Here is a 124,008-nt window from a genome sequence, read left to right as displayed (position 1 = left end):
TCCTACAAGAATAGGTGACGTCTCATCGAATATCTGTGATTTCAAGCTAAGTAATAAAATGAAATATGATTTTTCTCCTCGGTGAAACGATACCTCTTCTTAACGGACTACCTGGAACCTAAGATTTGTCCCCTCCTTTGTGTTTCTTCACATGCGAGTAGAAATTAATCTGGTCATAGAGCTATATATATATATATATATAGATGTGTGTGTATTTATAAGTGTCACCATTATTAATAGATGTAGATCTTTTGGTGCCAAAGGTCTTGAAAGAGCATGTTTCCTTCGTCGTGGGACACGGAGTGAAATTTACGTTCTCATCTTAAGAAAATATAGCAATTAAGAAATTTTGAGAGACTTTGATGTTAGCATAGAGTTGCGTTTTGCGACAGTAATTTCATCCTTCTGAACTTCTGGTGTGAGAGTAGCTGAGAATATGAATCCTTGTCTACGCCGCCTACGGACTCCCGAACGTAATTTGAACCTGAACCTGAGGATTATCGTTGCATATCATTTCTTGCCTGAATGAAGTCGACTGACCAATAAACAATATTTTCCAGAGCCATGATTTCCTTGAAACTCAAGGTTTCTACTTGAACAAAGTGTTATAATGATATCAGGAGATAAATCTAGGCCAATTCTCCTCCTAGACCACCTGGTGTTGTTGGAAGTTCTTGAATTTGAGAGAAGAAAAGAAGGGACCTCTTCACTCTTTCATCTCTTCTTGTAAGACGTTTAACCTTTCCGATTAAGAAGAAAATACTTGGGGCAAATGTGATTGTACCTTTTGATTGATCTATCCCATGAGAAAACTACAGTCATATGGTTCACGTAACATAACTCTTTGGCATATGTTTGAATATTTTCATGCTCTGAATACAGTCCCTTATGTGCTCTGCATCCATTTAAAATTTGGGTGACTTTTTAGATCTCCCGAGAATATCGGCAATAGAGGATCAAGACCAAGTTCAAGGCCATATGATCAACGTACTCATCTCCCTCCAGACCTGAACCAGCCATTTCTCCTGGAGTCTTCCTTTTGGATTGAGATAAGCGTGATCCAGAAATTATTTTCTAATCAAGAGTAAAAAGACGTCAAGTTCTAAACTTTCTCTGGAATGAGTTCTTAAATGGGAGAGGCTATCTGTACCACTTATGGAGGATGGAATACGTTCTCTTCATCAGATGATATGGAATACGCGTTAATTTCTCACCAAAATGAAATAATATTTTATGACAATATTATTTGTTGAGGGCTGATGCTTTTACTCGAGACAAAAGGGCATGCTGTGCATACTACGATTAAAATATAATGAAACTAAAAAAGGAGAGACGAATTCAGATAAAATATTTAAATATAAACATCAATTTCCAATAATTCCAAATTAACATAAAAATTATATTATCTCAAAATATTGTAGCTTGATTATTAAGTATATTTGTAATTTTGATTAAATTATGTCTTACCATATCGAAAGACGTCATGGCACCGCTGTCGAAAATAATGGCATTGGAGGGATTTCCAACCGGAAGCATGAAAGCAAAGGAACATACGATCGTCACGGGTAATAAAAAATACAGAGGATGAATAGAGATGGCCACTGCCTGTAAATATGTTATTCTATTTTAAGAAAATTTCCTCCAGAGAAATATTATATGAATTTTCAATATATTAACAAATATATTATAATTTGATAATAATAAGTACAATTGTACTTCTTCGTCCAGATATATAGAGTAGCATCTTTTTTACCAGACATTTGCCAACAATATTGATTCGCGTGACTGGCATCCGTCTTGGCACTTACAAAACCTTCGTTTTACTTTGTGGTAAGCCTGTTAGATATTGGGAATATCACAGTATTGGTGTAATATGGCTGCCGTAATTAGCGAACCAACGATTAGTTATTTCGCGGAATAACAAGAAAGAGAGAAAGAAACATTTAGCTTCACGTAATAGGAAGAAAACATTAGATACTTTATGCTTATTCAGAAATTTGTAAGACAACGTTACGTGTAATTGAGTTTTCATTCAGTACTATGTGATTTCGTTAATTCTTACCATAAAAAGAATTTAGTGTAAAAATTAACGGCGCGTTATTGCTAATACGACTCTTAATAATCCGGCCTACCCACTTTTGTTTAATATAAAAATTAATGTCAATCATTCTCTTCTTCATTTAAAAATTCATAGATTTAATAAAAATACATTTTCTAAAACTTTATATCAATAGTATTTTATACACGAAATTGTAACAATTAATTATTGAATATTTTGAAATTTTTCTGCGTAACCATAATTTATTGCAGTAAGTTTTGTGTTAAATTTAAGTAATCCTACACGTTATTCGTAAAGTGACCGTAAGCAAAAAAAAAGTAAAGTCGATCACAAGATAGGAGAATGGTTTGAAGGAGTACGGCATTGCAACACTTGGGCAATCTGTCAAGAGGAAACCTCCCGAGAGAACTTTCTATTGTAAACTGGCCTCTATTTAGGTGTTGCAAACGTGAAGAAAACCCGAAAACTTCGGTGTTCAGTGGTTTTATCCACTATATTCTCGAACATTATCTCTATTAATTTCCGGAATTAGCTAATAAGAGTGGAGAAAATTAATTAATTAAAGGATCAAATCAAACATCATAATTAAGTACAGAATTAAATGCTATGGACATTTTATTTAAAGACAATTTAAGTATAATATGAAAGTACTGTATTAAGTACAAGGTAATATCATATGAAAATCACATTTCTAAGCAGTGATTTTCTCACTGCTTAGAAATGAAAGAGCCCATTAAATGCCTTGGCCGAAACACCTGGAAAGAATAGAAATCTACATAGCCTTCGGGAGAGGGAAGGCAATTCGAAGAGACAAGACAATCTCTATTTCATCAGCCTGGAGAGCTCTATTTGAGTTGGCCTAATTCAATGCATGGTATCTGACATACGCAACTTTGCGCCTTCGATATATATTTTGAAAAAAAAAAAAAAAACATTCTATTCTAAGATTTTAATTTTAACTTTTTGTTCTTCCCTTCATGTTCTATCATCAGTCAAACCTGTGTATGTTAATTGAAAAGTGGCATTACATTTGTCTGTTTTTCTTTGGTAAAGATAAGCTTGGTGCTTGGAGGAGAAATACAGGCAAAAGTCTTTAGAAAACAATAATACAGGCAAAAGTCTTGTGTGTACCGCTTGGAATGTCTTGTGTGTACCATGCTTAGCTTTACCATGGAAACACTAAGAAAAATTTTATATCGTTTTCTTTTTCTATTACGTAATTTTGTTAAGAGAAAGAAAAATTTCTCTTACCATTTCATTAATAACAGGAAGAACTATTGTAGTAATGGACATGTTGCTTACTACCTCTGTTAAAGCTGACGTTACGAAAACTAATATGAGTAACACAACTTGAGGAGACAGAGAACGAAGATGAATAAGCTGACTTCCTAACCAAGTGGAAAGTCCCGATTTCTTAAAAGAAAAATAATTAGACTCTATAATATTATAATAAAATTAATGTTTTAATAATTTTAAAAATGGAAATTACCTTAGAAGCTTCGGCCACAGTAAATCCACTTCCTAGCAGTAATAGAATGCCCCAAGGTATCTTCTTTTGAGCAGTTTTCCAGTCTAATAGTGAAGGACTGGTCTTCATACTACTCGGTTTCGCTGGTATTACGAACAGAAAAAGGCATACGGCAATGGCTGGAGTAGCATCTCTTATTCCTCTATAAAAAATATCACATATAATAAATCATCTAACGAATAATGTATCTTATGAAATAGAAATTAGTAAATTATCTTGCTTACGATCCATAAGGAAATAAAGAAGACCATCCCGTGATAAACTGTGGTTCTCTCAAGAACCACAAAAATACTAATATTGTAAAGAGACCAAGAACTGCAATTTCGTGAAAACTGAAAGATAAATTTGTTACAGATTTAAAATACTATAATCTAATTAAAACAACTCACAAAAGAGATTTCGTATATTTACCTAATACTTCCTAATTCTTCGTATGATTTTTGAATAACATTTTTAATTACATTCTGTGCATCTTTATCGGTAGTGGTACTATCGAATAAAGTAATTATCATATGAAAATTTAAATTTAATGTATAGACCAGAGGTGAGCAACCCTTGGTACGCGTGCCATTGAAAAACTCCAAGAAAAAACTTTCCATCGCAGATATAACGATTTTGACACGCACACTTAAAGAGCTCTGTTGCCCACTCCTGTTATAGACTTTAATTTGACTTACCAACATCCAACGAACATAATTTGTAGAATAATCCAAGATAAAATGACGCATACGATCATGGCGGGTGCATTGTAGAACAACCAAGATGCAAACGTTAATTCAATTGATTTTGGATAGGTACTGCGGCATTGACAAAACAATACATTAAATTATGTTAACGGTCGATAATTTATAATGGAACTTACTCTTCCATGAATCCTTTGAGAACTAAATTTGGTCCGGAACCGATAAGAGATCCCGTTCCTCCACAATTTGCTGCGTAAGCTACGCTCAAGAGCAATGCCTTGTTTAATGTTTTGTAATTAATTTCTTTTCCGTTTGTGAGAGAATCTTCTGAACTAAAAATTCTATTTTTTAGTTATGACTAATTAAAATAATTTTTATGTTTTATTTTCCAAAAAATTTACCTTTGAACTAATGTATTAGGAATGGTATCTATTGTATTTACAGATTCTTTCCTGTTCTGTGTTGGAATGTAGAGCACTAGATATAGTAATATCTATAATTAATATAATTCTTATATGCAAATTTGTAAACAGATTCAACGATTCAAATTGAAATTCATGTATGACATATATTATATATTGAACAACATGTAACATACATTATTTCGAATTTTAATTAACATTAAAAATCCCTCTGAGATCAATCATTCCTGTTGAAAGTACCTAAACTGACAATGGTGCTTTTTCATTCTTTATCGATAAAGCAAACATTCTTAATCGTGTGGGATTTTTAAGCACACTTTTAGCAAGTATGCATTTAAAAAATGAATAATCAAAATATTAAAACGTATAATTTAATAGCGATTTTAATCAAACCAAGCAATCTTCACTCCATGTATGAAAAGAAAAAGATCAATAACTTGTAACACATTTGGCAAATTCTACATTTATCATTTTATAATAATTTAATTACGTGATATTAAAGGACCTACCGACATTCTCGTCTTTACTGCGAAAGCACTTTTCGTTTTCTGCGTGTTTTCTCAGTTCGTCCATAACTGCTTCGACAATGGGTACCATCATGGCAGTCGTTGCGGTGTTAGATATCCACATAGATAGAAACATGGTCGTTATCATGAATCCCAACATTAGCCTGGAAGACTTTATTCGATTATTTCGTTCTATGTGACGCCTCTTAGTCGAATATACCTACCATCTGACACCGGTTCCTATCGTTAAAAGAACTTTTAGAGCAATTCTTTTATGCAAATTGCAATGCTCTACTGCTGATGCTATAGTTAAGCCTCCGACATACATCATGATTGTGTCCTTGAAAATTTTAATAAAAATTTATTAAGATTATACAGTATGTAATTTAGAATCGTATGCAAATAGTTATTTTTAAGTAAAAAACATCAAATAATTGTGAAATAAATATTTAAAGGTGTTTATGTACTGTACAAGTAGCATCCTACTGGTCATTTGGATCTGTCACAGAAACTAGGCGACACTGACCATGCAGTCGCATGACGTAGAAATTGCAGTGTGACATCAGTGGGGGAGAGAAAGGAGGGCAAATGGTGATTCGGATAATTGAACTTCGGTTAATTGGCATTCGGATTATTGGACATACAAAGAAATATAAAGCGTGATCGTACTTCACAGACACGGTAAAAGAAAAGATTTCTTCTGTGAATTAGAGTGTTTTTGAAACAAGACGGTAAAAGTTTATCAAAGAAAATATAAATGTACGTGTAATTTATATAGAAGATGGTCACGAATTCAAAAAAGTTTACCTACTAATTATACAATGATAAATGCTATAAAATGTGAATGAATGTTCAAAAATCTCATGCTTATAGTAAAAAAATTTATGTTAAAATATTTATACTTTCATGTAAGGTGTGCACGTTTCTGCAGTAGTAAGCACTCCCAGAAGAGGAAAGAGAACCACTGGAATAAGAGCAGTTACAGCCAACGGAAGAGGCTCCGTCATAAAATAAATTGCCATAATNAGTGGCCCCCCAACATTTTTACATCTTTGGACTTAGAAAACCTTTAAACGTCTAGAAGTGGGGATTTTTCTATTTGAATGTTTGTGTGAGGGGTATGATTTTGTTAACCCAATTTGGAGCTTCATAACTCATGTGCTTTTTGTCAAAAATTTCTAAAATTTTGCAAGGAGGTTAATGCTATTTAATTCTGGTGTTAAAGGTCGAGGTCTTGTGGAAGTAGAGGGGAGATCTTGTGTCATATCTCGAGTGGATTCGGACTTAATGAAGATTTTATTCGTTATTTATAATGATTAATAATATAAAATAAATATAACAGATGGAGCCACACGTAATTTTAAGTGTTTTTGCCGGGAAATTTACACAACTCGTTGCTGAAGATTTTTGTAAGAGAGCATGAAAATGACGTCAAATTGACGTAAAAATATACACCATCCTGACATAATGGACATGCCTGTAGCCAACTAAATAGATACAGTAAATAGCAAACGACATTTAAATTTAAAATAAATCGATAGATAAATGACAATGGATATCTCTCAGTTTTATAACTAGTTCACAGAAGTAATAATTTTCATTCTAAAAAAAGTAATTTCCTTTCAGCTATTCAAATAATTCTATAACCTTGAATAACTTATATTAAAATTCTCTTAACATATTCATTTATATCTCTTTCATAATTATTATAATTGTGATATAGGTGTCGAAAATGCGGATTTTAACGACATACGAGAGTTTCTCAACGGGTGGATCGCGACTTTCCTGTGTTTTTTTCTATATTGTCGAGGCCTTCTGCTATACTAAAACGGGGTTGTCGATTAAAAAATATTGTGAAATATTGACCTAAACCATAAATTATTCTTGTCAATGTATAGACAATATGGCAAATTTTAATGATTACAAATTTGTACTGTTTTTTAAATTATTTATTTGATTTTAAGTCTATGTATAATAATAGTAGAAGAATTTAAATATATATTAAAATAAACAATAGACCTGTTCGTAAAAATACTAAAGGTAATAATAATAATATAGTAATTATCCTTAAGTTCCAAAGCTCTGTAATAAATTCGGCATTATGAAAGGGTTATTTACGGAAAATCTATATTGGACAATTGTGGTTCCTACTCTTAAAAATTTAGAGAAGTGTCTCAGATACAGTGGAGGTATTGCCGATTTTAAAGCTCGATTTAGATCAATTCCTATTATTAGAAGTACTCAAATTAAAGGGTTTTACTGTATATATTTGCCTTCTATATCTACTAATTTCTTAGAATTTTCAATACAGATATTGCTATATATATAATTAAAATGCTATATAATATAACAATTTAATTGTATTAAATATAAGGCAGTCTAATCACGCATTCGACTCACCTTAGTTTCTATGCAAAGAAGAAGAGGAAGAAGAGCCAAAGGAACAATTATCAGCACTAAAGTTCTCCAAGGAACAGCTTTACGGTCGAACATTCTAGCGAAAATAATATTCTTAACCATTACAATGCAGTACCTGTCTGGCAACTAACCACTCACGGACGTCGACTTATACTAAAGCAATTGTTACAACGAATCGTAAATATTATATAGTCTACTTTTTAATATTATTCAATGACGCGGTCTAATGTTAATTCGATAATTTTAGTATTTTTACGTAAATTTTAATGCGTTGCTTCATCCAAAACAAAAATAAACTTTGCCAAATTTTACGTGTTCTGAATTAAATTTAAAAAAATTAAATATAAATATTAAGCAGAAAAACAATAAGCATTGTATGTAATTCGAAATTTACTACATAATCGAATTTTAATTCTTTTAATTTAGAAAAAAACCTCGAAGTCCACGAGTCCAAAAATGTAGAAATTTTTGACTGATCGCCATACTTTTCCTCTGTTTTATATAATAGCAGGGAAGGTAATAACTTTGGAACACATAGTTTTATATTTAAAACCATTTAAAAGTGAATGGATAAGATACAGCAAAGCAACACGTGGTAATCTGTCAAGGGGAAGATGTTCTGATGGGAGAACTTTCAATGGCAGACTGGCCTATATCTAGGTCTTAAACACGTAAAAATAAAACCAGGAAAACTTCACGTTGTCAGCTCGTTTGTCAAGTTCGAACTCACCAACAATTATCAATAATTTTGTTCCAGTGTTTGGTGGTTATATCTGCCCCGGCCTATTTTAATAATAGATGGACACCCATAAATTTAAAAAAGAAAACGACAAATGATAAAGTTATCGTGATAGATAAGATTAAAATTTTAGAATTTTGAGAATTATTTATTACTCATGGACCTTTCTCCGTATCAACAACTGCGAGGTGAACATTTACTTGCTTAATGAATGACTAAAGATAAATTCAGTACAAAGCAAAGTGTTTAACTGATTTAAGGTATTTTAAAATTGAAATTCGGTTACTGCATTGTAATTAAAAATTGAGAAGGATCGAGAGGATCGTGTGAAGATCCTCCAACTCGAAATTAGATTAAATTCGAGTGTCTTCAAAGAGATGCGGTGGAGATGTATGAGGGGACATCGTGGATCTATACATTTTTACTTTCCTGGTTGTTATATATCGGAGGAAAATGATGGCAATAGATCAAAAAATGTCCTCCCCTCAAGATTTTTACGTTTTTTGAATCAGGGCACCATCGAAAAATGCTAAAACATTCGGATTTTTTTCTGTGTATGTGGATGTTACTGTGAATGAGAGGCACGATTACCTACTTTAAAACTCAATAACTCCTGTGCCTTTTATCGAAAATTTCTGAAATTTTTCAAGGAGGTTTGCGTGTTAGACAAAAATATTTCTAGCAATTTTCAGAAAAATTGGACTATTAGTTCGGGAGATATTAAAAGCGGGTGGAACTACATTTGAAGAAAGCTTTCAAGTTATGAAATTTGTTTTACTCGTACAAATTTTTAGTTTATCAAAAAAATAAACTAAAATAACCCCTAGAAAGTCTTCCCGGAAGACGTCTCCCTTCGGAATGGCTGCAGGATTTTCATAAACAATAAACCGAACCATTTAGATCTAAGTTTAGTATCTAAAAAGGATTACAGAGAAGGAATTCAACGTATATCTTCCACCCTTGCTTTCCATACACCCGTTTACATTTCATTAACGGGTCAACTACTTAATCATTTTACAAAACTATAAATTAAATGTTCACCTTATTTTGACCTAAATCGATTTTAATTCCAACCATTTTTAACTCCTTACATTATTCGTGTCGAGGTCGATGTATTACGAAATTTTTTTAAATATCATTTATCACCTTTACTTCTACCGTTCGATGAATTTTATTTTCGAAAAGAATAAATAAATATTTATTTTAATTTAAAATTTATAATATTTTCTATAAGTGTATATTTTAATCATTTTATTTATTACGGAGAAAAGCATATATCGTCAGCAGAATTTTGAAAATTTTGCCAAATAATTCAATTTCTTAGTGATGACGAAACTGTTTCGTAAGTTGAAATTTGAATTTCTATTACTTTATATATTATTATTTATTTTAATTATTTCTTTCAAGTACGTTGTTCGAGGCAAAATGAATACAAAGATGAAGGTGATTTGAAAGAAAAACATCAAGAAAAACATCATTTTTATAGCAGCATTGACTACTCAGGAAGGTCTTTTGAATACCCTCCTTTCAGAGAATCCAATGTTTTTTTTTAAGTATAAATATATTTAGTTAGGAATATAAAGATAGAATATATTGATTTATTTGTTTACATATGGGCGATCTGCCGAGGAGGGGTGCCACCAGGGAGGATTTTCTATGGAAAACTGGCTCCTATTTAAGTATTACAGATTAACTATCAGTGTTCGGTGATTTTATCCACTCGCCACTGGTGAGAAAGATATAAACAAGGACGCTCGTACAGTACATTGTGGCACTTTGGGCACTGTTTCCCTTTGTCATCGGATTGTTCTTTTCTTAATTAATCTCCAAGGAAGCTCTAAGGTTTCATTTTATTTTTAAAACAGTTACTCATTTTTATCACAGAAAACCATTTTGCTAATGACAAAATTGAAATAAAAATATTTGTTATTAACCGAAAATTTGTTATAAAGGATCGTGATAGTTCGATCGAGTACCGAGGTACAGTCCCACTGTATTTGATTATTGCTATATTGATATACGCGATAGCATCGAGGGATTAATTAAACTGTATTTATATACTGTATATTTTATAAAATGTACTGAACATATGATGCCCAATTTTATAGTCTGCTGGTGCCGCTGGCAAGATAAGATATAAATGTAACATTTTAGTATAAAGTAGGAATATAATCCATATTATGGAGAGGTAACATTATCAAATCATACAGGCTTGGCTACTCATTCACTAGTCTTTGTGTTAAGTGGTATATTTACAAGGTGAAATAGACTGTTGCATTTAATATAATTAAATATAGTGAAGATGTGGGATTAATTGTCAATGCTGTAACATCTGATATGAATTTATAAATCAGGCAATGTGGAAAGCCTTTGGTATTGTTAGTGAAAAATTTTGTAAATGTGTAGGCTATATTATATTCCACACCCTTATACATGTTTTGTGTCGTTTTGTAACGTTTATTTAATCTATTTTTAGAACCTAAATAAGCGACTTTAATTATTAACATTCAGGATATTAAAAAAGAAATAAGAATTGGCTCTTCACTCATCGCGTAAATAAGTGCTAGATTATTTCCATTTCCCCAATTAAGTATAGTATAAACGGTAAATAGGCAGTTTGAAAAAGACATGGAGGCAGCTATCTGTATAACCATTCTCTCACCATAAGCTCTCTACCGTGAGTGACTATAGAAGGATTGATAGAGTAAGGCAAAGGAATACAACGATGATTTGCCAAGGAGGATTCTTTTTATGGTAAACTAACCCTAAGTGTATTAGACACGTGAAGAAAATCTGGAAAACTCCATGCAGCCACTGATGGGTCTTTTACAATACGGGATTCTTCAAAAAATGTTTCATTTGTATTGAGAAGATGAGCAGTCATAGAGACAGAGTAGTACGGTCGTACTTTTTTTGATATATTCACAATTGAGTTGTAACTTCTTATATATGGCAGAAGACAGCCTATCAATACATATCTGGTATAAAAAGTTACTTCCGTATTATTGTTAACATTTTTTGAAGTATTTTGCAGGCTGTATGAGATGTTGTGGATCTCATTGATAAGTGCAATTCATCTAGGTATCACTTGCTGAAATATCTTGTCAATATATCATTTAGTAGCTATATATTGCTACAACTTGCTGCAATTCGATTCCTGCATTTAATTTGGGAGTGTTTTGAATATAAAAATAAATTTTGATGTATTAAAATGAAGGAAGTTTTCCGTGTGTAATCTTTCAGGTGTTTCGCGACACTTGTGCATTCATTTCATTCATTTTCAAAGTCCACTATTTTAAGAAGGTTGTGGGAGCGACAGTTCCAGTAGAGTTTTCGAATTTTCTCGATTTGCAAGGAGTGAATTCAATTCTCCTACTGGAATCCCAAGACCCATCCAATCAAATTTCAGTACGTGATTCCAGTACGTCTGGTTTTTGTCCATTCATTGGATTCGGATTCAAAGGGTTAATAACTACGTGAATGATGGCCGGATGGCCGAGCGATCAAGGTAGCAGCCTACCGCTTTGGAGGACCCAGGAATCCGAACAGGTCGAAAAATCTTCAGGGGTTGGTCCGTCCGGGACCCTGTCCCTCATACCCGGCCACCCCATTGTGGATCTGGCCGAATCCATAATGGGCTTCCGAAAAGAGACCCTCTTAATGCCCACAGGGCGAAAGAGATTTTAAAAAAAGCCACGTGAATGTCATACAAGGAAATATGACCTTTTCTTTTCCAACCATACCATAAAACTCTTTGATTATACCAGGACACGTAACTGTATGAAAGTCACCATAAAAAATATATTAAGAATGTAGTGTTCTGTTTTTGGCGTGCTCTTGGATTCTGTAACAAATTGAAGCACGCTTACTTTACCGAAGAAAAGTAAGAGTAAATGTTTAATTATTTTTTCGATAATAAATTGTTTTGGAATCAGAGATTGTTGCAATATAAACATATAATTACAATAACTTTAATTTCTTAATTTTCTTTGAAGAATATTTAAGCCAAGGCCTCTGATAAAGTCGTAAGGCAATTTGCATGTCATGCAAAAGCCATTATACTCAGTACACTGTGAAGATTTTATTTAAACGTAATTTATACAGCTATTATATTAAAGTACTAATAATTCTATAAATTTATTATGTTTTAAAAGCGATCAAACGAAATTGCTAAACCGACATATTGCTGTATTAACAAGAAATCGCGCAAGATGGCGCTATGATAAAAATAAGATATCGATAGTAAAATTGTCAGATAATATAAATTAATTTTAATTTTTAAATTTTAAATTAGATTATTTATAAATTATAATTATAATAATCAACTTTGCAATTTGTTATAAATTTAGACGATTTAATTTGAATAAATTATCACGTTATGTACGTCGAAAATCAGTAAAATATTTTTGATTGCCTTTAATCCGAGAAAATTTATAATAAATCAATAATAATTAAAATCTTTTAAAGTTTTATACTTTTATTTAAAAAAATTTAGTTAATAATGAGAAAAAAAAACAAAAAAATTAAATATTTGTATGTTTTTAACCCCTAGAGGGGAGTATAATAGCAAATGCAACTGTACCGCCATCTAGAGATAAAAAAATTAAATTATATTTCCAAAATTAAATTTTAATATAAAGTACTGTAGTAATAACAACAATAAAAATATATTAAAATATAAATTTTTATTTAAATTATATAATAACAAAAATTAGTTCAAATATTACTGATAAAATGATGAAAATTAAGTTTTACTCAGAACGAAGTAGACAAATAAATTAAAAAAAAAAAAAAACCAGAAAAGAATTTGAAATAATAGCACTAGTAAAAGTAAAAATGAATTAAGTGTTTCTATTCAAACAGTTAATTGTTGGCAACGTAATTATTTGTGCAAGTTTCTATTAAAAAAAAAAAAAGAGGAAGTAATAAAAAGAAAACCTTATAAAAATTCGAGTCTTTGAAACTTTCCAATAAAACTTGTGTAGCGAATCTTATAAATTACTTTACATTTTCACGGTCTGATAATGTCAAAGAAAAGATTTATTGTTATTATTTGTTTCTTTTCGACATTTGAAAATTATTATTTCTAAACAAATTACATTCTAAAAATATTTTTACACGTTTAATTACAAATTATAGATATTTTTAAACTATAAAAATTGTCACATTTCCTGCATAAATATATAATAAATAATTTTGAATAAATATAAAAATGTAAGCATTATTTTTAAATTAATTTATCCATAATAAAAGTAATTTTTTGTGTTTTTTTTTCAATTCCTTACATTAAATTCCTATTTAAAAATGATAATGCATTACATTAAAGTGATTTACTGAGAAACGTTCTAATTTTTTCTTATTTAATCAGAAATTTTAAGTATTTTTCTGCATAGATGCGCTTAACAACTGCTCTAGATTTATGCGATATAAATTGATTTTTCAGTGCAATTTATATTTCTTAATGTACAAAATGGAATTTTAATTTACGGTTTACACTTTTATTTATTTATAAAATTCTCTCGAATTATTTTAAATTTATAAAAAAAAAAAAAAAACAAGAAAAGCTATCGCCTGACATGGTTAAGATATAGGCCTATATGATGTGTTAATTCGAACTTAATATAACCTCTTATAGCTTAGAGAAGTTTATAAACTAATTTTTCGGCCAAATTACTAATCAAAAATGACGAAAATATTGTAATGATTCTTTATATCGCTCTAGAATTAATCGAGCAATGCTTAATAAAGAAGTGCGTAGACACATATTTGCGGAATGAAGAGGAGTTTTTGAACCAGTTTTTCCGACCAAAAAGTGAGAAAAAAATATATAAAAACATTCAAATTTTATCAAAATTCCTTCGTCTAAACGTTTTTAAAACTTCAAAACAACGTATTTACATTTTAAAAATAAGATAATTGCTCGGTATTTCCGGCATTGAGAAAGTCTCGTAGTGCTTTTAATTACTCGAAAAGTAGTTTAAAAAATAAAATTTATTCGGTAAAAAATAGAAAATAAAAGAAAATTTCTAAAAATTCACTCGTATTAAGTCTTATTATTATTTTTTTTTATTCTTCCGTTTAAAGAAAGTTGTAAAACTTCCGTTCGGACTCGTTTTTCTAGTTATTTTCTACTTTTCTCACAGCTCCGAAGGAATGTAGAAAAATAAAACAAGAAGAAAATCAAATGTAAATACAACAGATTAAGATTAAACCAGTTTAATTAAGCTTTATAATTAATTTTATTCGATTTAAACCATTAATTCGAATTAAAAGTCGCCATTAGTTGAAAAATGGCTGGAATGACGGAAAAAAAATCGATTTATTTCGGCGTAAGAGAGTCGATTAGGAAATTATAAACGTTAAACGAAGTTAATTCTATTATTTAATTGGCGAATAAAAAGCGTTATTTCGAGGGTGAAAATAACTCGTCCCCGTTTATTGTGTAAATGCTATCAAACCCGTTTAAAACCAAAACATTACTCCTACTGACGTCACGTTCGGAGCATGCGCAACGAGTTAAAAGGATAAGAAACCAAAATGGCGACGTGTTGATTACTGTTGAGAAATCTCTCTCTCGGACTACTTAGAACGTCTAAAAGAATGTATATTTGTTGCTGTTAAGTAATTATCAGCAATTATTTGTAGTTTAAACTACGTTATTTGTGTATAAGAAGTGGTCAATTGAACGTACATGGCTCTTGTTACAGTACAAAGGACTCAAGCGGTAAGTTGTACTTGTCAACATTGAACTCGATAGAGGGCAGTTTTTATGTCTCTTTCTATTATTTATTAATCGATTTTAAGCCAATAAAATAAACAAATAGAGATTACGTCACCAATTACAATGTTAAAACCTCGTTCTTAATTACAAATAATATTTATAACCCAGTTTATGCTGATTTGATTTAATGCCAAATTCTCTGGAATTTACCTTGAAATCTTCACCTTTATCTTAATTTTCTTACTTTTTTTTATGCAGAAATTACATTATTTAATGTCTTTTATGTACATATTTTAATCTTTTGAGTTTCAGTTAACTTTTTAAGTGATGATTATTGATTGGGGGATTGCTGATCTGTTGAATGTGGCTTGTGTGAATTTGATGTGTCGAATGTCTTGCGCTTTTGTTAATTTGTCTACGGTGTGTTCGGCGGCGTACGAATCGGAATGGGCGACGCGTGTAGAAAATATTGCCGCAAAAGGCCATTTATGCGACTAGTAATGAAATACGCAATGTTTGTATTACATCTAGGAGAATGCAAAGCTGTGTAACAAATGTTACTGAGATATACAAAAGCTGTGTTCGGCAGACTTGACAGTTCCGAAGCCGTTGAGTATTTTTCTGTTGAACGCTGTCTATGGTAGTGCTCTTTCGGAACGTGTTTGGTGTTTTGACGTCACATTTGGTAGTGTCTTTCGTTTACGCTACCTATCGCTACCCAAAACTGATCGATGAGGCTTTTTGTTCTGACGCAGCATCACTTGTTGTTTGGCAGATTCGAGTTGCTATGTAAAGGCTACTGATTTTCTCAGTTACAACTGTTGAGTCTGTTGAATGCAGCCAAAGTTATCTGGTCTGATGAAATTTTTTCTCAGAATGGTGTTTTTCAACCACTTGTCTGAGAAAAAATTTGATCAGACTGCAGAAAAACTGACCATACCAAGGCCGGTGCAGTTGATTATGGATGGCGTTTAAATAGTAATCTATAGTTACTGTATATAACAATGTATAGTAACTCTAGATAAGCATATTTAAGCATAATAAATAAGCATAATTCATACTCGCATATGATCCACATAAAATTATTCATAATTTAACCGGTCTGTGATGAGAAAAAGGTTGAAAAACACTGATTTAGTTTATAGAGTGGAGTTTTCTTACAGTTTGCGATACAATGTAGTGGTTATTTTGAATATGTGAAATTATATAGTCAAATATGGCTATGGTGTGTAGGTAAAATATTAATGGTAAATATGTACGACTCAGATATAACAGTTTTAAATCATATATATAACTTAAAATGTATAAAATGTTGGTTTTTTTGAAGCATTCAGCATCTTTAATATCACATTTTGCTAGATTTGTTAAACGAATATGATTAATAAAATGCTAAAAAATATGCTAAAACTTAACTAGAAGAATATAAATATGATTTGTAATATTTGATATATACTGAATATTTTTTACATTTGTAAAAAATATTCAGTATATTTACACTTTTCATTATATAGCTGAGTACTATAATTTGTCGATGAAATGTTAAAGGTATGATGGAAGTTGAATGTTGTTAAGTAGAATTGAAAAGTCTTTTTATAAATAGGTTATGCCATTTATAGAGTGCAGTTTAATTTATTTGTTTATTCCGTATGAAAAATTATCAAAATTTTATACGTTTTTTTTAATTTTAAAAGTGATTTATAATTACTGAGTGCTCGAGTCATAAAAGTTTGGAATAACTTGAATATTCTAATTGGAAAGTTATGCTTAGATTGATTCAGAGTCATTTCCATACTATATATCTTTTTCTATTTGAAATGTATTGATTTTGAATAGTGCTTTGCTTTTTTTCTATTTTAACATTGATTAATTCTGTGTCATGATGGATACTTTTAAATAATTAATTTTTTATGTATTTATGTGGGGAGATGATACAAGAAGTTACAAATTGCTTTTTATTATAAAATTTATACATTATATTCATGATTAACTTTAGCAAAGCTCATGTAAAGCTGTCTAGCTTTACATGAGATAACCGATTAATTATGTATAATTAGCTCCTCTTATTTTTGTTTATATTCTAACCAAGCTGTTCAAATTTAGATTTAGAAATCTGATACAAATACAATAAAAAAAAGTCAACAAAAATTAAAACTTAATGTTTAAAATTATCTGTTTTATATCTTGATTATTTATATTTGCATAAGTTCCAGGCCTGATTTAAATAGCTTTCAAAAGGGAGAAATTATTTTTAGAAGTCACTTTTTATTATTTAAAAGTTTTATTGGCAATACTCGTGCTCATTTTTTAAATTTCCAGTTTGTCATTTTTATTTAGACAATATATCAAAACATATTTACTATAAGTGAATAATTCTTGACCTTTTATCGTTTGCACAATATTGATTTGCAGTTACACATATATACTAGATTATATATACTTCAAGAACTTTGACATTATTTAAAATAGCATCATTGCTTTGCAGTATATAATTCATTCCTATTTTTATTGACTAATCAAATTAAAATAGGTTCCAAGATAGGCTACAAAAATGTGAGAGGAATTCCTACAACAAAAAATAGTTTGGAAAACAGATTAATAGTCTGGAAAAATGTTTAATAATTTGTTTTTCCCCCTGAAAAATGATTTTTTTTATGCCACTAAACGGCACGAATACCGCACTTTGATAAATGCCGACTTAACCGAATCTAGTTCCACCAGATCAAACTATTGTCGGTTATTATTACTACTATTTAATTTTGTTTAAGAAAAAACGCAAAGTAATTATAATTTTTATTGAATGGTATAAAAATAATTCTAATTTGGTATTTATTTGGAAAAATCCTTTTCTTTCTTCGTGTATTTTTTTTTGTTGCTGTAATATATAAAGTTGATAACATAAAGCTGACTGGTATTATATAAATTTTAATCTCTGTTAATATAAGTTTTTAAAGTCTTTAAGTGAAAATATTTAAATACTGTATAAATGTTTTGTTTGCTTTTGTTTCTCTGTTTCTCTTTAGAAAACTGTCAAATGAATTAAATTCTGTTACTACTTTAAAATTTTTTTATTATTTATTTTTTTAATTTGTTGGATTCGAGCAATTAGTATTTTTTAATTAATAAATTCCTTAATAATTTTGAGATTCTGAGTTAATGTATTTTGAAGTGAAACTTAGAGCTGATTATTGCATACAAATGAAAAAAGTTATATTTATTGGCTTTTCACATGAAAGGTAGTTTATTTATAAATGTAGTGATGCCATAAATGCATGTTTATTCATTTTTATTATAAACTGGGCAGATGTATGCTTGTTTATCTTACTTAAAATGCATTTATATGCTTAAAACTTTCAGCTCGTTTAATGTATAATAGAAAATGCAGGATTAGCTGTATAAAGTATAGTGTAAAATATATGTAAATCACTATTAACTTATTCACAAAAAAGTGAAATATCATTAAATACAAATTAATAAATTAAATTTTTAAACGATGATGATAATTAATACTTTATTTACTTTATAACAAGATAAAATTAGATCATAAAAGTAAAATTTCCTGTCTGTATTTACTTGTCTCATTTTTTCTAACCTGTTAGTTGTATTGATTTTTCTCTCTTTACAAATAATTTTCTTATTTATTTTAAAATGCAAATTAATCTAAAATTTATAGCATTTTAGAAATTAAACATACATTTTTTTACTTCCTCTTTGAATTTAAAAAAAATGTGGAGTTATTTTTTAAACGTGGTAAATTGAATTCTGTATATTCTTACGTGAAATAAAATATAAAAATTGTACACTGTATAAATTTTAGATTTAATGAGATGTTTACACTTCTGAACTTCCTATTGGATGTTCAAATATAAATTTTTTTGGGTATATTTACAAGTTTGAAGGAAAAGTTACAAAATTTTTGCAACTATTCTCTATTTTATTGATTGATTTTGGAAATTTACAAATAATTTATTAGAGTAATTTGATACTACAGATACTATGCACTATCTTTTTTGATAAGATTTATTTTATAATGTAGCCAAATTTAATTAAATTTCAAAAATTCTATAAAAGAATGGATGGAAGTAAGTTTTGAACCTGCAGTCCTTGTATACTTAGTTATTACATTACCGTTTACTCCATCCAAACACCCCGAATTGGACGTTTTCCAAAGTTTAAGAATTTAGACTAATATTATGGTACTATTGCAGTTAATTATTTTTGTTGTAGTTACAAATCTGACAAAATACAAACAATAAAACTTATAATTCACGTTGAAAAATTTGAAAGATTTTAAAAGAAATCTTTATAGTTTTAATAATTTTTTTGTGTGTGCTTTGGAGATGTTTACAGAATATTTTCTGTTATTTAATTTAATGTTGTTGATGAAGATTTCAGGTTTATATACTAAAACCCATTATAAAACCCATTATAAAACAAAAACATTAGTATAAATTTGTTAATACATATTAAATTAAATGTTTTTGTACAAAACTAAATTTAGATGTAAATTTGATATGCTGTTAATATGGTAACACAATATGTTGCATTTAATAAAATGATGAATCTGCATCTGCTTAAGCAAACTGGTTGGGTCGATGCGAATTCCTTCATGCCGGCATCCAGGTAGTAACGCATTTGGGATATATAAACTTTTTATACGTTGTTATTTTCTTAATTTTGTTATTTTATGAAACTATTTTTAAACTGTATTGTGTGTCACAGATTTATTTATTTACATTTAAAGCATTTTATACATTAGATGTGCCAGTTTGTCTCTGACTTATTGGTTTCTGGTTTGGTATCTTACCAAAATATACAAATATTTATGTTAAATATTTAAATGTAGGTAAAACAGGTAATATGTTTATTTGTTTAAGTAAAAGTATTACCTGTTTTGTCTTTAAAAACTTAAGTTTTTTGTTTTTTTAATATTATGTAGTTTTATGTAGTTACTAGTTCAAATTTAGTTCTGTATCATTTGTATTATATAATATTTTAAGTAAATATTTTTGATGAGTATACTTGCATAGATCCATAGACATAATAAACAATAATTGTTTAGTTTCAAGGATAAAAATTGTTTGATCAAATTACTTACTTTTGTTAAAAATTGTAGAAACAGGAAAAATTTAATAATTAATAGCTTGTATGCTGATAAATTTTTATTGTAATTTTCTTCACAATTTATTATAAGATTTAAGATGCAAAATAAAAAAAATTTAGCTGAAATTATATTTTAGCATTTTGTTTTTAGTAATTTTAGTTATCAAATTTTATTTTTAATGTTAAATTCTTTCACAGTAATATTTCTCAGATGACACTTTTTTGAATTTTAGTATAATACTAGTTTTGGAATTTGAGTTAAATAAAATTCTATACAAAATAATAATCTCTAAAATTTTAATTTTAAAAAGTTAAATAAGTAATAAATCTATTAAATAATAATTTCAAAAAACAAATTATTGTATTTTTTTTTATTATTCCAAAATTCTGTCAATAAGTTGTTTTAACAATAGGAACTATACTGTCTCTTTGATGTATCTTGTTGGATTTAAGGACAATTGCTAAAGTGAGTTTAAGTTTTGAGTGTAGTTGATAGTAGGTAGATAAAGCTTCAGATTAGAGGAAATGTTTTGTTCCCAAATGTCTCATGATATATGGTCTGATGCTGTATGTAAGATGAAGACAAAGTAAAAGCACAGTTATAAATAGAAGAATTCTAATCTGTTTTAATGAGTTTAACAATAATTTTAAATGATAGTTTCTGGGATTGTTGTTGAGATTGTTTTTTAGAAAAAAGAATTGCTGTTTTTTCAGAATTAGTAAAGATTTCTAATAGTGGCAACTAGTAATTGTATATAGATTAGGGGTCACCAAACTTTTTTCACAGCTGGCCAGATAGTTGAGAGTATGATGAGTGCGGGCAATATAACCATTTTGTTCAATACAAGCACACTGAATACACAAACACGATTGCTGCAGGAAGCTCGTAATCACTTTCCTTTGAAACTTTATTGAAGGTACTTATACAAAGTGCTCTGATATCCAAAGTCATCAAATTTTTTATTTCACTGATTTATCTAAAAATTTTATTAGTCAGATGCAAAAATCATATTGGACCAATTTTGGCATTTTTACTTACACTTATTTTAATTTTTTTTACATAGTAAGATTATCTACAGTCTATGATATTTCTATATAAATAATTATATTTTACCTCATTTGTGACATGTGCAGCAATGGCCGAGATGAACTGACCTCAAGGGCCGTAGTTTGGTGACCCCTGGTATAGATCAATAAGATATTTACTTCACCTAGAAAGATTATAATGCTTAATGAATTTCTTAACTCTTAATATCTTGATGAAACTATTGATAGAAACAATTGATAATTTTCTTTCTGTGAGTCTTCATATGTTTGCTTCCTTTTTAACATTGCATTGCATTGCATAGTTTGAGAATCAAGTTTATATAGTAAAACTCATTTTTTTTTTTTTTTTACATCAGTAGGATCAAGTCATTTATGTTGACATAATTGTTCTGTATTTTGTATTTTTTATGATTATTTTCTAATAAATTGTGCACAAAGTTAACAAAAATTTTTTATTTTTAAAAGAAAATAAAATCAGACATAATTAGAATATATTTTAAATACTGTATTTTACAGTAATTAAGAAGCATTTTTTGTTAAAATGGACTAAGAAATTTGCCGTATGTTTTATATTGAAGCTGAAATTTCCCAATTCTCCATAGGCTAATGAATTCCCCAAACTTCAGTAGACTAGAATTAACTGAATTTGTGATTTTGAAATACTGAAGTTAGTCTTGTTTTAGTTTCTTCTTTCTCACTAGAATCTGCTAGTCATTTTCATTTCTTACCTTAAGGATGAACTAACTAGCTGTGGTTACTCAATCCTATTAATCAATGCACCTTAAAAGTCGGTAGATTTTAAAAAACATTGACATTTTTTACCCCTTTCCTTCTCTCTAACAAGCTTTCATTATTTTTATTTCAGCCACTGCTGTCATAGTGTACCTCCCTTTCATGTTTATACTGCTGGAATCTATCCAATCTTCATTCCTTACCAATACTGAAACTTTCAACTTTCAAGGTGTGAAGATAGCCCATTAACCAAGTCAAAAACATTAGGTTAAAGGGTGAATAGTGCATTGATTAATTTGGCTGAAATTCCTTATTCAGGGGTTGTGCTGCATAGTGCTAAAATTGCCAGTTGGAGATAAAAATGTAATACTGGTGATAGCAACTGGCAATAAAAACCCTAGTTTGCTTATTTCGACATTCAGTGTGAAATTGAATCACAAAGCACTCTCGCCTTAATGCTAACAAGAAGAAAGCCAGACATTTGGGACTCTGATTTGAATGAAACCTGGTGAGCATGTAGCCTTAAACACAAACAGCTCCTTGTCCAAATAATAGGACCCACTTCTCAAGCATTTCCGAAAAATGAGTCTCTGAAAATTTAGTGTTTAGCTTATAAATCTGAAGTTTCATGTCTCTGAGTGGTGATAGCTGAGTGGCATGGTGATGTAACAAATGATTGTCTATAGTCCTTTAGTTTAGTCTGTCTAAGTTCAAGAAATGCACCTTTATAAACTTTTAAATATATTTATTAAAAATATATAAAACAAACTATACAAATAATAATGATCATTTCAGAGATGTGCAACAAGGATCTGGGTAATACCCACTTTAATATTGAGATTGTCCAAGAACCCACCATCATGGTCTATTCTCTCTTCACTCATATCACTAAGTATATCTCTCCTATTTGTTCTATGTCCATTTTTCCTTCTCTTCCTTATTCCGGTTGCTTACTCTTGCTCATATGTACCCTGTCATCATTATGATTTATCTCTTTCTTTTTGGCTTCAGAAGAAGTGGGCTTGCATCTCTATCTTCCAGGCTCTAGAGTGGAAGTAATATTGTAAGATGGTATTTCTAAGCAGGGCTGCTACTAATCACTACCAGGACCATAATAAACTACTGAAAATGGCAGCAAATTACTAACAATTAAGCCACAAACTCAGACAAATGATTTTCTCATATCTGAAAATTTATGCAATTTCTTGTTCATAGCTATGACTGTAAATTTTGTTCTATATGGAAACTTGAAAGCTTAGCTTGTAGTGCTTTTAGCATGTTTTTTCTAATATTTAAAATTAACAACTTGATAAAAACATCAGTGAAATTTCAAATAATTGTATTGGATCAATATATTTTGTATAATTAAATGTGAATATTTCATATACACTTAGATCAAATAGATTCAGATAATGCTGATAAACTAGAATATATATCTCTGAACTGACTTTTGTATGTTTCTTATCCATAATCTTTGTTAACTAATAGATAAAAATTGATCAAAAGCCACTATTTTATATAAAAAACTGTCAATAAATAAATTAACAAATTATTTAACACTGTTTATATAGAAATATCACACTGTGCCACTTGCACTATTCCTGTATCACCACATTATTATCAGCAAGGTTGTTTCAAATCTTAAATTTAATCATTATCTAGTGTTCAGATGGATCTACATCATTAACACTCCCCTAATGTTATTTTTATTTAATCTCTAGCAGAAAAACTGATATTTTATCATGATAAATGATTTGCATAATATTGATATAAGTAATAAAATGTAATTGGATACTTATTAATAAATTAATATTTCATTACTAATAATATAATTACATTCTTTATCAGTAGTAATTATATTTACTTATATCTTATTAAAATATCATATAAAACATTTTCTAAAAATGAATTTTATATTTTACAAAACAATTGTAACTATATTAAATATCTTATATTTTTAATTTTTCTGTTTAAATGCCATTTTAATTTACTTTGATCAATATAATAATGCAAAAAACTAGTTTTGATTAATTAATTCAGTTTGGGTTCATTGTGATTTATGATTATCAGTGTGAAGTAATTAAGAAAATCTGATTGCATAAGTATTAAGTAATTAATTTGTTTTATCTGTATTATTGTATCTACTTAATGAATGATGATCTTGTAATGAATATTCTTCATTCTGTAACAGTGATGAAACTATAAGAATTAAATTATAAAAAAACCGAACATTACTTAATGACTTTTGATTGCAAATACAGGAATGCACGTGATTCACCTTGGTTTTTTTGAATTTCGATATTTGAAATATGGTTCTAAATAATTTGTTTTTCGAATGTCGCAATTTAGAAGAATTTCGTTCTGCTGGTCTTCATTCTAACGAACTTTTACCAATGAATCGTTGCTTGAGAAAGGACCCAGGGAGGGATCTGAAAACGTTTGCATGTAGTATTACTTATATTTACCACCGGTTAAAGGTTTGTTGAGGGATTATTCTATGAGAATTAATTTCTTAAATTTCATTCAGGACATTAATGAATTATAAGATTGATTCATTCAATTTTATTGATTAAAGATTATTAATGTGCTTTCATATGGAGCTACATGTTTACTTGTAAATGTGTTTTCTCTACTCTGAAATTACTTAGGTATGTCACTGTTATTAGATAAGTAATAAGATATATATTGCAAAGTTCTGAAATGTATTCTACTAAAATAAGAAAACAAATTAAAATTCCAGAATACAGATATCCCTTGTACAATATGGCATTCATACAACACGGTTCGAGAATTGGGGAAATCCTCCAAACAACATTGTTTTGCTCTAACACAGTTTGTTTCATATAGCATGGATTTGCATAACATGGCACTTTTTTAGAACTTAACTACTGTGTTATATGGAGTACTGTGTTACTGTAATTACCATATTTTTGTGCATATACTCTGCAGAAAATTGCTAAAACAAAAATATAATCTTTGCATAACTCACCTTACCTATGTATAATATCTATGAAGGCAGCCATTGCTTTGTAGATACGACTGCAATTTAAAATTGGCATGTAACCTCCCTTGTTGCATAACACACACACTTTTCAATTGTGTTTTAAGTACAGATAATCCTTGGATTATATGTATCAAAATACAATACTTTGGTTCTGAAAAAGAAAAATTGCCACTAGTAATTCTTCCATCAAGTGTCTCTTCAAATTGTCAACTCTATTAATGTTATATTCAAACACTTACATATATTGTTTTGTTTATTTCCAGTTGTATTTTTATTTTCATTTTATTTTTACCTTTAGCCAATGATTTAAAGTTAAAATATCATTAATTTTCAAACCCTGTTATATATTCTAATAAATTTCTGAAACCTGTTCTATGTTCAGACATGTTTAGTTTTCAAATTTGCTATATTTGATCTGATGATGAGATGAAACAATCTCAATTAAATGTTTTATTTAATTGGAATTAAAACAGATTTACTCCTTAAATTACATATATCATATCTAAGTATATTCTTCTATCAGTTTGTCAATAATTCTGAAAGTTCAGATAATTGTTTAGGTTTATTTTATAACTTAATTTACAATAATAAACAAGAATATTCTTCCTTTAGAAATATTCATGTAAAGGTAGTATTCACAATTCTACAAAGCTGGTGATAATCTTCAAATGTAAGTTTGATAATCAGTTTCTGTGAGTAATTTAATTATATAGAATCAGTTTTCTTGTATCCATTAGTTTTCACTTTTGCTTGATCTGTTGCATAGACTCTTTAAATTTAAGAATTTTGTAACATATTTTTTACAGTTGTCATTTATATAGTGGAAAGGTAAAAATGGTTATTTGACATTTTATATATACTCTTGGTACAAGAAATGAGAAATTAGTATCAATATATAGTAAAACTTCTCTAACTCAAACATCTGTAACTTGAATATTTCTTTAACTAAAGAAAATGAAGCACTTTGTAGGTCTCAATGAAATAGCATAAGGATTTAACATCTTCAACTTGAATTTCTTAAATCAAATTTTCTCAAAGTCATAGTTTTTCACGGTTCTCTGACACTGATTTGTTACATTTCACTTTCCTGACTCAAATTTTAATATTCTATCTAAAGCAATCCTAATTATTGGATTCCATGAAATTTGCAAACAGTTAGTTCTATCTACTCCCCAACACCAATTTTCAGACAACATTCCAGTCCATAGTGAAGGTCCTTTCATTTTATCTCAACAAGATGTACCTGCAAACTCTTCAAATCCATTAGTTACGTTGAATATTTTGCTGAAAGGTATTACCCAGACTTTTTAAAACAAAAAAAAAATTTCAAAGACTATATAATGCAAGAGAGGTAAAAATACAAATCTATTCAGAATTGGCATTCTCTGACTGGAATCATATGTAACTCGAAGTTTTTCCTGCTTCTTGGAGCTTCAAGTTAGAGACATTTTACTGTAGTACATTGACTTTTTTACCAGTTGACGATTAGTAAACACAGTTACTTTTATATGCTGTTTCTAGCACTGATGTTTAATAAACATTAGATATATAGAAAAAAACAAATGCTTTTGGTTGCTTAGTGGCCCAGTATTAGAAGTAACAAATAAAAGCATCTGTGTGTGTATGTGTTAATCTTTGACAATTAGTAAGCTGATAGACTCTCCTGGGATGCAAAATAAGATAACTAAATGTAGTTTATGTGTGAATTAATTTTTTTTCTAATTTATATTGTGCATATTTTTGTAGTTCTTTTACAGAGGTGGAAATATTTTCTCAGACTTTTCCTAATGTAACTAAAACAATTAAATAAATTCAGGAACTATTCTATTCTCAGCACTGGGATGAAAAATGACATCACACTATCGGAACTTGTGACCGGTGCTCTATGCGTATACATTAAATATTGCTTGAGCGTATACGTTAAATATCGTTAAATAATGTTTGTCAAGCGATATTTAACGTATACGCATAGAGCACCGGTCACAGGTTCCGATAGTGTGACGTCAATTAAATAAATAATTGTATATTCTAAAAAGTGATTGACGTATAAAATAATAAAACAACATACCTAAAACAATGTAAATTATGCTTTTATAATATAATTTTTTTTCTGTTATTCAACAAACATTTCACTTTTTAAGTTTATTTATGGAAATTCATGCAGTTATTTTTGAGCTATCTTGCATACAACTATTTTCATTATCACTTTTAAATTCGTTCTTCTGCTTTAAAATTGTCATAATCCATTACAAATTCGTTTTGCTAAACAAAAATTTCTGTAAATTGCTTTTATGAATATTTCTGGTATTTTCACTGTCACTCTAAGAAATTTATTACTGACATTATTCTTCCTTGATGATTTTATCTAATGGAGTGCCTATATTTAAGTAGAATTGAATTCCTGTAGAGTTTAATAACAAAATGTGACATAACATCTTTGCGAGATTTTTAAGTGTATTTTATTTATTGAAATTTTTTTAAATGTCCAAAATTTCAATTAAAGCTCAGAATTACAAGTTAAATGCTAATAGAAATTTTTAATTAGCAATTTTTGGTAATTAAAGATTTCTATTAGCATTTGTTAAATTTATAAAGTACCATGTGCCTGAAGATGATCTAGACAGTGTAACCTTTCATACCAATTTTATGACAACTGCTTAAAGTAGCTGAAACATTTATTTATAAAAAAAAAAAACTGCTGATGATTAAATGAATTTTGTAGCATTTATTACTTTCTGATTAATATTAAAAATTACAGTAGAGCCTCGATTATCCGACCCCCGATTAACCGTCACCTCGGTTAACCGACCGTCCTAGTCGGCAAATTTCAAATGTCCGCTAGTGATGTGGCGCTACAAAATTTGGCTATGTCTTGGCTACTGTAATATTATTTTTACGTGTTTTAGCTGGCAACACTGGATCGACCATGAAAGGGAGCCAGAGGCTTAATTTTCTAATTTTTAACGATACAATAGCGACGATTATTATTTTAAAAAATTTTGTTAGGCTTAACATCGATGAAAATTCAACGCGGAGTAGGTTAATAGCGATATACTAATATACTAATTACATGGGATATAATAATATACTACACTAATAATGGATTTTTTCATACTTTTCAATTATCCGACCAACCCCAGTCCCCAATTGAGTCGGATAATTGAGGCTCTACTGTATAAGAAAATTATGCTTTATTGGAGAGAAATTGTTCTAACTATACTAAATAATTTGGTTCCAATTATTTCCAGAATATTTTAAAAATATTTTTTTAATATCTGCTAACTAAATGCTTTAATAGTTTAAACAACAATGGATATTTAACTAACAAGTAAGTTTTCAATGGTAACTGATATGCAAGTTTTTAAGTGTGAAATCATAATGAACTTTGGTAACTTGATGATTATTCATATTTACTTTTATTTTAATTTTTAAAATTATCTTTATAACTAATGTGTCTCTTATTATCTCACCTTAAAGTTGGTTAGATCTGAAAATGTAGTGTTCTGATGGTATCAATGGAAAATTAATCATGAAATGTATCAAAATTTTTTAATCTCAACACTTTGCAGTATTATTTCTGTTGAAATCTAAAACAACAGATTTACATATTTGAAAGTTTTAATATATTTAATTTCTATCATAATTTCCCTTTCTTAATTTCTATCATACTGTTGAAAGTTGAAGTCTGGTACAGTATTACAGATTTTGTTTTACTTTTAAAAAAAAGTTTATTCCAATTAATTTTTGTCGTGTAAATCTATTGTTTGTAGTATCCAGGAGGAATGGCAATCGACAGAGTTAATTTTGTCAAGTTCTATAGACGAAGGTCAACATTAATATGCATATACTTTTTGTCACCGTGAAAGTTGAAGTCCAACATTTTTGAGATATTTCATTTTTTTACTTTATGTAATTTAAATATTTTAGAACACCCATAAATACAAAATGTGGATAACATTAATTTGTTTTTATATCGAGACATTTTGTAATTACTAAAGAAATTTGTAAGATATTGAAAAAATTTGTTTATTTTTTGCTAAAATTTAATTAATCTAATACATCTAATTAATCTAATATTACAACAAATCTAATTATTTTGGATTTGTTGTAATATTTCATGTAAAGTTTGGCATTTTTTGTTTTTTTTTTTGTTTTAGATGTTGATAGTTCTTTTATATAAAGTGGTATTTTTAATTTTTAAAATTTAATATGCATGCATAATCGGTAGAATTTAATGTTTATATAGAATTATGGAAGTTAAAAGTAATATTTTAACTTCCAATATCACATACTAAAATACTGGTATACAATTGTAAAAACATATTCTTGAAATATTATAGGTTGAGCATCATCTATAAGTATAGATTTTCAATTTTTTCACATATGAACAAATTATATAATAAATTTTTCCCAGGAGTAAATTTGATCTTTATCTGATTGTTTGTTGATTATGATCTTGTAGCCTATAATGACTTTTCTCTATTACAGACTGTAAGGAATCAAACATTATAATTAATGAATAATTATAATGAAATTACAATTACAAGTATTTTCAATATTTAGAAGCCTTTGTGATACCATGCATTATATTATTGTAGTTGTTAAGTTATTAAAGACTGTACATTGCTACATGCAAGTATCCCTTGCTTAATGCAGGATTTAATTAATGCACAAAATTAATTGCTGAAATTCCTTTATATACATGGCAGATGTTTTAATTAATGCAGCTATACCAGCTGTCTTTACTTAACTTGGATACTGTATTTGATTAACATGATTTTGATGTATGTGGTAGCATCGAGGGATTAATTAACCACATTAATCAAGGGATACCTGTACTGTACTGTATTTTGAGCTTATTTTCTATAACAATAAATTCAGCAGTATAACCTACTAAAGCTCAGTAAAACTTCTGTATAGCATTGATCATAATAAATTACTGTACTACAGTGGGTGATCGGTTAACGAACATAATCCGTTCCAAGACTTTGTTCGCTATCCGAATTGTTTGTTAACCGATTATCGATTTACCATAGGTTTCTATGGGAATTTGATTAATTCGTTCTGGATACCCCCCAAAAATAAAAAAGTATATGCTTTCTTACTACGTTTATTCATATGTATAAATAATAATAATAATACATATATACACGGTCTTGCATTTTTATTAGTCATGTTTTTTCTGTTTGTAGGGGTTAAAGAATCTGTCCAATGTCGATTGCTTTTCTGTCTTATTCGTGATTTTTCAGAAGTAATTAATAGCATAGTAATTGTAGAGATCCCTAGGCCTATTAACCTCAACTTGGTTTGAATGCCATTTTAAGACTGTTGTTCTGACATTCTCCTACTTCTTCAAAAGATCTTTAATAGCAGATATCAGCATAAATCCGCATTTTCAGAAGAAAATGTAAAAGAATTGTTTCTATCAGAAATACAAAAGGCTGGAATTACAAGGAAGAGTTTCAAAGTTCGGGGGAATACTATCTGATCAGTATATACTGGGTTGAACGTCGGTGTTGATGTCTCTCGCGCTCCGAAAAGTTTCAAATTGTTGCCTGAAGACAAAGGAAGACCAATCGGTATTCGTTATTTTACGTCGCTTCTTCTTGTGTTTGTTCAGTGAAGTGTTCGTTATCCGAACGTGTGTTCGTTGTCCGATCTTAAAAATCTTTCGCGAAAGTGTTCGTTATCCAATTTGTTCGTTAACCGATCACCCACTGTATATATTCATGTTGTTCACATCATCAGAGAAAACATCTTGCTCAGATTTTTGTAAACTCAAACTTTCATCCCGTTGGTCTGATTTAGTTAGAGCAGGGGTCGGCAACCTTTTGAGTCGGAAGAGCCAAAATTACAATTTACAAAATTTCAAAGTTTTTAAAGAGCCACAAAATTTTTTCTCGCCAACAATAAATAGTACTCGCATAAATAAAGTTTTTTTGATAAAAAAAAAACTAATCTATTTATTCATAAGAAAAAATATCTATTTATTCATATATAAGTAGTGTTTTTCACAACAAATTAGATAATAAAAACATCCGACGACGGCATCATTCGAGAGCTTCCGACGGACTGACGACAGTGACGACGCGTGTGACGGGGGAGGGGTGCGATGAAAAGCGAGTACAAGTGGCTGAGAGATAGAATCAGTGCCTAATCCTCGTTAATCGATTCAGAACGATTTTTAAATGTTTTTTTTTTTATAAATAAATAATATTTGCGTATGGTACTAAAGAGCCGCAGCTTCACATCCAAAGAGCCGCATGTGGCTCACGAGCCGCAGGTTGCCGACCCCTGAGTTAGAGTTTACTATAGGCAAGTAATTGCTACTATTTAAAAAACTTCTGTAGAGTAGGATAGATGCTGGGAATGAATTTATAGAATGAAGGGAGAAGTAGCTGGAAAAGTTTTGGAATCACTGATAAAATACTTTTTTTACAATATTGTTTGGTGTTTTACTATCCTTCATCAATTGCTGTTCAAATGCTGTGATATAAAAGATAACATCTTGCTACAAAAGGAAAGAAACTTATAGACTACTTTTATTAATTAACAGTTAAAATGAAAGAATATATTGAAGTACTCTACCTAGTTAAATAAGTCTATGTAATCAAATCTGATATCTTAGGGATTTAATTTTTTTCTTTGAGCTCAAATATTTTCATTTATTTGATTTTATTAGAAACTGCTGTGTATTTGATTCTTAGTTTTATCTTTAGAACAGTAGGTGGTTTGTGCATTAAATTTATTACTTGATTTTAGTTTTTATTAATATCAAGTAATTATGTGGTTATAAAATTCTATGTTCTATCTCTATAACCTCTCTTATTGCTTATAAACTTCATCAAAAAACTAATAAGTTAGCTCTTTCTTCCTTCTGCTTTTATTGAATGAATATATTTTATGGTTGTTTGACTTTTGTACTAGTTATAAAACATTATAAATATGCACTAGCAGTGCAGAAAACATTTGTAATTTAAAATCAAATGCTTATCAGAAGTTTTTATGATGATAAAATTTAATATTTTTGAATATATCAACTTTTAATGTTAAGAATTTTATGTAATTTGATATTATGTAATAAATTCATTTAAATAAATTACTTTTGTATAATTAAATATACAATATCTATACTACATGTGTATTTTTAAAAATATATTATTGTTTTTAAATTGTTTAATTAATAGTTATACACAAAATTTCTTTCAGTTGTAAATATTCATAAAAAATAAAAAGTATTAGAAGAATTTAATAAGAAAAATTTCTGTGAAGTTGTTATTTAAGTAGTTAGTTCAATAACACATCAAGGACAAATTTCAGAAAATAATCATGTTTGCTGTTTTCTTTTTTCCATTCTGTTGAACATATATTTGAAGTATTAAGGTCATATTTAGAAAGGTAAAAGTTTTCACATTTAATATCAACAGTTAACTTTCCTTTATTTGAACTCTCTGTCCTCATTGCTTAAAGGAAAGATGTTTTTTTTTTTTGCTATCGATCATTCATCATTTACAGAATCTAAACAAATATATACTGAATATTAAATCATTCCTTTTATTTAGTAATTTGATTTATTGCAGTATTTAGTATTTTAAGTTTTAAAATTTTATTATTATTATTTTAATTTTTGTTTAGTGAAGCTATTGACTTTAAGTGATTAGTAAATTAATAGTTGAATTGAATTACTATTTAAAAACTCTTTAGTGTTTGTGTATTCTTAAATTTTAAGCATTTTATAATTTTATGTCATTTGAAATTATCTATTATGGCAAAAAATTTAGTTAATACATTTTTATTTTAAATAACCTCTATAAAAGTATACACATAAACATATATAGTTAATTTGACTGTCAGATAACTGAAATGGTTAAATTGTATGCCTGCTACTCTGAAGGATTTGTGATAAGATTCATGTCATAAACTCAGGTTGATCTGGTTTGGATGTGTTTGGTCCATTCTCTGCTATTGGGCATGCTGTTGTGAGGCTGGAAGAAGCTGTAATAAATATGATAAAAAGTTCTCTTAGTGTTTGTAGGATATATAGTTAGATAAAAAATAAATTATGTTGAAATGTTTTAAAATGATATACTTCATCTTATGTTTACATATTTTACTTGCAACTGAAGATAAACTATAAGATTTAAATCTACAAAATTAATAAATAAATAAATTATAAACATTCAAAAATCATCAATAAATTGATAGCTTTTGAATTTTTAAATTTCAGGCAGTTTCTTCATAATAAAAATTTCATCAAAAATAAAAAATTGGACATTTTCAATAATCTGTTTTTTTAGTATGAACATTTTTGAAATATTTTTATGGCCTTGTTGTTGACATATGCTTTGTTTTCTAAGAATTTATCTAAAGATGAAATTTAAAGAACTTAAAATTTTAGAAGTAAAAAGTATAATAAAGAATAAAATTAGGGATAATGACATAAAATTTTTGAAAAATATTGTTTCTATAAATTTATAAAATTCTGACACAAACAATAATTTGAATTCTTAGAACAATTGAAGTACAGTAGATTGCCTCATGTTTGAACTTAAAAGTCGATGCTATTAAAACTTTAATGCTAGAACTTGTGTTTCTTGTTTGGAAGCAATAAATTTACAAGTTACTTTAAAATTATATAGTGATGGAATAATTTCTGTACAACTTGAATACAATCAATAAAATTTACATAATTACATTAGTTTACAAACAAATTTAATAAAATTATAATGAACAGATATATACTTCACTTTCATGCATATAACCCGTGAGTTACCTGTGTTTAAAACACAGTTTGACAGGGAGATGTGGGTTATACAGTGGGTGAGTTATATGCCAATTTTAAATTGCACCTATGATGCAATAAGTACTTGTATAGGCACATAGTGTATGGTGGGTGGATTATGTGAAGGTTTTATTTTTAATTTAGCAATTTTCTTTGAGGTATATGCCATCATTAGTTATATGCATGAAAATATGGTAATTGATAAAAAGTTTAGATGAGTTATGGGTAAATTGTCAAATTTTGGTTATCGATACAGAGATTTACATAAATTAAGCCAACTACTTTTATAAAATTAAATTATACTGAACATAAAATTTTGAAAAAGCAACAGAATTTTCATAGTTGTTTTAATTAATGTGAAATTTATACAGCAGATTCATTTATGATCTCTGCTTTTACAATCAGTTTAGATTTGCTGTTATTGACTATGTGAAATACTGCATTTTTTCTTAGCCATCTCTATATAGTATATTTAAAACTGTATTTTTAAAAAATGTAATTTCAGTTTATGATTCTTGAACTCGTGGGAAATAGGACAGTTTATTTTATTATAACTTGCTTAATGACAATTTTTTAAGAACCAGCTAGGTAATAAAGACAGAGGGAACTACTGTGTACTTTTTTATCGTTCAATTTTATTAAGACAGAATGCCAAAGTTTAATTTATATATTTTGCTTCCATGTAGCACTATAGGCTAGAGTTTCTTACAGAACATGTATGAAAAATTCCTAAGTTAATTTGAATTACATTAGCTAATTCTTTTCATTTAAAACAGTTTTCACTTTTTAAACTAGCTTAGTTAAAAAAATTAAAATTGTTTTAATTTTTTAAACTATGCTAGGAGGAATTGAGTAACACAGTTTTTAAACTAACTTAAGTTAGTTTTAAAAACATAGTTTGATTCTACTCATCAGTAGCCAAATGGATAAAAACATTGAACACTTGTAGTTGGTCATAGATTTGTATTTCACTAATGGACTGGCTGCATGGAATTTTTCATAGAAAGCCCTCCTAGGTGGTATTCCTCTTGCAGACTGTTCATATATTGTATTGCTTTATCCCATCAAACAAATCCAGTCTACTTTTTAACTTGAATTTTTTGTTTGCGATGAATCTGATGCTGGAAAGCAATATTCTGAAAACATTTGTCCTAATTAAAAGTATTTTAATCTAGTTTTAAAAACACTAAATGTATAAATCAGCAAATTTTTATAACAAGTACAAATGTTTTTGCCCGTGTTGAACTGGGAATCATCAGACAAACTAATCACCAAATGCTGAAACAAATGGGGGCCCACCAGTAGCCAACCGGTTCCGTTCCCTGAACACTGGGAGTTCAGCCATTGGAACCAGTTGGCTACTGGTGGGCCCCCATTTGTTTCAGCATTTGGTGATTAGTTTGTCTGATGACGCTCATTCAACACGGCGAAAACATTTGCACTTGTTATAAAAATTAGCTGATTTATATATTTAGTGTTTTTAATTCTAATTTAACTAGTTCTAAGGGGCAGTTTTTCTTTAATCTAGTATTTTATAAGATGTTTTTTTTCCCTTCTAATGATTTATTTTTCAACTACCATATTTTCATGCTTACAATCTATGGGTTATCTGTGACTATAAGACATATTTATAGTAGTGTGGGCTATATGTTAATTGTAATTAGAAACTTGCACCTGTGAAACAATATCTTATCCTGTAAGTATAGTGTGTAGGAGAGTAAGTTATGTGAAAGTTTTATTTTTGTTCTAGTAACTTTCTGTGGGTTATGTGCATTAAAATATTATAGTTTCAAAATTTATTAAAATTATAAAATCTCTAAAATGAGATATTATTAAATATTTGGAAGAATTGATATAATCATGAGTTTTAGATGTGATTAAATTAACATTTAGTCACTTCAAATTAAAATGGAAAATTGTTTAGTATATGAAGATAGTATATTATTGGTTACAGATGAAAGCATTGTTATATTGTTTCATTTAATGTCAACCTAGAATTGATATTAAATAATATAACTGAATATTGCTGAATTAATTTGTAATTCATAAATAATGTTTGATTAATTGAAAATCTTAATGAAGTTTCTAACTATATCTACAAGTAAGACAAATATCATGAAAAGAAAGAAAATTTTATTGAAGGCAACTGAATATTTGATATGATTTAAGCATTGTGAATATTTTAAATGATCAACTTTAGTTTAAATAATTTAAATACTTAAACTAAAATGCATTAATTGCTTCCAACATAAAATAGGTTTATATCTATTTGTTATTGTTTACTCTAGTAAATAGATGTTCTCTTTGATGGTTTTGTACTGTAAATTCTTGCCAAATTGTACTGTAAGTGCATAATCAGCAGTCATCATCTCAAGTTTTATGAGTTGGCAAAAGGTAGGTATTTTCTACTTCCTTTCATTTATTACATTAGGGTAAAGACCAGACAAAAGATCTCCTCCAGTTCTGTCAGATTCATTGAAAATTATGGATTTCTTCTTTTTGAGTTCAAGAATGTTAATTTTTATTACAAAAGTTAAAAAAAAATATTATTAGTAAGAATACTTCTTATTAGATGAATAAGTCAGTTCTGAACTGTGATTAAAAAATTTGACTATAATATGAATTGACAAACATTAATTTGTTGTCCATAAGGAATTATGTGCATTTTAAATTCATTTATTTCAATACAAGTTTTTTAATTCTAGAAGAAAACTTTATCTCTAAATTAGAAAAAAAAAATATCCTTTATTATTTTTTATTCAGGATTTATTTATTATAAGAAAACAGAGACATTTTCATTCTGAATTAGATTATCATCGGCTTAGATCAAATTTGAAGATCATTCTAAAATCAAAAACAAGATCTTAAAATTTAAATGATAAAAATTAAAAATGGTGCATGCACCCTGTTTAGTAAATGCTTATCTGAAGTATATTACACATACATGGATTTTATCCTGTTTCTTCTAATAATTTTTTAATAATTTTTCACAAGATCCATGCCATCTGTCCATTTGTCATCAGGTGTGATGAACCTTTATGTTTAATCACTTTAAAGTATTTACTTAGAACATGAATGAAACATTACTCCATGAACCAAATAGTGCACAAATCACACTAATGTTTAATCACAATAGATTTGTCCCACCTGACTTTAACATTTTTCATCAAGACTCATTGAGTGAGCAATGTGTTGTTAACATTTAGTGCAGGAATCATAATACTCTTTAACTATAGTAGTTAGTAATCTACACATTTACCTAACATATACAAAATTTTATTGTCTTTTGTCTATTAGTGTGATTGCATATACTCCACTTTATACTTTTTACTTACTCTTTATCTTACTCTGCATAATGGTAGGCAGTTTCTTTGTGATGATTTGCATGTTATTCATCCTAGCAAATAGCAAAGTTATTGTGGCTATGGCCTTTCCTGTAACTAAACTACAAATCTAGAAGTTAAATTCATTAGTCTTGTTTTACTTATTTTACTTTTGAAACAACTTCTAACTAGTCCATTTACCATCTTTTTTGGGAAACCATGAAATAATGCTAATTGGTCTGCTAAATTATTTTCCTGTCTTTTGTGTGTCAGCAAGGATGAGTGCAAAGACTGCCCTGACTGTTAGGTCTTAAAGGCAGCTAATCTGTGGCTTACTGAGTCAGTCAACTTCCAGTGTATATCCGAATTTACACTTTCAGGTTTTCCAAAAACTTTAGTGTGATAATTGGCTTCTGATATAAATATGACGAGGTATAGGAAATTAACACTATTATTATTCATTTGGTCTATTTCTATTACTATTCCTACTGCATTGTTATTTATGAGATTTAAGAAACAACTTACTTGTTAGTGAAGTACCATCTTTTAAAATAATTAGTAAATTATCAATATACCTTCATATAAATTTGATATTATGTATAAACTTGTTGATTACAGTAGATTCTGCATACAAAATCATTCACTGCTGTATCTTTGGAGTCAGAAGAACCCATAGTTATACTTATTTCCTGCATATAATACTTCTTACCATACCACTTGAAGTATAGTTAGAAAGAATTAGATCAATATAGTCTTCCACTATTTTGAACTTATCAATACTTAATAATGATCCAAGTTAAAAGTTGCACATCTGCCATTTTTAACTTTGGTCATTATCAAAATTTTTTAGTTTAACCTTGTTTTTGATTTTAGCAAATTCAATAAACTTCTATACAAGATCTTTACAATTTGCACATTTCTACACAGCATATGATTTAGGATTTCTGTCTATTTCTTTGTAAGGGAGCAAGGCAGAAATCCTAAATCATATGCTGTGTAGAAATTTAGCAAATTTAATCTAAGGTGCTGATGATTCATAATGTGCAGTCTAATCCATAATAAAACTATTTCCATTTTTTGGGCTGCAATTTGAAAAAATTGTAAACCTATAAATTCCCACTGTTGTCCATCCATCTGCTGTCTTTTCTTAATCTCAAGAATGGAGTTAGATGGATTAAATCTGAAATCAGATATGGAAACCTTAGGGACAGGAGGCCCCGATTAACTATATATGAAGTTCTGATACAAACCAGAAGTCACGTTATTTCAATTCAAAACTTTCCCCTGAAAGCAGATAATAGATGACCAGCATGACTCTGTTGTTAAAGGAAAAGTATGATGTACAGGGGCAAGACACTACTAATTTGAGGTGGAGGGCATATATTTTAAATTAAATAAATTAAAAATATGAATAAAATTGCAGCTTGGCATTGTGATGATGTCACGGTCACAATAAATAATTGCTTGTTTTTAATTCTTATGTAAACTTGATTTCCTGAATAAGTAATAATAAAGGATATTTTTGTTTTGTTAATATGGAGCCATATGTTTGGAATTTAGTTGAGCTCTAAATTAGAGTTTTGTAATTCTGTTTCAGAATTAATGCTTTGAAATTTCAAATTTTGAGAATGAATTACCAAAAACTTTGATAGAAAGGATATAAATTTCAAAACTGGCAAAGATGGATAAAAATAGTAATAGTAATTTATATCAGATTAATTTTGAAATTTTAAACTATTTTTGTATTTACAAACTTGTGTCTAAATTTAAATTTTAATTATGGTTGTTATTATTTTGAAAATTCTTAATTTCTACTGTCAATTCATAAAGTAGAATGGTTTTCATTTCTAAAATTTTTATCATTAATGGAAATTGGATTTTGAATAGAAAAAAATTAAATGCGATGTAGATAATTGATCTAAAGCAGCAGTCACCGACTTGTGATCTGTGGAGATATTTGGACATGGATCAACTCAAAGTTATGCAAATTATTATGAAAGAAATGCAAAATACTTGGTTGTTTTTTTTTACTCATTGGGGGTTTTTTTATTCAAATCTAAAATTAAATATGAAATGATTGTCATCAATAAATAATAATGTCAATAAATCAATAAATAATGTGAGTGTGATTGTCATCTTTTGTGGAAATGAGTTTGGAATACATTAACTTATTTCAAATAAGTAGCATCAAACTTCACACTAATTTGTTATAGTTAAACAAGTGGATTCATATTAATAAGTAAAATAACTTTTATGATCATTTTTCTATAGATGTTTGTATCATTTTAAAAAATTCATGATAGTGGTCCTCAGGATTCAAAATTGTGAGTTTAATGGTCCATGAAGTCAGAAAGTTTGGCGACCATTGCTTTAAAGGAAGCTTTGTGAGACGAGCCACTGCATGAAGAACTCTTGACTTCAGAGAATAAAGAAATTTCTATTCTGCAAGCATACCATCATTGCCAAAACAATGTTGATATGCTTACAATAGGAGAAGTGTCACTGTATGGAGAGATACTGCATAGAGAAAACAGGACATAAATTGGGACTATATAACATACAGTTCTAATGTCATTACTGAAATTCCAGATAAAGGTTGAACCACCATTGCATATATGTGATTAATATTAGTATGATAACAAAGCCACTAAAGAAGAAATAACCAGCTGTAATTTCTTGAGTTTCAGAAAATTGTAATGAGAAATCAATACCAACATTTACAATTATCCCACTCAACTGTATATCTAAAAATTTGTTACATGTCAAAATCCATCAATATCATATTCTAAGTGCCTAAATTATAGAATAGATAATAAATTAATATTGATAATTCAAATTTACAATGAATAATAAGAAGTTTAGAAAATACAAGAAATTTGATTGTAAAGAATGTCACATTTACCATTTATATATTAAAAGTTACTGTAAATACATCACACTAACCTTGTATAGCTTTTCAGATAATACTTAGAACGTAACAGTAACATTTTTGACCCATTTCTAGGGTCTTCTTCAAGTGTTCTATAAATTTTCCTGGTGTGATATGAGTTCAGTTCCGATTTTTAAACGTTCCAATCTCCAATGCTTCTATCTTTGAAAATTTATTTTTTAAAATTTCAAAATTTACATCTCCAAACGTGTGCCTGTGCCAGCAGTTATAGCGTTGCATAATAAATAGCCTGCCATGCTCTCAATAGTTGTTTTTCTTTAAAATTGATTCACAGACCTTTTCAGGCATTTATTATCTCTTTGTTTGTTTGTTGGATGGATTTGATTAAGAGTTTCTGTGTTGACAAAGTTGATCTGGTATTCTTATAGCTAATTTTGCAATATGTAGGACTAACACGGGGGTCTCAAACTCAAACGCAGCAAAGGGCACATTCAAATAAATGTATGTCAGATGCAGGCTGTATTCATTATTATTCGGTAAACTGAAACATAGTGTAAACTAAAAAAAAAAGGCTTTAACAAAGTTCCTTTTGTTGACAGGTCTTTACATCTTGTGTAACAGAAGTTTGAATTGTTTGTTTTAATATCATTGTTTTAAGATGTTTTTCATTTTTAATTTCATTTAATAGTCATGGGGATCAGAATCATCCTTGTGCTGCTAATGCACCACAAGGAGAATGTTTCATTTTTTTAAACTTCAATAAAATCAAACATACATAACATATTTACTTGTGAGCACTAAATTGGCCTTTCTTTATTGCTAGACTTATTATACCACCACAGGACATCAGATTAGCCTTAGAAAATTTGATGTCTTATGGTGATATAATATGTCTAGCAATAAAGAAAGGCCAATTAGTGCTCACAAGTAAATACAAAGACTAGATAAGAAGCATATCATAGTCAAACATACATAAATCACATAGTAAAATTAAATATAAAACACTTAAGAATATTTACAAGGTTCATGTCTTAATTATACATGACATTTCTGACAACTTGTCGGTATATGGACAAAAGGAGATGGCCAGTTTCCTTAACCCTTACATCAGGATTCTCTTCGTGTAGGTCTTTAACTCCTTACTGAGGTTTTTGTCATGTATTAGATTATAGAGTTCAGAAAACATTGATTTTTAGAAAAGAAATCATCAAGGCTGCAGGCTGGATGGGAAGCCTTAATGGACCTTATCCAACTTGCAAGCCACCAGTTTGCAACCCCTGGTCTAACATCTTGGTGAAATTTTATTGTTTCTTCCAATAGTATGATTTCTTAGTTCATTGATGTTCATTGTTACTGTTTTTTTTCCTATCTGTTGATATCTCATTCTTTTTGTTTCTCATTTTCTCTTAGTGTCATTATATTTTTTAAAAATCTATTTCCATGCCAGTAACAAAATATCTGCAGCTTCCTTATTTAACATTTTTTTTCACAAATTTATATTATTTTAATTTTTTTCTCTATATTTTCTGAATTTTAACCTTTCTAAAATCTTCACTTAACTCTATTTTACTCTGTCATTTATTTTCCATTTCTCTTTTGCTAACACTATAAATCTTCTGTTTTTTTTTTTTAAAACTAATTATATGTTTCTCAGTTCTCTCTCATAAAACACATATTTTTCTACTTATGTACCTATAAAGCATTATTTTTATCTGAAAAAGATGAAGAGATTCTGAGTTTAAGCAGTTCATTTTGAAAGGATATGCAAGTTAAAAACAAAATATTTGTTTTTAAATGAGAGTCAAAACTATATACTTAACTCTATTTCCTCAATTAAAATTTTTGAAAATATTCCATGCCCCAGATTTCAGTGTCCTCAGACCTCTGTGGATTGGCTACTTCCAGTCTGCTTGGACTCATCCAAATGTTTCAGTGTGGAAATTTATAGGGATATATCTACATTTCATTTTCAGTGTTTTTTTTTCATATTTACAAATATACTGTTTGCTAATTTATATATAACATATTCTTAAATGTGAATTTTACGAATACCCCAAAAATTGTTCACAAGTTTTTGGGCCCTGCCCTAATAAATAGTTAACTATGTTGTCACCAACAGGACAGGAACAGTAAACTAAACAAACTGGTTAAACAAGATGCAAAGGGGATGATTACAGGATAGGTGATACTTTGGTACAACTGGTCCTGTTATATGTAAGAAAGAGTTAAGTTACTTTTTGAAACTGTCTGACTGTTTAAGTTTCTATGAGATATATATTCTATAGGCTTCTAATTTAGCTGAGATGTTTAAATTAATTTTTGCTATGACAATTTTTATGTAAATGAAATTTCATGAGGTACACATGAAAAATAACAATAAACTCCATATAAGTGAAAACAAAATAATAATATGATTATAACAAACAAATATTGTATTTAATGGAAATCTGTTGTTTATTTGATGATGATTTTTCTATATAACATTTGTAATTAGAGGCATTGAAGACTTTTCATGACAGCTGTAAGATCCTGCTTTTACACTATATATGCAAAGTTTTTAAATCTATCAAAATATTTTTATAATTTACAAAAGGCCAATACTTTCTAAACATTCAATGTGAGTACCTTGAATTTCTTGCACCAACACATAGGTTTGCCATTGCTGATATATCTTATAAAATATAAATGATGATAAATTTAACATATAGTTCAAAAGTGGAAGTTGGATTGGTTGTTTATTGTTATGCATTTCAACTGAAAGTTGCTTGAAATTATAAATGAATACATCTTACACACTTTTCCAGCAATTAAATTTAAAAGCACTTTTCCAGCATTAAAAGTAATGTTTTCAACCTGATTGATAAGTATTCTTCAAGTTTTTAAATAGAGATTCTATTTTTAAGACATTTTGTTGTGGTGTATTCATTATCTTTATATACTGTGGAAGTTCCAGCTTTGACTATTAATGATTTTATATATAACAACTGTATTTGTTTTTTAATGTTTAAAGTCATAAAACCACATAACTTAAATTTTTTAGAATATTCTTTTCATCATTAGATGATATATTTGAAGCTACTTGTTTGACTGTAGCTTCTGTTGATGTAGCAAAAACATTTTGAAAAACATTTAATTTATGTACTTTTGTGATTTCAGACTTTGAGAATAACCTTTAATTGATGTTTAATGATATGTTTCTGGTTTAGTCAGACAGATATTACTTAGGGAGTAAACTTCTTTAATTTCCTATTCAAACACTTTTTAAGTTATAACATTTGTTTTTAGAATAACAATTTTACAAAGCTTATTAATGATGATATTAAAATAAGAAATGTAAGACAATCTTTCTTTATTTAAGAAGTGTATGTGTAACTCGAAATTCAATCCTTGATGAATGGTTTAGTTCTTTGATGTTAATTATCTTTTCCAGCAGATTCTATTGTTACCGTTTTTTTATTGAGATGAAGGAATTCTCTCATTTGAATAGATAATTAAAACAGTTTTTTTCAAGCATCCACAATTTTATTTTGAGTAAAACTAGCAAAGAATGCCCAGCATTGCCTGGGAATTCAGGGAGGGGGTTGAGTGGTTCTCGTTATAGAGTAGCATGTTTCATACAGGGTGGCAGAGAGTAACTATGCAAAATTTGGTGCAAATCATTTAAAGGGTTTGGCAATTTCTGAAGATGAAATCAGGGATCCAGTTTTTTTATGATTCAAATTATTCAAAATATTCTTCACTTAAATAGTAAATGATCAGTCTATTTGCATCATTTGTTTTTCTGTTTGTTGCTATGAACAAACCAGACAAATCACAGTATCAACTAATAATGGCTAGGAATAGAAAGTATTTTATTTTTTTAAGATAATGAAAACAAATTAGAGTTATATTTATGATATGCAGTTTTCCTCACTCAGTTAGATTTTAGCAGTTTTCTCTATTCTTTATTCTTTAGCAACTTTCTTTATTCTTTATTCAACTTTGTTCCAGTCACATAATTTAAGAAAAACTTGTGTGACTGGAATAAAAAACACCTAATGACACTACAGGTACCTAGGTACCTACAAAGTTTTAACCCAAAATTTAACTGTAAAATATTTATTTGTGATGTATGTAGTGGTAAATATATGTTATATTAAAAACACATAGTATATATATATATATATATATTTATTTATTTATTTATTTATAAGCATGCCAGAGACCATAAGCTTGTGTCAACATTCAAGTTTGTAATTTGAATTCATAGAATTTCGTTTTAGTAGAAACCATCAGAAGAAATAAGAGATTCTTGCTTCTTAATATACAAGTGTTTAAAAGTTGAGTTATAAATTTGACCAGTTTTATATTCGGAAAAAAAAATCAACTGTATGTACGAACATGCCATAAAGAACAAATCAGTTATTCTTCTATCTTCAATGCATGTAGCAAGTGAAGTAGAGGAAACTGGTTCTGTAAAACCAAAAACCAAAAATTATAAAATACTACAAACAAGCCAAAAGAGGCACCAACACAATGGATGTTAGCTGAATACATGATTGCTTAAAACAAATTGTTGGCTCTTAGCATTTTCTTTCCAATAAGATTGATGTAGCTGCTTTGTGTGCATATGATACATATGGAGCATAATCCAAAACTTTGATTGATTGATCAATAATGAAGATATATTTCAACATTGAAATAGCATATTGAGTAAAAGATATTTCAATATTGAAATACAGTAGAGCGTCGATTTTCCGAATCAATTGGGGACTGGGGTTGTCCGGATAACTGATATTTCGGATAACTGATTTACGTACGAAAAAATAGTTTAACGTATCCGATGTCAAAATTTTTCTCGTTGCGTGTTGCTTCGCGTTGAATTTTTGTCGATGTTAAGCCTAACAAAGACTATTGTATCGTTAAAAATTATTTTTTTATTTTGTACAAACAAAATAAATATATTGAAAAATAATAAAAAATTATACTTCAGATGTTAATTTAGTATCAAAAACGTAAAATATTTGAGTAGCCCAAGACATAGCCAAAGATTGAAGCGCCACAGCACTGGCGAAAATTTAAATTTGCCGACTGGAATTCTTTCGGATGATTGACGTTTCGGATGATTGACTTTCGGAAAATCGACACTCTACTGTATACTTTTTCCACAAACATTGAAATATATGTGTTAATATTTCAATGTTTATTTTTTTTTACACATAATTTACTTGAATTAGAATAAAGATTTATGAATAGAAAATAAGTCTGTATTGAATCTAACTCTGAATTTTGCTTAAATATTTTAAAAATTTTCCTTTATTTGAAACTGTATAATGATAATGCATAATGAGAAGACACATGTAAGAATATTTTTTGTCATTCATTATTGTGAAAATTCCTGTTAACAGTTTAATCCTAAAGAACCAATTACTTAGCATCTTCAACATGGACCTATATACAGATAAAAATATAAATATCTGCTTATTTATCACAGATAGCTGGTGATTTCTTTAAGAGAGAATTTGTTTGATTAATTTTCACTATTTTTATTTTTAATAAAAACTGATTTGGAAATAAGAATATTTATGACAAACAAGTTTTTCATTTTTGACAGTGAGTTTATGTAAAATCATGACTATCAAGCACACATTTACCATAATAATGTAAGAAAAATAATTATCTCATTTAATGATAAAAATGAGAATAATTCTAATTAAATGTAAATACACTTCATGTTGTAGTTGTAGCAACTGATTTTATTACTTTGATTATAGAAATCTACTGTATTTACTCGCATATAAGACCACTTCGCATATAGGACAAGGTGTGACATTAAAGATCAAAATAAAGAAAATTAGATTTATTAAATTAATACAATTCTAATTTTATTTTGTTTAATCACAAAAAAAATGCCAAATGCATGTAATTGCACACAATGTCCCGCAAAAATTACTGGTATTTTAAACTTTAATTAAGGAAAAATCTTGTAAAATTGACAACATAATTTGTTCACATAAAGCTGGATAGTTGGAAACCTTTTTTTGCCAATTCTTAACAGTCAAATCCACTCTCCATCAACTATGCTTATGAGTTTCTCTGAATTCTGATTTCTGAATAATTATCTGTTTTCACGTGGGAATGGATTAAAACTTATATCGGTGTGATTTTGGAATTTCAATTTGGAATTCAATTCAAACGCTCTGCTTTTCCTATTGCTATTCATCTTTACTTCTGACAATATACAAGAATGATTCAAACAACCCAGGTAAAATACTTGTTTTTAAATACAAAAGGGCAAGCATTTGGTAAAAAATGTGAACACATGATTCACAAAATTATTTGCAAAAACATAAAGAATCTTTCGCTCGCATGTATAGGATGACCTAGGAATTTGAAGCTGTGTTAAATGAATAAAAACCTCGTCTTATATGCAAGTAAATAAGGTAGTTTGATTACATTTAATTACACTAACGTTACTTATCATTTATTTCAAACATGCTGATATGTTTTAAATTTTATTATAACTAAATGAACACTTTATAGGAGATTTTAAAAATTACAAATTTTTAGATCTTAAAATATTTTAAATATAATTTAGAACAATTATTTTAACATGGTTTTTTCCCATGACAATCATTATAATTAAAATATGTAATACTTAATAATAAATCAAGAAATAAACAAATTTGAAAGATTACTGAAACAAAATATTAACCACATATCATTTTTATTTGATTATAGTTTAAGAATTATCTCTAGTTAAAGGAATGTTTTAACTGTTTTCAAAATGAACCTAGCTTGATCACTTTTTGTGGCAGAGATTGACAAATTTTCAATTGAGTTAAGCTGTTTTGAATTTGATGAATATTCCTAAGTTTATCCTAATGGAAAGCTAGTGTTCTTGCAATGCTATGAAAGAAAATATAATAGAAAAAACTCATCGTAATAGATTCCAAATATCTTTTCTGAAAAATCAAAGAATCCTCAACAGTGTTAATACAAGTCACATTTCAATAACAACATATTGAGCATATAAACATTTTATAACAAGAAAATTTTAAAATAATGAACAATTTTTTTTGTGTTTGGACAAACTTAATAAATTGCATAAATCAAATCTCATTTTTAATGACATCAATAATCTAGTATAAAGAATATTATTTTAATTTTAAGCAAAAATTTAACTGTTATAAGAAGAAAAATTCAAATAAGTTATATTTGTTTTACAGCTATGTACGAGGTTAATGAATTATATTCCATTGTTTTCAAATACAATAGATTCTATATAATTGTTTCTAACAGGACAATATTTGTTTTTTATTTCACAAATTTTGTCATAAATTACACAAGATTTAAATAGAATAAAATGTAAAAGTAATGAATAGCTATGTATGAAATATAGTTAATACTAAAAAATAATTTGTATTTGTTAAATCATAAAGTAAATTTTCAAAATTAAGTAATTATTTGAGTATTTCTGCTTCAAATCAATGTTGTTAAGAAACAGCTTAATACAAAGTAAATGCTTTAAAGCTTTTTTAATGCATTGTTTTTGGAAATATTACATTTAAATCAGTTTTAGAAAAATAGGATATATTTATTGCTTATTCATTTACTCCAGATGACCATTTAAGACAGTTGAAAATGTTTGTTTGCCTATTAAAGGTTTTTTTTTAAATTTATTTGAAATGCATCCGTTGTATGAGCTATTTATTTTTTATTCATTTATATTATAGAAAAACACTGAAATTTTGAAAAATAATTACTTCAGTTTTATTCTTATGCCAACATACATTGTATATAATCTTTAAACCAAGTAAATCAATTAGATGCTGAAAATGTTTGTAAATTAATCTTTTTAGCTTAATAATTTTATCTTAATCTGATTTTATATCATGATGACATTTATACATTATCATAATCAAATGAACTTTTCTTGATAGGATATAATGAGATGAAATCTATGTGAGAATTTTGAGCTACAGTAGTTTTTGACATAATTATCATCAAAATATATTACTGAAAAAAAAATTTATATGTACAGTACTTATACACAGTTATAAATTTATAAAATTGATTTTGGTTATTTAAGATATTTATGAACAAACAGCATGTGCATTTTAAATAATTTATTAATAAATGTATAAAAATAAAATGTTTATATTAATGTAAAATATTGAATTTTAAAAGTTCAATAATAACTTTTTAAATTCATTACGATCGGAATGAATTGCAGTTTTTTCTTTTTTCAAACTATTTAAGATCAATTTAAAACAGATAACGATAATAATAACACTCATACTAATGATAAATAACTTGCATTAGGAAATTGCAAGTCACCTTACAAAACATTATGTATTTTATTTGAAAATGTTTGTTATAAAAATTAAGTTAACAGCTAAAGAAATACACTGATTTAAGCAGAAAAATATATTTGAGATTTTACTTTTATTGTCAGACTGAACTTTATATAAATACATATTTTTAAGATTAAACTTAAAAGTGTGAAATTGTTTTAAGAGCTTATAGTTTAGCTTAGTTGAGCATTTTTGGATTTGTTTACCTACATTGATGGATAAATTCTTCAAAACAATATATAACTACAGAATAAAACTTGAAAATGTAGCTATTCTGAAAATTTCAATTTTGTGAATAATTATAATTGTTTGTTGTAGAATTTTACTACTAATGATGGACAAGTTGAAAAAGCTTAGGTTCTAAATAATTGTAAAGTCTGTTAAAAACAGTTTGTACATTAAGAAATATATATGAATTAATATGTTCTGTATATTACTTTATCTAAATAATGCAAAATCAGGGCCGGATTAACCTACTTTGGGGCCCTAGACATTTTCTTCTTACTTGGCCCCTTCCCACATAAGAACATAAATACGCATTTTCTTTAGATTTTAGAATTCATAATAACCATATAAAAAGCAATATATATTTGTTTATTATATACAGTTGTCCAACAGAAAAGTAAACTACCTTATTTACAAATCTTTTCAAAATATACAGTTTGACCGGGCCCTAGATATTTGTCTCATTTGTCTATGCGATGATCCGGCCCTGTGCAAAATATAGGATTTAAAATAAAGAATGTATAAAAAATAAAATAAACAAAGTAATACAATGTTAAGCTAGTATATTTAAAATAAATGTTTAACAATATCACACAAAGGTGCAAGTACTTTTTAACAAGAAACAGTTCCATTATCTTCAGGTATAGAACTTCAAAATTAGAATGATTTTTCTGAACAGTTAAGCAGATGACATCAAATATATATATAAAATAAAGAATTTGAAATTTAAATTCAAGCAACAGCAGTTGTGATGGAAAAATATAGAAACATACAAGAAAATTTTCAATTTTTATATCTAATTTTCATATATGAAAATTAGATACAAAATAGATATTCACAGAAACTAAACATAATCAAATAAAATTACTCATATAACAACAGTTTAAAGTTAAACCAATGCACTTGTAATAGGTACACAATTTCAATATGCACACTATAAGAGAATTAATGGAGTATTTTGTAAAAAGCTTTATTTCTGACTAAAGCTTATCTAAAAACTTCTTGTTTTTAACAGTAAGACATTTTTTAAATGTTACAATTCAAATCTGCTGTTATTTTATTAAATTTTAAAATATTTTTGAATTATAATGTCAACCTACTATTAAAGCAAATATCTCATTTACTGACTAATAATTTTAAACATTTGCAAAAATATATAAAATTGTTTTTGTAAACTTCATTTATAATTTTGAATATTAAATGAGTTGTAAAGTTTATTTAGGAATGAAAATTGATTCTATTTAAAAATTAAATTATTTATTATACATGAACTAAAATTAAGAGTGAAAGTTTAAGTCAGTTTTATAGTAGATTTAATATTTATGAAAATCAATACCTGAATGGATTTTTCTTGTTATTTATTTTATACTTAAAGTACTGATTAAAGGGTTTCATTACAACAATATTCATCCATCCATCCATCCATCTTTGTATGGGCATTTTGCTCCCGGCCCACTAGTGGCCAAGCAGTCTTTGTTCCCTGAACACTGGGAGTTTGTTTGGTCATGGGTTTGTGCCTCGCTCAGACGGGCTGGCCACGTGGAGTTTTCCAGGTTTTCTCCATGTCTGTAATGCCTAAAAAGGGGCCAATTTCCCTTAAAAAGGCCTCCCGGAAGGCATCCCCTTAGGCAGATTGCCTAAGTGTTGCATTGCCATAATTAAACAAACACTTTGCTTCCATAAAGGAGTATTGTATTTGGCAAAGGAATATGGTGTTACTTTCTATACGATTAAATAAATAAATATGAAGAGTGGAAAAATTTATTTTATAGAATTTATAAGGAACATAAAAAATGGCTTTCACTCCTAATATTTCTTATATAGCTTATAAAATGTACCATGCTTCTTCAAGTTATGTATTTAAGAAATCACTATATCAGTACTTTTCTTTGGAGTTAACTAATGAAAGGTTTTTAATTTTTAGCAGTATTTTATTTTCTCTTAGCAAACTTAATGTAAATGTTCTTTAGAACGTAAAGTTGATTATTGTTGATATAAATTCATTCTCCAGTCTAAATAAAACAGTACTAAAAATTGAAAATCTTTGACAATGGCTGCAAATGTGAAAATGTTTAAATTAATATCAATCAATCAATCAATCAATTATTTATTAATATTACAATATAATACGATGCAAATTGGTTTTAACAAATAGAGAACAATTTCTCTGTTATGGGGCAATAGTACAAATGATTAAAAGTGATTACAATTAGCATATTTAGAGTATAAAGGTACAAAAATAAGTCACAATTACTATAGACATCGATTTGTGATTACGTACATAATGATCTATCTATATTAACAAGGCAACAAATACAAAAACGAACATTAGTTTTGGTTTGTGGAATAGTATTTTCAGAAATTTTAACAAAATAATTATAAATTTTGTATAAGTTCATTTTACTGAGATTATTTAAACTTAGTTTGAAGTCAAGTGGTGAATTAGAATTACATATTGGAGATATTTTATAATAGTCACGCAGTCTAGAAAGTTCTTGACAATTATGAATTAGATGATATAGTGAGAATTCTTCAGAATTACATAAAGGGCAATAGGATCTTGTTAAGTCAATATAAATATTATTAATAAAAAGAGAATATTTATTTAAATGGAGTTGAATTATTAATCGCTTAACATTTAGACTAAATGTTTAAATTAATGTTGAAGTTAGAGTCTTGGAAAATGTTGATAAAATAATTTATGATAAAGAGTATATTTGTATAATGAATTTATTAAAGATAATGGTATTATCTGCAGAAATAAAATTGTGAAAACTTGAGTATGTAATAAGTCATTCTTAAAAACAGGAAGTTTCTAATCATCATAAAATTACAAATTAAATGATTCGACATAAATTGCTTAATGGAGCTTTAGTAAGATTTTAATAATAATGCAAATATTTTATATTGTTACAAGGACGTCACTGGGAATCCCTGAAGAAAACCTTGAGAAAAGTTGAAAAGCTTGATTTATTATTATAATCTACCTAAAGTTCTTTTAAGCAGTTTTTGTTGAATTTTTTTATTTGAAGTGCATGATTTTTTTGGTTGAATGATTCTTTAAAATCTGCCTGGTGTTAGCAATTATTACAGTAGATGATCTTGATGTGTTGTAGTAATAAGATTAGTAGATATCAGAGAACTCAAATATTTAAAATATTAAATTTAATAAAGATTTTTTTTTACCCAGAAATTGCTAAAAATTATTTGGATATAATTGTATTTGATGACTTTTTGATATTTAATTAATTTTACATTTGATTTTAAAATCATTAAGTAAAGATATTATTATTTTAATATTTGATATAATATTACTCAAGAATAATAATATAAATTTGAATTAGAGTTAATGTCAAAACATTAATTTCATTTATTGTAAAATAAAAAGTACTAAAATGATCATCAAAAAGTCATACAGATAAAATTGATAATGTATACAGAGGAAATTTAGAATTCTAATGGATTCTTAATGACCATATTTGTAATGAAAGACATCAAATGTAATTTCTAAAATTTTGAAAGTTGCGAAGGAAATGAATTTAGTTTTAATAAAATAAACTCATTCTTTTTTACAAACTGTAGGGATGTTTTTGTGTCTCAACCAGTTTTCATTTAACCAAAAACAATTTCTGTTATAGCATTTTTATGTCCTTTCATCTTCTGGTTTTGTTATCCAAACAAAACAATTTGTCATTTAACATCTTGGTCAAAGAAATTAATATGTTGTTGATAATGTAATCTTTTAAACAAAGCATTCATCATGAAATATTATAAACTGGAAGTGATGACATAAAATATAACCAGAGAACTTGTATCTGATCAGCTACAGAAAACATACCGTATGCTTATGCACTATTATATATCGCAAATAATAGTAATTAAATAAGTTTATTTTATTAAAATATTTAATTTAAAATTATAAACAAGTTCAGTGCAATTTTAAGTTTCTTTATGGAAAAAACTTATTTTGTATGTGGAAAATTGAATTTAGAATATAAATATACATCAATCAATAAATAATTCTTTTAATAATAATAAATTGGTTAAGCAAATTTTGTTATTATTATTTGCATTTGTAATATTCCATTAAAACTTCATTCACTAATTATCAATAGTTAGTTGCATTATAGAATTGTTTACAATTTATTAAAATGAAAAACTTGTTTGTTGGTTTTTTCAGTTTTAGTCATTTTTTAGTAATGCAGTGAAATGTGGTTTTATTCTGTTTTGCATAATTATATTCTATTGAATTGTAACTTTCAGTGTAAGAAATGCATCAAATTTGTCAGTAGAAATTGTGTGCCATTTGTAAGGTCATTTTTATCACCATAATAGATTTCCAGTTTTATAGTCAATTAAATGATGATTATTCTGTAAAAGTGTGAATTTTTGAAGCTAGAATTGATTCTATCATTTTTCAGTTTTAATCAAGTCATTCTGTAATTCGCCTTCAGTGGATAAAAGAGAGAGAATCACTGGAATATATAATATAGTTCACATATTATCGTACAACAAATTTTCATATCCATCTTATTCTTGCTAAGAAATGTTTATATCATCACGAACTCTTTCAACCTAAATTTTATAGGTCATCAGATGTAATACTGTATTTGAACATTTTTTAAATGGAATATTTTACAATGGAACATTTTAACACACACAATTTAAATATATAAATTTAAAATACATAAGATGGATACAAAAATTTGTTAACTAATTCTAACTGCTGAGTCTGATTTTGATTGTTACTGTACAATATTACAAATTAAAGAGGAACAAATCCAAACTGAAAAAAACATAGATATAAATCAGGTGTTCTATTCTAAATGGAACACACACAACTGACCTGAAGCAGGACACAGTCAAGCTGTTCGAAAATGTTTGTTGTTTTTAAGATATTACTGGAATAAAACAAAGGTTACTGAGGTGATTTATAACAATATTACAAATTTTGAAAATTGAAAAATGTTTCTTCTCTTTCCTTTCCTTCGTACTATAGCGGAAATCTCTGTTGGGACCAGCTATTTATTCTGTTTAGCATCTTTATATCTCATTCTTGATCACTCTCTTTAAAGCTATAACTTTTAATTAATAAGGATGTCAAAGAGGATGACTCAGTTGAAAATGATGATAAAAATTCACCATATTTAAATGTTTAAAAGTGTTGTAAGACAAAATAATATAAAATTATTTTAATATTTTTATGATTTTGACTTATAAAATTATTTTAAAATGTATCTGAGAAGTGTGGACCTATAATATTATGACAAAAATTAGAATGTTATAGTTCTTAATTAATTAATTTATTTAATTATATTATTTTTTCTGATTAGAATGTCATTCATTATCATGTGCTTAATACAAAAATGTGTGTAACAACTGTGTTACAGATGTGGAGAAATGTAAAATCATCAATTGGATATACTGTGTCTGTTGTTACTTGCATAATCATTCATATTAAAGAAATAATTGTGTGGTTTCTGTAGCATTTACATTATGAATTTTATTGTCATTCAATAAATTAAACCTGCAAAATAATGCCAAAATACAATAATATGTAAACTCTTAATGAAGAATGAACACAATTAACAATAAAGAGAAAAACTTCTACATTAGCAAAACAAAAAAGTTGGATTGAATTTCCATAGATCAAAAATTTCACTAAACTTAACAAAACTAGCTCCCAGTATGCTGCTAGGTGAACTAAATTGAGTCAATAGCAGCTGACAATTTTGAAATATACTGTACTGATGGTAGCAACAATTAAAATTATATGTTTTCAAATACCATTTCTTAGAAAATGCTCAATAACAAATTTAATAAAAAAAAAAATTTCAAAGTTTTAATAACTTATATAAAGCTTAGTTATTAAACAGAGAGAAAACATCCATAATTCAAATGTAATAAATATAACTTAAGTTGTTAAATAGTAATAAAATGATAATCACTGGTAGATGGCACAAATTATTGACCTTTGGAAAATTGATCAAAGGTCAGCAGTTCAAAGCCATCATTTGACAGTTGCAATTTTTATATTTTTAATAGTTTTCTTGAACTTATATTTATTTTTTTTATTATCTTTATTATATTTGGCTGATTAGACAATCATCGTTCATTATTATATATAATTATTACATAAATTCATATTTATTTGTCATTTTTGTCAGTTTTTTTTATTTAGAGAATTTTTAAATAGTAGTTGTTGTTATAAGTCAGTTTCATATAACATTTTATTAGTTTTGGAGGTTGATTTATTAAAATTTTTTATTTGTACAATACATATTACATATAAGATATGATTCAGTCTTGTACAGTACTAAGTTAAAAAAATAAAAATAATAATAATAATAAAATGATCTTAATGTAGAATACTAATGTTTTGTTAAATATAATAATAAACCCTGAAAAGAATGACAAGGTTTATTCTTTTAGTTGTTATATTTTTATTTATGTTTGTTCTCTAAGAATTTTATATTATAAAAATGTAATATTGAATATTTCTGTTCTGTTAGAAGAGTGGATAATAATTTCAAATTTATTCACTTATTTTCAAATTTACTTACAGGAGCATTCTACAAGAATTTTTGGTAAATGCCTCCTTAACAATAGCTCCTGTTAAAAACTAAGAAGTTAGAACTATTAATACAAACACTAAAATTTACAAATGGTGTTTTCTAATCTATGTATTGAGACTATAATTCACATGAAATTTTAAATATAGTACATTGTTACAAAACAAAAGTTAATTTATGTTTATCTTTTCTTTGATTTCTTAGTAAGACTTTGAGTCATTTTGAAAATAACTAGGATGTTATCTCAACCCATCTCAAGTCCTCTATATGAATACAGTGACCTCTCAGTTATACAACTCTAATGGGACAATGAAAAAGTGAGAGAGTTGTACAAAAGAAAGATTGACCAACTTGAATGAAAAATGTTAAAAATACAACTGTAATCCTTTCAATGTTAAAAATACAACTGTAATCCTTTCAATGTTAAAAATACAACTGTAATCCTTTCAATACAATCCTTTCACAGTTAAAAGCATTATTTCTTTTAAATTCAAAATACAAAGTTAAATCTGGCAACATTGCTACTTATATCACCCAGAAATTAATGTGCATATATAAGTTTTGCTTCAAAAGTCAGCCTGCAGAGCCAAAGTACAATACTGTATTTTTTTTTTTTTTTTTGGTTAAAACCTCTATGTGGCAGAAACTAGAAATAGGTGGATGTTGGAAATTTCATTGGCCACCCAAAGGTTACTTTGATATAGATAGAATACATGTCAGAGAAGGTCAGTTTGTCAAAATTTTGAAAAAATGCATGTAAATAATTGTGGACTGACACAAAATTCTTACCAAAGTTATTAGTTAAATACATACCCAGCAACAGCTTTAGGGGAATTAACAATTGTCTGGACATACATGACAATGGTTGCTAAAAAGTTATGACATTGCCACTTGTTTTATCCAAACATATAACCAGCAGCCATTCTCTTTCTAAAAACAGATATGTCCAGTATGATAATCCTCTCTGCTTTCTTATCTTCCTGGGCACCTGTTTGACCTGTTGCAAATTGATCCCACTCTGTTGTTGTGATTGTCAATCACAACAACAGAGTAGGGAAAAATACATTAGTCTGAAGCATTTGTAGGGGTATAGAACTGAGAGAGTTGTTTAACTGAGAGTCATTCAAATGAGAGATTTTAGACATTTTCTTCCATAGGTTTAAGCAGGAACAGTGGAAAACATCTCATAACTTAGATAGTTGCTTAAATAAGAGGTGTATAAGTGATAGGTCACTGTGTATATATATATATACAAACACACACTTAGAGTGCTAATTAGCTAAAACTTATTTAACTGAAGCTCTTCATTATCTGAGGTGAATTGTGTAAGAGTACTTTGTCAACAAAAAAAATAATGTAATACAGTAAAGTTTGTTTCACAAATCTTGTGATGTGCAAATGCTAAAAGTTTTAAAAACAATTTTCTCTGGTGATTTTTTGCAACAATACAAATTTTAAAGAAGATTAACAAAATTGTAGTTGTAGGTTTACGTTTATTATACTTTAATTAATAAATATAGTTCTAAAAGAATTTTAAAAGTATGCTCAATAAATAGGTCTAACTTGAAAATATTACATGTTAACCTAATATACAGGGTGAGTCAAAATTATGTGACCACTATTTGAGAGAAAGCATGTACTCAAAGTTATACAGAGTCTCAACCTGACTACCAGCACGATTAATGCACTCAAACCAACGTTCAACAGTACAATTTAGTGCCAGAACACCAGAGATTGAGGAGGCCATAATGGTTCGTTGCAACCAATCGGAATAGAAAACAAAACAAAATTAAGCTGTTTTATTAATAATGTTTAATTAAAAATTACGATTGTTTACATAATTTTGACTCATCCAAGATTGTTAACATAATTTTGACTCACCCTGTATTAATACTAATCTAAATTGAATTTACATCTATATGATTTTCTGTCTGTCTGAGTATCAAATGAGAATGGCTTAACTGATTTCTGTACATATATTCAGGATAGTCCTGGGAAGAATATAGGCTACTTTTAAATTCACATTTTTGTTCCAATATCACGTGAAATCAGCTAACTCCTACTCAAACTACAGAATGTAATTATGGTAAATATAAAATTGTTTTTGGTTGGAGTTTTGTATATTAAGTATTATGTATGTAAAACTTCTAACATGTTTTATGGTTACATTTTTCCTGATTAGCAGATATGGAAATTCACATTTTTAAAGTGTTGTTTATAGATTTTTCAATAACCGTAAATTATTCTTTTTATTGAACCTTAAACTGTAATTATGCTGTTGTATATTGTTGTATTGTGAAGTTGTTTGCTTGGCTATTTTTGTTTTAATTTCTAATTATTCTCTTCACAGTTTGTTATTCTATTACTATTATTAATCATTATTATATCCATCATTTTTGTTTTTATTGTCATTTACTATACAATACCAGAGAGGTCAAATTGTTTCAATGTTGCTGTGACATTTTAATTTGTTTTGTAGTTTTTATTTTTGTTTAAAATCTCTTGGAAGTTTGTTACTATATCATTATTACATGGGATAATAATGCATTCATTATTTCATAACAGACATTTAAATTTGTTTTTATATGTTGAGAGTTTGAACTGTTGTTATTTGATTATGTTTTGAGGAGATTCAGATGACAAATTTATCTGAAAACATTTATTGTTTACATGTAATTTATAATGATTTAAATAGTTTATAATTATTGTAAATTATATGTACTTTAGAGGGACTGAAGAAAGGCAAAGGATGAAAAAATTTAAAAACTGGAAAAAATTTTGAATGTGTTTATCCTGACAATGGCCTATAAACAGGGGCAGCCCTAGGGTGGTGCAAACGATGTGANTTAATAATAATATTACCTCTGTTATACAAAATATTTGAAATTAATTTTTGAATTATTTGCATAACATGGACAATGAAATTGTTAGACTAATTTCTTGGAATATTGATTATAAAACTAATTTGTTTTAAATTTGGCTAGATATTGGAATGAATTCTATAATTAAAATCCAGATCTGATTTTCATTAAAAGTTTAATTTGTTGCTGTAATTAACTCAATCAAATATTTATTATTTTGTAACACATTCTCTCTTTGTTAAGAGTGTAACTTACCGAATTGCAGTTGTATGTAATAATAGTTTCCAAAGAATTCGTAATATTACAACATTACTCTTCTTCCTATTTATTAATTTAATTGCAAACATTGTTTCTTTTTATGTTTGAACTTTATTCCTTCATAGAAAAAAATAGAATGCAAACAAATTATACAAATGTATTGGAAAGATGCATTCTCATTATGATGATATTAATTATATATTATATTACCTATTAAATAATTAAACAATAAAAAAAATCTTAAAATAACATATAAGTTAGAATATTCTATACATTATTTTTTATATTTTGTGATAAGGAGTTTAATAAAAGATTTCTACAATTTTATTCTGTTTCTATACCTCTCTCATCTAATTAAATTTGTAATATCTAAATGAAATTGTTTGTAATGGGCTGTGACATATAATTCTAAGAATTTGCTTTTAAATTCTTATATATACACACACACAATCATTTCCATGTTTATTTTCTACTATTTTGTTTTTAAGTTAATCAAAAATTTAGTATCTTATATTTCAATAGCATAATTTAGAATTATGTTTTTTCTTAAACTTAATCAGTGCAATGTAACAAAAATAATTTAACATTTTGCTGAATTTGAGAAAGAAATAGTTAATGTTGTGAATAAAAATGACTGTAATACATAGTTCTATTATTATTTTTATCTTTACAATTTTCTAGCAATACATAATCTATATGCCATTAGTTATTTTTCTTCGTATCCTTATTAGTTAAATGATCTCAAGCTATAAACAAAATTCTACTTCTGTAATTATTAATATTTCATTACATTGACGTAATTTAATTTTAATACAGGAACTGATTCTTGGAAATGAAATTCCCATAGCATTATATCAATATTCTAACAACACTCAGTATTAATATAATTATCATTAGGTTAATTATTGACTTTAATAAATTATGTAATACCTATTTTTGTGCTTTAAGAATGTTCTCTTAATTATAAAATTTTGTTTCTTTCTGGTGATAATTATATTACTAGCGATCTTTATCTGTATTTGGAATATTTTGAAAGTTTATAACCTACTGTTTAAAAATTCCAAATTTAATTTTGTATTGCTAATGATCTACTTGTAAGTATATAAATAAACTAGAAGTCTAATATAATCCTAGATAAGATAATGAAAAATAAATGTACTTATTTATTTATGTTAAATGACTTTTGGTTTCTTCAAATTGCTAGGTTTTCTGAGAATATCCATGGATTTTTATCTTGTTACTCTGGTTTGGATGCCATCTGAAGGGCAAAAATTAGTCATTTGTAGTTTAATAAACAGAATATGTTATAGTTTGTAGCAGTTTGAATTTTGATATTTCTATTTATTTTACTTGTATCATATTACAGATTTACTATAAATAAAAAATTAAAAAACAAATAACAATGTAAGTACATTAAAAACATAGAGAATTTGTTTAGTCTGTATTGTAGATAAAATTCCAAAAATTTTTTAATGTAAATCTAAATTTCATTGTAGTTTATAGTAAAAATTCTTTTGAGTAAATGTGATTTGGATTATAAGAAAATTTACTCTTGTAATTGTTCTTAAACATATAAAAAAAATTAAAGCATTTTGCTGCTGTTTAAAATTAAAAAGAATGTTACAAACTAGATTTATTACTAGGATTTTATTTGATCTATATGACAGAAAACATGTGATGGATCGATGAAATTAAACTTCGGCAAATAAACTTTACAAATTAGAAAAATTCTTAAAACATGTTCTTTTGATGAGTTCATAAATGAAGGAAGAATACATAGAGTACTTATAAAGTCAAAGAACTTCATATTCTCTACCTTTTGTGTGCACCTTACAGTAGTCAAACCAGCCTTACTAGTATTCAGACAATATCTTCATGTACTAAAGTAACTTTTTTACTTCCCAAAACATTTTGTTTTAAATTTTTAATCATTTTCAAAAGGCAAGAAAGCAGCATTTCAAATGCTGGCATAAGAGTAAATCTGACAATTTTTTTTTTGATTTAATTAAATTTTATACATTTAATATTGCGTTATTTGTATGAATTATTAAATATCATTCTATAGTTATACATGGTATATCAATAAACTGTCTTCAGGGCATAGTTTATTTCATGTATAAACGTTGACATTCTCATTGTGTTGATGCTTGCTAGCAATGTCACTTGTTTCTAATTTGTTTTTAGTAGTAGATGTAGAAAATTGTTCACAAACTATTATGGTTATTGTGATTTGTGAATAATTTTCTATTGCTTTTTGTATCAATATTATATAAAATACATCTATAATCTAATATCGATAAATATAAATAAATTATTTATAAATGTTTTTATCAATATCTTTTCTCTTATTTTTAGATTCATTTTTTTAAATGAAGAAATTACAGATTTATATCATTCTTAACTTGTATACCTATCTAAGAATATATAAATAAGTATCTAAAAATAAATGCAACATATAAAACTGCATTAAACTTATCAAAAAAACAAGTTCAATTTTAGTTTATCGGCTACAAACATTTTTTTTTCCTCTCTAGTCTTTCTTTCATTAGTGTGTTTGAAAATAAAATATACTTAATACAACTATATTTGAAATTATAAACAAAAATTCATCATTACAGCTAATGTGTAGTTACATTTAAAAAAGTTAAAGTATAGTTTTATGATTAATGATAGAATTATATTTATAAAGGTAAGGTACATTAACATTATCATGATCATAAAGAATATATAGATCTATGTTCACACCTATCAATGATTTATCAATCCGACATATAATATCACATACAGCTTTTTACAGTTAAGGTTGGTATGGTGCTAATAAAAAGTGGTCAGGTGTCATTTGTGTTTCTCGGTAAGAGATTATACAGTCCATTAGCCTATCTGAAAAAGTGTAGGTTAAGTTAACTCATATTTGACTGTATATTCTGTCCAGAATTAAATTCTAGAAGTGTTTCAAATATTTAGAATCTGAGAAATTTCTTTTAAAAAGACGTAATTAGCAGATTCAATTTTTTGTAGTGTGTAGTATTCTAGTACTTAGTATGGTATTAATGTAATGAAGACAAGACCCATTTTTAGATCTTGAACTATTACAATTTAGGTCACAAGATCAAAATGTCTGTTTAATAAGCATAAAGTTTACTTTGCTATAGTGTAATTAGTTTGATACCTTTAAGTAGTTTAATTGGGCTTTAAGTCAAATTTTTCAATAAAACAATAATGAAATGTCACAGATCATTAAATTCACACAAAAATCTTGAGTTTCTCACCTCTAACTTTACATTTATAGAAAATGCACACACACAAATGCTGTAAAAACATTATTTACAAGTATTTAATATGTTATACTTGTAAGTAATGTTTTTACAAGTATAATTAATCTCAAGAATAATAATTTAAACACGTTGGATGTGTGTGAAATTAAAAAATAACAACATTAAATCCATTTATTTTATAATCATAAACTCTCTTATCAACCTGTTTTGGAACTATAATTGTTACATTTTAAGATATACAATTAAAGTATTTACGATTAAAGTGTAAAAACAAAAATTATATATTTAATTAGTAAAAAATTAAATTAAAAAACTAATTTAGGAAGGCGGACACTTCACGTTTTAGTTAAATGCTTCGGTGAGAAAATATCTCGGAAATTCTGGAGTAACCTTGAACTCTGTTCACCTGTTAAATATAAATCGTAGGAAACAATTAAGTTAATTGGATTATATTAATTTTCTAGATCGATTTATTAAACCAGATTTAAGATTATTTAGCATGTATATATACATATACATACTAATAAACTGGATGCAATTCATTTCAAATGTTATACTATCAGCATTCTGAAAATAGAACAAGTTTGGCAAGTGTGATTACCACCAACATACACTACATATAAAAGTGAAGTGTTTTTCTAATTTTGATTTTTGAATATTTTGTCTTAAAGCATGAATTTTCTCATTTGATAAATTACTTAATTTGTTAAATCAAGCTCATCATTATATGACTTAAAATAAAAGAGGATGTACTGTACTATACATTGCACCTTTTCGACAGTTTGTTCCAGTTTTATCTTGTTTATTATTTTTAAAATAATAATTTAGAATATTCGATTTGGCTACTGCCGCAGAAATATTATATAAAACATTTCTGCGGCAATAGGAATTTGTTCCTATTTGTTAGGAAATGCTGTTGCACCATTTTTTTTCTTCCTCTGTTTAAAATGTTAATAGCCTTTAAATCAGGAAATAGGTAAATATCAGTTTTTAACATCAGTAGAAAATAAAATTTACCTTTTATGCTCGGTTGGGTTAGCTTCTACTCTTTTCTTTCCAAATCTTTTTTCTTTCTTTCTTTTATCTTCACAGATAATCAGTCAAGAAACAGGACTTTTAATAATGAGAAAATTGGATGAACTTTCCTTATTTAATGGTACACGGAATTAAATAATTGTCTAGATTATAGGAGATCAAACCGGAGCAGCCTTTATTTTTATTTATTTATTTTTTTGTCTTGAGATAAGTGTCATGTACTGGCAGCATGAATGACAGCTCCCTGTTGGCGTTTTATTTCTCCATGTTTGTAGGTTGGACCGGCTGGATGTGCTTAGTTTGCAAAATAAGTGCGTGGGGATGATTCTATATTTATACATATTGTTCTTTTAAGTGGGTAGATTTGGTCGTCTGGCATGTACATATATTTATATATAGTATATATATATGTGTGTTTTTTTTTTAAAGGTGGGATTGTCTTATTAGGGCAGTGGAACTGTGTCATGTTTTTTAAAAGTTCTAGAAATGTTTATGCAAGAGGGAGGATAAGACTGGAGATGAATTTTTTTTTAAAAAAATCCTCTGTAAAGTACCTGCCAAAATTTTAAAGTGCACTTGCTACAGATAAAGTGGGGAGATTGTTTTAGAAGATTATTTATTTAGATTTTTTTTTTAAATATAAATTCGCGGTGATGGTGCTTATATAATTTATCTAGTCTTATCACATTATGAAATAAGATACGGTGTTTGTTTCGCGAGTTAACACGATACTTCTGATGATATAATTTTTTTTCCCCGTATATAGTAAAGCTAACGAGAGTGGGCGATACCATGTTATATTATACATACACATACACACATTAGTGTTTTTTATAGCATAATTGTGATAATTACAATCGTGTAAACGTTAAATAAAGTGTGTAATAACATCTGTCTTGACACAAAGAACATTTACACAAGATACATTTACTTCCTGGCTGGTGGAAGTCGCACATCTTCCTATTTCCTGTTTGATATGATGTTACTCCCTCCCAACGACTCCAAAATTGGAAGAAAAATCACTTAAGCGTGATGTTTTTTTTTCGGTCACTAGAAGTTTTTATTCGTTCCTTTTTTCCCCACTTTTATCAGATTTAAATAGGAAAACTCGACCTTTTATGGCGAACAATTCCTGTACCCGTGCATAATACAACAGTTATATAAATTTAAAAAGAATTCTGTAAGATCATTCATCGAAGATGCAAACCTTATACTGTAGATGCATACCGAAATGTAGAAGCCCGTTAGACGAGAATTTTAAGGAAAGTCGTGGCAGAAGTACTTGTTACTAAATTAGGAAAAATGCTTAATCGAAATAATCTCTTAACAAATTGCGTGATATTCGAGCGTAAAGACGTAAATGCAAACAATCTAAATCGGGTTCTTAACGTAGGGCACACGTGCGAATTATGTAATTAGGTTACTCCCGTATACTTAAAACCTTGATTCGTGATGATGTAGGAAACAATATTAATGGGTTAGAAGTTATCTATCATTAAGGTTCTTTTTTTTTCGAGTCGTGTTTTTAATTACGAGTCTAATAATATAGTTTTATTATTATTATTATGAGTTCGACTGGTTTCTCACGTATTCTGTTCGCTTGACATATTTTTCCACTCGCTGCTGCTGCAGATTGCGGCTTAACTTGTGTATGTGATGACAATAGTTGCGAGGGAATTTCGACTGCAGTGTGTTGGCTCTTTGCCATGTTACTTATGTTAACGGTGGGATGACTAACTTAAGGTGTTGGGAGTCGAGTAGCATCGGTGGAGAGGATGAAAAATGTCATTTAAAAATTACTATCGAGCCAGTAGTTCGCGAAGGTTCTGTTTACGAAATCCGTGCTCCAAAATACGATTTCGACTGTTTTCCCCCCCTCCCCACAATTGCTGCCGATTAGTCGAACAGATGTTTTAGAAGTTTATTGGTTTTAGAATTTTGTTTAAGAGAAATTCCAATTTATGATCCCTCTTCCTTTCAGAAAGGATTAAAAAATCACGAAGATCCAGACTGCGATTTATTGTAAAGAATCGTTTCGATTATTTGTTTTTATAATCTACATTTAGAAAGCTCTCTTTTTGAATTCTTCTGTTGGAAATCGTTTGTTCTTTTTCATCTGTAAGGAGTCGTCACAGTAACTTGCCTTAAAGTGTCTCGCTTTCTACACTTTGTAGGAGATTCTAGTTGATAAAGATCATAAAAAAAGAGGGCAATACAATATGGAATGGTGCATGACTCATAATGATTCATCCGTCTTTAGTTAACCGTGACTTAAATTAAATTGTATAAGTGTGTGATATAATTTCCATTAATTTAACCGCAACCTCGGGACTTTTCCCCCCTCTGTTTAGTCTGTTTTTGTGAAATTCTTGTTACGAAAGAATTAATTTCGGTGGCGAAACACTGCAGAGATTTCTATCTTATAAATTGGTTTTTCTCTTATTTTCAAGTTTAGCTTCCGATCTTTGATTTTTCTGCAAGTTAATGCTTTATTTTCCACCCGGATGCATCATCAGATGGGAATCTTCGCGTTGAAGACATAGTTCGTCGGTCATAAAATTTAATTAAATATTATTACATAAATTATCTTCAATTCTCAATAATTGGTACCACATTTAACTCGAATATATGCGGCAGTTGAAATAAAATTAAGTTGTTCTTTTGTTATTCTGCGATGGAACGAGATTTACACGCGTTTTTTATGCAAATTAATCTGCTCTTTGTGACGTTTTCGCATACGTTTCACTTTTGTCGAGACCTAAAATTCACGGTTTAACATTGGACGAGACACACATTCGAAACGAAGGAACGAGAACAATTTTAAAATTAGGTCGTTCAGAGTAGTTGATCGCTAAGTACTCTCCGTAATTCTTAAATGTGTTTAAAATGATTGTAATGCTCTCACTCTTCTGTCTTAGTCGAGCGAATCAGTTTCGCTACCCATTCATCTGGCCGAATTTCACCTTCATTATTTTCAAAACCGTTACACCACGACCGATCTCGACAATCGTTCAGACAGATAAAAATCCAATTCTTCAGACAATGGTAGACAATACCGGCGAAGTTTCCTCGTTCCAGGGTTATCCCAGGGCGTAGTCGGAGCGATCGCTTTTATATGAAGCGAATCTGAACCCTTAACTGACTCCACCCCAACGACGAGACGATAAATTTGCAACGTCTTCCGCTCCTCTCGACCCTTCCGCGCTGTGTACTAAGTAGGAAATCTAATATTAGTGTTTATCCGAGATGGGTCAGTCTAGTTTATCAATCTTTTCGCCTCCTCTCGGAAAATCGTACCATACTAGAATGGGAGGGCCGAACGTGATGAAATTAAAGATAATAGCCGGAGGCCATCTTCTCCATTCACCCTTTTATAGTTCGACTACTTAAACGGTAATTCTATAACAGCTCTGACTTGGAAGTGTGTTATGTTTCGAATGCGTAGGCCCCTACGTAACAAACTCGTTCCGTAGGTGGTTACCCTCCAAAACTGGACAGTTCACTCGTCCGTAACAATTAACACGTAGCGCGGATTGCTTTTCTTTGTTTAATAAGTGTCATTATGATTTTCTAGGGGGTGGAGACTAGAAAATTGTGTAAAGAAGTCGATGCCCTCGACTGGCATTCGCTGTCTCCTAATAAATAACCACGACTTCGCGCTTTAAGAACCTCCGGACCGACTGGTTTCGCGCGTTAGTGCCATCTAGTAACGCGTAACGTCATTACCGTAACATTTCTCGAAACGTTCCTAATGCCACACCGTACGTAACTTTCTCGCTTTTAATAATACGCAAGAATTAATGAAGTGTTTTTTTTTATTTTATTGCAATTCGTGAAAATTCCCGAGTTGTGCCACAGTTGGAAGGACCTAATTCTCGAACTTAAACGGGATTAAATGTGATTACAATTCCCGTGCGCTACATATACAATAGTTAATAATCCTCGAGGACTACCGGAAGTGGAGTTTGCCCCAAAATTTGGATCCTTCGAATGACGTATTTCTCTCTGACGCAAAGAAAGTACGCGATTTCTGAACGTCTCGAACTTCCTTACTTTTGCTCGATTTATGTGGAAATTTGGGTCACCTCCAGTTTTGATATATAAATAATTTTACGAGTGCATCCGAGCCTTTTGTTGTGTGCATCCAAGTATTATTATTGTTTTCTTTTTCTTTTTTTTTCTGACGGTTGCATGACCGGTCATGCCGGTCAACACGCTACGATCCGAAAGAAATCTAGTAATTAGCGATGCTCTTATTAGTCTCACCTAAATTGCAAATTTCTGACATAGATATTGACCTCCAGTGTATTATTTATTTATTTATTTATTTTATTTTTTCCTTTCCTCGGTCCATCCCCGTTAGCGCTTTTTTACGGTTAATTAAAAAGATGGTGGCAGAAGTGTTCGGCAAAATAGCCTTTATGCGAGGATTGAAAATGCTGAAAGGTGCAAATGTTGTAGTTAATTTTCTATTAGAAACACTTAGTTTTGTACAGGGTGTACATAGAAGTACAGTAGTAGCTTTATTCTCGTGTAGAATCGCATCCTCTCACGCGTTATCCCCAAATGTGGCAATGTAGTGTTTTTTGGAATCGCATCAAAAACCGAATTTGGCAATTTTTTTCGTTACGTTCCCGTAACGATTTCTCGGTGTGACATTTTTAGTCTATTTTGGATCGACCATTCCGGTGTTTTAGTCGGATTTGTTACTGGCAAAATCTCTCTCTCTCGACCTAAATATCATAATCTCCTCCACTTTTTTTCTTTTTATTATTAGTTTAATCGTGTCTTTGTTACGAAATGCTCTTACAGAAACGTTTCGATCGTTACGTATTGCGTTATTTACCATATTTTGGCTCATTAAAAGCGTGGAAAACTACGATAAGTCGATGCGTAGTGTCTTTATAAAAGCTTATTTTTTTCGGTTAGGAAAACATCGAAACGATTAAATTCTGTTTACCGTGCGTATAACCCAGTGTAAACTTTCATTTTCTGGCAATAATTCAGAGATTCGGCATCGGCTCTTTGTTCTGCGTCGAACGACGGGGACGAGCACCTTCGACACAAAAGCAATATCCTCGGTTCTCGCGCACGTTCCACTTTTTGTTTCTCAACCGGAAGTGACGCCGGTTTAGACACCGCTTTTAAACAAAACAAGCGAAGGTAAGAAGGTACTGCGGGAAAACAAAAGAGAAAAGAAGAAAAAAAAAACAAGAAGGGGAAAAAAATGGAGCAGAACCGTCCCACTCTCTCCGTAACGGATGGCCGATTTTTACGTTAATTCGGGTAAAAACAGTTCGAGTAGTATTCCGAACTTTATTGTTTCGGGCCATTACGGTCGACGGTAACAAAGGAAAGAATAGAAGATGGTGTTCGGCGTAGGCATGGCCGAGTTTACGTCGTCATTTTCGACGCTTTTAAGGGTTATCCGCCTAAGGAAGGGGTCGAACGAGCGACCGAAATGTGGGGGGTGACAGATTCGAAATCCTACACTGGCCGCGACCTTCGACCCCCTCGCTACGTAAAGAAATCCGCAGCGAATTATAAATAAATTCGAAACTACCAGGTTACGTCGGAAAGGATAGTTTGCAGCTTTTGTTAAAAGGTGGTTGGGAGAAACCCTAACTGCGCACCTTTCGCAGGAAGTTTGATTCCTTAACCTTAATGCGACAGACCTTCATAATTCGCGCGTGACTAGAAAGAAAGGGGAAAGCGACGTCGTCGATCGAACTAAATTTAGTTTGGAGGAAAGTGAACTACTGTTTAATATGATTTTAACAGTTTCTTTGTTGCTTTACGCTCCGTTCTATTTATAAACATTAATTTATAAGTTGCGCAAGATCCAGTCGTAAGTCGAAGCCTTCTTGGAATTCGGCTCGCTCCGCGTGGAAGTCTTTCGCGACGCGACACTAAAAGAAAACCTGTTAGACGCGTGCGAAAACAATACAAAGACATGACTGCGCGTGAATTGTAAAAAAAAGACGAAGTGCCAACACGCTGTCGGTTATCGTTCCGATTACGACGATCCCACTTTGCCGGGATCTTCACGTTTTAATTAGGAACCCGGGGGGGGATTTTGCGGCGGAGACGCAAAAACAAAGGAGAAAGGTGGCGCGTGCGTGCCGATTCGGCAACGTCGACCTTCCAGTCGGAAAGGGAAGGACCAGGGTTCGACGCCGTCGGACGCTACCTCGGGAGGTGCCGCTCGAAAGGTGCCACCGGTCGAACGACGGCGCAGTCTCCGTGACGTCACGCCAGTACCGGTCGCGCGCGCCGACGAAGAGCTTACCGTTAAACCCCGTTCGGCCGCCGAGACGCGTCGACGGGAGGAGAATCGCGCGTCATGCTGATCGTTCTGACACCGAGCGCGCCGTCGTCGCCGTCCAAACGCCGCGCCCCCCGATGGAAAAGGCGGAAGAGGAGCGTCGTTGCCCTTCCCCTCCGTTCCCTCAGGGACAGGAGGAAGTGCCGGACAAAGGTAAGAGGCCCCCTTCCGTCTGCGGTCGGGGTCGCGAGTAGTTTTCCGACCGGTCCTCCGATTAATTAATTAATACGGGGTCGCGCGTGCCCAGAACAGCTGGAAAGTCGTCAACGACCCGGTCCGTTTTAGGGTGGACTAATGCGATCGACGGAGTTTGGGGGTGAGCAAGCGGGCCGGGTCCGAGAGATAAGTTGCAGAAGGGGAGTAGGGCCCGAAAGGTGGAGGCCAAGCGCTCGAGACTTTTCCACAATCGGGGGAGAAGTCCGGAAAAGGAAGCGGTGTGTCGCGTGTCCGACATTCGGACGAAACTACGGCGGTAAAACGGGTGGTCGCCCCCCTGCCCGTCGGGGGAATGGACCGGGTGTCGGGCATTTAGCAAAAGTGATGGACGTTTGTCTCGTTGCAGGACGAGACCGAAGGATCGGACAACAAAGAGGAAGGAGAAGCGAAGAATTGCTCCGTGGTGCAGCGAAGGTGAGTCCTTCGACGACGCGTTACCTTCCCGCTCCGTCGTCGTCGTCGGTCTCTCCGTTTTTTCCGTTCCCGAAAAGACGACGCCGACGAGAGCGTAATACTTTTCTTATTTGCGTTTGTAATCGCTTCTGCCGCCGGATGGCAGACTTTTGGCTTTCGATTCACGCCGTCCCCCTCCCTCGATTAACTGTCGTTATTGTTTTTTTTTTTGCGCCGAGCGGGGGATTCCGGAAGTTACGTCGATTAGCATTTTCTCGTTTTCCTCGGCCCGGATCGCGGCGTTTCGGGTCGCGTGCCGTAACGTCCGAGGTTAAGGACGAAATTGGCCGAAGCGGATAGAAAAACGTAACTAGATCGCGACCCGACGAATGTGGGTCGAATCGTTTCTGTCTTCCATTTATTAATAGACGAAATATTGACGGAATTTCTCGGTATTTTCTTCCGTTTACGCGGTATTTTCGATGCCGCTTTCCGCCACCGAGCGCCGGCGAAAGGAGAGCGCGCGCACTTCTCTTCGACCCGCGAAACGGGGGTCGGAAGTTCGGAGTCCGTAACGACGGGATGGGAAGAGAAAGTAAACCGGATCCTCCGCTCCCGGCCCCGATTTCGACGACACGGAAAACGACGGCCGCGTAACGAAAGGAAATTTCTGCGCCCGGGGTCGTCGACCCTCTCGCACGCCATCCCGCGGCTTCGCGCTTCTGGCGGTGGGGAAAGAAGGGGAGGAGTAAAGTGCCCGAATCGAACGTGTCGTTTATACGTACAACGTTGTACGAACGGAATTAAAAGACGGCGCCGCATCGGGTCCGTCGTTCGCCGCTTTTGCGCGCCCAACCGGCGACGGAGGGTCTGCGACCGAGTTCTTTCCGCCGCCGACCGGTCGGACTTCCGGTCGCGTTGCCCGGGCGACCGCGTCGACGGCATTGGCAAACTCGGGGCGTGCCCGAAGGGCCGGACGTCCCCGGCATTTCTACCCGTTTTCCGGGAATTTCTAAGTAATCGATTCGTCGGCGATTAATCGAGACGGCCCCTCCCCTTCGTCCGTCTTCCCACCGGGCGAAATGGAGGGAGGCGGGTCGATTCGTCTGCCACCGACTTCCGGGTATCGATTCGGGTGTTAAAATTTAATTCCTGTCCGTCTCCCCAACGGCCAGCCCCACCGACGATGCCGGCCAATCACCTTGCGGATCGAAGTTTATGTGGTGAGACCGACGCCGGTACCCTCGTCCGAGTTACGTTTTATCCCGGTACTGTACGTAATTCGTCTCTAATGGAAAGTATTTAAATTTTCTTTTCTGAGATGTCGATTGGAAAACCCTTGCCAATCGACGTTAATACGTATCGACCCCTAAAGATCGATTCGTATTAACGAAACTTAATAATTTATGGTGGTTCGAAATAATAAAATACTTGAAAGATCGACGATTATAAGTAATTTTGAAAGCGGAACCTGTACTAAAGGTTTTGCCTAGCCGACAAAGTATATGCTGTGTTAATAAAATCTTTGTTTAGGTATATCATATGGCTGCCACTGCCTTGTTAATTTATACTGATTCATACTTAAGTTAGTTTTTTCCCGGTCTCTGCGTTTTGTCTTACGCGGCAGGTCCCGGGCACTCCGAGTGCATCCCGGTTCGCGTCGGAGGCCGTCGAGACGTTTAATGAGTTAAGCTGGATGAAATCTGTGCCGTGTTACTTGCGACGTGCCGGCCTCAGTAATGGTTAGAGCCAGGCCTGGAAAATGGAAATTTTATTTTGCCCGGTAAATGTTTTTAAAGATAGAATACTAATAGGAATTTACTTCCTTCCCTGCAAAAAAAAATAGGAAATGTAAGTGAAATTTGCCATTTCTGATTTTTTCCTTCCGAAATGAATGCGAATAAGCATGATATCGTGCAAAAACATATATTCATAGAACAATTCTTATTTTTCCTCGGTGAACGTAAATGGTGAAAAAAGTAGATATATTATTTGAGTGATTATTGTATTTTCCTTCCATTTGTATCTCTGTGCAACCTCGATTACAGTAGTCAAATTCAAAACCCGACGATTAGCGTACGAGTGGTGTAATGTAATTGGAAAAAATCATTTGGGCCACATCTTGCAATTCTACAATGTGCCTAAAAATTAAGGAAAAAATATTTTTTGGCAACCCAGACAAAATTATATTGAGTGGCCATCATGTTTGTATTTGTGCTCGTTTGTCCATAAAAAAAGGATGGTCTGGGGTGACATTTTGTGCCCCTCTATCATGGAACTTAATGTGTTAAAACGACCTTGGACGTTAAATCGGAATGGTTAAGTTCGGAAACTGTCGTGTGGTACACGTTCCTGCTAGTGTTTTGTCTTATCTATACGCGTTTGTAGCTTTTACTGTACCGTACACCAAATCAAACGAATGGTACTAAACATTTTTGTCTTCTATCTTCAAAATAGCTTAGGGTCAGCGATTTTTTACATATTTTATTATTTCGAACCACTGTAAGCTTAAGATATTACGAGTTATTTTGTTAATACATAGAAATATTCGGAATGGGCATTTGAGAACCTATATATTAAAATTCGGACTTTCCATTTGCTTGTATAAATAAATAAATAAATATTGTTTGTACGGTGGAATCCTGCTTGTCCGGATAAACTGAAATTAATGGTGCATTGAAATTAAAGTCTAAAATTCCATACTGGAAATACTTTTTAATGACTGAAAATAAACTTACAAGCTTTACCGACTTGTAATTTTAACATCATTACCATTTCCATATGTAAGAACATAAAATTTACTTGGTACATACATTATGTATTTTTATTCTTATAAATATGATTTCTGTGTAGATATAGTTTGTTAAGACCATAAATACTATTTTGATGACCTCGTAAATGTCACAAAAGGTAATTTTTCCATGAGTCTGTAAGAATTTAAATAGAAATGATTATCCGAATCAATCTGGATATTCCAGAAATCTGGTTAAATGGGTTTTGATTTGATTAAAAATATATATTGAACAAATTTAAATACTTTTAATTAAAAATGAATTATTGAATAAATTGTTTCATTAATCTGTTAAAATATAATGCAAATAACTACTTACGTTGGTCCTGCCTCTAAATTTTCCTTTGTAAAATGATTTGCTCGTGTCATTCGGAAGCTAGCCGTTGGTGCCACGGAGCGGGCAATGACATTGTAATTTAAATTTTTCTCCAAAAGTTTGTTTATTATTTTTTTCAGCTTTAATGAATGCTACTTTGTGGTCAAAGGTGCCGCCATAGTCTTGCCTCACGACGAGTGCATGCACGTTTATAGAAAGAATAGAAACAACGGAGGTAAGTGCGTTTGTTTTCTAGAGGTTTTGGGAAAGGTTAAATTCTTAACTAGTGAATATCTTTTGCAGCTGGTGACATACAACGGCATCTCCAGTCCATGTTCTACCTTTTACGCTCTTCGGATACGCTGAGAATGGTAGGTATCCACCTTGCTTTCTCTCCTCACTTTCTCAGAAGTATTCTTAAATGTAATTTGACTCTGACAGGCAGTGAAGCTGGAGAGTGTGCATGCTGGAAGAACGAGGTATCTGGTAGTGGTGTCCTGCGTGGGTCGTCAGGACACCGAGGAGAGCTGTCTTCTGGGTGTCGACTGCAATGTTGAGACCACTGTTGGCCTGGTGCTGCCCGTCTGGGCCGACACTTCCATCACGCTGGACGGAGATGGGTGAGTGCATTTTTCATGTGGGTGTTGGTTTCAAATTCCAGGTGAGAATTAAAATTTTGCTTTTTTTATTACTTGTTTTAGTGGCTTCAGCATCAGTTCCACTGGAAGACACCACATCTTCAAGCCAGTGTCAGTCCAGGCCATGTGGTATGTATTTTTCTATTGCTTCTGGTCTTTAGAGGGAGGAGAGAAAGAACCAGAAATGACTGGGTCCATGCATACTTCTGCTTGTCTGTCTTCACATGCTGGGGCCAACATCATCCAGATCCAGAGCAGATTGAGATTGTGCACTGTCTGGTGCAGGTCTGCTCAAAATCAACTGGCAGTCATTTTATCACTGTCACGAAAATTGCTCTGAAATAGGGAGGCAGCAAGAGACAGAAGAGTTCATCCTCCGGTTGTTAGTTCAGCAAGATGTGCTGGACAGTCCTGGAATATTTGTGGAACATTACAAGAACTGTGTAGCCTCTGCAGCAAAGCCTCAAAATTCCCAGGCCTAAAGATCTGATTGGTTTTCTACCATTTCTGTGCCTGAGAATCTTGTCAGTCTTGTGTTCTTACCTGATTGTGTCATCCTTCTCCTGCTGCTTTCCAGACTCATTGCAATGTGACTTGGTTGAATACGCCACCTTAGTGGATGGTGCAGGCAAAACTTCTCTTGTTGGGAAAATGAATGTTTATGGAAGATTCATTTTTTAGACCAGGTAGAGAGCATGTAACGACTACAGGTAATGTCTTGCAGATATTTGAACATTTCACATGTGGTGTCCATGTTGTTTGGTTTGAGAGAGTGGACTCCATAGGGATGTTGCTGGGTGGTTTTCAACTTCTTCCAGTCTGAGTCCAACTTTGCAGCAGCTGTCCAGTCTCCATGGGTGTTGCTCTTTCTTGTTTTCTCAGAACCTTTGGTTTAGTGATACCCAATAAATTAAGCCATTTGCTTTTAAGACACTGATAATATAGGTAATTTATTAGATGATGTAGGTATTGATCCTTTGGAATTTCTGAGATGTTTTTATGCTTTCCAAGGAATTGTTCCATTTGTTGAGAATGACATAGACCAGGGGTGGCCAAAACGTGGCGACTTGGCACATTGGACGATTACAAGTGGTGCTTCAGTCGGTTCCGAGCAACATTGCCAGAGTTGGCTTCATTGCATATGCACTTCGGTGCAATTGCCTTTTGCCTTTTTTTTTTTTTTTTTTTTTTTGTTTTTGCTTGTACGTTACACGATGCATTCGTGTTCATGTACACCACTGATGTCATATAGAATTATTTTATACGGGTGGTAGCTACACTACAACCACATTTTTCATTGCTTGTTCTGTGGCAAATGTGTATTTTCATCTTATAAATTGAAATACCTGATTAAGGGGTGGCCGAAATTTTTCTCTGCCCCTGGCTGCTAACACTCACAGTACGCCACTGCGCATCTGAACTCGTCTATCAAAAAATTGGCGCATGGTATGCAAAAGGTTGGCCACCCCTGACATAGACCTTCAATTTTGTGCATTTGATTTCAAAATACAGTAGAAATTTGTCATTCTGACACTCAATAATCTAAAATGTTTGGCAATCTAGCATTCTTTAAAAAGTAGCCGATAATCCAGAATTATCTGATGATAATCTGGCACACTAGTATTTTGCAAATTAGAATTTGTATGAATGCATAATGTGCTAAAGAGTTCAGTTACTAACACTTTCCTTGATGTTTTTGCAGATTTTAAATTGTTAAATGTTATAGTTATGCATTGCATTAACTTTGGACTAATCAAACGTAAAGAGATTGAACATATATACTGATATAAAATGTATGATGTCTGTAACATTCTGATCATGTATAACTTATCAGATTTTGGGAAAATACAAAAATATCTGATGATATGGTATTTTTGATTATCTGGATTTCTAGTTCCATAGGTGCTAGATTAATTAGCTTCTATGTATAAATTTAAACTTCGATAGAGACGTGTGCATCTCGTAAACATTTTCCCTTGATTTCAGGTCTGCCCTCCAGACATTGCACAAGGCCAGTGCCAGGGCTCGAGAGTATAATTATTATGCTGGAGGAGGAACTCACCAGTGGATTGAAAACTATGAGAAGAGAATCGAGTCTGACCGCTCTTGCCTCAATGAATGGCAAGTGACTGTTTTTATTGTCTTCCCCTATTTTTGTTGTTTTGTAAAGTCTAAATTGTTTTTTAGGCATGCCATGGATGATCTGGTATCCCGAAGGCCCCTCTCTCCTGACACCGTGCGTTCAGAGTGAGTATTGGAATCTTCTTGTTTTACAATAAAGGATAATTATGCTAATCAGAACAGAAATTATGAAAATCTGAATTTTGACATAATTTAAATTTAATGTATATTTGATAAATTAAAAGCAATTTTCAAATGTAAAGTATTTTAATTTGATAGAATAGTTAAGAGATAATTTTTTAATTTAAATGCTGCATTGTTTTTATAAAATGAAATCATAAATATATATATTTTTTTTATATGAAGACCAACAGAGAGGGACAACACAGAGAAGCTTATCCGTACAAAACTTAAAGAGTTGATGATGTCTGTAGATTTAGATGAAGTGACTAGTAAATATGTAAGTGATGCCGTCTTTTCATTTATGTCTTTGTTTATGAGCTCTGAAAACTAAACGAAAGTTCTTTAAAGATTCGTAACAGATTAGAAGAAGAATTGGACATGAATCTCAATGAATACAAATCGTTTATTGATCAAGAAATGCTAACCATACTCGGACAGATGGATGCTCCCACGGAAATCTTTGAATATCTCTATTTGGGATCCGAGTGGAATGCGTCCAATCTAGAAGAATTAAAATTCAATGGGTGAGCAAGCATTATTAGATATTCAGAAAGTTTTAATTATAAAAGTGGTCAAATGAGAGAGTGTGCTAAATTATGCAATAAATTATAGAAAATTGCAGAATTCAGGAAAATTAGTTTCTAAATTAAGAGATTTATTGAATGTCCATGCATGTAATCCACAGAAACTTGCTGGAACGAAAATAAAACCTTATCATGACCCATCTTACCACATACCCCATTTCTATGGCTCTGTATTGCTCTGTAGGCAGGAATTCTAATTGCAATTTAAAATTGGCATCTAACCCTTGTCCTTTTTAAATCGTCTCTTAAATACAGATAACCCACAGATTATAAATACAACAATATGATGATTATCAGAACAGGAGTATTTGGTCTATATTATATTGCACATTAAAGTATTTAGTGTGCATAATAATACAGACTAAATCTGTTTATAATATTCCAAATGTTATTTGTCTTGGAATTTGTTAAGTGCTTGATATAAGTCATAGTTACATTCCTAAAAAAAAAACTTATAACGTGTTGGACATCATTTCCCCATTGAACTAATATATTATGTAGAAAATATGTTCCAGATTGCAATACAATAAGTATTTACTAAATATATCCAAATAAATTTGAATTTTTTAGTCAAAGTAAACTGTAATACAGTAGAGTCCTGGCAACTGTATTCTTGATAACTTGACATTCCATAAAATATATCACGTCATCCAAAAACAAAATACATGTAATCTAATTTTTACATCTATAACTTCTTAACCCTAGGATCTAATAAGTTATTGTTCTTCACTAGTGAAACTTGATGATAATATCAATTCTACATGTTAACAAAGAATATAACGATTCAGTTTCTGAAACTAAACAGGTGAAATACACCAGAAATCTTCGGAGACAGGATAAAGGAATGCATTGCTTTGTGGCCAAGAAATAAGATCAGATGAGGAAAAATAGGACAAAATATGAGAGTAAAATGGCAGAAAATAGTTCTACTCGCAAAATAAATTCAAAAGACCATGCTGCGCTTATTCAAGATAACCTAATCTTGTTGAAATTTTCTGGACTATTTTAATAATAATTAATTAATTACATAATTTAGACTAGCGATAGGTGTTATTGTCATCTTGTTGGTTTTTAAATAATCAGAATTGAATTTTAATCATTTATTTCTGAAATGTTTGGATATCAAACGGGTACATTATGAAGTTACATAATTTAGAATCATCACGTAAGATGCAGAATTTCAAAAATAGTTTCATCGAGTTTTAGTAACATCAAGGAATTTGAAAACCTTTCTACAAAATAAATATCTGTTTGTGACATTATAAACAAAAATATTTGCTGTTGCAATGTAAATTAAAACAACATAAAACTATAATGGTGTAAAAAATCAAAGTCAAATCATTATTTTATGTTTTGGGCGTTATTTTTAGTTATTACTGTCTTGTTTATCGGGGACATTTTATTATATTTTTAAGGACAGAAAACCCCCAAAAACTAACAATAAACTAAATTCAAAATTAAAACGTTCACTTGCATACATGACTGATCCTGTAATGCTGAAATATGTAAATAGGATAGTGCGACATTATACTTGTAAGCAAGATAAAAAGACGACACACCCGTTCAACAGAGAGGTGTGTAGCTCCCGAAGAGTGTGAAGGCTATCTGCTTTAGACTGAATTGTCTGGCATTGTTTTCGGTAAAGTACGTTACACGATGCATTCGTGTTCATGTACACCACTGATGTCATATAGAATTATTTTATACGGGTGGTAGCTACACTACAACCACATTTTTCATTGCTTGTTCTGTGGCAAATGTGTATTTTCATCTTATAAATTGAAATACCTGATTAAGGGGTGGCCGAAATTTTTCTCTGCCCCTGGCTGCTAACACTCACAGTACGCCACTGCGCATCTGAACTCGTCTATCAAAAAATTGGCGCATGGTATGCAAAAGGTTGGCCACCCCTGACATAGACCTTCAATTTTGTGCATTTGATTTCAAAATACAGTAGAAATTTGTCATTCTGACACTCAATAATCTAAAATGTTTGGCAATCTAGCATTCTTTAAAAAGTAGCCGATAATCCAGAATTATCTGATGATAATCTGGCACACTAGTATTTTGCAAATTAGAATTTGTATGAATGCATAATGTGCTAAAGAGTTCAGTTACTAACACTTTCTTTGATGTTTTTGCAGATTTTAAATTGTTAAATGTTATAGTTATGCATTGCATTAACTTTGGACTAATCAAACGTAAAGAGATTGAACATATATACTGATATAAAATGTATGATGTCTGTAACATTCTGATCATGTATAACTTATCAGATTTTGGGAAAATACAAAAATATCTGATGATATGGTATTTTTGATTATCTGGATTTCTAGTTCCATAGGTGCTAGATTAATTAGCTTCTATGTATAAATTTAAACTTCGATAGAGACGTGTGCATCTCGTAAACATTTTCCCTTGATTTCAGGTCTGCCCTCCAGACATTGCACAAGGCCAGTGCCAGGGCTCGAGAGTATAATTATTATGCTGGAGGAGGAACTCACCAGTGGATTGAAAACTATGAGAAGAGAATCGAGTCTGACCGCTCTTGCCTCAATGAATGGCAAGTGACTGTTTTTATTGTCTTCCCCTATTTTTGTTGTTTTGTAAAGTCTAAATTGTTTTTTAGGCATGCCATGGATGATCTGGTATCCCGAAGGCCCCTCTCTCCTGACACCGTGCGTTCAGAGTGAGTATTGGAATCTTCTTGTTTTACAATAAAGGATAATTATGCTAATCAGAACAGAAATTATGAAAATCTGAATTTTGACATAATTTAAATTTAATGTATATTTGATAAATTAAAAGCAATTTTCAAATGTAAAGTATTTTAATTTGATAGAATAGTTAAGAGATAATTTTTTAATTTAAATGCTGCATTGTTTTTATAAAATGAAATCATAAATATATATATTTTTTTTATATGAAGACCAACAGAGAGGGACAACACNACAGGACATATTCCGAATTGGACATATTCTAAAGCAGACGTATACCGAGGTTCCACTGTATATATATATAAACAAGAAGTTCAACCTAATAAATATTGTTGTGGATTTTTGCTTACATAAATGTTGTTATTAGATTTTTTTTGGTAATTCTTTCTCTTTCATTAAGTCACAAGAATTACTCACCATGATCCAAGTCCAGGCCCGGTACTTGATAGAACCCTAATTTTGTGTAATACTGCTTCTCTTCAGACTTAGTTTTGATCGTGCAGAATATTACAACATAATAAATATGCAATATTCATTTCGTTATGGTTATCAGTTATTTTATTTTATCAAAAATTGTACTGATGCACCAAATCCTGCATTCACCCTAACAGACTGTACTTTGAATTTAAATGAGATTGTGTTAAAATGCATGTCAAATTTGGCCATCTTTTTTTCATTGATGGTAGCATATTGCCAACCATAGCGGAATTTCACAAAATTAACAAATTTGTTTAATGTAGATCAGTGTAATGATGATGCTAGTCTAGAAGCAAAATTTTCATAAAGGTTATTGTATGTGCAAATTCACATACACATTAACTACATACCATTAGTGACTATTTCTATTCGTAGTTAAATTTTAATTTTAAAAAACATTGGTTATTTAGTGGCTTCTTTTGAGTTAGTGACATTCACATCATGGAATTTTGGAGTGGCACCTTGGAGAAAGGGTTATTTAATTAACACTTTAGCTGCCAGTAGATGCTACTTTGCATTGTACTACATTGTTCCACTATGTCACTGATGCAATTTTGTGTCTTTCAGATACTGGATGTTTTTGATAAATTGTTCATACATTGTTTTTTGAATATCATTTATTACTACCTGAAAGTAATAAAAAGATTCCCTAACTTTATTTTTAGAGTCGGACATATTTTGAATGTGACCAGAGAAATAGATAATTTCTTCCCCGGTATGTTCGACTATTCAAACATTCGCGTCTACGACGACGAGACGACACAGATGCTGCAGTACTGGGACAAAACTTACAAATATATTGCCAAAGTCAAGTGAGTTAAAGATTTAAATTATAAAATTATTTTGATGTTAAATGGAAACTCAATTATTTGTTTATTTTTATATACAGGAATAAAGGTTCTAAAGTATTGGTTCACTGCAAGATGGGCATCAGCAGGTCTGCATCTGTGGTGATAGCATATGTCATGAAGGCCTACGACTGGAATTTAGATAAAGCTCTAGAGTTTGTCAAAAATAAAAGAAATTGCATTAAGCCAAATTCTGGGTTTTTAAAACAGTTAGAAATATATCAAGGAATTTTAGATGCCAGGTATGTTTGTTTTTATATATTAATATACATAATTAGCCAGTTAAAATAGAACAATTTGTTCATTTGATAGCAAACAGAGACATAACAGTCTGTGGCGTTCTAAATCCGAAACAAATCTGAAATCTCCAGAGAAACCAAAAAAGGGTAGAAGAAAAGAGGAGAAGAAATTCAGAAATTGTAAGAAAGATGAGTGTACGTACTTAGTTATTCCCGGAGGTGCCACTAGACCCAAATCGTGGTCTCCGGACGATGCTACTGCCGACATGCTGTTTTCCATTCAGACGCCCATGAGGGAATTTCATACAGGTAAGAAAAGTGCACCTGATGCTTTAATGTAATTACTGCAATTTATTTGTTTATCTGAACATTAATAAAGTCTTAAGCATAGTCCAAAATGAATTACTATGCCATTTTTTTTTTCCATTAATAGGTTTTATCATCACTAATTTAAAACTTTCTTGACATCTTTTGTCAATACCCTATTAACTTGGAACCACTCTGATTAAACTAAATCTGTTGCTTGTGACATCAGAATGTGTCTTTTTGTTTTTCCTGATGTTACATGAATAAGCTTAAGTAGCATATAACCACCATCACTATATACTGTATACTTAGAATGTGTTGTCTCAAATATTGTTTTTTCTTCAATTCTTTTTTGTTTCCTTCGCATTCATTTTGAATGTAATGATAAAATAATTGAGACATAATAAACAGTAAAAATGGAATATTTGAAACAGAATCTCTTAAAACATCATATCGTCATAAAATAAGATGTTAATGCTCCCATTAGGAGCTTAATATAACCAGTACATAGTAAAAAAGTATTTCGATGTTGGTCTGTTCTTACCGACCCCAATTCCACTAGAGACAAATTTGCTTCCGACTCCATGGCCTCGACATGGTGTTGGATCCAATGTTATATGTCGCTAAAATATATTTTGAGATTTTTCCAAAATTCCAAACAATGTTAGTTGTAATTTGAAGTTTCAAGAGCTTTTGATGATAGATAGGTTTACTGACTAGGTTAATCAAACCTAGTCATTTTCTGGCCTTGAAATGTGTGTATCAATACTGCAAAAAGCAAAACCCTATTGTATTTCCATCTTTTGCAAATAGGCTTCTCATTTTATGACTGATATAAATTTTTGTTGCTTTAACAAAATGCCACATTTAGATGCCATCTATTGTTGGTCGTCTCAACGTGGAGTTTATATAAAGTTATGCTATATTTCCGGTGCAGAATCTGTATTTATAATGCCAGGTGTATAGGAAATCGGAATTCAGTTGAAGAGGATTTCCAGAAATTTGATTTTTGCTGGTATGCAAGTTTTTTGTTTTAGAAAAATGGGAGTACTTAAGATAAATCTAAGCTCCTTTACCTTAGAGTTGATATCACAGCATTGTGTAAAAAACACATTTCTTATGAATGGTCTATATAAAAAACCTTACTGGTAATCAAACTGGGAAATTGGAAATAAACCCAAAAGAAATTTGACTTATTCATAAATCTGCTTAAGCAGTATGACGATTTTCCTTTCGCCTAGACCTTCAGCGTATCTGATCTGTCCTCCCTGGCTCTCATTCCCTTCTTTTAGGGCATCGTTCTCCATTCCTTGTTAATTTAATTCACTAACCGAACTTCTTTCTTTCTAGTAACTTTACAGTTTAATGTGGAGCATAAAATACGAGCATTAATGCTTCGTAGCATGGTTCTATTTTTATGGATGGGTATAGGTTTTCAAAAATTCAAAACTTAATTCTTGTAACTCTTTTACTACATTTGTCGGGTTTTTGTGAACAGGTCAATGAAAAAATTGTTACGAACTTAGACAGAAGGGCTAAAAAACTTGAAAGAGCACCATTAAGCTCCATATTAACTTTCCTTAAAGGATCCCATAACCTGAAACTAGGACTGCCAAGATTATTTGCATTTGCAAAAATACATAAGGAAGGCAAAGAGGATAGACCTGTAGTTGAGAAATGTAGAGGGCCCACATTCTTGAAAAACGTTTACATATGAGTAGATTCATTTCAGATGAACTAGGCAACAGTTCTCATTGCAGAATACCCAACGAATGTAGTAAAATAATTACAGGAATTAAGTTTACTTGATGAAGTTGAGTCTGTTATGGATTTTGAAAACCTATACCCATCTATAAAAATAGAATTCATTCTTTCCTTTCCCAATCATGATCTACAGTAGACCCCCCTATAACGCTTGGATACGTTCCACGCTAATCGAATTTTACGTTGTAGGAATGATTAAATACATGAGCCAATCGCAGCCCGATAGGTGGGAACTTTACGGACTAAGGCTGTTCGAAAGGTTTTCTTCTATAAAATTAACCGATTCTAGACTAATTCCACTCAACATTTCCAAAACACGTATAATTTTTTGGGAGTAATCCGTATAAACTATGCTATAAACAAAAAATTATAGGATTACTTACCGAGTGTGTACCNATAACGTAGCAGGACGTTATAGGAGGTACTTTATAATTTTTTTGTTCCTATAACGTAGCAGGACGTTATAGGAGGTACTTTATAATTTTTTTGTTCCTATAACGTAGCAGGACGTTATAGGAGGTACTTTATAATTTTTTTGTTCCTATAACGTAGCAGGACGTTATAGGAGGTACTTTATAATTTTTTTGTTCCTATAACGTAGCAGGACGTTATAGGAGGTACTTTATAATTTTTTTGTTCCTATAACGTAGCAGGACGTTATAGGAGGTACTTTATAATTTTTTTGTTCCTATAACGTAGCAGGACGTTATAGGAGGTACTTTATAATTTTTTTGTTCCTATAACGTAGCAGGACGTTATAGGAGGTACTTTATAATTTTTTTGTTCCTATAACGTAGCAGGACGTTATAGGAGGTACTTTATAATTTTTTTGTTCCTATAACGTAGCAGGACGTTATAGGAGGTACTTTATAATTTTTTTGTTCCTATAACGTAGCAGGACGTTATAGGAGGTACTTTATAATTTTTTTGTTCCTATAACGTAGCAGGACGTTATAGGAGGTACTTTATAATTTTTTTGTTCCTATAACGTAGCAAAAAAATTGTTGCTACAATTTTTTTGCTACGTTATAGGAATTGTTGTTATAGGAACGCGCGTTATAGGGGGGTCGACTGTATTTGTCTCATATTCTGGTCTGCATACTCATCTCGCAGACTGAAGGTGCTCGAGCCAAGGCCTGGAAATGTGTTTGGTGCATCACTTATAAACTATAGAAATGCCCGCTTTTAGTATCCACAATTCGTCTAACCCAGGAGTCTGGGTAATGCCACTCTAAATGGTGTTGCTTAGAGGAGACGGTTAAGCAAGACGAGGGTTGCAAAGGGCAACTGAGGCAAAACGAGACCACAGCACTATCATAGATTTCTGGCAGAAAAATGCTCGAATGCCAAAATTACCAAATTTTCCAAGTGCAATAGATGACATTCCTTGGATATTAAAATATTTGTGATTAATTTTGTTGCATTCAATTGTACAATATTAGAGTATGCAAAAACATCACTTTTGAAATTGTATACGTAGGAAGTATGCTCAATAGCATAGATTAAAATCATACATTTAGAAGGAAAGAAGACACCTGTGGCATTGGCAGTTCCAATTTTTAAACTTGTGTTTTTAAGGGAAGTTTTAATTTTGACAACCAAGTAGCCTACAGCGAAATGTCGGTCGTCAAAAGTTTGTATTCTGTAACATTGTTTAAAAAAAAGGATCATCATTTATTCACTTTCAGATTATTTCAAAATTGATAATTGTCAATAGCCTAGTAGATTTTTAAACCAAAAATTCATTTCGCAAAAAATATTAGCGTAATTTAGTCGACTCTGCTAGTGCTTGATTTTGATGTCATTTTAAAATGTAAATACATTTGTATGTTATGTGTATTTTTCAGTTATGGTTAAACAATTAAATGTATCATTTAGGTCGTTTTAGGTAATTAAAAGATGAGATGATTTTTGTAATCAATCTGTTAGTCCTTAAAAAAATTCTCACTTGTTCTTTTTTTGATATGGCAGAATAGTCTTATTTTGACATTAACATTTAATACAGTTGACATCTATAATCATATGACTGATATTTATTTCTTTTTTATTTTAGATGATTATTATAAAGGCAACAGAAAAGAAAGATATGCGAGAAGATATGGTACGGATTTGGAATTTTATAACAATGCAGAGAACAAGACAACAGGTGCCGAAGAGTGCCTGCGGAGTTCTCCAAAGTCTGACTCTGACGTCACAGAGTTGGCTCTCGGAGTGGAAAATGACATAACACCTGGAGCAGATGGAGGAATCCACAGGGTATCTTCCATCAAAGACAGAATTAACAAATTGGAGTCGCAGGTGCACACTCTTCCAGCTGTTTCAAAAGTACTTAAACCGGAACCCATCAACAAATGTGGTCTGGTGTTAAATCTGGCCAATCATTTTGAATGTGGAAATTCTAAACCTGGAACGCCTTCTCCGGTGGATGAGGGACTGACCATGAAGAGGGTCGAAAATAGTTTGGAACAGGATGTCCAGGGTGTGGAACCGATAGTGTCTCAGACGAAACCGCCCATTGCCAAACATCAGGCCGTGCTGATCAAACCGGGTCCCTGGCCTGACGGCGGTGGCGAAAAGTCCATTCCGACGGATGATACCTCTCGGATCTCCGAACCAGAAAGTGGCCAACGGCAGGACGAAAATCGGTCCGATGCAAAAGAAAACTTACCGAGTTCGTCCTTAATACATTCTTTCCTGGAAAAGAATCCCGATCAATTAGACAGTGCTGCTCCTGACAATTTAACGCAAAACTCTTTCGTCCCTATTAGCAATCCAGTTAAATCAAATGCTTTAGAGATAAATCAAGACATGAACATTCATGCATCCAAGCATTCTAGTCATTTGGCTGCAAACATATTAAAGAAAAATAGTAGTGTTGTCGAAGCACCAGTTTCTAATGTCAATCACTCTGACTCATTCTGTTATAGTGGAGAAACAAAAACTACGCTAAATACGTGCCACGTTCCACATCAAATTTCCCAGATGTCAGTACAGTACCCTCTTATGCAAGAAACTGTACCGAGTAAATGTACTCGCAGCGAACCAGTTAGTATTGTTTCCCAAACAAAGTATATAGAAACATCACAGATTACTTTATCCACCGATAACTGTTCACCTCAGAATGAAATCTATAACAAGGAAGCTATACCGTGGACTCCAGGAACTGTTCTAAGAACAAAGCAGCAGTTAGAAGAACAGAATATGAAAAAGACTTGTGACTTGAGTTTTCCCATGCTTTCTCAGTCCACGCCATCAACACCCCCCGAAGTCTGTTCGGAGACAGACGAAACCATTAAGTGCGTTCAGAGATCGAACAGTTTACGTAGCGAACACAGACCTTCTTCTTTGTACGGTGGTAAATATTATCCGTTACCGGCTCTGGCAGGCCCCAGGCCTTTTAAGACTCCCAAGGGAAGAGTTACATCGCCGGAACCAAATAACAGAACCGGAATTATTCACAGTGTCAGTTCGCCGTCGGTCGTCGAAGCGGTCAACGACGTGATCTGTGGAACACAAGAAATTCTTAACAGTGCCATTCGGTCCCTACCGTCGGAGAGATGTAGCGTCTCTCTGGCAGGTAAAACTAATACTAAATTGCAATCCGATGTAGATATATTGGAATTTAGTAACATTAATATAAATAATAATTACAGTACAAATCAAAGAACGGATAAAGGATTGACCGATAATCCTTTACCGGGAACTGTTAAGCAACAAAAAGAACTGTTAGAAAATTTGCATGTGAAGTCAATGACCGGAGAGGAATATAAAACAAGTAAAGAACAAATGAAATTAATCAAAGAATATGGGAAGAGTCTAGTCAGTGGGATTCAGTCTTTGGAAACGGAAGAGAAAGATTCAGGAATGGTAAAACGTCTGACAAAAGAATTAGAAGCCAAGTCTGGATCCTCTTCCCACAAGAGAGAGCGGATCGTCATACTGAATAAAGATGGGGAAGAAATAGACGCAGTACCCAAAGGAGAAGATCCATGTGAACGTATATCCACCAGTACTCCGTCATCGCCCACCATAGACTGCAGGTCCAGGCTATGTACGGTGGGTTGCGATGCAAAACTTAATTCGAAACCTACATTTGTAAGTACACACAAATATCACATAAACAGTTCGGATAGGGTGCAAGCTGAAGATAAACAGTTGCCACCTCCTCCCGCTCCTCACCGGAAGGCTAGTTTGGATTTAGAACGGTTAAAAATCCCCCTCTGGGGCCACTCGGGTCGGCCATGCAATCGGACGGTCTTGCCAAACTCCAGACTCTTTCCTGAGATGCTGGCCAACATACAAAATCTTCCAAAACTGCCGAGATCGCTCTCCTCAAACGGTCTCCAGAAGAGCATGATGCAGATCACTCGGCAATTGACTCGAACCACTTCTAGCGAGAACGTGTCTAACCTAGAAGACATTAAGATGCTTTCACCCGTGGGATCGCCGCCCCCATTAAAATCCATCCCCGTTTCGGTTCCGCCTCCACCTCCACCGCCCGGTCCACCCAGAAAAGTGCGAAAACAGCAGGGAAAGAATCACCCCCTAACAAAACTTTCGGCCAAACAGAGGCACGCTAATCCCCTATACAATACCATGTGATGTAAATGGATAAATATTTAGAATTTAAAGAATGTCACGTTGGCTTGTTATCTATCCACTGCTTCACTATTCCGTTGCAAGTGGTGGTTAATTTGATATAAGAAATGCCTAGCATGTGTTAAGGTAATAATGTTGACAATATCTTTTTTGGCCAGAAATATATAAAGAAAAGCAATGTTCCTTGTTTCACCTAAACTTCGTGTATAGGATAACTTTCCAGTTGCCATTAAAAGACTGTAACGCGTTACTCTATTGACACGCACAAGCAATTGGACAGTGGCATTGTCTTCTCGTACAACAGATTATTGCTGACTGACCTTCTTGTTTTGTATATGAAAAAAATCAAATGGTTACCATCTACACGATTTCTGTATACTTTATTTTAATTATGTAAAAAAAACATACTATTTAATAAATGTAATTTTTATATGTGATTCCGGGTTAGCAATTCTCTACTTGTACAGCATGTGTACAGAAGTAATTTTTGCCAGTCGTCGGATGACAGTGCCACTGCCATTTTTAGTTGAAGTTTTTGCCGGAAGCGTGTGCAATTTTCGGCTGCGACCTTTGTTCCTCCACTCTCGTACAAAACTTAGCCGTTTGCCAGAGCAGTCCAGTTTTTGTAGCCTTAGAAACGAGGGACCAGCCATTCTACATAATAAATGAATCTAGTCCGTAGGGGAAGCAGTCTCTGTTATATAAACTCTATTCCAAACACCGGTCTATCAGTTAACTGGCAGCTGGAAATTGGACACGATGTACGTCAAAAAATGCCTACGCGCATCAAGCTTCGTCATAACTGAAAACACGCTGCATCGGTTTACTTTAAAATGCCGGGCTTCTAAGTTTAAAGGAAATAATCTTAGAATCCCACTAGTTTCTTTATTAGTGCCGAAAACGGACCCGAGCTCCGGCGGGCGATGTCCCACAGAGTGTCTATCTAGACTCTCCGGAGAAGACGACCGGAATCGGTTACATGTTGCCTTAAAAACAAAAGCATCTTTCGTTCGAGTACAATTGTAAATACGTGGCACGGGATGCCCGAGTCTTGCCGACCCGTTAAAAATGCCTTTGTCGTCGACATAATTCGGCAGTGTCAAATATACTGCACGATACAGGTGATTATGCATGAAAATAAAGGTTTCCATAGAATTTTTTGCCGTAAATTCTTTTTTATATAACAAAAGTGCTCACTTTACAATTTAATTTATGTACAAATTATTATTTCTTTTCAAAGGACAGACGAACGGCATGGGTTTGGGTCAGATAAATCTTGCAGGATATAGAGAGCCTGAAATAAAGAAAAAATTGCTACTGTAAATAGGAAAAGACAAACATCTTAAATCAAAAATATTTCTAATGTAGGAAACAAGTAGTGCCACATTTATTACAGTAGTCAAGTTTTGACCTAGCCATTATTCTTTTCCTACAAAGGATCAAGATTACCTTGCTGCACATATTGATAACCGAAACAAAATGGCTGACAAATTTACACTTTAAAATGTTTGTTGGTCATTTTGTTCCATCATTCCAAAATACAAACTGCCAAGTGTTTGATCTTAAATGTTTTGAGCAGAATGTGTCGAAGAATATTTGATTGTCTGGAATATATACATTATGGATGTTTCTGTAAAGCCATAAAGAGAATGCTACCAAGAAGTTTGTATTGTGACTGTTAAAAAAGTGACCACAATGCATTAAGATTGTTTTCAGTTTAAAGAATTCAAGGTAAGTGAGTAAATATGCATAAGAATGGCAAAACTAATTTAATTATGTTTGTAGGAACTATTAGTGATGTACAATTATACAAAACTCTACTTGCTTCTAGACATCATAGCGAGGGGACGGATCTAGGTTTTTCGGGGCTTATTGAATTCCAGTGGAGCCCCATATTTTGCTAATACAAATTATAATGATAATTTATAGTACAGGTATACCTCGAATTACATCGTTCTCAATTATACATCGTTTGCCAAAAATTATATGGAAAAATAAAAATAAAGTTTGTCATTTTATTCGACTTTACGTCCATCCGTCACAAATATTGGAGTCGTAATATCACTAGAAAAGCGTTAAAGCACATAAAATCATATTAAAATATGTACATTTACAGTAAATGTTAATATAAATCCTAGAGAACGAAACATGAAAACATCTGTGTTTCTGTGTTGTCATCTTATTTAGTGGTCTTTAAGTGCTTAATATTGGTGTTTTCCACAGTAGTTCCAATATCTACCGTTTGGCGTCGTCGTCATCATCAGCGCCACTCGATATTGGTAAATTTAATATAAATTAGTTTATTTTCTACTGTCACAAGATAATTTTAATAACTGTATTTGTTATTTAACCTTACAAAATCATCTTATTTTATAATGTCTTAGAGCAAACCATATTCACAAATAAAGAGTCTGCGATGTACTGTACATACATGAATTCATATATTTAGATAAATTTTAGTTTTTAATATAGTACAGAAAAAAGTAATTTGTTTGTAAGCTTAAAATAGATTCTTATTAACCACATATTATTAAAAATACAGAACTGGGAACGGTTATTTGTGGTTTATCCTAGTGACGAGTAAATTCGGAGACAAATTCAACTTAAGTCGCAACTCCTGGAACCAATTACTGACGTAAGGCGAGGTATACCTGTATTAACTATTATTTTATTTTTTACTATATGATATTTTTTCATTAACAATGAGCACTTATTAAAAATTTATGATGATAATTCAATTTTTGTGGGTAAAGGACTTGAGCCCTATTAGTCCCTATGTAGATCCGCCTGATTGTAGTGAATTATAATTGCTTGTGATGACACACTCAAAGCATAGAGCTGCCAGGCTATTTCTTGCCCAAGCCAATACCCATATTCTGTTCTTCCTTGATGTGTGTGTGATAAAATTGCTTGCATGATGCATTATATAGTACATCAATAATTCTGAAATGCATTCTGGTCATTTTTTGTTCTGCTCACAGAGACTAAGGGTTGTACACATTAGGCATTTTGCATTGCGTTAAACGCGCATTAGCTCGGCGTTCAACGACCGTTTAGTGGAGCGTTAGCACTGGCTCAGTTTGGAAATGGACGTGAAAGTAATTGCTTGTGTGTGCCTCCTCCAAAATTCTCTTTGCCTCTGCCATCGTCTTTTATAGCGACGAAGACAGAGAATTTTGGGTGCACCCAATATTACGAGATAGACTGACGCATGGAATGTTTCTGACGTATCCAAAACTAAGATAATATGAACCAAAATTTTAAAATTATTTTAGAATATCTATAAAATCATTTGACGATGGCTGGTCTTCTTTAGATTTCATCAATAAATAGATCAGTATCGAAATGATCATTCTCCAGTTCGGCCAATGTACGTCCACTCTACCCGAAAGTGCGCAATCGAATGTACAACAACATGGCAGCACATATATCTCAAAATGCACGGCTGACGCCCGTAAAACGTGCATTTTAACAAAAAATCTATCAACGCACCTTTGAGTATGTATGCCTATGCAGAACTCTTGATTCTTTAAAATATGCATTACCAAAATGCATGTTTAAAAACGCCTAATGTGTACACAGCCTAACAGATTATGGAAAATTAAGCATCTGACATAAAGCATTGATCACAATGGCTGTATGTCAAAAATCTGCAAGAAAATTTCATGTTGTGTCTCATCAGTTTTCAGACATTGCTAAATGCACAGATACTTGATATAATATGGTATTTACTTAACATTGAAACTCTTAACATCATAATGAAGTAAAACAAGCAGCTGAGACTGAACTTTGCTGTGATCCCTTTGAATAACAAAAATTACTGTACTTGTTATTTAAACATCAGATAACTTATAATCAAAGTAGGGATCTACCTTCACTGATTTGTTAATGACCAAAAAGAAGTGATGCAACTTTTTATTTTTACCATGTCTTATTTAAGTCTTATTTGGCTTAAAAGAACTGCTTTTGACATCCTGGGGAATTAAAACACAGTCCAGGGCCCAGATTGACGAAAGTGTCGTTAGTATCAGTTTAATTCTGTTAAAATATCTTCTATAAATTTTTGAGAAAGCTAAATATTCATCGGTTACCTGAACTGTCTTTGTCTTGACTTAAGAGAACCCACTCTGTTGTATACAATGATGCCTGGTTATGACAAATTTTGTCATAAGATAAGTTGCAATACAATGCTTTCATGAATCCGGGCCCAGATTCCTATCCTGATATATCTGCCAATGTTCAAATTACGTTAGACAATAGCACATGCATCAATGAAAATCATTCTATGTATATCATTACACAAAGATGTATCTATATCCTTGCACAATAGGTGATTCTCATAGGATAAAAACATCTTCCCGATTTCAAAAATCACTTTCAAAATTAACTTCTTTTTTTATACCTCTCTCATTAAAATAGATATTGTTACTTTTATTTGTGTGCATACATCAATAATCCAATATCAATGTTGTTGAATAATATATTCTTATTTGAAATAACTTTGACAAGTTATCTCAGAATACAATTTCTTGATGATTCTGTACTTTTATCAAACTTAGCCATTCCAACAGCTGTAAAAATGGAACTCATACGAATGACCCTCCCCATTTGGTGACTGAATAACAATGCTGAAGCCACTATAAAAGATGGACATATTTTTGTCAGATGTCAGCCATGATTTGGAATCTAGCCTGCCATTTATACATACTAAAAATTTATGACTACAATACCAAAGAATCTGTCAATCCAAAGAAAACAACTGATAATCCTGATGAGTGCAAATTCTGCCTTTGGGTTTGTAACTCTTCATCTGGTTTTTAGGTTGGTTGATTTAACAGTTTTCAATCCTATATTTTTACATCATCAATGTCTCCTTAATACAGTTGTCACACTAAGTAAACTATTTTTAAAAATATATCAATGAGATGACCAAATTACAGTAAAACTCCAAATATTCAAATAATTCAAATCTTGGAATGTCTGTACTAAAGGATTTTTTATTAAAATAGTCATTTGTTTCTATCCCAAACACCCTGTTCATTTGTGTTTATATTTGCACATAAGTAACACAATTTATTTTATGGTTGAAGGGCAATCCAGATAAAATACAGTAAAACTCTGATTAGATGTTAATTTGTATTGTCAATAATGTACACAGAATTAATCGTGAATTTCATATAATTTATCAATTAAGTTAGTAAGCTCCAATATAGCAATTTTTAACAAGAAAAATCATCTAACTTGAACACAAAATATTTCAATAACTAATGTATTTTGTTTGTATCCGAAGAAAATGAACTTGATTTTTGTGTCAGGCCCCTTCAAGTGCAAAAAATGGCCTCAAAAATAATGTACATTAATACACCTTTCTGGCTGCCACTTCTCAAGATTGTTTTGAACCATAGATAGAAGAGTTTAGAAGAAATTAAATTTTTTAAATGTTGTTGCAGTGGAACATTAAAAACAGACTAAGACAAAGAATCTTCAAATACCGGATTAATATAAAAATAACCACTTAACAAAACCAATAACCGGTATTATATAATTGTAAAATGAACTGCAAACGTTTTCGGTTCCTTCCCTAGGACCTTTATCAAGCAGCAAAAAGACAAATTGCTGCTTGATAAAGGTCCTAGGGAAGGAACCGAAAACGTTTGCAGTTCATTTTACAATTATATAATACCGGTTATTGGTTTTGTTAAGTGGTTATTTTTATATTTAAACAGACTAAGCTTAAAACTTTCGTTCTTATTATAAAAAATTTAGCATGAGTCATCTTACACAATAGTCTGCAGCTGAAGAGGGGTTGGGACCCATAATGCATTCTGTGTAATGACTATCTGAAGAACTTAATTTGTCATCACTCTAAAATATGTTCATGTATGATAGCAAATTACTGTTCTTAATTTTAAACAAAATTAAAATAATGATTTTTCACCACAAATACTCTTCACTTTTCCTGCCAAAAATGGAAATTTTTGGAAATATGACAAATCATGAAATATCTAATGGGTTAATTTTTCTAGCAATCCGATAGTGGAACAGGATCATCATCATCACTTTCTGAAGAGTTGCTTGGTGATGTATTAATTACGTCACTTATAGATTTGTATGTGGTGTTATGTCAAACAACGTATTCTTTTAACCAAGCCCACATTAATTCAATGGGATTAAATTTGCAATGAAAGGAAGGCAAGCAAATAACTATATGACCTCCAGATGCAGCCTCTTCATCAATCTTGTACCGTACTCTGGAGTTCTTATGTATCTTTATTATTTCATAAAACTTGGCTCTGTACAGTCGATCTTGTTTTCGACTACTGCCAGATGGAAGTCTCTTCAGTTGACAACTGTATTTCAGAGGCCCATTTTTGGAAACGCTTGAGAAATGGGTCCTATTATTTGGACAAGGAAAACTTTTTGTTTTTGTCCTCTCCGATTCAAACGAAACTTGCCAATATCTGGCTGATATTTCTGGTCAAGATTTTCTTCATTTTTTTATATTTTTATCATCCATAGAAGATTATTAATAGATAATTTGTTCAGTCAAGTACCAAGTGATTTTTTACAGAATTTGTGCTTGAATACCAAATTGTTAGAGTACTGAGATACAACTGTATTTCCTTCATCATTTTTATGAATAATTATTTACCTGCAGTTAAAAAAGTTTAATAACACTTATATAAAAATGTTTATTTAAACTTTAACCTATAAAAACAAAACATGGTAACAATCCAAAAGCTTTTAGCTTTGGAATAAAAAGTTTCTATGCTCTATCTTTATTAGAACTCTATTTATTGAATCTTTTATTCTGAGGTCACGTGATGACATCAGAATTTCCAGGTTTCTTTCGGTAACAAATCCGCCTCTGGTCGGAGTCAGTAGATTTTTACACGACTCCACAGCCCTGGATCATATGCAGTAGCTGCAATTTTCCACACATACTAGTTTCATAGGCATTTTTCACCAAAATAACTTACTTAGCAGTGCTTCCATGATATCCACATGCTATCCATCTTTACTGTAAAAATTTTAGTCAAAAATTTTTTGCTTTCAAAGACCCTAAAAAAACGACTGCCTTAAACATGTGATCACATCCAATTTTTCCTTGTCACATGCATAAGATGACAGCAGAGTGGAAAATTATCATCAAATGATGTCATGGAGGTTTCTCATGATTGCTGCAAGATACAGGCATGACATTTGACATGGTCTGCAAGTCACTATGATCTTACAACAATTTAAACATTTTCATGACTTTATTTTGTGTCAGAAAAATAATAATTTTCTGGCCCTTCTGAGAAACACCTTAGCCTCTCATCATTTATTTTCAGCTGAACTCATTCACATTAGCCTATGCCACCATAAAGTTTAATAAGGGTTTCTATAGGAGAAGGAGCATGTATACTGTTCTGTAATCAAAATAACATATGACATTGAAATTTGGCATGTGCACAGAAGCTATATTATAGGATTTTTCAGAATCAACAAATTTGGGGAATGGCAGTTACATGTGAAAATTGTCACCTTATGCATATATGATACACTAATTAAATATATTTGATTTTGTCTCTATTAATGATCCTACAAATAATGACAATAATTGCATATTAATTGAAGTCCTCTCATATGCACACCATATCATATATACGAGGGTCATTCTAAAAGTAAAGAATGTTTGTTTCTCTAGATACTTTTATTTAAGATAATGAAGCAAAACTTATTTTACAACACACATGATACCTTAGCTATATTTCCAAATAGTTGCCATACAAATTTAAACATTTATCATAGTGTATCATTAGCTTTGCTATGCCTTCTGCACACTCAGTTACCGCCAAGTTCTTGAATCAGTCATTAATGGCCTCTTTCAGTTCATTGTCACTTCCATAGTGATTCCCGGTTAAAATGTCCTTCAATTTTGGGAAAAGATGTAATCACTTGGAGCCTAGTCCAGGTTATAAGAAGGATGTTCAAAAACTTCCCACTTAAACTGCTGAAGTAAGTTCTTTGTCAATGCAGCAGCATGCGGATGTGCATTATCCTGAAGAAGCACAATACCTCTGGACAACAATCCCTGCCATTTGAACTGAAGCTTCGTTCATCACATTACCATAAACCTCAGTTATCTGTCTGTAAATTTCAATAGGGCAGACTTTTTTCGCATTCAAAAAGCATATTACACTACGAGCCTCACACTTGGTGGGATCTTTAATTTTGTCACATATTTCAAAGTCACACTGTAAACAGTAAACAATTGTTGTGGCTCGTGTTAGCATCAGACTGGCGTGAAAACATGGGAAGTGGCGGATGGTGGGGGAACTGCACAGCTTGTCAGATCAAAACATTCTTTTCTTTTAGAATGATCCTCGTACATTTAAGAGTGGACTTATGTAAAAAAAAAAAAAAATACAAAAACTCACCTCGTTTGCAGAATCATCCCTATGATGCAGTAGTAAAAGAGTGTTGATTAACGAAGGCACATTAATATTACTCCATAGAAACGTTTTGTTACATGATGCTAGAAATATAAACTTTGAATGGAACTCTACTTTTATGTCATAATTACATATGTCTAAAGACTATTTTGCTTACCAAAAATATTCTGTAAAAGCCATAAAATTTCTTTTCTGATATGACGAAATGAAGAAGTAATTAATTCAGAGAGACAGTCTTCAAAATATTTATGATTGAGAATTTCGACAGAAAAAGTATCATCAGAAGATGTTAAATTTCCCAAGATTCTCACAATTGTGGTAATAATCTACAAAAGTAAATTTGTAGTTTAGATTAAAGAAAATAATAATTTTTTAGAAATGAATAATTTTTGTTAATTACTTACTGATACATTTTTGAACTGATCTAAACAGAAGAACTTCAAATGATTCAGAGCAATTAGATGAATGGCTTCTTTATGAAAATATTGTTTGCAGGACTCAATGCTATAACAGGTAGCAAACATTTTTGATAACTATAAAACTTATGTAATAAAATTGATAATTTTACTTACTGTGCAGTGAAATGAAAGAGTATATTGTAGATATCGTGAAGTAAACTTTGACTGGATAGTTTACTTAATAGTAGTTTTGAAATAATGGTTAAAATGCCCTCGTTAGTCAGTTTTCTAAAAATATTAAAAATACATTATTGGAATTAATATAAAATCAGTTATGACTTATTTTTTTGGAGATTTCTGAGATTTTACTTTAAATTTTCTTAAACAATTATTGCACAAATGAGACAAATATTAATAACATCAGAAAAGTATAATGAATTAAAGAAAGAAAACCTTCAAAATTGATATTCTGAGTATGAGAATACAAAAGCTTACAAAAAATAGCTTTTATAATTATCAATTGGTCTACTAAATACCTTTCTTAAGAACAATTTGCATTATAAAGATGATGTTAAATAAGATTTCTTTCTTATCTACACTTTTTGTGACTGCAGATGTTTCCAATACCCTTATATGTTCTCTTAGAGCTAAAAAATCAATAATGTTATGTAGCAGACAAATGCTTTTTCAATGAAGTCCTATAATAAATCAGCAATTCAAATCTAATAATTATTCTACCATTCTGTACGAAAATATTCAAATATATATTTTATGGAAGAGGCAAATTAAAGATTTATGAGCACAAAAATGATCTTTATGTAAGAATTCTATATTGTGATACTCATATTCTTAAGGTTCTGAAATGAGGAATTTATTTACAAATGTTTGAAGAAAAAATTGGACTTGTGGTTTTCAAAAAGCATAAGACTAATATTTTCTTTTATTTTCAGAGTGCAATCAAATCTCTTAAAATATGATGATTTTCAGGTAACCAAATTTTAAAATTTTAAATAATTTTAGATAATTTAAAAATACCCTTATGACTATCTAAAAAACAATTCATTGTCCACTTCTGTTCATACAGATTGGTGACAGTTATAATTGTAGAGTAAGCAAATTCTTAATTATTGGATTGCAATTTGAAAAAATTTTAAAATTATAAATTCCCACTATCATTCTGTCTTTCCTTAACCTCGAGAACAGAGTTAGATAGATGAAAGACAAGACCAGATATGGAAATTTTGGGGACAGGAAGTTGATTAACTAAATGTGACTTCTAGTTTGCATCAGAAGTTTGTATTTCAATTCAAAAATTTTCTCCTGAAAGGTGTTAGATAGACAATCAGCACAACTATTGTTAAAGGAAAAGTATGATGTACAGAAACAAGCCACTACTAATTTGAGGTGATGATGATATATTTTAAGTTAAATAAATTAAAAATATGATTAAAATTGCAGCCCGGCATTGTGACAATGTCATAATAAATAATTGCTTGTTATACATAAAGAATTGTTTAATCTTTCAGACAATTTTTGTATGTGCTATATAAAACTAGTAGCCCAGGACGCCCCTTGTGGTGTTCTAGCAGCAACGATATCATTTCGTGGTATAAATAATAANTAGAGATCCGGATAATCGAGGTTCTACTGTATATACTATTATAAATAAATTATACTATTAATTTAAATAATGGCTGAAAATCATCACTAGGGACACCCCCTAGTGCACGTTCTAGGCATTTCATGACAGATGACAGATATACAAACAGTGGGATCAATGGCTTATATAAGTAGATAAGTTCAAATGCTATACAATGTCTAAGTGACTAAGTTATTTTATCAGCAATTAATTATATATTAACTCTACTTTTAACAAATGAAAACATTACTATCAGACATACATCCACCATAAACCAAAAAACGGTGCGTTAACTCAACTATACAGCTTTCACTAACGTTTTTGAACAGTTCTTCTTCAGGTGAAAAACGGACAAATGAAAGAAAAATTCGATGGAACAGTTCTTTTTGAAAGAGTTTTGAAATGGAATTCGGAGGAAACCCGTGCAAGCGTTGTCAATGTTGGGCATGTGCCTTCCTCAGAAGTAGAAAAAAATTCTGTCTTGTCATCCATCATATATAAGAGTTTGCCACGCCACTGATAAGGATAACTCATCTTTACTGTTAATACATTTACTGCTCAGGGTTGTTTTGTGTATATAAATCGCTTCCATCCAGCGCAAATGGTGTAGCTGGTGCGTGGTGTGGATGATCTTGGCCTCGTCAAATGGAAACAATTTATATACACAAAACAACCCTGCACAGTAAATGTATTAACAGTAAAGATGAGTTATCCTTATCAGTGGCGTGGCAAACTCTTATATATGATGGATGACAAGACAGAATTTTTTTCTACTTCTGAGGAAGGCACATGCCCAACATTGACAACGCTTGCACGGGTTTCCTCCGAATTCCATTTCAAAACTCTTTCAAAAAGAACTGTTCCATCGAATTTTTCTTTCATTTGTCCATTTTTCACCTGAAGAAGAACTGTTGGTTAAAAAATGTTAGTGAAAGCTGTATAGTTGAGTTAACGCACCAATTTTTGGTTTATGGCAGATGTACATCTTATTGCGGTGTGCTTTTGTTGTTTATTTTAACATTACTATCATATATTACATAAAAATAACAGAGGTTATAAGAACTGGTATGTTTTATATATTCTCTTGGCATTTAAAGTCTCTATTTCTGGGTCCTTTTTCCATGATCATTGTGGGGGCAACCAAGGGGTGCGGAATAGGACCCAATGCATTCATGAGGATTGCTCATGAAAAATTCCTGGGTTTCTTGTGCAGATTCTATTCCAAGTCTCCCAGGGTGGCAGGCTGATGCCTTAAGAGACTCAGCTATATGGCCATTACTAATATGATGAAAAGCAGATGTTTTTAAGTACAATTATAAGGGTTTTTAAAACGAATTTTTTAACCCCTTAACGCCCATTGACGAGATAACTCGTCAAGCGTGAGTCACGCGGTATGCCCATTGACGAGATAACTCGTCCAATTTTCAAAATTCGTTCCTGTTCTGCCTATGGACGATATAACTCGGGCAAAGCTTATTTTACTTTCTATTGGATGTTGTTTATGACATCAGAAAATTTTAAAATTATACACCCAATAAAAGTTTAATTTTTGGACCATTTTTTCGGTCCCCACCTATTGATAGTGTATACATGATCGAAAATTTCGTGACGTATTTGAATGTTTACGGTAACTGATGCACATCTGTCTAGAAATCGGTCTTCCCCTGCGATTTGTATGAGAATATCCCGCTAATGGCTATAAACAGCTGTTCTCAAGGACATTATGCTAAATACACCGGCGCGTGTCACGTGATCCGTCGCGATTTTTTTTTATTTGAAAGACAATTCGTTTTTAAATAATATGCAGTAAAGGAAATTAAGTTATATGTTAAAATTTTTTAGAAATTTAATTCATAAATTGGTGTATTAAATGTTTTTTTAATTTTATGTGGGAGTTTTTCCTGTAAAACACAAAAAAACAATGTTAGGTTAATACAGAATTCAAGTTCTAATTAGTACTTTTCCAAAATTATGTAAACAAAGACATCAGAATTGATGTGAATGTTAATAATTAATACTATATATTGTGTATTTCATTTCATGATTTGAGAGGCATAAGAAGGAAAATGTTCTTATCATTATCATCATCACGTAACTCAATGTAAATGTATTAAAAATTTACCAACTGTAGATATATCTCAGAACTATAAAATATAAATTATTAATAGAATTACAAAATATAAACCATTATTGACAACAACAATAATAATCTGCAACAACAAATATACTTTCAATTTTATAATATTAACAATAATATTACAAAATATAAAGTATATTTGTTATTGCATTTAATAAAAAGATAATAAAATTATTATTTATGTAACTTATAAAATTAATATTAAGTTAATGAAACTTACTCTATGTCATTTTTATCAAGATATCTACTGAAGTTTTGAAGAACAAATAAACATGATCTTACAATTTGTTGATGGGATGACTGTAATAAATGAAAAAAAACCAAACATTAATATATCATAAAAAATTTTATTTCTGATAAATCAAAAATAATAGTAATTTGTTGATAAACAAATATAAATAATTTAACATCTTAGATGATAGAAAAATAATGCAAGATATTACTTCTATTTTATTAGATTGTGCATTCAAATCTTGCTTTGGACATGGATAATGTTGTTTGGGATATTCTAAAGCTATTGTGGCACTGCACACAGAAGAAACTAAAAATAACTATACAATTTATTACACCATCTAAATAACTCTTACATCTTTATCTATATTATTTTATACATATGACAGTTATCATAACATCCTTAATATTATATGTGTTTATGCAAATTATACTTTCAGTGTCAAAAAACGGTTTCAAAAAGTTGAAGTAGGGTAGGAATTAATGTATCTGCTGGTATTATGGTTTAAATTATATTTTAAATAACAATTTATTTCTGAAAATATTAAATTTTAAATCAAATATAAATTACATTAGACTGCAACAAAAATCTACATTATTAATGCTTCTAATTTTAAATTATGGAATTAAAATTTATTTAATTTTTAATAGTAAATTTTCAAAATATTAAGTTTAAAATTAAAACAATTAATTAATAGATTAATATACAGTATATAAAGGTATTTTAACTTTTATTGGAATTAACTGTTGATCAAGTTTTACATCATTTCAACATGAATAAGAACATCAGAACCAAACTTTCAATAATTTGACAATTTGCTATTATTTTGATTTAGTTACAAGTTATTTTTTAAGCATACTAAAAAGAAGTTAATGAAATTAACAGTTTGAAGGATGACAAAGGAGACAGAAAATTAAAATTGTAATGTAACATATATATTAAGAACATGAAATACCAACAAAATTTTCATTTCACCAATATATTAAGATATTTGTAAAATTAGAACTGATATATTATCCTATTCCCGCAGCTTAGTCTGCCATTATTGATAGTCCATACAATGTTCTAGAAGTTTGTTTCAAAATTTTATGTATTGTCTGCCCTTGCATACTGTCTGTAGACTAAACAGCACAATCAGTTGCTGGTGATGACATAACTCAATTTCACTGCCCCCCAGTAACAGGAAATTCTAAAAAGACTTGTTCTCATTAGCATGTGACAAGTTACTGGAATCAATATTGTCACCCTGATAGAACATTTCACCTTGGAGTGATATTAAACAAAAAAAAAAAAAAAACATTTATTTTTTCAATCAATTGGAACTTACTTTTAATTAAGGAATATTTATTACTAGGTAAATATAATTGCTGTTTTATGGTGAGTTCTGAAATGCTTATATGAAGCTGTTACTAAAGTTCTATTGTTAGCAAACTTGAAGAAAATGCACTATGAGGATGCTGATGAAGGGATGCTTTAACAACAGATGCATCACAACCAGACAACAACAGTAATGAATCTGATGATTCCAACTGTTCTTAAGAAATGTAACATGAATGTAAAAGTGATTTCAAATAAAATGGTTATTGGTATCAGAAAGAATTTTAATTTAACTTTTTCTGCATATCTTGACAACACTCAGTTTTGTAACAGATATTCCATACCTTGGGAATAAGGTAATTTTAATTTATATTAGATTGAGTTCTGGTATGAATTATTAAAATGTAAATAGCTATGTTACATTATAAAATGAATTTGTGAGGATTTTTCAATGAGCTGACCATTTTCTTTAAAATAAATGCAATATAGACAATTCATCTAAATCAGCAGTCACTAACCAGTGGTCTGTGGAGAAATTTGGATATTGATCAACTCAAGGTTATGCAAAGTATTACGAAATAAATGTAAAATGCTTGGTTGCTTCTTCTCACTCATTGTGGGTTATTTATTCAAATCTAAAACTAAACACAAAATGACTGTCATCAATAAATAATAATGTCAATAAATCAACAAATAATCAACAATAAATAATGTTGTGAGTGTGATTGTGTCCTTTGTGGAAAAGATCCAAGAATCCATAAACTTATTTCAAACATGCAACAACAAACTTTACACTAATTTGTTATAATTAAACAAGTGAATTTCATGTTAATAAAGTAAAATGGAATTTTTGTGATCATTATTCCATAGATGTTTGTATCATTTAAAAAAAATTCATGAGTGGTCCGCAAGATTAAAAATTGAGAGTTGTCTATGAGGTCAGAAAGGTTGGCAACTGCTGATCTAAAGCTTGAAATCTTCAAATCAACTAATGTATAATTATTATTATATTTAGTGATCAAGTAAAAAGTTTTCTCATCACAAGTAGACTGGGAGCATAAACTGACCATGCTTGTTATTGATATGCTAGGCTGTAAGAAATATTTAAATCTCAAATACAAATACTTGAGTCTATATTTATTATACTCAAGTATAACATTTTAAACTCCAAATAGATAACTGGGTTATTGTATGTCATCAGTTTATCTTTGCAAAAAAATTTTTCATTTGATCATTATATAGAAATGACAGTTATAAAATGTAAAAACACTAGTCACCATGTAATGTTACAAAATTAACAACATAGCTGTCTATTGACATTATGGTTTCTGTAATGATGATAGTCAGTTGTGTTGTTAATTTTGTGTAGAAATGACTTTTTGATATTTTTACATTAAACATCAATCAAGTAGATTGTATCTTATTTAGAAATTTAATTGAATATTAATGATTAGTTAATTGAAATTAATTGAACTCTCACTTGTAATAATGGAATTATAGTAAATAATAGACCCTGACGTTTAAGTAGTGTGCAGCAAATTTCACAATCATATGCCATATTTCCAATACATATAGATGAATATTCCTAAAATGAGAAAAAAGAAAATTTATATTAATACTTATATATTAAAATACTTTCATTTCAATTAAATAAAAATATTTTCGCAATGATTTTAATATATAATTAAGTATTTTAGTAGTTAGATAAAGTTAAAAACATAATTGATAAATTCAATCATCTTACAATCCAAAACAAATTACAGAATTTCATTTAAAAGTGGTATTGATCTTTAATAAATTGTAATTAAATTATAGTAGCTCCTCATTATATTGCACATGTCAAGAAACAAATCAAATGAGTCATATATCAAATGACATGATAATCTAACCATCTGTTCTATTTCCAATCTCCACTCCAGCTTGCTTTTTTGTGGGTTATTATATTTCATACAATGATAGTTTCAAGGTAATATTTTTTTGCCAGTAGAAATTCAATGGCAACCAATTTTTAAAAAAATTATTAGCTAAAACGCTTTTATATTTGGAAGACAAAAGAAATACATGATACAGGTATCCCTCGTACAGCACGACACTTCTACAACATGGTTTCGCTCTAACACAGTTCAAGAATTTGGGAAATCTTCAGTACAGAATTTCACAACTTTTAAGTGCAAACTCTATTATTCAATATTTTTTATTCAAGTAAGCATGCATGTTATTTCAAATTTGACCATGGATTTTAGAATATTGAAATTTTCAATTTATTTTGTGCCTTTCATCAGATTTAATGAAAATTGATATGAAAGCAAAACAAGGAAGAAAAAACTTGCATTATCAACCAGGTGTCATTGTTGTTGCTTTCAGACTTTAGTCCTGAAGACTGTCACTGTGTTTTGTTTTATAGATTAATCTTCATATTTAGTAAAGTTTTTTAAACATTTTTTCGATAAGTGTTATTAACCTTTAATTCTAGGTAAGTAATCATCTATAAAAGTGACAAATGAAATATGGTGGTATCTTGGTATTTGAACTGTTCCCAACTCAAACAATTTGGTATTCAAACACAACTTCTAGAAAAAATTGCTCATTTCTCGATTAAACAAACTTGACCATCTAGAACAAATTTTTGATTAATAACATATTTTTATTGTCATATATAAAAAATTTTTTATGGTAAAAATAAAAAAGTGAAAATGTTGCTGATATTCAACAAAAATGCTCAGATGATGGCAATACTTTGTAAAAAAAAAAAAATAATAATCTAAAGCAGCAGTCACCAACCAGTAGAGAAATTTTGACATTGATCAACTCAAGGTTACATGAAGTACTATGAAAGAAATGCAAAATGCTTGGTTGCTTTTTTGTTTAACTAAAATTAATATTAATACCTAATACAGTACTTTTAATTATAATTGTTATTATTAATTGGAAATAAATTATTGATTGCTTTAATAAACATATTTCTCTTAATAATGAAAAACAATAATATACTTTTGTTAACTTTTGGAACCTAACCCGATGTTTTGTATTAGCCCTTTTTCGCTTAGCACAGATTTGTGTACTTACATCATAACATACTTTTCAGAACATAACAGTAGTAGTAGTTTACACACTAATCACAAAATTAATTTTTCTAGGTAATTCAATATAAATCTTGATCCACTCTAATCTCAAAAATTAGTAAATAATATGTTGAGTATATAATTCAAAAAGAAAATTGTTTTTGTTTTATTAAAATTTACCTGACACATTCTAATCATAAAAATTAATTATATTTTTATTTACCTGTTTATAATACTTGAATTAATTACATAAGAAATGTGATTGGTCAGTTTTTGATATAAATTAAATTTTAAGATACGTTAGAATTTACTTCAACGCTAGGATTCATCATGAAAGTATATGGTTTTTTTCATTACCTGCGACGGAGACCAAAATTATTCTGTTTCTCCTCGGTTGTACAAGTCATTGGATAGCTGTATTGCTGCGGTAAATAATTTTAGCTTTGATATTCCCGATAATTTTTCTATTGTTTTGCGTTATTTTAAAGTTAACAGAGAAATATGGAAAGATGGAAGATTCGGTTTTATAATTATCGATGAGGATGGAAGAATTAGCGATGTTAGTAATAAATTATATTACTCATCCGAGGAATGTTCGGATGTTATGAACGAAGTTTATGTTTATAAGAATAAAAAGAATGTATTAATGTTTAGAGAGATAAATTCTGGATCAAAACAATAAATTTACTAAAGTTCATAAGATTGATTGATATGTATTTCAAGCATCTGAGTAACTGCATAATCGCAGGACCATCACAATGTGGAAAGACTACACTAGTAAGAAAAATTATTCGCTGTAAAATTTATGAAAAATCATTAAAAAAAATTTTATGGTGTAATTCTGTATATTTACTGTTTTTTCGTGACAAAAAAGATATTACATTCGCATATGGTTTACCTGAATCCATTCAAGGATGGGATTTAGTAATAATTGATGATTTGATGCATGAACTCAGTTCAAAAACTGCATTCTTGTTTACCACAGAGTCACACCATTATAATGTAAGCGTGATTCTGATAATGCAAAATCTGTTTCCGAAAAATAGAATCATGAGAGATATAACTTTAAATACACATTATTTGATTTTGTTTAAAAATAATTGCAACGAAAGTCAAGTAAGTTGTTTGGGGTGGCAGGCTTTTGCAGGAAAATGTAATTTTTTTATGGATGTGTATAAAAAAGCAACAGAAAAAGATTTTGGTTATTTGTTATTGGATTTCCACCCTAAAACAGACAAGAAACTTTCAGTGCGGAATTCGTGTTTTCCGGATGAACAAGGTATTTTTTGGATATACTTACCGTTAAAATGAAGAACGTACAGAAAAATTATCATATGCTGGCACTTTTGGCTAAAACTACTCCTTCACAACGAAGAGCAATATTGAAAGAAGCTACTCCCGATCAGGTCAAAGTTTTATGCAAAATATGCAATAATTTGCATAGGGGTAATATACCAGCTGATGTTCATAAATTACGAAAATATAAAAAAATAATCAGGAAATTAAGTGAAAAACACGTTCCTTTAAATACCAAGAAAAAAATTTTGGTTAATCAATCTGGTGTATTCCTTCCTCTTCTACTGGTGCCGTTATTGTCTATGGCAGGAGGACTAATTGGTAAAGTAATAGGAAAAAGAATCTAATGGCAAAGCAAATGGCTCTAGTCCCTCCCAAATTGTTAATGGCATATCAGAAACCTGAAATAAGAATTGGTAATAATATTGAAGAATTACTTGAGAGTACCAATTTATACGTCAATAGTAAAGTTAAATTATTAAGTCAGTTGATTTTGAGATATCAGAGAACAGTTCACGCACTGAAAGAACCAGTTAGAGTATCCATTGTACCTGACGAAAAACAAGAAGCGTCTTTTCAACCTGAAGAAAAACCCGATGACAACGGCAAGGATTCAATTGTTAAACAAATAACTATATCTGTCCCTCAGCTCTATCGAAAATATATTCCACATTTAATCGATAGATTGAGACAAAATCATTACGGATGGAATGTAAAAGGTAAACTAACAATTGGTGGTAACCCAATTGTTGGAAGTCATATGGTTGACTTAATATCTCATTTAATGAGAAATAGAAAAACCCCATTATCACCCGTTGGTTTTAATGAATTTTGGCAAGTATTAAAAAAAATAAATATCCCTAAAGAGTGGATTGGAAACAAAAGTTTGGCGACTCTACCCAAAATCGGTGAACAACCAAGATATCAACCAACACCTGTTGAAAGACCCAAAGAAATTTTTTCTTCAATTTCTCCGAGAATATTTTACCAGAGGAAAAAGAGTCCTGAATGGAGAAATTTTTGAAATCAATATATTATAATCCTAAATCTTCAGCATCATTTGGAGGAGTGAGTAAACAAACTAAGGCTTCTAATTTACCAAGATCTGTTGTTGAAAAATGGTTGTCTTCTCAGCCGGTTTATTCGCTTCATAAACCAGTAAGAGTTAAATACTCACGAAGAAAAACTAAAGCTTTTTTTCCTAACGACCTATGGCATGCTGATTTAATTGTGTTAAAGCAATTTTCTAGATATAATAGCGGTATAAAATATTTATTAACTGTAATTGATGTATTTAGTAAATATTGTTATGTTGTATCAATAAAGGATAAAAAACTAAAGTCTGTTTTTGAAGCTTTTCAAATTATTTTTAAACAAAATATTCCTAAAAATTTGCAAACTGATAAAGGAACCGAATTTTATAATAGGTTAGTAAAAAGTTTGTTTAAAAAATATAAAATTAATCATTATTCGACGCATTCAGATACCAAAGCTTCCGTGGTTGAGAGATTAAATAAAACTTTACGAAATAAAAGAGAGGTTGAGGCAGACGTTTTAAACGTGTAAATGTGTAGGTTGGACGTTTGGTGCCGCTTTCCTGTAAGCCTAAAAGTTTGACAATGGTGTTTGGATAGTCGGTGGAATCACGCTCAACATTCCAAACACCATCGTCAAACTTCTAGGCTTACGGGAAAGCGGCATCGAACGTCCGTCCTACACGTTTACACGTTTAAAACGTCTGCCTCAACCTCTCTAAAATATATAGATTATTTACTTACCGCAATTCTTATCAATATATCGACAAATTAAACGATATCGTAAAAGGATATAATAATAGTTTTCACAGAAGTATTGGTATGGCTCCATCTGAAGTTAGTCTTTTGCATTATGGTACAATTTTTGATAGGCTATATGGTATAAAAAAGAAAAGTAAATTTAAATTTAATATTGGTGCCACCAAACCTATCCTTCAAATTAATATTGGTGATTTAGTTCAAATTTCAAAAATATGTAAAACATTTAGTCGTGGATATCTGCCAGGGTGGACAAAACAAATATTTATTATTCATGATCGATTTTTATCGCATCCTCCAACATACATATTAAAAGACACAAGTAACGAGATTCTAGAAGGAAGGTTTTATACCAAAGAATTACAAAAGGTAACAAAATGATGCAGTCAGACTTTTTTGTTACATTGATAAGTAATGCAAATATCGATTTGTTTCCTGAAAATACCCAGTCTCATTTCATAGTCAAAACGAGTCCTCCTATTAATTTACATGGAAATTGGGCTGTCGGACTTAGTGAAGTTATTATCCCAAGAAATTGCTTTAATATATCTAATCACAATAACGATTACATTGTTACGTTCAAAGAGATTATAAAAGAAAAAGATGAGCCGCTGCCAGATAAATCATATTTGATGTCTTTAGTTTCTATTAAAGATAAAGTAAATTGTTTGATGCAATAAACGGCAACATACTTTTGTTAACGAATTCTAATTTGGCAGAATTTATTTTTGATGAAGATAATCAAACCGTAGATGTAAATGCAAAAGATGCACATGAGTTGCACATTATAGTAGAGCATGCGTCAAAATTACTTTATATGCTAAATTTACCTAACGAAAATACAGTAGATCCCCCTATAAAACCGTTTCCTATAGTTATGATTCCTATAAAAATTGTGGCAGTATCNAAATAGACTGCCAGACAAACAGAAAAAAGTTTGTTAGCAAATAAGTATGTAAATGAGGGGAGTGATCGCATTCAGAATTGTGACGTCACCTCACAGTATAAAGTCTGAACCTCAAGTGAAGATGGACGAGGTGAGCTTCTGTTAGGAACGAGCATAGTGAACTTCGTAGCAGCGAACAAGAGGTGTCCAATAGCGATAAAATGGTTCCAAGGCCATTTGAAGTTATTCGATTTGTGGATCGAAGATTAGAGAAAGTCTTGAGAGTTGAGGAAAAGGTTCCTAGTATATTGAGGTGATGATTAGGATCTTTAATTCATAAGAATTATTGTACATAAGTTAAGTCTTTGACATTTCGTTGAATTCCAAAGAGGAATAGAGTTAAGTTAGAAAATAGATTGAATTTAGTTTTGTCGGGTTGATTCTTATTGATTTACATTGAATAAATTGTTATTTGATTTTTACTAAATATTGTATATAGTTTATTACTAGAACTTTTATTAAATATTGGATTGTTTTTGACTAACTTTGTCATTATTTAATTCGGTGCACGCTTAAAGTCCAGGCCTGGCACACTAAAGCAAATTTGCGTAAAATACCCGTTAGGGAACGGCTATTTCCGGCACTCAGTCGTGTCGATAATCGTTGTAGAAAGTCGGAAAACTAATCTAGTACTTTACAGTATGGACTTGTTTCCCAAGAATACACAGTCTTGTTTTATGGTAACAATGAGTCCTCCTATTAATTTACAAGGAAATTGGGCAGTTGGACTTAGCGAAGTTATTATTCCAAGAAAATAGTTTAATATATCTAATCACAATAACGATTACACTGTTATGTTTGAAGAGATTATAAAAGAAAAAGATGAGCTGTTGCCAGATAAATCATATTTGATTCCTTTAGTTTCTATTAAAGATAAAGAAAGTAAATTGTTTGATGCAATAAATGGCAACATACTTTCGTTAACAAATTTTAATTTGGCCAAATTTATTTTTGATGAAAATAAACCGTAGATATAAATGTAAAAGATGGGCACGAGTTGCACGTCATCGTAGAGCATGCGTCGAAATTACTTTATATGCTAAACGTACCTAATGAAGATATTATATTAAGAGAAAATTGTACTTATAATTTTCAATTATGAACACAGGATTATTCCGATCAATTTTTTACTTTAGTGGAAAAAAGAAGTAATTAAGAAAACTTATAGAGATGAAAAAATCTTTATTCCTATTGGATTATATTCTTCTCTAAAAAAGTTTCTAGGAATTTTTAAATATATAAAGCTAGCATTATTACCGAATAATAAAATTATTTTAAAAGTTCCATCAAATATCAGCGTGGAAAAAAGAAGTAATTAAGAAAACTTATAGAGATGAAAAAATCTTTATTCCTATTGGATTATATTCATCTCCCGAAAAGTTTCTAGGAATTTTTAAATATATAAAGCTAGTGTTACTACCGAATAATAAAATTATTTTAAGGTTATGTCAAATATCTCTGTAAAATTTGGAAATGAATTAAAAGATTTTCTAGGGTTTACAACCACAAAATTTCCACCAGGGGAATATATAAGTCACTATCTGATCGAAATGTCAGCTGGAATTTCAGAAATTTTTATTTATTCGAATATTATCTCTTCTCATCGCGTTGGAGATATAAGTGCTCCATTATTAAGAGTTATACCTGTTATGGGAGAGAAAGAAGATCAGATAGTTAGGGTTTATCCAACACCTTTGTATTTTCCTGTAAAGAAAAATTATATAGATTCTATAGAAATTGAACTGAGATCTGCAAGTGGAAAAGAAATCATATTTTTTGGTGGAAAAACGTTATTAGTTTTATCTTTTAAACAGTTGTAAATACTGTCAAGTTTTATTTGCTAATGTTAGTTCATCTGTGAGAAGTACAAAATGAAGATCGATCCTAAAGTTTGTATAAATTATTACTGCAATCAAGCAGGAGGAACACTATGGACTCCAGATTTATACATCAGGAAACAAATGCCAGGAGGGAGTTATTTTGCAGGACCTCAAATTCAACGAAGATAAGGATTTTTTGGAGATTTATTTCGTGAATCTATACCTATTTTGAGTAAAGTTGGAAAATATCTAGGATGAAAAACATTAAATTTTGCTTCAGGTGTCGGGTCAGACGTAATTGCAAGGAAATCGTTTAAAGAATCAGCAAAATCACATTTAAAAGACGTTACATCCGAAATCAAAGATGGTGTAGTTAAAAAAGTACAGGATGGATTGGGTATAAAAAGAAAACAAATGAAAAGATTAGCCCAGTCGCAGAATAAAAGATGGAAAGTACAAGATATATTCACAAAATAAGAAAAACTGGATTCTAATTTGTGTCCTTGTACCAAAAGCGAACTGGACTTATTTAGTACGATTTCGACTCAGCTAGCAGTTGACAATACCTCGGAAGTTATAGTTTATCCTGTTACAACAATTTCAGACAATCGTGCTCCAATCGAATTTTATGTATCCGGTTCTGGTGAAAATTATATTGACTTGCATTCAATTTATCTCCATGTCCAAGCAAAAATTGTTAAAAAAGGATGGAACAGATATCCCACCTGATGAAAAAGTAGCTCCTGTTAATTTTTTAAACAGTTTGTTTTCTCAATGCACTGTCTTTCTAAATGACAAGCAAATTATTGCTCAAACCAACTATCCGTACTGTGAGATTTTAGATGCCTTATTTTATTCAAAGGAAGTGCAAAAAACATTTCTAACGAGTGCATTATTTTATAAAGATACTGCACAATATATGGATTCAATAGATGAACATAATGAAGGATTGACTAAAAGATTTAATATTAGTAAACAAAGTAAACTAATAGATTTAGTTGGACGACTTCATATTGACTTGTTGCATCAACCTAAACTGTTAATTAATAATGTAGATTTAAGAATTAAATTGGAAAGATCTAAGGATAATTTTGCTTTAATGGCAAATAATGATAATTATAAAATTATTAAAAATGCATCTCTAAAAATTAATAAAGTAGACGTTAGTTCGTCAATCCAAATTGGTATAGAAAAAGCATTACAAACAGGAGTCATAAAAATATTGTTTAGAAGAACCGATATAAAAGTCTTTACTTTAAGTAGTGGAATACAATCTACTAATATATCTAATGACGTAATTGGTCAATTACCTTATAGAATGACAATCAGTTTAGTTTCTAATTTGGCATTTAATGGAAACATAAAATATAATCCTTTCAATTTAAAAAATTACAATTTAAATTATATATGTTTATTAAAAGACAACCAAATGATTCCTTCGAAACCTTATACTCCTGATCATACAAATAACATATACACAAGAAATTTTATATCATTATTCGAAGATATAGGATGTATTAATCATCATAAATATACAAATATATCTTACCAGGATTATAAAGACAGTCATACTTTATATTGTTTCGATCTTACTCCTGATCGTTCAGCATCAGAATCACACATGAGCAAGGAAATGTACCGATCAAATTAAAATTTTCAACAGCATTATTAGAAACTGTAAACGTTATTTTTTTACTTGAATATAATAATACTGTAGAAATTGATCAGTCAAGAACAGTATTTGTAGACTATTGATGGATACTATCACGTTATGGAGACTAGCCTCAAGCGATTCTAAAATAAAAAGAACTTTTGGAGGAGTTTTTGCATCTGATGATTTACCCGTTTGCATCACTAAATATAAATCGTTTATAATTAANCCTTCAAGATGAAAGTTCTTTTTATTAACAGAAACTTCTAGAATGCCTATCTTTTAAATCAAATCATCGTAGATTCAATTGCATCAGCTTGTTCTTTAAGTTTGCAAATCCACCGCTTTCCATGTCAATGCTAGTTTAAATGATTCCTGAAAATTTATGGCTTGCCCGTTTTCGTTGTATTTATTAATATATCACGCTTCTGTATATTTTAGATGCCATATGTTTGAAACTTTTTGTATAAGTTCTGCTTTATCCCAGTCAACCAAAACCTCTGCTGGTTCTGCGATCATGTAATTTACTAATACCGTGACCTTGTTCATACCTAATATCCCTTTTATGCTCTTTCAACCTTTCATTAATCAATCTTTTTGTAGCCCCTATATAATAAAGCTCCTTTTGGCACCTTTTATCATGTAAAAGTATTCTGTATACTCCTGGAACCAGTTTTTTGTCTACAGGTGTTTTGTCATTTCTTAGCATTTGAAAAATCGTCAGATTTGCAAATTTAAAGAACAAGCTGACGCAATCAAATCCACAATGATTTGATTTAAAAGATAAGCATTCTAGAAGTTTCCATTAAGAAAAAGAACTTGTATCTTGAAGGAAGTTTTTTTGTTTTGTTTTCGAACCTAAAGAAAGGCAGTGAAGTTGTCCGAAAACATTAGTTGGTAGCAAAATTAAACAACATGTTAAAGGTTTTCTTGGAGCATTTTGATTTATGATAGTAGGTGCAGTTTGAGTTATAGAAGTTATAGAAAATAGTAAAAGAATAGTAGAAGAAATGCAGAGTATATGTTAAAAGAGAAAAAATAAAATATGTGCACAAAGATCAAGATTATATAATCTTATCAGAGTTACAGAATACAGATACTCCTCTACTTAAAAATGTTCACCTTATGAACTTTCAGACTTACAAATAATTTGACCATATATCTAAAATCTAAATTTCACACGTATTCTGAAGTTCTCTTGCCAGTTGTGTGTGACATTTAAGTCAGTCTTTGGCCAGTAATATATAATAAATTTCTAATAAATAATTAATGCGAATTTATTTCTACTGCATATCATCATTTTTTGTTTTTACATGAATTTTGACATTCCATCATCACAAATAATGAGGTGGTGTTGAAGTAAAAGCATTTTTTGCTTTTGCAATTTTTATAAACTTTTACAATTAGTGCTTCAAAAATGCATCCAAAACCTAATAGTAAATCTAATAGTGGAGATAAATGCAAGAAATGTGGCTCTATGACTATGGAAAATAAACTTTTCATTATAAAACTAAATATGTTAGGTGAAAAAAAACAGTGTTCGAAACACCCACTAATAAGCAGTAGCAAGCAAGTAAATGAGTTACATACATTAAAGAATTGAACACTAACAATACATGGCTACTCTGTGTACAAATGTACTTTCTAGATTAGTTTTTGACTCAATAAAACCTCAGGAACCTAACCTGTTCATACATAGGGGAGCACTTATGGTTATATTTAATAAAAACTTTATAATTCAGGAAAGTTGCTAATTCAAAGACAAAAGAAACATTGATTACAATAATTCACATCATTATTTGAATAGTAATATATTTTACTGAAATTAAAACAGATGGTTTATGTCCACTGTGTTGTAAGAATCTATGTAATCTACTGAATGCAAACTTTAAAAATTTCCTTAAGAGACATAAAACTTAGTATTTATAAAAATTCAAAATCATTAAATTTACATCAATTGACCATTTGGTATATTATTGTACATTAAATATTATATTAAATATTCATACTCTTAATTACACATTTTGTTGTCATCATTTCATTAATTATTTGTATAAGACCTGAAGAGAGACAACATCCTCAAAAATTTTAAACATGTAAATAAGTTTATGACTTCTTAGAAAGATTTTTTTTTTTTATAAAAAAAGTCAAATCTAGAAAGTTATAAGAATTTTAATAGTTGCCAAGTAAACTATAGCAAATTAAATCTTATTAATCTAAAATTAAAAACTGAACAACTTAACTACAGGAACAAGAAATAAGCCAAATTAATTATTTTTTCTTTTTTCAAAGTAAAAGAACTTTTAAATAATGAAGATATTTACAGGGGAAAAAAAAACTTCTAAAAATGTTCTAAATATACCTTCACATTTTTATTGTTTTATATATTATGTTGTAATTTCTGATGTTTAAAACAGGAAAGTATTTCATAAAATTGAAAAGTTCAATTGAATCTGACTTATCACCTTTCCTTCCAATAATATACCATATTTTACAGCATACAAGATGTAACTTTTGTTTACAAAGAAATAGAAAAAAAAAATTGCCCTGTGCCTTACATGTGATCTCCTACAAGTTAATGAATTTCCCTAAGGGTACATCCTACGTGGCAGCATCCACCGACCACGAGCAGAAAGAATCTTTGTATGCGCATCTAACTCGCGAGCGATTTCTGTCTAGAGTGGACGAGTGTTGTTTACAAAATAGCAGCGAAACGACTTCAATGAATGCTTGCTAAGGAAAATATGACAAGCATTACAATGGTAAATTTGACAGGTAATTGTTGTCACTAACTAGATACACAACAAATATAAATAATCTTTATAAAATAATAAGTTAAAAAAAGTTACATTTACAAAATCAGAAATAATTAAATTACGCTAAAGATTATTAATTAAAGTACATACAACATATATACACAATTTATTTGTCATTCTGTTTTCATTCATCTACAAAATCAGCCATTTTCTTCTTTGGAAGTGCGAGCAGTGGAAGAGGCAATCAAATATGCTTGGTAGCTGCTTCCTGCACATGCACGCGCACACAAATGCACGCACACAATCTTTTTATTAATGCAACAATATTGCATCACTGGAACCGCAATAGCATAACCAGTTTATACATGTTTAAAATTGAACACAGGAATATAAAGTAATGAGCTTCAATGTGTTTACATGAGATATATACTGTAAATTATTACCGTAACAATTTACATGTAAGACAGATGACATTGAATATCTGCATTATAAATAATAAGCTAGATTGATAACTTAAAAGTAAACAAATAAGTAATAGTCAATTAACAGAAATATGTAAAGTATAATATATATTGTTGCAGTAGATATTAATATAAGTTTCACATACAAATATATATATATGTATGTAGAAGTGTTATCTGGTGGCCACTGCATGCTAAACGCAGTTACTCTGGACACGCACATTTGCTTGAACCAGTTTGTTCACTCCGCTTAGAAGAAAGTTCATGCTCGCAGTTGCTGGATGCTGCCACATAGGACGTACCCTTACAGCCTTCAGTAGGCTACAGTTAAACACACTAAGTACTTTTCCTAAATATTCTGTGCTGAAATGGAAATGAATCTTATATGCTGTAAAATACAATACATATTAATTATTAACACCAGTAGATTTATAAATAAATCATTTAAAGAAATATTAAAAAATTATTACACCTCATAAAGGCTTGGATATATTTTTCACCTCTTTCAAGATTTCTTTTTATAACTCTTAAAACATTTACATCAATGTTAGATGAATTCATCATTTCAATTATTTGTATAAACTGCAAAAATCAAAATAAAAACTGCATTATATAACCAACTCAAAATTTCCCTTAACATAAAAATTATAAACAAAGATATTAAATTATTATTATTTACTTAAATTAAATTTATTATTATGCTACATTAAAAATTTTATATGTAATATAATAAATTAAATCAAACATTGCAAAATGAATAAAATTATTTTGTAAAACAAATATAATTTGATTAATTTATTTAAAATTTCACATGAACATACCAGGCTTACTTTGAAAACTTTTACTTGATATAACAATAGAAATATGTTTAAGAGGTTTCAAATAATTTTAAATAAATTTTATAACTAACATTAACATAGCTCATATTTGTACACACAGTATAAATTTACATATTTTTATATATCATTTCATATTTTTAAAATATTTTATTTACTTGAAACAAAATTTTATTGTTTTCTGAAATACTTGGCAACTAATCATTTTTTTATAAAACAAATAAAGATAAATGACCTTGTTTCTTTTATTCTGCTTTCTAAAAGTAATCATTCATGTCTAAAGAGAGTTATAATAATAAACAAGTTTCATATCTAATTCCACATATATTATAATGAACACTTTTTTATCAAATTAAACTGTACTACAAAAAACATTTTGAATCTTAAAATGTAAGAATTCATGAAAGTTTTCACATTGCAATTATATAAACTATTTTATCAGCAAAAATCTAAATGAAAAAATAACAACTATGCAGAAAATGAAAGGAACAAGATTAAAACTGCTCTAGTAACTATAAATAAATATTCTCAATTTGCAAATAAAAATTTTCAAGCAATTATTATATGCATATATAACTTATCTATATATAAAAAAAAGTATATAATGTTCTGTTAAGAATAAACAAAAGCTTATTGCTTTTGTTTATTCTTAACAGAAGCAAGAGTAAAATTTCATCAGTTATACATATGAGATGAAACAAGAAATGAATTTGTTTATTGCAAAAAGATATATGTCATATTGAATAAATTTTCAAGAAAATGCAATAGACTGTTTAACACCCAAACCATATGATTTTTTTTTTTTTAAATCTTATTGGCCAGCTATAAACTGATATAATATCAAAAAGTGTATAGGTTAGATGCAAATCTAATTTTTTATTGTATATTTTAATTTTAAAAAATTAGGATTTGCATCTAACTTGTACATCATACTTTTCCATTAGCAATGGAGTCAAGCCGGTCATCTAGCTAACTCCTTTCAGTGGAAAAGTTTTAAATTGAAATAAAGTTTTCCATATTTGGTCTTGATGTTCATCTATCTAATTCCATTCTCAAAATTAAGGAAAGACAGTGGAAATTTACAGGTCTACAATTTTTTCAAATTGCAGCTCAATAAAACTGTACAAAATTTTAAAAAATTGAAAATTTGCAAGATAAATTTCCAATAAGAGTAAAACTTCATTTCCAGGCAAACACTGATGGGCAAGATAAATTTAAAAAAGGCATGGCATTGTTGAATAAGCGGTTCATGGTAAAAACATGGCTATTAATGAAGAAGACTGCAATCAATGAAGGAATGGAACATTGAAATGGATTTTGGGAAAGTATAAGCCAAAGGACATTTTAATGCAGTTGAAACTGGTTTATTATTTAAGTGTACACCCAATAGAACACTTATTTTTAAAAATAATCAATGCTTTGGTGAAAAGCAGAGCAAATAAACGATTACTGTATTAATTAGAACAAATATGACAAGAAGTGAAAAGTTGAAACTGTTAGTAATTGAAAAAAGCAAAACTCCATTATGTTTCAAAGGGATGAAGTCTCTTGGAGTATCATTTTAATAAGAAAGCATGGATGACTAGCTAGATTTTTGATGAGTTGTTGTTAAAACTACACAAACAAATGAGAAGAGAATGTAGAAAAATTGCATTAATTGTAGATAACTATCCAGTATATCTTTCTTTAGTCTCAAAAAGTCTTAAAAGTATAGAGTTGTTCTTTTTTCCTCCAAATTTAACATCTAAACGTCAGCCAATGGATCATGGCATAATCAAAAACCTTAAATTCCATTATTGTAAGATAGCTTTAATGATGATCAATGGAGTTGAAAACAATATGGCTGACAAAATTAATTTAAAAGAATGCATTTCTAAGATATCAAAAGTGTGGACTATAAAGTGATTGAATTCACTATAAAAAATTGTTTTTCCAAAGCAGAATTTAATGAAAATTCTGGTGAATGGGATAAAACCAATGAATTACCACTATCAAATTTATAAAAATCATGGGAAGCATTATGCCAATTCAATAAAATTATAATCAATATTATGCTGGATGATTATCTCAACATTGACAAAGATTTCATTATCACTAAGTATCCTACTGATGAAGAAATTTTAGAAAAGTTAAAAAGTAACCAAACTGACCAAACAATCCAAGATAAGAAAGATTATAGTGAGAGACCCACAAAAACCCAATGAATGTATAGTTGTATATTAAAGCTAAACAATTGCCAAATTATATTAGGCCTTATTACTACTACTATTAATTAAATGCTAATTTGACACTAGATGCAGGCATTAGGCACCATCTCTTGAAATTATTATTATTAAACTCAGCAAGATACAGTGCCTAGCTTCTGCCTCTAGTGCTAAATTACTTTGTAATTACTGTAATTAATAATATATCCCAATATAATTTGGCAATTGTTTGGCATTTCAAATTATTTGTAGTGGATTGCAACATTACGAAAATGTGCCCAGAAGTATTTTTAATACTCTAATAAGTATGAAGCATATTTACAAAGAAGAACACTATTTAATTCTTCTGTGCAACAAAAATTTGTTTATGAAAATATAGTTAAACTAACTTGTATTTTAACACATAAATGTGAACTTACTTAAAATTAACATTATGTTTATGTTAAATTATCACTGTATATTACATTTATACTAATTTAAATTATGTAAAATAATGAAAAAAAAATACTCTACCAAAAAATATTTCTTTATAACAAAATTTCTCTATAGCAAATTTTTTTCATGATTTAGTGACTGTTATATATCAGTTTGACTGTTTTTATATTATTCAATTTCTTTCAAAATACAATATATACAGTACAACTCTGTTAAGAAGTTTTCAAAGGGACCACTCTAAAAAAAAACTTCTTAGGTGAGAAAACCTCTTATGCAGGATTTGTAAAAGAAATGATTTTTTATCTGTATAATCAATTTTATTTCAATATCAAGGTAACATAATATAGCATAGTGTAACATAGTAGGATAGTAAGATGTAATGACTATAGCAGAGGATGAAGTAACTGGTATCAATATGACATGTCAATAGTTAATGGACAGCACCAAATAGGGAGTATGATCAAAAGAATAAAACTCCAGTTAATTTAGCAACCACCTCAGGTGTACATGTATTTGATATATAATATGAGGTGAACATCTGGAGTTACTTTACTAAAAATTTAATAGTTTAATAAGTGATAAAGTTATGGTACGGAAAAAAATTATGATTTGTCTCCAACATAAATTCCTTAAGTGGGTAAATATCATTGATGGAACCAATATTTTGGAATTTCTTATATAAGAAAACTTGTTATGCAGGAAATTTTAACACACAACATATGATGTAAATGCCAGGACCAGAGAAACTGGACTTCTTATGAAAAAGAATCTTTTAGGCAAGAACTTCTTAAACAGGTTCTACTGTATTTTTTATAATTAGTAAAAGTAACTTTTAATCATAACTACAAATTTATAAAGTAACAGTTGAGTTAGTAATGATGTTTAAAAATATTAGAACAATTCAGTTGTTGTTGATAAAAAATAACTGAATTGTTTAACCTTTGTAGGGAGGGTTAGTCAGATATAGCACTATCATAATGCAGTGGAGAATAAATGTGGGAAATTTTTTAAGAATTTTCCCATGCGTTTTTCTTGTTTCCATTTCAGAAAAAAAAATTTTAAACAGTTATGTCTAGTAAAGAAAAAATCTTTCTTTATTGTCACATAATTCCTTCTTATGTGAATTTTTTTCCACGGTAATTTTTGGCTAAAATTTTTTTGCAGATATCGACGTCATTCTCCAGTGCCACATGATTGCCCTTGACGGGTATATCTGTCAATCACTGCAGAGTGGTTAATTCTAAATAAATATAGTAATAACAGCAATTTGTTTTTTGAATGAGCAATTATTTATTGTGACATCACAATGCCAGGCTGCAATTTTTAATCATATTTTTTAAAATTGATTTAATTTAAAATACAGCTCTCCCTTGATAGTCTGACATTTTTTAATCAGACATGCTCAGTAGTCCGATGCACCTCCTGTCGCGGTACCCGTCCCCGTTACATGTCTGCTTGCACAGAAGCATGTCACGACGTGAATCTCCCCATCCAATTCTTACACGATGACACACATCTCATGTGTTTTCTGTGAGCAGTTCTGTTCGAACAGTTGGAGTAGGAAATATTGTAAGCTATTGCTAACAAAACAATGCAAATTATGTAATTATTTTTGGTAATCCGGACACTTTTGGTAATCCAACACCCCTTTGGTCCCATACCTGTCGGACTATTAAGGGAGAGCTGTATATGCTCTCCACCTCAAATTAGTAGTGGCTTACCCCTGTACATCATACTTTTCCTTTAATAACATGCCAGTCATCTAACACCTTTCAAGAAAAAATTTTGAATTGAAATAACATCACTTTCAGTTTACATCACAAGTTCATATAAAGTTAATCAAGACCTACTGCCCATAAGGTTTTCATATCTGGTCTCATCTTTGTAGATTAATGAAAAAAAGACAGACTGACAGATGACAGNGTTCACTGAGTCACGGGATGTTGTAAACATGCGGCGTAAGGTTAATCAAGGCATATAATAATTATTTATACCATTCCATGGTATAAATAATAAATTCCTATTACAAATAAAAATAATTTATTGTTAATTTAAAATCTTCACTAGGGTGCCCATAGTGGGTGTTTTAGGCATACCGTTACAACTTACATGTTGATTGGCTGTAACAGAATCGGCATGCAAAAATAGATTGTTGCCAAAGAATTTAAAGGCAATTTTACTGTGCACGAGCAGTGACAAAGGCAAGTGAATCACTGCAAAATTGTGCTAAATGGAGAGCCAGCATCAAAGTGGAAGATACCAATGACACTTTTGCTCAACTGAAAGAAACTTGCCTTTTATTTTCTCAGACAAATCCTGTACTGCAATGGTTCCCAAACTTTTTTGATTCTAGGTGCCCTTGCTAAATGCAGATTTTTCCAAGGTGTCCTATGTCAAATTCTAACAAGTACATTAAATTCTAACATTATAAAACTTTTATAACATTTCGTAGTGCCCCTGTGAGAAAGCTGCAGTGCCCTGGGGTGCCGTGGCACACACTTTGGGAACCACTACCATAGTGTATTGTAAAACTGCTTGGTACTTATGGTTAATTTTGGCTAAGACTTCTTCCTTATATCTCCACTAAGTTCCCAGCAAAGAAACATTTGTGGGCTATTATTTGGCCATTGTAAGCCAGCATTTGATTGTGTCTGTTGCAGAAAGCAAATCATTTGCTGTTTTCTCCAAGTAAAATATTCTAATTTTTATACTCTTTTAATCCAACATTATAAAATTGGTAAAGCTGAAGAAGGCTAGAACAATTTGGAGGAGTTTCATTTTCCCAGCTATTATATGTACATAACAAGGAAAATTATTGAAATTGTGTCAAATTTGACCCTCCAAATTTTTTACAGATCTCTACATTTTCAGACACCCTGAATCCAAAAAAGTCAAAAACACAGGAAAAAAGGTATGTTTGTGTGTTAGCATCTATTTCATTTAATATGTCAGGTTGAAGAAATGAAATTTGGCAAGGTAGCTTTTGTGTAAGGATGCATCGATGCTATTAAATTTTGGTGGATAGCGGTTGTTGGGGTGGAGAGAGTGGGAGTGATCATCTGTCATATCTCGAGAGGAATCGGACTTAATGCGGATGTTACTTGTTAGCATTTACAATTTATGAAACTCATCTCTATCCTCAAAATTAGGCTTTTTGCCACACAATTAAATTTATTATAATTAAAAATATTAAATTGTTAATTGCAAAAATGTAAAAATTAAATGTTTATATTCTCACTCTTCCAACTGACATCTATACAGCTAATTTGCATCCATTCTGCTTCTTCAAGGATTAAATTTGGTCTTCTTTTTCTGTGTATCTCATGTCTTCTTTGTCGGCGTATATCTTTTAAGAAAAATAAATATATGCAGCTACAATACTTTTATGCTCCACTAATATAAAAATGTAATATCTTTCATAAACTGTTATAAACATAAGGACATATCAAAAAACGGTCTTTCAACACAAAATTTCAATTCAAGTTCAAGCAGCTTATTTGCTTGTTGCTATCTTGAAAAATAGAATATTCCAAAACACCATCTTTGAAAAAATTCCGATAATCTCTGAAGACAATCATTAATATGTTTACTACAGTTAGTTATTACTAGGGCCTTTATGTATATGTATATATATTAAAAATTATGGAAATATGTACATTAACATGTACTCATTTTTCTTAAAATAGTGATCTTGCAATGCATATGCCATGGAAACCAGTGGTTTCCATGGCATATGCATTGCATAAGGAAAGTAACTCTCATGACACATATTTGTAGCTTGTCAATATATCCATTATCTACTCGTTCACAGAACAATGCATCAAGGACATGATTTGTGAACTAGTTGAGGGATATGTTGACAAGATGCATGTCATAAGATTTACATATACTGTACAATGCTTGCTAAGAGTTAAATGAAGACAAGGGCAAGAGTTGCCTCAGCAGACATCCCTAAACTATTTGCTTTTGCCAAGACTCATAAGTTAGGCACTTCCATAAGCCCCATAATGGACAAAGCAATGTCACCTACTTGATTTTTATAAAATGCAACACACAACCTGACTGCCAAACATTTAAGTAACTATAGATTTACATGTGCACTCTATATGAACTTATAGAGATCTTAAGGCCACTGCAAACTAGGCAATTTCGAAGGAAACCAGTTAAAGAGTCTGCACCAAATCTTCAAATTTTCTCCCCATTGCAGGGAGAAAAAATTAACAATTATCCCAGTTAACCCTAAGTGATATTGTCCACCTGTTAAATGTAACATGTCAAATATGGGATGGATTAATGCATGCCACAGGCCCAATTTGGCAACAATCACAGTTTGAGCATCACTAATTTCACCCATCAATCACAATTAATCTTTTTTCTTTTTCTTTTATTTAACTCGTTCCACCCTGTGGGCACTAAGAGGGCCTCTTATAGCAAGACTATGGGTTCGGCCAGGGCAGCCAGGTGGCGAGGGACAGGGCCAAAGTATCCAGCCAGACCACCCCCAAAAAAATTCCAAGGTTTTTTCAACCTGTCCGAATTCGAACCCGGGTCCCCAGAGCAGTAGGACGACACCGCGACCTCTCGGCCGTGATCACAATTAATCGGTCGGCATTACATTGATTTTTAGTACAATTTCCATCGATAAAAATTCCTGTTAACAGAACATTTTTAAAAACAAATCACTTTATATGAAATATTACTTAAAAATAATACAATAAACTGGATTGAATAATTTAATTATACAATTTTCTGTTTATATATTCTTAAATGACTCGATCAAATTGGATTACATTTATTAATTTGAAGATTGATCTAAAGTCCATTTAATAACTAAGACTAAAGTACATTGAAAAAGCACTGAACATTCAACAATCAAGGCAAATTGATATATAAATTGACTTACTTTCTTGTTGTATTCTCATTTTGATTCTAACACTGACTAAATTTAATCCAAAATCTTTCATTTTAATCGAAATAAATAATTAAATCCCATTTCTTTCTTCACATTTTTATCAAATTTTGGGATTTCGAACGACGAATTTTGATGGCAGACGATTGAAAAGTTCGTCTGTTTTTATCGAGGATCATCGATCGGTCTCTCTTATTCGTTCATTTTTAAATTACGTAATAATATTAAGAATTTAATTCTCTTATAATTGTCGTTTGATAATAATACGCACTCGCTTATTTGATACTTCTTCGATTACGTCACGCATAATTATTAACTTTTACAGTAAACCAGGCGTAACACGATTATAAAGTAACCATCGTTGCTGCCTCTGTTTCTCTTTATAGTCGTTAGATGTCGCTTTTCTAAAATCCGTATTGTTTTATTTTTTTTTTAATCTGATTTCTTATAAAGTAACCATCGTTGCTGCCTCTGTTTCTCTTTATAGTCGTTAGATGTCGCTTTTCTAAAATCCGTATTGTTTTAGTTTTTTTTTAATCTGATTTCTACTTAAGCAGTTTAATTTTTGTCACTTTTTCAACATAGAGAACTGTAAAAGATATGTTACTATGTTGTACTCCAATGTTGTAATCACTGTAGCAAAGA

At 30.5% G+C, this 124,008-nt stretch overlaps 5 protein-coding genes and 1 pseudogene across 10 annotated transcripts; 3 read left to right on the top strand and 3 right to left on the bottom strand.

The window, feature by feature from the left end:
• Positions 1-1,467: 1,467 nt before the first annotated feature.
• LOC111612867 (solute carrier family 13 member 5-like) lies at positions 1,468-6,220 on the bottom strand (the record flags this gene model as incomplete). Its single annotated transcript, XM_023354145.1, has 11 exons — positions 6,101-6,220; positions 5,423-5,538; positions 5,202-5,362; positions 4,672-4,747; positions 4,450-4,602; positions 4,265-4,384; positions 3,999-4,076; positions 3,812-3,919; positions 3,549-3,729; positions 3,311-3,472; positions 1,468-1,605 (listed from the first exon to the last, which is right to left on the bottom strand). Coding segments are annotated over exons 1-11 (1,413 nt in total), but the record flags the coding sequence as incomplete, so codon positions are not given.
• Positions 6,221-14,851: 8,631 nt separating this feature from the next.
• On the top strand, positions 14,852-88,190 carry LOC111612865. Of its 3 annotated transcripts, none has more exons than XM_023354140.1 (14): positions 14,852-15,079; positions 69,404-69,471; positions 72,698-72,792; positions 72,861-72,928; positions 72,999-73,177; positions 73,259-73,324; positions 75,182-75,316; positions 75,383-75,442; positions 75,683-75,776; positions 75,848-76,023; positions 79,943-80,089; positions 80,167-80,367; positions 80,438-80,673; positions 84,488-88,189. In XM_023354140.1, the coding sequence occupies exons 1-14, from the start codon at positions 15,047-15,049 to the stop codon at positions 87,034-87,036; spliced, it is 4,107 nt and encodes a 1,368-aa protein (XP_023209908.1). In that variant the 5' UTR covers positions 14,852-15,046; the 3' UTR covers positions 87,037-88,189. The 3 variants fall into 3 exon arrangements, with proteins under 3 accessions (XP_023209908.1, XP_023209909.1, XP_023209907.1); XM_023354139.1 differs by lacking the exon at positions 14,852-15,079 and adding an exon at positions 66,015-68,994 and having other exon boundaries at positions 84,488-88,190; XM_023354141.1 differs by lacking the exon at positions 69,404-69,471.
• Positions 88,191-88,197: 7 nt separating this feature from the next.
• Positions 88,198-108,194, bottom strand: LOC111612866. Of its 2 annotated transcripts, none has more exons than XM_023354144.1 (8): positions 107,331-108,194; positions 102,675-102,779; positions 99,866-99,945; positions 96,044-96,157; positions 95,876-95,975; positions 95,629-95,797; positions 95,457-95,554; positions 88,198-88,327 (listed from the first exon to the last, which is right to left on the bottom strand). In XM_023354144.1, exons 2-8 carry the CDS (start codon positions 102,750-102,752, stop codon positions 88,268-88,270), a joined length of 699 nt encoding a protein of 232 aa, XP_023209912.1. In that variant the 5' UTR covers positions 102,753-102,779; positions 107,331-108,194; the 3' UTR covers positions 88,198-88,267. The 2 variants fall into 2 exon arrangements, with proteins under 2 accessions (XP_023209912.1, XP_023209911.1); XM_023354143.1 differs by lacking the exon at positions 107,331-108,194 and adding an exon at positions 102,939-102,980.
• Positions 108,195-110,683: 2,489 nt separating this feature from the next.
• LOC111612868 (uncharacterized protein F54H12.2-like) lies at positions 110,684-111,942 on the top strand. Its single transcript, XM_023354146.1, has one exon. It carries the CDS (start codon positions 110,740-110,742, stop codon positions 111,760-111,762), a length of 1,023 nt encoding a protein of 340 aa, XP_023209914.1. The 5' UTR covers positions 110,684-110,739; the 3' UTR covers positions 111,763-111,942.
• A 2,227-nt stretch (positions 111,943-114,169) lies between these two features.
• On the bottom strand, positions 114,170-123,748 carry LOC111612870. Of its 3 annotated transcripts, none has more exons than XM_023354148.1 (4): positions 123,358-123,748; positions 121,706-121,800; positions 115,452-115,561; positions 114,170-115,367 (listed from the first exon to the last, which is right to left on the bottom strand). In XM_023354148.1, exons 1-4 carry the CDS (start codon positions 123,416-123,418, stop codon positions 115,361-115,363), a joined length of 273 nt encoding a protein of 90 aa, XP_023209916.1. In that variant the 5' UTR covers positions 123,419-123,748; the 3' UTR covers positions 114,170-115,360. The 3 variants fall into 3 exon arrangements, 2 of the variants coding, with proteins under 2 accessions (XP_023209916.1, XP_023209915.1); XM_023354147.1 differs by having other exon boundaries at positions 114,170-114,495; XR_002754690.1 differs by having other exon boundaries at positions 114,170-115,561; positions 121,693-121,800.
• LOC111612869 lies at positions 116,536-117,987 on the top strand (annotated as a pseudogene).
• Positions 123,749-124,008: the final 260 nt, after the last annotated feature.

The sequence above is a fragment of the Centruroides sculpturatus genome, unplaced genomic scaffold (assembly GCF_000671375.1).
Source record: "Centruroides sculpturatus isolate CEXI.00-Female unplaced genomic scaffold, Cexi_2.0 scaffold1803, whole genome shotgun sequence".
NCBI lineage: Eukaryota > Metazoa > Arthropoda > Arachnida > Scorpiones > Buthidae > Centruroides > Centruroides sculpturatus.
The sequence above is the reverse complement of the archived record's forward strand: the minus strand, read 5'-3'. Positions and strand labels throughout refer to the sequence as shown.

Bases quoted from the DNA above. Each gene is read 5' to 3' on its own strand.
- LOC111612865 (XM_023354139.1), top strand. From the start codon at position 68,860: ATGCTGATCGTTCTGACACCGAGCGCGCCGTCGTCGCCGTCCAAACGC. The intron at 68,995-69,403 runs GTAAGAGGCCCC...GTCTCGTTGCAG, and splicing joins GGAGGAAGTGCCGGACAAAG to GACGAGACCGAAGGATCGGA. The intron at 80,090-80,166 runs GTGAGTTAAAGA...TTTTATATACAG, and splicing joins AAATATATTGCCAAAGTCAA to GAATAAAGGTTCTAAAGTAT.
- LOC111612866 (XM_023354143.1), bottom strand. From the start codon at position 102,965: ATGAAATTCTGTAATTTGTTTTGGATT. The intron at 96,158-99,865 runs GTAAGTTTCATT...TAATATTTTTAG, and splicing joins CTTGATAAAAATGACATAGA to AAAACTGACTAACGAGGGCA. The intron at 95,976-96,043 runs GTAAGTAAAATT...TACCTGTTATAG, and splicing joins CTCTTTCATTTCACTGCACA to CATTGAGTCCTGCAAACAAT.
- LOC111612868 (XM_023354146.1), top strand. From the start codon at position 110,740: ATGTATCCGGTTCTGGTGAAAATTATATTGACTTGCATTCAATTTATC.
- LOC111612870 (XM_023354147.1), bottom strand. From the start codon at position 123,418: ATGAAAGATTTTGGATTAAATTTAGTCAGTGTTAGAATCAAAATGAGA. The intron at 115,562-121,705 runs GTCAGTTGGAAG...TGATTTTTGCAG, and splicing joins TGCAAATTAGCTGTATAGAT to TTTATACAAATAATTGAAAT. The intron at 114,496-115,451 runs GTGTAATAATTT...TATTTTCCTTAG, and splicing joins TATATCCAAGCCTTTATGAG to CAAGCATTCATTGAAGTCGT.